Raw genomic sequence first — 144179 nt, 5'->3', positions numbered from 1 at the left:
AAGAGATGGAAAACAGGAGATAAAAACTAAGATAATTAGGAAACTGATCAGGAAGATTAGCATTTAAAAAAAAAATAGAAAAATGGAATACACCGTATAAATCTCTTTGGCCATGACTACCATTTCATTGCGCACCAGCCCGTCCTCCCAAGTGCCAGCACATAAATCTCTTTGTAGAGGGTTTTCTGTGGCCACCACAGCCTGATCTACCCATCGTATGCTGGGTGTTGACTTTCCTTGTCTTTGTGAAAACAGTCTTCAATGGATGATTGGCAGGTGCTAACTGTCAATTCCTGATAGAAGTATTCTTACATCCTTACACCCCACATGAGATAACTGCAGTGCATATTCTTTACCTGTCCCCAGAACTCCTCAGGCAGAATTGTACTTAACAGTCCAAAATATTGACTTGCTTGATAATGAACTTTTATTGGCTCCCTTTATTTCTGTCTCAATTCTCTACTCCCATACTGGTGTTTTCTTGGATCACCTCCCAAATAAACCGACCACTCACAAAAAGGAAAGAAAAAAAGAAACAGGCAAAGTAATAAAAAAAATAAGGAAGGAAGGAAAATGGAGAGGAGGAGAAAGTTAATAATCTGAGTTTCTAGACTGAAACATTTATCAAGTGAAAACAGACTCAGGCGTATGCAAAAACACTTCGAAATGTCAAACAATGAAGGCAAAGAGAAGATCCTTTAAGACTGTAAAGAGGAAAAAATATACAGTTCATATACAAAGAATCAGCAAGTAGTGAGAAAAAAATTGTTTCTCCAAACTTAGATGAGACAATTGTTTTGTAGTCATGATAATAAATGGCCATCAAAACTTGGTGTTTAACTTATTTAAACTAATAAGAACAGATACTACACTCGATCTTAGCCAAAAGGCCAAGAAGCAATTGTTTAACTTATTTAGTCTATGAAAGTCAACTCCCCTTAATGAACCAATCAGCATCAGTCACTCACTTCTGAACACTGACTGGTCAGGGACAGACTCACTCCAAAGGAACTATGATTCTACCGATGATGGCAACACAATGAAGCCTCTGAAAGTCCACCAGTCTCTGAACTGCATGCTTCCCCAAAACCTAAAACAAGTTTAGCAGTCTTTTCTGCTTGGAGAGGCTGTGCCTAAACAACATAGCTCTCCCTTACTACAACAAGTAGTAAATTCATCTTTGTCCTTTAATTTTAGATACTGCATCTTATAATCCTTGGACATAGATTAATTTTTAGTTTCTGAACAGGAGCACTGGAAGCTCCAAAGCAATGGAGAAAGGCTTTCAAATTTCTGAAGGAAAATAACTTACAACCAAAAATTATATCCCCAACCAAACTATCATTTAAATATGAGAATAGAAAATAATATCTGTATATATTCTCAAGGAAGGTCCAAGATGGTAGAGTAGGTGATAGCTGCACTCACCTCTTCCTAGGACTACAACTAAATTACAGAACAATCAACCTTGATAACCATCTGAAGAGTAGCTGAGCAGAAGTCCTATAATCAGAATTTGCAGAAGAAGCCATACTGAGACTGGTAGGAGGGGCAGAGATGTGAAACAGGAATTCAGAAGGTATCTCAGCTGCAGGGCCCCTCTTAAGGAGAGAGGGTCTCAACCCCATGCCGGGCTCTCCAGGCTGGAGCACCAATGTCAGGAAGAGAAGCCCACATAACATTTGGTTGTGAAAATCAACTGATTCTTCTACCTCCCCTGGAAGACAGAGGCTGCTGGAAACCCAGACACAAACTCACTTGCAGGCACCCACCCTGGACTCCAGCAGAGGGATGGCCACTCAGTATTTTCAGAGAGAGGCTGAGTTGTGTGGCTTTGGAGCAAGGGATGGAGGGAAAGTCTCCAGTACCCCTGTGTTAAGTCATGTCATGGACGCCATCTTTCCTGTGTCAACCCGCCCTGCCCCGCCTCTCTACCCCATGCAGCAAAAGCCTAATGAGGTCCACTAGCTCCACTGATAGCCCACTTTGCAATCTTTCTTAAAAAAACTCTCAAGGAATTCCTGTCAAGCTGGAGGGGTGCCAGAGACACACAGGGAAAAACTGAGTTGTCTGGCTTCAGGGCAAGGCCATCTTCCCGCAAGGCTGACAGGCTCCGCATTTCCTGTGTAAAGACCTTCCTACACACAGACAAATCCTAAATCTGTGTCAGCCTGGTGAACTCAACCAGCTCCACACTGACAAATCTCTGACACTCCTTTCCCCACTCCAAAATTCTGCAGGCCCCAGAAGGTGGTGGCTGACCTCAGTGTACTCTAAAACTTTTGCTGAGTGACCTCAGAGCAGCACTGGAGCTGAGCTTGAAACTGTATGAACACCACTCACCCCTAACTGGTTAGTCCCTGAGAACCTGTCTCACGTAATTCACATGATGCCCAAGACTTTCTCAGTGGCTGAGTCAGCAGATTGTGGCAGGTCTTGGGGTTTTTGCTAACCTGCCTCGAGCCCATACTGGTGGCTCACAACCTTGGTTCACAGCTTGCTCCCTCCCATGCTCAGCCCAGCTCAGCAGAGGAAGCTCCCAACCATGAATCTCTTTGTAGCCTGAATAGGTAGGTAACCTGGGGCTGGTCACAGGCAGCATCGGACATCGGTCTGCACAAGAGGCCCTGTGAAGGCCCCAGAACCAACACATCTTCAAAGACCAAATCAAGAAGAAACAAAAAATAAAATAATTGAAAAGACAAAGCAGAAACATATTCGTATATACAGAGAATAAACTTATGGTTGCAGGGAAAAGTTGGGTGAAGAAGGTGAAGGAATTAAGAAATACAAATAGATAGTTACAGATTAGTAGTCATGGTGATGTCAAGTACAGCATGGAGAATATAGTCAATAATATTATATTTACTATGTGCGGTGCCAGATGGGTACTTGGCTTATTGGGGGAATCACTTTGTAAATAATATAATAATCTAACCACTATACTGTACACCTGAAATGAATATAAAATAATATTGAATGTCAACTATAATTGAAATAAAATAAAGATGCCTAAGGAATCCCTTTCTTTGGGTTGTGAAGGCTATGTGCAGCTGATGATCTGAGTGTGTGGAATGTTGGTTTTAGTTCCAGCTGGCGTTTGGCTTCTCGGCAGTACTGTGATGGCAGTTCAGAAGCGCTCCCTACTGAGAAGCAGAAATGTTCAATTAGCCAGAATTTGGGATGCAACTTTCCTTTTTTTTTTTTTTTCTTTCTGTCTCTTTTTAACTTTTAAAATAGATGAATTTGCTTGAGGTATTTGTAATTAAAATGAGAAACTCAAATTAAAATATTATAATGTATACACAGGATGTTTAAAAAAAGAAAAAATACATTTCAGATATGAAAGAACTTAAACAATTTATTTCTCACATGCTTTTTCTTAGGAATTCACTGGAGGAAAGCAAGCAAGGGAAAGGCATAGGTTTCTGGAAACAGGAGATCCAATTTAGGGGCAGGGGGGAAGCAAAGGACAACTTCAGGATGATAGTGAAGAGATTCCCACTGTTATTGGTGAAAGAGGAGTTCTTGGGTGCCACGAAGAAAAGAATTTCCTGAGGTCCCCATGGGAGGATGGGGTTTCGTGGAAACTTTATTAATGATATAAAATTAAGGGTTCTCCTCCAAGTTCCATCCATCTTGCCGTGGAAAAAGTCCAATCTTGTCTTTAACAGGGCCAGAATGAAGGCCACTGCCAGAATTTCTGTTCCATGTTTTTTTTTTTTTTATTGTTTAAAGTATTATGTATGTCTCCTTTCCCCTGATTGACCTTCCCCCTGGGCCACTCCTGTCCCCCAGGACAAGCTCACAACTCCAATGTCCCTGTCCATTGGTTATATGCATGTATTCAAGTCCTTTGGTTAATCTCTTATCCCCCTCCCCATTTCCCCTGCCTTCTCTCTGAGGTTGGACGGTATGTTCAGTGTTTCTTTGTCTTTGGATCTATTTTTGTTCATCAGTATATGTTGTTCGTTATATCATACATATGAGTGAGATCATATGATATTTATTTTTCTCTGACTGGCTTATTTTGCTCAAGTTCCTTCTTTTTTTTATAACAGCATAGTATTCCATTGTGTAGATGTAACATAGCTTTTTAATCCACTCATCTGCTGATGGGCACTTAGGCTGTCTCTACATCTTAGCTATGGTGAATTATGCTGCTATGAACATAGAGTTGCATATATCCTTTCTGATTAGTGTTTCTAGCTTTTTGAGATATATTCCTAGAAGTGGGATTACTGGAAGTCGTATGGAAGTCTCATTTTTAATTTTCTGAGGAATCTCCATACTGTTTTCCACACTGGCTGCCCCAATCTGCATTCCCACCAGCAGTGCATAAGGGTTTCTTTTTCTCCACATCTTCGCCAGCACTGTCGTTTGTTGATTTGTTGATGATAGCCATTCTGACAGGTGTGAGATGGTACCTCATTGTTGTTTTGAAATGTTCCATATTAAAGTCCAGTCTAGTCCAACATCTGGCCAGCTTAACTTGTGTTCCCAGATGCAGTCCACTGCATGTGGGGTCCTTAGGGCCATGGACAATGTGGCTGCTTAAGGCCATATGGCTATAGAGGGAAAACAGGCAAGCACATGGGAGAGAGTGGTCACAGAGCAAGAGAGTGAGAGGGAATAAGTAGGACAGGGAACTCTTTGTCTGGGGATTTTAACCTTCCAAGGTTTCACACACTTCTTTTCATAGGTTTTTATTGATTTTTTTAGAGGGAGAAAAAGGGAGGGGGATGGACAGATAGAAACATTGATGAGAGAAGAACATCATTGATCAGCTGCCTTCTGCACATCCCACTACTGAGGACTGAGCTCCGACCAGGAATTGAACTGGTGACCTCTTTGTTCCTAGGTTGATGCTCAATTGCTGAGCCACACTGGCTGGGCTCACACGCTTCTTAAGCGGGTCATCTCTTAACCGACCCATTGTTTCTCAGGCTAGACTGACAGGAAAGCACCTTCCCTACATCACCCTGACTTCACTACACAAGTGCCTAACTCCCCCTTTGTTTGGTCCTTTCCCCTAGTGGCCTGCTGGGAATGGACAGTGGTTCCTTGGGGAGTGTGCAGCTATAGCTTCCTAGTAAAGCTGCCCAGATGATCAAGCTTTTATGTCTGACCTTCCCCTTTGCTTTCTTCCTATTATTATTAATAAACTGTCTGATTACCACAATAACACAGGTTAGTAGTTATACGTCAGAGCAAACCAGTCCACTTGCAGTTTGCATCAGTTATATAGTCTGCATAATGAATTAACCCAAAATGCAGTGGCTTAAAAACACCCATGGATTAATATCTCAGTTTTGCTGGGTAGTTCTAGATTTTCTTAGCGAGCCTCACTGATGTATCTGCGATCAGTTGGCAGTTGAGCTGGGTTTGATTAGTTCCAAATAGCCTCACACAAGTCTGACAGGTGGTGTGGTGGTCACTGGGACCCTAGGGGTGACTGGACTATATTTCTCTGCTCACTCAACAGATGAACCTTGCTCTTCCCATGGCAGTGGGACTCTAAAAGCCAAAGTACATGGACTTTTCAAACTTCTACTGTGTCATGTTTGCTAACATTTCATTGTCCAGAGCAAATTACAATGTCAAGTTCAGAATCAAAGTGAAAAATATACTGTTGCAGAGCGAGGGCGCATGGGCACAGGAAAGGGAATTGTTGTTGGCCATTTTGTTATCAATCTATCACAGAACTTAGCAGAAGGTGCCAGGAAAAAATTCCTTAGGAAGATGAAATTGGTCAAATGTACCTGATGCAGCTGAACTTATTGAAACATGATTTCAACAACTGTCAGCTTTTGGTGTTGAATTTTTGAAAAATATTAAGACAACCAGGCAAAGGAAAAATTGGCAGTTAAGTCTGAGGATAACAGAACAGCATTTAGCAATTTAAAATAAGCATAGTTTGCAACAAATTTAGTGGTAATTAGTGTTTACTTAGTCATATGTCAGTCGGTTAACAATGAATATTGCATTAAGCAAAATTTCCATTTGGCCATATAAGGAGAAAGAAAGTCGGTACAAATGGCAGGATAAAAAAAAAGAACTGAGTCCTACTCTTTCATTCTTCTGTCTGAATGGAAAAACAAGAGATCATATCTAAAACCGGAAAGTCAAGAAGTAAGAATGTTATCCAGAAAAATGAAGATAAATACCCAAAAAATCAGATAAAAGAGGTAAAACTGGTGCCTGTAGGAGGAGGAAATGAGTGAGGGGACAAGAGCCTGCTGTGTTTCACAGTAAGTCTTGGAGATCTATTTGTCTTCAAAAGTATATGCATGTTGACTTAAAATACAAATTAAAAAACAACAAAAAGAGAAAAGTAATCTCTAATACCAAGTGATAAAAAGCGAAATGCAGAATAGTTTGTAAGCTATTATTTGTAGTTTAAAAATGGAGGAAGTGGAAAGTATATGCTTGTTTATTTATAGAATAATTAGTCAGCAAGTTCTGTTGAATCTACCTTCAGAACAATTTCTGATTCCAACCATATCTCACACCTCATCCATAGGAAAGCTATTGCCTCTTAGTACACTAGGCTATTGGCCTTCTCCTTGCTTCCCTGGCCTCCTTGCCATTTAGTCTGGTACCCACAGCAGCCCAAGGAATCCATTAAACAAAAATTTAATGAGTTAATCCCCCATTGAAAACCTTAAAGTTGTTGTTTGTTTTGTTTTGTTTTTTGACAGGTGAAATAAAACCAGACTCCTCACCAGGGTTCCATAGCCTTGTGTGATCTAGTTCTGACCTCATGTCTATCTCGTTCTAGTCCATTCTCACCTCAGGGTCTTTGCAACTCATGGTCCCTCTGCCAGAATGCTTTCCCCAGATTATCTGTGAGCCTGACCCCTCACTCAGTTCCTTGCTCAACTGTCATTTCCTTAGAGTGATCTTCCCCGGCCCTCTTCACTCTACCTCTCTTTCCCCACACTACCTACCTATCATTGTCTAGCACCTCACCCTGATTTATTTTTCTTCATAGGAGTTGTTACCAAGTGACATTTAAATATATTTAACATTAATATTTAGTTGTCTCCCCCAACAAAATGTAAAGTCCCCATGAGGACAATTATATTTGTCTATTGTGTTTATTACATTTATTCCTAAGCATTCAAGATAAGGCACCATGCTGATTAACTATTAATTTCTTTTGAATAAATTAATAAAAATGAAAAATACGCACAAGATTTTTAAAACTATTCATAATGGCTGCTTTGGGAAGGAAAACTGGGAATTTGAGTCAGGGATGAGAGAATAAGGAAGACTTACTTTTCTCTTCTTTTTCTTTTTTTAAATATATTTTATTGATTTTTTTTTTTCAGAGCAGAAGGGAGAGGGATAGAGAGTTAGAAACATCAAAGAGAGAGAAACATCTACCAGCTGCCTCCTGCACACTTCCCACTGAGATGTGCCCACAACCAAGGCACATGCCCTTGACTGGAATCGAACCCGAGACCCTTGAGTTCGCAGGCCAATGCTCTTTCCACTAAGGCAAACTAGTCAGGGCATACTTTTCCATCTCTTTAGATCTCATGACCTCCAAACTTCTATGGCCCCCGGAGTCCAGCAGCAATCTCCATAGTGCTGCACAGAGGGTCCACATGGTGAAAATGACAAATGTGAGAACATCTGCTTAGAATACCGTGTTCTTAAAAGAAAGAAGGCATTATTAACATTGAATTCATAGATTTTGAGTGCATGTATATAATTTGTAAATTATATTATAGTCCATTTAGGAGGTGTTTGCCATCCAGTGCACCAACGTTTTCCTCCCTGGATTCCTGTGGGTCCTCAGATTCCATTCATCTCACTCCCTGCAGGCATTTTAGTTATGACCCTTTTCTGACTCTGTTTCTCCATTTCATCCAATCATTTGTACCTGATGGCAGTGAAAGTGCTGAAGTTTGTTAAGTGCTGACTTAAAAACAAAAAAATTGAGTTCACACACTTAGCATACACTTACTCATTCAATCCTGTTGAATGAGGTTAATAGAAATGGAGTAGATGTTGGCACAGCCATGATTACCCATAGAGGGTGTCCTTGTAAATTATAGTCCCTTGGGTGTGTCCTGGCTGAGAATAGGTTGAACTGTAGTCCACAATTTTGAACCTTGATACTATAATTATGTACAGTCCTTTGGTACATATGTATTTACAGCCCCATAGTGACCTCTTGTAAGGACTCCTTGGAGTATAGTACATCTGAGTTCCTCAGAATACCAGGTATTGAAAATATTCAATAAAGACTGGTTTGTTGAGTGGTTAACATTAAAAAGCATGGGTACTGCCATTAACTTAAATTATATCACCAAGTTTGCATAGTTAAGTATATAGAGATAGTAAAACACACACAGGCACACACATACATACTTATGTTCATTTAGTAAAAGCAGGAAGAATATCTCAATCATTTTGGTTTTCCCATAGTGCCTAGGGAAATAGTTTTGCTATGATCTGTACATTATAATAACTGGATAACTGGATGAATAAATGAATGAATAAAGTATACAATATCCACCTTGCTAACAGTCATAGGTACTATTCATTAAGCACTAACTGTGGGCTGGCCATTGAGCTAAATCCTTATCATCATTTCCTTATTTAATCGTTACAATGATTATATATGAGCAGGTTTTTGAAATATTATAAATAAAAAAATAGGGTTTGGGATAGTGAAATAAGTAGTCCACTGTTACATAATTGCTAAATAGCAGATTCAGGATTCAAACCCAAATCTAATCCCAAAGCCATCAGTCTTTACTAAGCAATATCAAAAAATTAAACACCCTCTTGCCAAAACCGGTTTGGCTCAGTGGATAGAGCATCGGTTTGCTGACTGAAAGGTCCAAGGTTCGATTCCCGTCAAGGGCATGTACATTGGTTGTGGGCGCATCCCGTACATTGGTGTGCAAGAGGCAGTTGGTCGATGTTTCTCTCTCATCGACGTTTCTAGCTCTCTATCCCTCTCCCTTCCTCTCTGTAAGAAAAATCAATAAAATATATTAAAAAAAACAACAACAAAAAAAAAACCTCTGGATGAAAAGATGTTGAAATTTATCCAATAAAATATTCCCATCCAATGACTCGGTTGTCACTGAAAATAAACTATAAAATCAGCATATTACGCAAAGGCAGAAGTTAAAGATGCCATTAGCAAAATTAATGGGGGAATGAAGGGCATTCAGAGTAGAACTTGGGGCAGGTCTGAGTACATGGCCTAGGAAGTTAAAACATTCACATTTAAAAAACTTAATCAGAAGTTAGAGAAAACCTTGTAAAACAGTAGACAGTTGGAAATTGTTACAAAAATTGCAAGTTGCTTATTGGCCACAATTTCTATTTATTGTAGCTAAAACGTAATACCTGAACACTTTTTTCTTTTTTTTTTTCTTTTTTTTAATATATTTTATTGATTTTGTACAGAGAGGAAGGGAGAGAGATAGAGAGTTAGAAACATCGATGAGAGAGAGTCATCGATCAGCTGCCTCTTGCACACCCCCTACTGGGTGGTGCCCGCAACCAAGGCACATGCCTTTGACCGGAATCGAACCCGGGACCCTTCAGTCCCCAAGCTGACGCTCTATCCATTGAGCCAAACCGGTCCCGGCCTGAACACTTTTTTCCTATACAAGCTCAAACTCCAGGTTCATTCATTCAACAGAACCTTTCCTATCTGACCGAGGCACTGTTAGGCAAAAAGGAAGTAAACAGTTTGCAGGCTTAAGCGCCCCTCACAAGGATTTCACCATCCACTGAAGAGCTGAGGCGTGTGCGCATGGCTGGAAGAGAATGTAGGCCAAGTGAGGCCAAGCTGGGTGGGTCCTGCCAGCCAGCGAGTAGCTGTGGACTGATGGCTGTCACATGGGAGCTTGGAAGCAGAAAGGGTTAAGAGTTAAGCCTGCTCCATGCCCAGGCTTTCACCAACACACTCACCACAGAGAAAGAGAGCTGTGGTAACCAGAGTCCTTCCTGAGATAAGATAAAAAGCTTAAATAAATTAATCAGAATTGTTCTGAATGTGATAAGATAAGGGGTTTAGATGACAGCAAGGGAGGCAGCTGCTGAATAAGAAGAGATGAACATATTTCTCCAGGAGGGAGCTTGTCTAATGGAAAGGAAAATATGCTAATTAGATAAAAAGTTGAGTGTCTCGTTTGTGTGTGTGTGTGTGTGTGTGTGTGTGTGTGTGTGTAAAAGCAAAAAAAAATAAAAATAAAAAATCCTAAACTGCCTGGCAGAGGATTAATGAGGTGATTTGATGGAGGTTTTAAGTTTACTTTAAATTTTCCCATTTTTCCTAACTGGAGAAATATATTTTCCTTGCAAAATTTATAAAAGTTGTAGGTCAAAATAAAGTTCCCTCTGGCCACCTCCTGTCAAAATTTGAGTATGATACAAATAATCCTATATAATCCTGTATAATAAAAAATCAAATATACAAATTGTCCCCTCAGGTTGTCATTTGACTGGGAGTCTGATGTGCATTGATGTGCACTGATCACCAGGGAGCATCTGCGCTGTGGCACTGGCAGTGGGCAGCTATGGAGGCACTGCCAACCCCATGGGCCCCGACAAGAGTGGAACCACATGGGGATGGTAGAGCAGGTGAGTGGTTGTCTCCAGGCCAAGGCCAGTGGTGCGAGGTGGGGGGGTGGGGGGCCTGATTGCCCCACCTATCACCCCACAGACAGTGACCAGTGGCTGTGGTAAGAGAATAAAGTTGTGTTGTTCTAAGCCACTAAGTTTATAACACTTTTTATATAATTATTGGCAATAGAAAAGTAATGTATTACCTCAATGGGTTGTAATAAAAAGATGTTTCTAAGTATTTATCCTAGTGCTTAATATATAGTAAATGCTTAATAAACCCTAACTTAAAAACATGAGACATGATTTTGGATGACAAGATTTGAGAAAATAAGTCAATGAGGTGAGGGCCCTGTCAAGAAAGAGAAAGTTGGGTGTTGCTTTGTGAGGGAGTATGGTTAGTGATGCAGGTTTGGCCAAAGGGAGAAGGCCTCTAGCCTCATGCTCTTTGGGGCCATTTGGGAATACTCGAGAGAAATATCAATGCCCAGTGGCAGGGGAATTGAGGCACCAGTGGAAGAAGTCTCTGGTGAGGTAGAAACTAAGGATCTCTGCAAGGCCACCCTCACTGGGCCAGGAAGAGATTTTTCCTGTTAGGAAGATGAAATCTTGTACATCATTGTACCAACTGTGGGTCATTGTACCAACTGTGAGCCATGGCAGTGAAGCACTCAGTAGAAAGTGCTTCTTGACCAGCTGAGCATTGAGGCAGAGTTTCTCTCTCAGACTCACCCAAGGCGCTATCCATGGACTGATGCCTTCTCCCTGCTCTACTAACAAAAGGTTGGGTGTTTTCTTGCCCCAAACTCACCATACCAAACAAAGAACCCCATCATCTGCTCTCTGACCACCATCTTATTAAGGACTTTGTCCTGAACTCACCCCATCCAAATCTTACCAGAAACCCCAGTTGATTTTGACCTCTATCTGAACAACTCCAAGCATATTCCAACACTTCCCTAGCCCTACCTGATTGGGTTCTTGTTAATCTGACTCAACAGGGCCCTTTCCAAAAGAGAACACATTTTTAGGAATTAACTGAACAAATTAATTGGTGGCAAACTTTAAGATGGCTTGAACTTAGGAGAATCTAAAGACTAAAATGTCAAACTTTCTGAGAGCAGCCGACATGCAAAGTACTAGATCAGATATTATGGATATTCAGAGAGTCGGAGGTATAGTTCATCTTCATCTACCCTATTTGGGAAATAAAACAGAGCACACAAAATTAACAATACAAATCATACATAATAACTTAATATGGCAAAACAAGAGATGTTTACAAGAGAACACATGATTGATTACTAGATAGACGGTCAGGATAGTAACTTCCACACAAATTCAAGAAGGACCAAATTGCTGTGGGCTTTTCAAAAAAGAAAATGTCATGGAGAAAGAGGAAATGTTTGATCTGTATGTTAAAGTATAGGTAATATTATGGGCTGAATTGTGCCTCGCCCCCCGAATGTTGAAGTTCTAACCCCCCACTACCTTAGAATGTGATTATATTTTGATATAGATGGGTTTTTAAAGAGATAATTAAGTTCAAATGAGGTCATTAGAGTAGGGTCTAATCTGATACAACTGGTGCCCCATAAGAAGAGGTATTAGGGCACAGACAGAGAAAGAAGACCATATGAGGACACAGAGAGAATATGACTGTCTACATGCCAAAGTCCTTAGAGGAAACCAGTCCTGCTGACCTTGATCTTGGACTTCCAACCTCCTGAGTTTTGAGAAAATACATTTCTGTTGTTCAAGTCCTTCATCTCTGATGCTTTGTTATAGCAGCCCTAGCACATTAAGACAAGCAGTACTTGGCATCATGTATCCTTTGAATGCAGGGGAATGAACTGATTCTATAAGGCAAGAAGGAAATAAAGGGGCAATAGAAGAGATTGATAAAAACAAAAAGATAAATTTTATGAAATGGTGTAGATAAAAATAAGTGAATAAGAAAAAGTGGACAGTGATTGCCACAATAAACTTTTGTTGAGGAAAGAGTACCAAGCTTACTTACCCCAGCAGAGATACCCTTGTTTTGAGTCAATAGGGGAGAAAATTCCATGAGCTCAATGACAAAGAGGCAAGGAAGAAGTGGAAAGAAAGAACTTCCAGGGAAATCCATGAAGGCAAAGCCCAAAGGAAATGAGAAGTACCATAAAGAACTGAAATTATTGAAAGCAGAATGTAGAAAGAGAAGTAACACGAGTCCTGAGATTAAAGGAAGTAAAAAAATTAAGAATCGAAGGAAGTAAAAGGAGTTTGAATGAAGACTGGAGGAGCTAAAAATAAACCATTAAACATAAGGGTTAAGTGTTATGTAAACCAGAAACAGGCCATTGATATAGCATTAGATCATAAAAGGCTAGAATTGCAGTTTACAGAGATCAGAAAAGAAAAAAAAAGTATACTTTTATTTTTTTAAATATATTTTTATTCATTTCAGAGAAGAGGGAGAGGGAGAGAGAAACATCAATGATGAAAGAGATTGGCTGCCTCATTGATCGGCTGCCTCTTGCATGCCTCCCACTGGAGATTAAGCCTGCAACTCAGACATGTACCTTTGGCCAAAATCAAACCTGGGACCCTTCAGTCCGCAGGCCAACGCTCTATCCACTGAGTCAAATCAGCTAGGATAACAGGGTATAATTTTAAAACAAGAAACAAAGTAAGATGGGAGCAAAGATTGGATTTGGGCATGTACTTTTTAAACCTTTTCTGGATTCTCTGAGCCAATATTTCCCTATTTTGTGCCACTTGAAACCAACCAAAATAATAACATAATTATGGATGGAGTAACACATTTCTCTTTGTCCATGTTGAATAGGTTAGATGTCATTTACCCAAGGTGGAGCAAGTCATCACAGCCCTTTTGGGGAAACAGCCTGTGGCTCCTACTAAGAGGGTCGTTACCATGTGGCCTCTGCTAACCATCCCTAAACCCTCAATCCCAGTTCTGCCACCTCAGCTGACCAAAACTAGGAATGAGCATGCAACCCCAAGGCAACCAGTTTTTAGATGGGTTTATGGATTATGAGGGGGTTGGCATAGAGCCTCTATTCAAATAAGGATATTGTTGGGATAGCAGAGACCAACTCCTAGAAATCTGACATAGAACTGACAAATTGTGAATAAGTTGAAAGCTTTGAGTTATTAGAAAATTTGAGGAAGCATATATGAACAAGCAGAAGTCGAGGTAAGAAGAAATCAAAAGGTATTCATAGGAGAGTTGGGAAGTTGGTGACTAGAAATAGGAATGGTAGCTACACAGATGAAAGGATGCTGAGTCATTGCAGTTATGGGATCCCTGACCTTGCCAAGGCAAAGAGGTGACTCAGATCAGTGACTCTTCACTGCATGCCTCTAGTTCCTGAGTGATTGCCCGTGTCCCTGCAGCCCAGCTCCATAGCCTTCCCTGAATCCCCAGGAGGTTCCTACAGTCCTCATTTCCACAAATATCCTCTCAATACTCCTACTCCCATCACCCAAATGAACCATTGCTCTTTGTAGTGAAAGGACACTGACAAACATCTCAATGATATTGGCTAACAATCATTTAACGTATTAAGTGATAAGCACTGGGCTGTTAATTTTACATGTTCAAGCTCATTTAATTTTCTCAACAATCTTTTTAGGCTCTATTCATATTCTCACCAATTTATATGCAGAGAAATCTAACCTCAGTTATTTAAGGTCGCACAGCTATTTTGCAGCAAAGCTGGTTCTGAATACATATTTTTAGAGCCCAAACATATAATTATATTTAACTCCTCTTAAATTAGTCTCTTTCTTTGGGATCATTTTGGACTAGATAGTGGAAGTCACCTACTCCAACTCATAAAATTTGAAATGTGATAATTAGAAATAATTAATAAAATAAGGGGGAAAATATTCTTATCGTGACTATCATATGCTATAAAATAAAACAATCTTGATAAAATTTAATAACATAAGTTCTAAAAAGTTCCCCCAAAGGAAGAAATGCTGAATGGAAATTAATTAGTAATTTCAGGTGCTAATATGCCAAATGTATTACTTTATTTTAATAAACATTTAAGGAAAAAAGTATTTTTTCTAGTTTAATTATAACCTTGATTTCCCTAATTTTTGTCACAAAGTCTTTAGCTTCTTAACAATTAATTCTGTACAAAGAGGTTTTCAGAAATCAAACATGGATGTATGAAAGACCACTTTGCATAAAAAAAAGAAGTGAAACTGTTGAGTTTACAAAATTTATATGCAAGAAAAAGAAGCTGTGAAATATTGGGTCGGCAGCTAAGTAATTGCGGGTTTCACACATATATGGCTTCAGTTGAATTTTTAGGTTTGCAGACGCAGTACAAATGTAAAACACATTTTGTTATTTGATAGTTGGCTATTCAGCTGTTAATCAGTAAAAAAAAGTTTTTTGATCTGTTTTGTAGTTTTCGTTTGGCGTTCGTTGAAAAATGGAAAATCAAAAGGAACATTTTCGTCATATTTTGCTTTTTTATTTCTGCAAAGGGAAAAACGCATCGCAAGCTCATAAAAAGTTATGTGCTGTTTATGGTGACGAAGCCTTAAAAGAACGGCAGTGTCAAAATTGGTTTGCCAAATTTCGTTCTGGTGATTTTTCACTCAAAGATGAAAAACGCTCTGGTCGTCCAGTTGAAGTTGATGATGCCCTAATCAAAGCAATAATCAATTCGGACTGTCACAGTACAACACGTGAGATTGCAGAGAAGCTTCATGTATCACATACATGCATTGAAAATCACTTAAAACAACTTGGCTACGTTCAAAAACTCGATACATGGGTTCCTCACGAACTGAAAGAATCACAGTTAACGCAACGCATTAGCAGCTGCGATTTGCTAAAGAAACGTAATGAAAATGATCCATTTTTAAAACAACTGATAACTGGCGATGAAAAATGGGTTGTTTACAACAATATCAAGCGGAAAAGATCGTGGAGCAGGCCAGGTGAACCAACTCAAACAACATCAAAAGCTGATATTCATCAAAAGAAGGTTTTGTTATCAGTTTGGTGGGATTACAAAGGAGTTGTCTACTTTGAACTCTTACCACCCAACCGAATGATCAATTCTGATGTCTACATTGAACAACTAACGAAATTAAACAATGCAGTTGAAGAAAAGCGGCCCGAATTGACAAATCGAAAAGGTGTTGTATTCCATCATGACAATGCAAGGCCACACACATCTTTGGCCACTAGGCAAAAATTAATGGAGCTTGGTTGGGATGTTTTGCCACATCCACCATATAGTCCTGACCTTGCACCATCTGATTACTTTTTGTTTCGATCTTTACAAAACTCCTTGAATGGTAAAAATTTCAATAATGATGATGATGTCAAATCGTACCTGATTCAGTTTTTTGCTAATAAAAACCAGAAGTTTTTTGAACGTGGGATTATGATGCTGCCTGAAAGATGGCAAAAGGTCATTGATCAAAATGGGCAATACATTACAGAATAAAGTTATTTAGTTCCATGAAAAAATTGTCTTTGATTTTCTTTAAAAAATCCGCAATTACTTAGTTGCCGACCCAATATAAAGTGCAAGATTCCAACTCTTTTAATTAAACTTAAATAATAAGTAAGATTTATATGCCCAAATTGGAAAAGTTAGCAGAGGTATATGGAGGATATATTTATTTGAAAATGAATAATAATGTTGAACATGTGTTAGCTCTAGAAGATCATAGATTTTGTTGTTTCCTTCACTGCTGGATTCTTAAAAGCTAGAAGAGCTTCTACTTTATAGCAGATGTGCAAAAAAATCTGGAAACTAAAATTAATAAGTTATCCCAACTCAAAAGACTGTGATTTTTCTCCAAATTCAATCTCTAAATGACATGTGAATTTTAGCAAGTCATTTAACAAGGTGTAAGTTCTATTTAATTCTTTATTTGTGGGATATTTATTTATTTATTTAAAAGATATTACATGAAGATGGGATTTGTCCTACCAAATATCAAATTTAACAACATGGCACTGTTTTAGGACTACACAATAAATCAGTGGAACAGACTAGAAAATTTAGAAACAGATTCTTTGCATGTGTGTGTGTGTGTGTGTGTGTGTATGTGTGTGTGTGTGTTACTCCACAGAGGTAACACACAAGATCAACATATAACATAAAATGAATTGGTTTGGGACTAGCTATTGTTTAGGAGAAAAAATAATGTTAATTCCCTCTCACACCATATACTAAGCTAAATCCTGATAGGTCAAGGACCTGAACATCTAAATAATAAAAGCATAATATGCTAATTAGACTGGACGTCCTTCTGGATGACCTTCCAGATGAAGCTGGGCTGTGAGGGAAGCCCAGGGTCCGAGTATCTGCTGGCGGCCACAGGGAAACCCGGGTCCCAGGTGCCAGAGGGAAGCTGGTGCTAGTACCCAGGGGAAGGATGGCCTACTCTTGCACAAATTTGGTCCATCGGGTTTCTAGTTTTTTAATAAAAAAGACAATTATAAAACTACCAGGAACAAAATTCACAGAAACGTGAATTACTTCAGGATGATAAAATTCTTTCAAAAGTAACATTAAACTCATAACTATAAAAAATTTTTAAATGTAAATTATAATTGCTTTACATTTAAAAGTACTATAAACAAAGTTGGGAGGTAAATGGCAATAAAGGAAATAATAATTATTACAGAAAATAAAGAGTAATTATCCTATCTAATAAAGAGGGGATATGCTAATTGACCCTCATGCCATCACAAAGATAACGGTGCCCACAGCCAGTAAGGAGGAAATATGTTAATTGACTGTCACACCCTCAAAGATGATTGTGCCCACAGCCAATAAGGAGGCCAGCAGGGGAGGCAGTGGGGGTGACCAGGCCTGCAGGGGAGGGCAGTTAGGTGCAATCAGACAGGCAGGCAGAGGCAGTTAGGGGCAACCAGCCAGCAGGGGCGGGAAGTTAGGAGTGATCAGGCTGGCAGGCAGAGACAGTTAGGGGTAATCATGCAGGCAGGCAGGTGAGTAGTTAGGAGCCAGTGGTCCCAGATTGTGAGAGGGATGTCTGACTGCCAGTTCGGGCCTAAAATGGCAGTCGGACATACTGCAAGGGGTTCACAATTGGAGAGAGTGCAGGCTGAGTTGAGGGGACCCCCTCCATGCACAAATTTCAGGCACCAGGCCTCTAGTTAAAAATAAAAAGTAGAGGAGAGAGTACTGGTTTTGAAGTTAAAAACAACTGAATCTGATACTTTCCTCTGCTGGTTTACCTGGTGTGTGAGCTTGAGCACATTGCTTAGCCTATCTGAGCCACAGAGTGTGCACTGAAAAAAAGAGGGTAATAAAAGGCTTGAGGGAGAACTGAGAAAATGCATGTACAGAGCAAGCACCTAGCAGAGACTCAATAAATATCAGTCTCTGTTTATTCACCTGAGGCCCAAAGCATGAAATTCGTGCAAGAGCAGGCCTTCCTTCCCCTGACTGCCGGCAACAGCTCCCCTCTGGCACCTGGAACCTGGGCTTCCCTCCGGCCACCGGCAGGCACCTGGGACTTGGGCTTGGTCCGGAAGGTCATCCGGAAGCATGTCCAGCCTAATTAGCATATCATGCTTTTATTATTAAGTATTTTTGAAGTTTCTCCTCCTCTAATTCTCCTGTCCTCCTTCCCCCCCCCCCCCCCCCTACTACAGATGCCCTGCCAGTTTTGATTAAAATGAGGAATGATTCAAGGCAGGAAAATCCAGCTCCCTTTGAAACGAAGACATAATTTGGTTAAGGCATTTGTATGTAATTCAGGGAGAACTTTCATGGAAAGCAGCAAAGCAAAGTGTTACAGTGAGTGAAGAAAACAGAACAGAAAGAGCAAACTGCAAGTAAAAATTCGGCAGCAACAAGATGATAAAAAGGAAAAGTCAAACAAGAATAAGAGTAACATCAAACCCAAAACTATAAAGAAAACAGATAAAAAAAAAAGTGACTATGTAATTATATACTTGGGAGAGCACATTCTAGCCCTACCATATCCCTTTGTCTTCCACTCAAACCCTAGACCTACACTAGAAAAGCAACCAAGTTTAAATTTTTAATGGCTACAGTTTTAATTTTTTTTTTTCTGGGTGGTTACTTCCCTATCTCTCAACAATACAGTCATATTGCCACTTCTTTATCAAGCAGATGGGAAATCTGGGGACTTCTGACTTCCTTCCCATTCTGACAGATGAGTGCTTAGTTCACTTACCCCTTCCTTCTCTCAATATGAATGCTTATTTTTAATTCCTCTATTTGTAATTTTAGATAATGCACTAACTTCAGTTCCCTTTCATAACTTTAAAAATATATGTACTTTTGTTTTCTGTTCCAATAACTATAACCTGTATATCTCTACTCTCCACTTTGTGAAGCCCCCTCCCTTTCCACTTTTAAAACTCTCACACTGCTGTTTTCTGAAAGATTCCAATGAAAAAATCCACATAACCAGCACAATGGAATAAGAAGTTTTAAAAATGACATTTTAAAAAATTGTGAATTAGTACATACACACAGATAATACTAGAGACTAATATAAGAACATATGCATTCACCACCCAGCTTTATCAAGTTTTAACATTATAACATATTTGCTACCCCTTTTAAAAAACATTACCAATCTATTGAGGGCTCTTAAAAGTAATTACTGACTCTCTCTCCCACCCTAGCATTTACAATTATATCAAAACTTCTTATTAATTCAGTGGTTATTATTCTAACCTGGTATGTACTTTTGACACATACTTTGGTACCCATATATCATATATTAATAATGACTCTTTCAAAAGTAAAATGAAAGCTACTGGGATTGAGGAGCACTAATATTCCTAAATTCTAAGATTTTGAGGTAAATCTTACAGCAAACGATTTCCAGGAACACGACTCACAAGGCACAAAATATACCATTAATGGGTAAAAAATAATAATAATAATAATAATAATAATAATAATAATACTTGGTGGCTTAAGAGGATATGGGGTACACCAAAGTAGAGAATCAGGAAGGTGATATTTAATTTTGCATCAAGACTGATTTTAAGATTGAGCCTCCATGCGAATGAAGGGCTGAAACTGAAGAGGCCATTCCCTAGCAGAGTCCCCTCCCTGTCTTCATGGGTGGGTAGAAAGAGTATCAGGGACGAGCAAAAAGTCTGGTCCTCATTGTGCCTAACAGTATGAATCGCACTTCAGAGAAATAAGATTTAAGGAAGAAGGGACAGGGACCTGTCACTGACCCCATGTTCTGCTTGTGCAGAACTGTTTACAGCTAGAATGTGTAACAGAAGAAGCTTAGCATCCAGCATTTAAACATGTGAGCACCTGCCAGAGGAGCAGAAGCAAGAGGCACAAAAGAAAGCACGTAGGTAAGAGAATGGGAGGCAAAGAAAAGCTCAATGCAATGGCATGAAGAAATTAATGTAGGGACATTAATTTTTCTTCATTAGTAAACTAGAGAGTGGGCCTTCCTTCCCCCGCTGCCAGCACTGGCTTCCCTCCGGCACCAGGACCCAGGCTTCCTCCTCCCACTGCCAGCAGGCACCCGAAACCCCGGCTGGCTTCCCCTGGGGCCACCCACAGGCATCCCAAGCCCCAGCTTCATCACAAAGCACATCAGGAATGATGTCCGGAATGATGTCTAGAAGACATCTGGTCTTATTAGCATATTACCCTTTTATTATTATAGATAAACTAAAATTTTACAATGATGTTTTGCCACCCATAATTCCTATATTATCATACAGGAAATTTTTGTTTCTTCATATTCTTTCCCAATTGTATCCCCCCTTTACACACACACACACACACACACACACACACACACACACATACACACACACACACTCAGAGGAGTATGTATGTCATGTAGACCTACTTTTTTTCTTACTGTTATTTTTATTTTTTATTACACCTATTTTTAACCATTGCATGATACACAGTTCCTTGTGCCCCTTTTAGAATTGGATATGCATTCATGACACAGTTTCAGCCATTAGACTTATTCTCAGTGGCTGCACCTAGTGCCTACTGTTTCCCTGGCTACTGCAGTAGCCCCCTTATCTGTGGGTGAGATGTCCCAAGATCCCCAGTGGATGCCTGACACCGCAGATTGCATCGAACCCTATATATACTGATTTTCCCTACATGTTGGACCTATGACTAATTTATAAATCAGGAACAGTAAGAAACTAACAATGACAATAATAAAATAGAACAATTATGACAATATACTCTTATAAAAGTTACATGAAAGTGGCATCACTAAGTAAAACAAGGGGTACTTGGACATAAACACTGTGGCACCTCGACAGTTGATCTGCTAACCAAGATGGCTACTAAGTGACCAACAGTCAAGGAGTGTCCACAGCATGGAGTTGCTGGACAAAGGCATGAGGCAGGCCCAGGCGAGACTGAGCGAGACTCTGGATATTTCATCCTGCTACTCAGAACCATGTGAAATTTGAGACTTATGAATTGCTTAAATTTCTGGAATCGTCCACTTCATATTTCTGACTGTGGTTAACTGCAGGTAACTAAGACAATGGAAAGTGACATCGTGGATAAAGGGGGACTACTATATTATAAATATGTTCCTGCAGGCTCAGTGAATATTCGCAACATAAATAGGGGAGGGGATACTAAGGAAAATTAGAAAATGAGCATTTTTTAAGAGAAAAGTGGTGAATATGAGAGATTTAAAAGTTATCGTTAGGAGCCAGTTGATTCAGCAGAACTGTGTCCCTGTTTCTTTTACATTAATTAGGTATGACTTAGCAGGCATACTGTTCTGCTAAGGGGATTCCTAATTTTTGAACTTGAAGACATTTACAAATGCGGAAATAAACATAGCTACTAAAAATACATGTGGACCTAAAATCAGTCGATGTTCATCCTATTAGTTTAAAATAAATACCCCTGAAAAGTTGATGTTCCCTTTGGACCCCTCTGTAGTCACAGAGGTGACCTCTCAATGACTCCAAGGACCAAGGCAACTTCTTCCCAAAGTAGTTCATGTAAATGGTAGAGGAGGGAGAAATAGGTGTGACCTATGCGGAAAGGCTTCTCTTTAATGGGTTGCTTTTCCAACTTCATTGCATAGTGCTCTGCTTGTATAATGCATTACAGCTTGCAAAGTGCTTTTGTGGCCTGTATAGTAGTGGGATGGGAGATGAGCTTCCACCAAGGCTTCCCACACTCCAGAAGTGGGCATGGGGTGCTGAAGGTCACAGCAACTAAGGAAGGTGCTTACTGGAACTACACAGGAGGTAGGTCTTTGGTACAGTTAAGGAATCTTTACCAAGTGAGACTACAAACTTTCCTCCTGTTCAAACATGAGCAGCAAAATCTCTTCTTGGATCAGTCCTATCCAGAGACAGTTCAAGGAGGGACAGCTTTAGACATGTTGGAATTGAGAACTTCCGCCATTCACAGAAAATATTCTTGAGGGCCATCAAGAGAGCCATTCAGGGCATAGAGCACATATGTCAAACACAAGGCCCGCGGGCCAAATCCAGCCCGCCAGGCCTTGCAATGTGGCCCGCACCGCGCTGTCATCACTGCACTCCGCTGTCAGTTTATGACATTGTCAGTTTATGACTGTTCAGTAAACCATTCGGCCCGCGATTTAGGCTGGATTTTAGATTTTGGCCCCTTCTCTGATTGAGTTCGACACCCCTAGCATAGAGCATCTTTCCCAGTAAAGACAGCAGTACTTTCCGAAGTGCGAGCCCATTTGGAAGCTGCAGGATTGCACGGAGCTTTGAAAGAGCAGGCTGTATACTAAGACCACAATGTAAGGCCTTTCCAAGTGTTTCTTCTAAAAGATCCTGGGGCATGCTGCTGAGTCACAGGCGCTAATTCTGTGAACCATGCAGCAAGCATGGTCAGGAAAGCACAGAGCAAAAAATAGAGTTGGGAGCCTTACACAGGAAGGAAGGAGGAGAGTTTGTCGATTAATGTCAAAAGTGGCACACATATATGTAAATTGCATACCGATACCAGCTCCAGTTTATTTAGAAGAGATCACCTTTTATATCTACAATGTAGAAGAAGCATAGCTTTGAGCATATTTAAACTGAACATATGTCAGAGAAGCAGGAATAAAGTCACAAAAGAAAGCACAATATTTCTAATATATGCACATATATATATATAAGTATATATATACTCATACATATACACACATCTATATCTATATCTATATCTATATCTATATCTATATCTATATCTATATCTATATCTATAAATACACATTGGAAAGACAAATTTGTGAATAAGCTGAAAAGATCATTTAAAAATGAAAGAATTAGGACAGGCCAGAAATTCCAATAAACGCCATAATTTATTTCATCTTCACATTGGCTAGAACCAATGTGAAGATCCTAATTGGCATTACTATTACCCCTTGTGTGAAGCCTTCTCTTCACTCCCTCCCCCATTAGAGTTGACCAGTCCCTCTTTAGGACCAGGAAGTATTTTCATTTTGAGTCTTTTTTAGGATCATGGTGGGTTGCACTGTATTTCATTTGTCTTTCCCAATAGGCTTTGAAGTCCTTAGATAAGGGCCATGTTCTACTCACCTCATATTTACAGCATCCACTGCAGGATTTGGCCAATGTATGTACTCTATACATGCTTGCTGAGCCACTGCCTGTCACAGAGACATCGGTTGTCCTGTTGAAGTAACCTATTCCTACCTTCCCGTCCAGTTCTCCCAGCTTTTCCTCAGGCAGAGAATCAACACTGTCATGTTATGTTCACAGGGGCTTTTCCACAGAGGATAAAACAGTAATTCTTCCCATGTGCCATTAAATAGAAAATATAGACAATTGGAGACCTAAGATGGGGCCTGAATGGAGAAACAGGGAACTTGACCCAGACAGAGGCACAGAGCTAGTCATTCAGGGATGAGATTTGGGAAAGGAGAAAGGGAGTAGATCTTCTACAGCAAAAACACTCAAACTGTTTCTGACCCATATGAGAACAGTAAAATGCCTGAGTGCTGTTGTTTGGCTGGCAATATCTGCATCTGTTGTTGCATAATTCAGGAATGATTAAAAGGGTCGTCTCTGGAATTATGCTATGCAGGCACCTTCTGGCCTTGTTTCTGATGGGGATTATGTCATCCACTAGAGTGTCAGCAGATGCCCTGGTGTCCGCAGGCTTGGTGGGCCAGTCAGAGTTTAGTAGTGATTCTGGGTAATTGTTTGAGGGTAGAGTTCCCATCTCTACTTCTATCAAGAAGATCAAACCACAGCCCTTGTCATATAAGCTGTGGGTGACTTTGGCAGTGCTCCTAGGAGGTAAGAGAGGAGTGAACATTCATTCAATGCCTACTCTATGGCAGGAACTTTGCTGCCCTTAGAAACTTCACAAAAGTTATTAAGTAAGATAGCACCACTTTATGGAGGAAGCCACAGAGCTACTAAGTGGCTTCCTCCATAAAGCCAGGGTTCAAAGCCAGGTCTAATCTGGCTTTAAAACTTTAGCCCTGATGCCCTCAAATGGCCTCAATAGGCCACAGTGGCTCTCAAACAACCAGTGAATGACTTAGCAGTTGGCTATGACATAGGGGGCCAGATATTCATGCCAACCCAGAATTTATGTCTTCCAGGTCTTGGTAACTTTGTTGAGTGAAAGACTAGAAGTTTGGAAAGTCAAGAGGCTGATCAGTGGCACAAAATGCTCTCTAGTCAGAAAAAAAGAAAAAGGAACAACTAAGAGAGAAAGGTTGAGAATAGTAGGGTGCAAGAAGCTCATTAGCATAACTCATTAGCGTAACTAATGTTGTGTTGGTTTGGATAGTATAAAGAGCACTACATAAAAACCCATGACATAGGAAATGCCCTTTATGACAGAATCCACCGAAATTCAAATGAGAAAACACATCTGAAAGGGATTTAAAGCTTAAAGTGCTACACAACTGAGAGGGATTCTTTATATAAGGAGAAACTGTTTACAAGAGAAACTTGACACAGGGGTGTTTTTGCCTCTCCTTTGAGAACTGGAGCAGTTTTGAGAGTTGCTTTTTGTCGAAGAAACAAGGTGTGTTTGTCTTCTCAATTTGGCAAGGTCAGGTACAGAACAAAATTAACCTTCAGGAAAAGAAACTCTGGGTCTATATGAGACTCATAATCAGACTCTGCACTGTGGCCAAGAAGATTGAGTAGCACTTATTTCAGTATTTTTAGAAAACAAAATAGTGTAATAAAGCTGTATAGTCTAAATTAAACATTAATGGCATGCCTAGCACTTTGTCCTAGTGAAATACTTTTACTTAAAAATCAAATTTTTAATTCTAACCCTTGTGAATAGTCCATCTGATTCCATTTCAGTTCTATCTGCCCTGTCCAACCCTCGCCTACCATCCCTTATTCATTTTCTATCCAGCCTTACATTGCTCATTGTTCTTAAGAGAAATGTTATTTCTTTCTCCTAGAACTGTTGCTAATTCTTTGAGTGTGAGTCCAAGTACACATCATGGCTTCTTCTTCCTTTCTCCTCATTCCCCTGTCCCTCTCCCTACCACCTTAGAACTTCAAGTTCACACTGCAGTTTCAAATATATTTAGAATACTTTGCTGTTCTTCCCACGAGAGAGCTTAAAATGCCCCTAATTACAGTTTCCCCATCCATCCTCTCCTTTGCAATTTTAGCTGCAGCTCAACAGTGCCGTTTCCTTGACTCTCCTCTCTGGTTTATCACGTCATTTTGATGGATTTCTACCTTATATGAGTCTTGCCTAGATAACGAGCCTCAAAGAACTGCTTCCCAGGCAAAGCGAAAGGGCCACAGAGCTGCAGTCACAGTGGGCAATGCTATACAAATAGTGGCAGGTTGCCATTCAACTCTTCATTAAAAAATAAATTTCCGTTTTAATCACCTTAACATTTTTTCCCTATTCTGTAAGATGGAAACCTCTTATCAATGTGGATGTATTCACAGTGAGAAGTAATGTAATCATATGGGTTAGCCTTTTCTCATTTGTGCAGAGTAGTATTCTTCAAATAAAAGTGGTGCCTGAGCATCTTCCCTGGACCATTCTTGAACATCCTCAAGTTTGAGAATTCTCTGGGAAGCTGTCTTGATAAAAGATCAATAAATGTATGTGGCAGGACAGTATTTTGAACATTAATTGATGCTTTCCTTTTTTTGCCATCTGTTCTTTCCTGTTATCTCTACTTTTTACCTTCAACCATCAGGCTACTAATTATTATGCCTTTATTGTCTTAAGAAAAAGAAATAAGGGGGGGGGGGGGGGAAGCACGAAAACAGAGTTGATTGTTGACTCTTTTTTTTTTTTTTTTCCTCCCCATTTCAAAACAGACTTTGAACCATAAGCAGGGGAGAGTTGAAAAGAAGAGACTGTTGAAGGCAAAATATTAAGCTTTTGATATTTCCAAGCCAATACCTTGAAGGGTGGAGCATGTGTACTTGCTTAGTAAGGGTCTGGATCCAGGATCCCTCGTGAGGAAGCTAGTGGTGGATAGACTTAGCAGTTTCAAAGCAAGTGGTCTGTGAGTATACCTTCTGTCTGAGAACAAAGGGGACAGGTGCCCCCCATCTGAGGTAAGGCAGGGAGATACCAGAGTAGGGTGGGGCAGGGAGAAGCTGGGCAGCTAGGCCTGAGGCACTTCCCAGGCCTGGTTCTGGGGAAGGAGACGGAAATAGTGAGAGGAGAAAAGCTTGACTTAATTGATATCAAATCTCTACCACTTGGTGGCACTTAAGGGCACATTTAGGGAAGGGAGATTAAACATTTCTTGTACCTTTATTTTTTTGGGCCTGAAATTCATACCCACTACTCAGTGAAAGCAGGAGATCTGGGGTCAGGTCAAGAGTCTCTTGCAGGTTTTGTGCCCCATTGGGCAGTTTCTCAGCTTTTGTCAACCTTGAATTCCTCACCATTAAAATGGGGATGTTGACATTAGGTTGAACATATGAAACTGACATTTTTGTGGTAAAAAAAAAAAAAATCGTTGAATATCAGCGTTTTCATGTGATTCAACCTAATACCTAGTTCACAGGCATGAGGAAAAAATTACATAGAATAATATCCTAGACTGTCCCTGGTGTTCAGTAAGTGCTATATAAGTACAGGAGTTGTAGAAAGATATATAAATTAAATTTCATAATTTAATGCTCATAATATAATCTGAGCTCAAAATATCTGACCCTTACCATCCTATATAATAAAGATGTAATATGAAGTGTAACGACCAACTGTGGAATGACTGGATCACAGATCAGTAGGAGGGTGGGGTAGTGAGCTACAAGTGAGCAGCGGAGAGCTACAGGAGGGGGCCAGGGCAATAAGCTATGATGGGGGGGGTGGGGACAGAAAAGGAGGGGAGGAGGTACAGGAGGGCAGGGCAGCTGGCGAGAACTACTGGAGGGCAGAAGTGAGCTACTGGTGAGCTACTGGTGCACGGATTCCTGCACAGGGCTACTAGTACAGAATATAAAATACCTATTAAGTGATCTCTTTCTTTTTCTCTTTACATTCTTCTCATCCTTCTCCTTCTTTTTCTTCTTCCTCTTCTTTTTCTTCTTCCTCCTTCTTCTTCTCTTTCTTCTTCTTAAAGTTTAATATTTTTCCTTTCTTCTTTTTTTTTTAGAAAGCTCACTTTTTAAAATAGTTAATGTTTTCATGGTTCAAAAACCAAAATATGTGTTAGAGTTCTAAGAATAGTTTTAAAACTATCTGTATTTATATGGACATAAAATATCTGTCTTTATATGAAAGAAAAGAGAGAGCGCGCGCTATAGTCAAAGACTTTCAGTTTATGATTAAGAATCCTAGGCCCACAGAAATCTAGTCCCTTTGTCCAAGGAAACCCAGAGAATCAGTAGTGGGTCTTTACATTAATTACACTCTTCCACAGCATTACAAGTTTTCACATTACAAATATAAACCTTAAATCAAGTAACTTATTTTTTAAGGCAAGTAAAGTCTTTAAAAAATATATATTTCTTGGCTTATGGGCAATGGAAGCCAGGTTAAAATACCTTATTATTCCTGACTTCCACATTTGTGAATTTTTCTATTTGCTCATAATTTATTTGTTACCCCAAAAACCAGTACCCATGGCACTTTATGGTCATTTCCAGATATGAGCAGAGTGGCAATACCTTTGAGTTGCTGATTGCTATGTTCCCAGTTGAGGTTGCACACAGTGACACTTTGCTTTCTTCCTGTCATACAAATGTTTTTTTTGCAGTCTACTTTCAGCTATGTTTTTCACTTTTTTCTTTCTTTCTGATGTTGATTTTGCTGTTTAAAAGGGCCCCTAAGCATAGTGTTGAAGTGCTGTCTTGTGTTCCTAAGTGCGTGAGGCTGTGATGTGTCTTACGGAGAAAATACAGTGTTAGATAAGCTTCATTTGGGCATAAATATTAGTGTTATTGTCTGTGAGTTTATTATTAATAAACTAGTAACCTGGCACGTGGATTTGTGTACATTGAAAGGAATTTAATTAGAAGATGGCCAGGGGGGCAGGAGTGGGCAAGACGGGGCTGGACACGCCCTGGAGCCAACCTCCTGTTGTCCCTTCCTGGCCGCTGCACTTGGGGCAGTGCAGTGGCTTGAAGGGGATCTGTGGAGTGAGCAGGGTCCTTCCATCAGGTGGGATCCCTCTGCCTGGCCTGAGAGGATCTGGCTGAGACCAGCTCTCTGACATCCTCTAAGACACATGTGTCAAACACAAGGCCCGCGGGCCAAATCCAGCCCGCCAGGCCTTGCAATGTGGCCCGTACCGCGCTGTCATCACTGCACTCCGCTGTCAGTTTATGACATTGTCAGTTTATGACTGTTCAGTAAACCATTCGGCCCGCGATTTAGGCTGGATTTTAGATTTTGGCCCCTTCTCTGATTGAGTTCGACACCCCTACAGTCTAAGAGGTCCCTGAGTGGTAGAGGACACACTTCAAAATTGCTGTCATACAGGGTGTGGGACACAAATGCAAGTGTGCAGTAAACCAGATTCAGGGCTGACAAGTGCTCCAGCAACAACATAACCCACAGCCTAAAATGGAATTGGGTGACCCCAGGAAGAATCAGGCTCCCTCCTCTCTGGTTCTGAGGTGCATTATCTGAGAACAGCCACTGCCAAGCCACTGCAGCTCAGCAGCTCTTACGTTTCGCATCTGCCCCCTAATGGACAGTGCACATCATACATACAAGCCGGTTGAATGTCAGATAGCCCCTTAGCCTTTTATATATATAGATTGTCAATGTATATTAAATAAAGTGTGTGTATTTATTTATTTATTTATTTATTTTAAAATTCTCACCCAAGGATATTTTCCCATTGATTTTTAGAGAGTGGAGGAAAGGAGGAGAGGGAGGGAGAGAGAAACATTGATGTGAGAGAGACACATCGATTGGTTGCCTCTCACATGCACTCTGACCAGGGTCCAGATCCAGCCTGCAAGTGAGGTATGTGCCCTTGATAGGAATCAAACTTAGGATCCTTCAGTCCACAAGCCAATGCTATATCCACACACTAGCCAGGGCTAACTAAGCTGTCTTTAAATGAACACACATAAAAAATGGTTATGTGTTTGGCTGACAGACATGTTGTGACCAGAGGCTTGTAGGAACCTAACCTTGTATTTCCCTAAGAGCAGTGGTTCAGTATTTGCTAATTCAGTGCTGGCAGAGACTTGATAGAATATAGTTACTGAGAAAAATAAGAATCAACTGTATTTTAGAACATAATACATAAAGTCAAGTTTTCCTATCTTACTTTTTAGTTTTTAGTGTTAGTTTGATTTAAGTTTTTCTTAATTATAATAGTTGTCCTTTCATATCCTATCTTCTTTATTTTTTTAAAAATAATTTTGGGTAATAAATGCTATGGATGAAGGTATTACTAGAAGGCATGGACTTAAAAGAAAGCCATTGTTAGTTTGAGTGGTTCAAATATCTTTCCAATTTCATATACTCTGAACCACTTATGAAATAGATAATGTAGCAGTGGCTACCAAGTTTGCAGTTCCTTCAGAAGTACTTATATCTTCTATTAACGTTAAAGAAGAAATTTGCAGTCATTTTCAATAGGGAATTATGAGTGCATATTATTTTATCAACAACTTAGAATTCAATCTTATTTTGCCATTAGTAGAAAATGTGGTTTTTATCTTAACTACAATGAAAACCACGGGTTATTTAGCAATTTTTTTTTACTAATAACCCTAAGTTTTGCTACCACTTATATTATAGTGAGGCATGTATATAATTCCTTGTGATTTGTTAAAAATATAGCTTTCTCCAGGAAATTTATTAAATTTTAGCTGTTTCTTATTGTTGCTTTATATATTTTTGGACTGCTGTACTTTATAAATAGACACAAACAATTTTAGCCAATTATATTTCATTAGGGGCCTGGTGCATGAAATTCATGCACTGGGGGTTGGGGGTCCCTCAGCCCAACCTGCCCCCTCTCACATACTGGGAGCCCTCAGGGGATGTCCTACTGTGGGCAGGCTGAGGCATTATCCACTGAGTCAAACCAGCTAGGGCAGGATATAACATTTCTTAGCCCTCCAGCATTGGGCCTTCGTTTTTTTCTCCAGAAGTGTGGTGGAAACACTCTAGATCACCATGAGCGGTGGGCCTAAGCCAGTCTGGCCTCTCTTTGTGGGAGGCAACTGGGCTGATCAGGGGAAGGCACCAGCCCCTTCACCCCGCTGCTACAGCCACTGCCAGTCAAAGATGTGTCTTTCATAGGATATCTAATTCTTTCTTTCTTTTTTTCTTTCTTTCTTTTTTTCTTTCTTTCTTTCTTTCTTTCTTTCTTCCTTCCTTCCTTCCTTCCTTCCTTCCTTCCTTCCTTCCTTCCTTCCTTCCTTCCTTTCTTTCTTTTTCTTTCTTTCTTTCTTTCTTCCTTCCTTCCTTCCTTCCTTCCTTCCTTCCTTCCTTCCTTCCTTCCTTCCTTCCTTCCTTCCTTCCTTCCTTCCTTCCTTTCTTTCTTTCTTTCTTTCTTTCTTTCTTTCTTTCTTTCTTTCTTTCTTTCTTTCTTTCTTTCTCTCAGACCCTGCTGTCAGCAGGCCAAGACATTATCCACTGAGTCAAACTGGCTAGGGCAGGATATGACATTTCTTAGCCCTCCAGCAGCGAACCTTCATTTTTATTTATTTTTCCCCCAGAAGTGTGGTGGAAAAACCCTAGATCACCTTTTTGGATTCTTATTACCCAAGTTACTAAGAATATTACCAGTGGCATACAGGAAGCTTAGCCAATGTGCAGTCAGAAAAGGTGTTTCCTCTATAGTTCACACCAATCTTGGGCTGGTGCTTTAGGCAAAAGGCTTTTGGCCTTGGGCAAGGCACCCCCAGCTCCTTGAGATGGGACGCCCAGCTCCCTGCCAGCGATCGCAAGCTCCGCTCCTGCCCAAGACGAAAAGCCTCCGGCAAAGGCTTTCAGCCTTGGGCAGGAATGGACCCCCAGCTCCCTGCCATTGATTGCAGGCTCCGCTCCTGCCCCCTCATTCTGATTGCAGGCTTGCCCCTGTCCAGAAACCCCCTGGCTCAGGCCCTTTCCAGGCTGCTCTGGGTCTACTCGGCCTTACATCACAGTGACCTGGGTACCAGGATGTTTCTGGGAGCCTATGTATGCAAATTAACTGCCATCTTTTTTTTTTTAATTTGAATACTCACTCTGATTGGCTATGGGCATAGGGAAGGTACAGTCAATTTACATATTTGCCTATTATTAGGTAAGATTGTGAATGAGTTTACGCAATGTTTTTGTTTGTTTGTTTGTTTGTTTGTTTGTTTTGTTTTGTTTTGTTTGTTTTTTTACCACATGAGTTTATCCAATGTTTTATTGCCCAGAAGGCTTTGGTGAAGAGAAATGGACAGGTGGGGAATGAAAAGAAGAGTCCTGCAAGAGATAGTGAGCTAATCTGGGTAAGTCGTCTGGTACAGGTTAAAATCTGCCTCTCTTAAAATATATATTGGAGTCTTAACTCACAGTACTTATAATGTGACTTTATTCAGAGACTGGAGCTTTATAGAAGTAACTAACTTAATGTGAGATAATTAGGATAGGTACTAATCCAAAATGACTAGTCGACTTATAAAAGGGTAATATGGATAACAGAAACAGACACGCTCACACACAGAAAATGCCAGTGAAGAAGAAGGCAGAGACCAGGATGATGCTTTTTTAAACCAAGGAACAACAAAGATTGTCAACAGGCCACTAAAAATGAGGAGAAGGCCCCAGAACAGATCCTTCCCCCACAGCTCTCAGAAGGAAGCAACCCGCCAGCACTTGATCTCAGACCTCTAGCCTCTAGAACTATGACACAATTCATTTCTGTTGTTTAAGCCACCCAGCCTGTGGTCGGTACTTTGTTAGGGCAGCTCCAGGAAACTCATACATGGCCCATCACTGGTTAAAGAATAAAACTAGCTTCCCTTGTGGCTTCTAATTCTGCTCCATCTCAACAAAACCAGAAAAGGGAATTACTTAAAGCTAGACATGATGAACCAAATCCTACAAACGATCATAAAAGCAAAGCCTCCAGCTTTCACAAAACACAAGTGTGACTTCAAAACCTATGTCAAAGGATAGGTTCCTCCAAGGCCATTTAGGCCACTGACAACTTCCTGGACTATTTCATGCAATATGCTCAACTGATTCTATGTCATCTGAAGGTCAAACTAATGCAGAGAGAGTTTCTAGGGGGAGAGCATTAGGAGTCTTTAGAGAGGTCTTCATTTTTATTTAACATTAACAGTCTTACAGTGCTTTGATACCTGCTCTTGGTACTGATTACATATTTCCTTCCTTTGTGCAGGCAAATCTACTTGGAACTATTTTGGGCTCAGAGTGGGCTTGAGTCTTTGTTCACTCTGCTCCATTTCCCATGGTTTCCCTATTGATGGGAATATACTAATGAATAAGGCTAAGAACTATTAATAAGTGGAAGTGGCTTTTCAAAAAAGTAAATGACTGTTTCCATTGTATTATATGTTTTTATCAACATATTTATTCCTTATATCTTTTTGCTGGATATTTTGGGATGTGAGCCTTGCAATACTGACACGAATCTTTCTGAGATGATGACAATTTTCTTTGCCTAACAGCCTAACAAGTGGCCAGGCATTGTCACTTCAGAGTATGAGATGGCGTCTGGTCAGAAATGAGAGCCCAAGTGAGGTAGATCAGTTGAGGGAATTTAATACCAGGAACTAATTACAAAGGTAGAGGAAGGGCAGGAAAGCCAAATTGGAGAAGGAGGAGCACTCTAGTATCAAAAGCCTTTACCTCTCACCCCTATGGTTGGAGGACAAACAGAGGAGCTGAAGTAACAGACCCTTGGAGACACTTTCGCTTTCTGGACCCAGAATGGGAATCATTGAGGAGAAGCTGTGGGAGAAGCTCCCTGAATAAGGAGGGGGAGAAATACTTGGCTTCTCTTCTTCTTTCTGCGCATGCTCCTACTTTATCTCTTTATCTTTCATTGTCTTAATTTGTTTTGGGCACAGGCAAGTGAGTTTAGCAAATGGAGTTGGCAGGAATCAGTTTCCTTTGAAACGGAGTAAGAGACAGGCAAGAAATGAATGGATCTGAAAGCAAGTAGGCAAATGACCAAGGTTAGAGCATGTGTTATATTGGACTGGGGGTAGCAAAAGGTCAAAGCAAGCCAGAGGAGCCCAAACTAGGGGTTGGGCAAGGCCAGTGAGGTATCATGGATATTGCATATAAAATACAGGGTCATAAATAGAAGTTGAGGCAATATAGGGGACTAGCACATACATATCATAAATTGTAAGTTGGGAAGATTAAAACAGTTCCCTGGAGACTGGGAAACAGGAAGTTACAGATTTTCCCAATAATTAGGTCACACAGGAGATACAAAATCAACACACATGGAAAAAGAACAAGCTCAAATATGCTAGAGAAGTACAATATGTTATCTGTACCTAAAAATTCATTCCAAATTAGTTGAAATGTAGAGTTGAGTCTAAAAAATGCTTTTCTTAGTTTTTACCAATATCTTTTCCATTTCATATATTTTTTGTTATCCAAGTTAATTTCCACATCTGCTTGAAAATTGTACTTAAAATCGCTGATATTAGCTTGCATACTTGATGTTCTTTCTCAGGAGAGCAGATTGTAAAGGAAAGTCATCATGTATTGGAGTTTTCTGTTGATTTCAAGCTCTTTAAGTAGGATATTCCTGTTATACTCAATGGGCATAACTGAAATAAAGAAAGCAAAAATAATGGGAAATAAAAAGAGAAATTGTTTAAACAATGAACAGAACAAAAGTTTATACTTAAAAAGTAATATAACTTTCAAGTTAGTCTTACATTTTCTATCCTTTCATGGCAATCTCCTATTTATTCCTTTTAGCATTATATATGAAAAAGATAGATACTTTAAAAGTGATCATACCACTCTATTATCTATATAATAAAAGGCTAATATGCAAACTGACCTAATGGTGGAATGACCAGGCACTATGATGTGCACTGACCACTAGCAGACACTCAACACAGGAGCTACCCCCTGGTGATCAGTGTGCTCCCCATGGGAACGCTGCTCAGCCAGATGCCCTGAGCTGGGCTCATGGCTGGTGAGCACAGCGGTGGTGACAGGATCCTCTCCCACCTCCATGGCAGCACTAAGGATGTCTGACTGTTGGCTTAGGCCTGCTCCTCATGGGCCATCAGTTGGACATCCCCTGAGGGCTCCTGGACTGTGAGAGGAAGCAGGCCAGGCTGAGGAACCCCTCTGCCCCTGAGTGCACAGATTTCATGCACTGGGCCTCTAGTGTAAAAATAATCTCTCTGAATTCATATATGCTTACTTGGATAACTGAATCAAAAATTATATCTAGCCTTTAATTAATTAGATTTAAAGTTTCTAAAATATATATTTTATTAATCAAGATCTTTTGGTGGAATCTAAATTAATACCTGCATGAGATGCCTCATTCACTAATTACACAGGCTTCTTGCAATAATTAATATTTGGAAGAAAGCAGTGTATTTTGCATACAGTTATTAATTATAAAAATGTGCATTTTGGAGTGTAATAAAGGAAGAATGTAGAATTGCAGAAATACAAGTTTATGTAATCACACACACTACTGAGGCCCAAAGCCCATACAGATATAAAGAGGCTACCATAGCTATAATTACCTCGGTAATTAATAAAATTTATTCACCTAGAAAAGTGAGCATCAACTATGTGAAGGTACTAGGCTAGACTCTAAGAACATATAACCTCACATAATTTATGACTTCAGGAAGTTTATAAGCTAGAGAAAAAGCCTAAGAGACTACTCAATGGACTATGAGAAATGACTACTGGCAGGATAACAGGTGGCACAAAGAAGAGAGATGTCCCAGGTGAGGAACCATCAGCAAGTTTTCAACCTCAGGGTTGGCAGATCTGAACTTCTGGATCTTAGATAGCTCAGTCCCAGGCCTTGACTTCCTGCCCATGGCAAGCTCCAGCCCGGTCTACCACCTTGAGCTAACATCACACTGCTGTACACACAGCCACACCTTCTGCTATCTTTCATTCCCAGATTACAGGGCACACTTTGCAAACTAGAATTCCTTCTCTACACACACACACACACACACACACACACACACACACACACACACTTCACTTTCCACACCAAACAGTCCATTTGGTCCTGTGGATTGAATTACTTGGAAATAACTCTAACATTCACCTCCTCTGCACCTGCACTGTTCTGCTGGCCGTTTCTTGTTTGTTTAAAGTATTACAAATAGTAGTACATATGTCTCCTTTTCTTCCCCCCCCCCCCCGCCACGACCCCCCTGCAATTCTTCCCCCAGCCTCTCCTATCCCCTGGCACATGCCTTCACCCCCGGCCCAGTGTCTTGCATCCATTGGTTGTGTTTATATGCATGCATACTAGTCCTTCGGTTGATCTCTTACCACCCCATCCCCAAACCTCCCCAGCCATTCCGCTATAGTTTGACAGTCTGTGTGATGCTTCTCTGCCTCTGTATCCATTTTTGTTAATCAGTTTCTAATGTTTTTTATTATCCATAAGTGAGTGAGGTCATGTGGTATTTTTCTTTCACTGACTGGCTTATTTCACTTAGCATAATGCTTTCCAGTTCTATCCATGCTGTTGCAAATGGTAAGAATTCCTTCTTTTTTAATATCAGTGTAGTATTCCATTGTATAGATGTACCACTGTTTTCTAATCCACTCATCTGCTGATGGGCACTTAGGCTGTTTCCAAATCTTAGCTATTGTAAATTGTGCTGCTATGAACATAGGGGTGCATATATCCTTTCTGATTGGTGTTTCTGTTTTTTAAGGGGTATAGTCCTAGAAGTGGTATTACTGGATTAAATGGCAATGTCATTTCTTAATTTATTCTATCACAGTGGTCTCTTATCAAGTCTCTCCATCTCCTGGTTTGTTTGACCTGCTCTATTGCCACTTCTCACTGGTGAAGAGCTATCTTTCCAAAACATCTTCTTCTCTTTCCCAGGACCTTCTGTTGGATACCCATTGCCTACACACAGTGATTCTCAGACTTGGATGTGCACAAGAATCACTGAAGGAACTTTTTTTTTTTTTTTTTAAACAAAACACAGATTCCTCCAGAACCAAAATTTCCAGAAGTGGGGCGAGGACAATCTGTAATGTTTACAAGTTCTCCAGATGGCTCTTTCCTGTCAGCCTGGTTCTAATTGGGGGACCAGGATTTTTGGAACTGCAAGGTAAAGTCAAATGTAGCTCACAGTCACTCACATATTCACATAGACTCTTCCCTTGTATACACTCTACACCACAGCACATTTGGAACCCATTTCTGAAAACCCCAGGTTTCCTTTTAACCCTCTGTCATACATTATGCTTCCCAGAGGTGCTTTCACCTCCCTTTCCTCTCTGAAAGCATTCCCTGAGCCTTGGAAGCCTTCCTGGATCTCTCAGCCAAGTGAGCTATGGGTCCCCCTTTGCTCCTAAAAGCCTGTACAAATCCCTCCTCGTGGTGAACTTTAATTTTTACTTCTCTGTTTCCCTCATTGTACTTTGAGTTCTTCAAGAGACGGGGCTGCAAATGACTCATCTCTTTAATCTTAGTGTCCAGACTTGTTCCCGATTCATAACTGGCACATGGCATAAATGAATGAATGGGCAAATGAATGAGTTGAGTTCTAGTTACACCATAATAAAAATTGACTGTGTATTTTCATTACTCTTTATGAACTGAATAATTATGTAACTTCCAATAGAATACTATTAAGTGTAGCTAGCACAAGCTCATCCGCCTTTGAGATGAAATAGAAACCCAAATAAACAAATATTACTGCAAAAAATATAATGACTGCATTCCTAGTACAGGATTGAGGGGGATCATTAAGCATTTAATGCAATGTCTGGCAGATGTCCAACATTTTAATTTTTTATTTGCCTTTGTGTTCACTTATGGACTGGCAATATAAACACACACATGCACTGCATATATATATATATATATATATATATATATATATATATATATATATATATATTTTACAAAGTCAACAATATTTTTCAATATATTTTTAATTTTTCTGCTTTCACAATATTCTCTTATTTAGTGTTGGTAATTTTTTTTCTTAATGAAAAATCTCATGAATTGCCAACCATTAAGCAAGAAATTAACTTAGTTGTGTAGGTTTACCATTCAACATAAATGAAATGTTTAATGAACCTCATGTGTTCTAACTTGCCTTATATTCATTACCTCTCTTCAGGTAATAAACACTTATTTTTTTCCTCTTGTGACTACCCCTCCTGCACTCCCATCCCTGTAGTTCTTTTGGGTGGGACTGGTGGAGGTGGTGTGGGCATGACCCAGGCTTGGCCAATTGGAGTCACAGTGAAGTGCTCAGTAGGGCGCCGGATCCAAGCTAGCTAATGGAGTCACTCCCCATTTCTCTGTTGGGACCACTGAAAAGAGTGTTCTCAGCACTGGGGTTAGAACAGAAGCTATTTTTGCCACTGTGAGTACAGCTGCCTGGGAGGGAAGCAGGCACAGTGGCAAACAAAGCCAAAAGAGAAAGGCAGATTCTGGTGATATTTTTAGTCTTTGCACCCAGCTATGCCTGAACCCGATTTACCCCCTTGGAATTTACATTTGGAGATCCACTCACTTTAAAGGAAAAAGTTCCTTTTTATTCTTAAGCTGGTTTCAGTTTTCTTTCTTTCGTTTGCTACCAAAAGTTTCTTGGCCAATAAGTAAGACATTATGCCAGATTTTATAACATCATTAAGTTTTTTATATTCCACAAGAATTGTGTGAATTTTCATATAGCTTTTATCTTTTAAGACTCTCTAGAGCTATATTTCAATAGAAGCACACCAGTAATTTGTTGTGAAATCTTAAATAAGTTACTTATTTCTCTGTGCCCCAGTTTCTTCATTTGCTAAACTAGGGTGTTATGCTGAATCCTTTTGAAAAATTACTATTCTATTAAAAAATATCACACACAATGTTAGAGCAATGGACTGCTATTTAAGGATCATAATTCCCCAGGCATAGATGCAGCAATGGCACAAATATGCATCAGGCTTGTGGGGCCTAGAAGCAGGTGGAGCAGGAAGAGAAAATTTGATAAGCTTTTTTGGATAAATCAAAAATAGTAAAAAAAAATATTATTTATCATATTATCATTAGCTTCTTTTGTAACTGGGAGACTTGTTTCAGAAATGTGAAAACTGTCACAGGTTGTTGGATTTACCGAAGGGTGAAAAATAAAAGATGTGTCAGAAAAAAATGTATTCATAATTGAGTTTGTTCTCATTAAAATGGAACCAAATACACAGTTTCAGATTGAGATTAGAAGCCTGAACATTTTTCAAACATGTTTTAAGGAGGATGGTAATGCCTGAGACAGAAGTAGAAATAAACAACAACCCAATGAATATTTAAAAATCTGAGTTGCTCTAAAACTAGAACCAGTTTTAGGAAAAAACAACATGGCATGTTAAACTAAATGCAATGTATGCATTAGGCCACATTAAAATGTCAAAGAATTGAGAATGCACAACAAACAAGAAGTGCTGGCCAGGGCGTGGAGGAAGGTGAAAGATGAAACAGAGTGGGCTGGAGACCAGAGACCAGGATCAGGACACAGACAGGCTTTATTGAAAAGAAGAGTACCACTGCTTTCCAGAGGATAAAGAGTTGAGGGCAGGGTTCATGCACCTTTTAAGGGGAGGAAAGAGAAGGGTCAAGGCTTAGGACACTCAGCACATGCTGATTGGTGCTTTCATGTAAGGCCTATGATTAGGGACCTAGGAACTTAGGAATTGGGGGCTTAGGGAATTTGGCAGGTGCTGATTGGTGGTCAAGTGCTCAGGAATGTCCGGCTGCAGGTGGAGTTTATGTCATTCTCCATCCATCAGCTGGAGAAAGGGAGGATCTATCAGAAGGGGAACCCTCAGACACTGTTGATGGGAATGCAGACTGGTGCAGCTGCTGTGGAAAACAGAGTGGAGTTACCTCAAAAAATTAAAAATGAAACTGCCTTATGACCCAGTAATGTATCTGAAGAAACCCTAGGCATTAATTGAAAAGAGGATATGCACCCCTATGTTCACTGCAGCATTATTTGGAATAGCCAAGATTTGGAAGTAGCCCAAGTGCCCATCAGTAGGTGAGTGGATAAATAAGCTGTGGTAAATTTACGCAATGGAATACTAGTCATCGGTAAAAAAGAATGAAATCTTATCCTTTGCAATAACATGGATGGACCTGGAGAGCACTATGTTAAGAGAAACAAGCCAGTCAGAGAAAGATTTCACTTCTGTGTGGATTCTAATGAAAAAATAAACTTACAAAGAAAATAGAAACAGACTCATAGTTAGATAACAGAACATAGCCAGCTCTCAGAGGGGAGGGAGGTTGTAGGGCTGGGTGAAAAAGGTGAAGGTGATTAGCAGAGGGAAAGAGGACAGGGGAGGTAGGAGAGAAGAAATGGGGGAATCAATAGAGATGGAAGAAGACTTGGCTTGGGGTGGTGAATCCACAATGCAAAATGTACAGATGACGTATTGTATCCATGAAACTTCTATAATTTTATTAACCCATGCTACCCCAATAAATTATAAAAAGAATGCACTTCTTTTTATCTTTTATTTTAAAAATAATCAAAGGTACCATTTCCTATAATATATTTTTTTTAATTTATCCAACTGGCAAGCACATGTGTTTATGCATGCTTCCAGTTTGACACATAAAAATGTCACTGCAACCTACAGTGTGTTTGTTTTCCCTTTCACATCTGTTTTTTCTCTACTTTTAGATATTAATACTTACTGACCTTCTCCTAAGACAGATTGACCTTAGATTGAATTTTCCTAAAAGCTTTTTTATTTTATTTTATTATGTTGTGGCATTGGCATTGGATGTGCATTTCAGGTAACTTGGAAAGTTCTCTCCTATCCTACTAGGTTTTTTAAAATTACAAAATCAATGTAACAAGACAGAAATTTACTATCATAGTATATAACAAAAAGTGAATAATCTTCCTCTTTAATCTCATTTCTCTTAGGTTTCCCATTGTCTCATGTACAGCTGTCCATGTCATCTCTGTTTATGCCACATCCTATATAATAGAGGTAATATGCAAATTGACCCTCATGCAGTTGCACAAGATGGCCACCCCCATGTGGTCAAAGATGGCTGCCACAAGATGGCTGGCAAGGGAGGGCAGTGTGGGTGATCAGGCCTGCAAGGGAGGGCAGTTGGGGGGATCATGCTTGTAGGAGAGGGCAGTTGGGAGTGACAAGGCCTGCAAAGGAGGGCAGTTTGGGGACTGGGCCAGCAGGGGAAGGCAATTGGGGGTGACCAGGCCTGCAGGGGAGGGCAGTTGGGGGTGACTGGGCCAGCAGGGGAGGGAAGTCAGGGGCAATTAGGCTGGCAGGCGAACAGGTAGGTGTCAACCAGGCTGGCAGGGGAGTGGTTAGGGGGTGATCAGGCTGGCAGACAGAAGCAGTTAGGGACAATCAGGCAGTCAGGCAGGTAAGCGAGCAGTTGTAAGCCAGCAGTCCTGGATTGTAAGAGGGATGTCCTCCAAGGGATCCCAGTTTGGAGAGGGTATAGGCTGTGCTGAGGGACATCCCCCCACCCCCAGTGCACAAATTTTGTGCACAGAGCCTCTATTATATATATATGGCCCACCCTTCCTTCCTTTACTCCTCCCTTTTCTGTATTTTTCTGAATATTAGATCACACTACAAATAAAAGGTAATAAACTGATGGCCTACAGTCTAGATATATCCAGGAAAATGTTTTGTTTCCAAAACATTATGGAAATTTGACGTAAAAACTGGAAGACCTGGCTCCACATGCCTGCGTGATGATATATTATTGATGCTGCTCAGGCCGTCCAGTTTCCTTCACTAATCCACCTCGCTATATTACTGGTATATCACCCATAAGCATTTGCATTTATATCCTTCTGATATTACTTAGCATCTTGCTTTGGGGATGTATCATATCATGGTATTATCAATTAGAATTAGATTCAGCTGCATATAACTGGAAAAGCCAAATTACACAGGCTTAACATTAAGGGTTTATTTTTCTTTCCCGTGAAATAAGTCTGAAAGAGGGGGTTCCAGAGCTTTTATAGGTCACTTCAGGGTCATTAGGGACCCAAGTTCCTAGTTTTCTGCTCCACTTTCCTGAGGACACAGCCTCTGGTCTCAGGTGAGTTAATAATCCAGAGTGGCTGAGAAGCCACTTTATCTGTGTTTCGGGAAGGAAGGAAAGTGGAAGACACAAAACCAAAATGGCACTCATCCCGAGTCATATGTCTTAAAATATATTCTCCAGAAGTTCCACGCGACTACTTCTACTTGCATTTCATTGGCCATAACTTGATCACACAGCCATACCTGTCTGAAAAAGAGATTGAGACATGCAGTCTTTTGGTTGGGCACATATACATCTGAATAAAACTAGGTGCTAGTAGTATTAAGGAGAAAGCATAAATACCCATCTCTCTTACATATCCCTGCAAATTAAAACAGGTACGTGGAAGAGATTGCCAGGCCCCCTCAACATCCAGCCTCCCCTTCTAACTTTAAAGAAACGTGAGAGATACTTGGTCACCGAGACACTTGAAATAAAAGATGCATTTCTAATTCTTCACAATTTTAAATAATTCTTCGTGATCATAATCTTTTCTCCCTCCCACATCCAGTACTTTTATTTTTTAAGGGGTCACCCAAATGGGATTTCTAAGATTAATATATACAAATTTTAACTTTAAAAAAAATTTATCTTTATTGTTGAAAGTATTACAGACGTCCTCCTTCTTTCTCCCCCACTGACCCCCTCCCCCCAGGTCTTGACTGCATTATCGTCTGTGTCCATGGACCATGCATATAAATTCTTTGGTTAATCTCTTCTTGCCCTCCCCCAAGTACTACCCTTCCTTCTGAGATTCCTCAGTCTGTTATATGCTTCCATGCTGTCTCAGAGGGTATTAACAAATATCAATGGTTAACTTTGTAGAGGTTCTAGCAATTCACGTTCTCAGGAACAGGGTCAGTGCATGTCCATTTTCTTATCAGCATTGGGTTGTTGTTTTTTTTCTCCTTTTAAATGTTGTGAATGATGGATGGGGAAAAAAATGGTATCTGTCATTGTCTAATTTGTAGTTCACTTACTATCGAAGTAAAAATCCTCTTTTCCTATGTGAATTTTCTGTTTAAATTTCCTTTGTAGAGGTGGTGTTAGGTAGTGCTCTCTGCCAATGTTTCTGTTGGATTGTTTGCCTTTTTCTTATCATTTTAAAAACTATTAGATATATTAACCTTTGTCATGTGATGCAAATATTTTCTTTTAATCTATCATTTAAGTCTTTAGCCAATGGAAAGCTATGGGTTTCTATTTTTTAAAAAAATATATTTTTATTGATTTCAGAGAGGAAGGGAGAAGAAGAGATAGAAACATCAATGATGAAAGAGAATCATTGATAGGCTGCCTCCTGCATACCCTCCCTCCCCCGCCAACTGAGGATCAAGCCTGCAACCCAGGCATGTGCCTTGACTGGAATCGAACCCGGGATCCTTGAGTCTGCAAGTTGATGCTCTATCCACTGAGCCAAACCAGCTATGGCGTTATTTAAGAAAGTTTCCCTCACTTTGAGATTATACAAATATTTTCCTCAATTTTCTTATAAAATATTTATAGTTTTGTTTTTATTATTAGACTCATTCATTCAACTAATATTTGTTGAACACTTATTATGTGCCTGGTCCTCTTCAAATTCTAGTGGGAATATTTTCTATTTGGGAGGGATAAACAATAAACAAATGAACCAATAAATAAACCAGGCATTTCACCAGAGAATTAGACATAGTGCATGGTAGTGTGAGGCAGGCTGCTTCAGATTGGGTGGTCAGGGAAGGCAGCTTTGAGGAGGTAATATTTAAACTGACTCAGGAACCACTAATGATTAGTGGGGAAGTACAGGGAGAGGAGGCAGGTAGAAATGGCCTGGGTGTGTGAAGAAGAGCAAGAAGGCTGATGTAGCTAATGCACCAGGGAAAAGGAGGCAGGTACTAGGACATGAGGGCTTAGTGGGCTACAGCGAGGGGTATGGGTTTCATTCTACATTGAAGATTTGTAGTTCACCTGGAATTTGTTTTTACAGGTAATGTGATGTGGGGATGCAGTCTTTTATTTTCCTTTCTCAATCTTTTGAGAAATTTAAGCTTTATAACACCATGTAGGTTAGCTATTTCTGCCAATTTTTAGCTGAAGAAAGATTAAAGAACTCATACCTAACTCGTTTCTTGATTCCAAGTTCAGTGCCCTCTTTACACACTACGTTAGTTGTCTAAGACCACCCAACTTGAAAAGGGAGAAGCCAGAGTTCACAGCCACCTCCCTGACCACTAGTTACATGAACACCTTGACCATTGAGCTATCTGCCCTTCATGAATGCTCTCTGTGGGTTTGATTGGTCTGCCAATTTGCAAATAGTCATCCCTGCAACAGGTACCTAAGTTGATTTTTTTTTTTTTAATTTCAAATTTTAAAATAATGGAGATAGAGTGACATGTGAATTTCTTGGTCATTTTAAGATCCAGAGACATTTGCTAATTTGACCTTGAATATAGGAATACCCTAGGAAACCTCATGGTACCTGGTAACTAGGATATCCGTCAGAATTAAACAATGCTTGTGGCCTTACAACTGAAAGCCCAGAAAATGGGTCAGGAGCAGGTTTTGGTCTGGACTCTGGCCCCCTAGCTTCTCTAAGATATTGGGGAAAATCACTTACACGCTCTGAGCTTCTGTATCACGTAGGGTTCTTAAATTTGATGCAAGTCATGGAAACAGATGACTACTAACTTAAGTAACGGGATTTATTAGAAGGATACTGCAAGACTCACAAATGCTTCAAAGGTTCAAAACCAGGCTTGAAAGCCAACAAGAACCAAGCATCTGATTGACCTGAGCTAAAGGAATCAGGGTACTATTAGGGAGTAATGGATGCAGGACAGTCAAACAAACCCCACCCATCCACTATTGCTTTCCTTTTGGTATCCAGCAAGATAATCTTTAGGACAACTTTTAGCTCTGGCCTCTTCTGCTTCTCTGTATTTGGAGAAGGGGGAGCAGGAAGAGGACATATGCAAATAGGGTGGTCAGAAATGCTGTGGGCGGATGTTCCCCTGAAGGAGGAAGGCTGAGCCACCACAGCAGTTCAGAGGCTGACCAATTTGGCATGTAGCAAGCAGGAAGTAGAAGGGGTGTTAAGCAAATAAAGGATTTGGGTAGACAAATTATGAGGAACAAGCACAAATGACATTTCTCACAAGTGTTGGAAAATTCCAAACACTTCTAACAGTCGCAGCCTTTCCTCTGTTAAAGAGGGGCAGTCTTGACTCTGTTAAAGAGACCATGGTGGGAGGTTTCTTCATGCCTGCAAACGTAGCACCACCACGAGCTTCGCATTTGAATGCCGTGCATGAGTAAACGGTAAACAGACTTTCCAACCACAATTTGCAAACGTGCAGCCCACAGGTCAGGCCTAGCTTTGCAAAGAATTTGTTACCAATAGATAAAAATACGATTTCCAACTTTTCTTGGGGGGAAAAAAAAAAAAAAAAAAAAAGAGGTTCTGGCAACACTGGGCCTGCAGAGCAAGCTTTCCAGTCTTCTGTCAGGATGCTGGCTCTCCAGCTTGTCATACCCCTCTCATGGCCCTCCCCACTCATAAGGACGCCTGCCTGGACCCTGGGAGCATTCTAGGTTCTGACCCGAGCCATAACTACTTCCAAGACAACCCAGCAAAGGCCAGCATGTGCGCTGCCATCTTGAGGATCTACCAATGTGGGCTTCCCTCAGGGACCCGTTCAAGTCCCTAACCTCTGTCCTTGGGACTCCTTTGGCAGGACCCCTTTGCTCCCGACTTACACCCGTCATGCTAGGAACAACAATTTCCTCTACCCCAACCATGCCACATCTCCCTCTCCTGAAAGAGCCAATCTTCAGGCATCTGTTCTCATAAATCACCTTGAATACCTGATGGTGGAGAAGGCAGCAAAGAATCCCCACTTAGCATCTTCTAAAACGTAGGGGGTGGGGACACACCTATGCAACTGGAAACACTTCCCTGTCTTCTTGGAAGACAATCTCTGAGGAAAATCTCCCTCCAGGGCCATTTGTTCTTTTATTTTCTGCGAGTAGCTGTGGGTGTGCAGAGCACTAATAGATGATGATTCCCCTAAGTGAGTTTTCTCTGCACACAGCTGATCCCATCTGGGTGCTGCTCCTCATATATATTTCCATCCCTGAACTACAGCCCACAAGGTAGGGCAGGTACCATTCAGCTCACCCTCTCCTTTGTGGAATCCATTCCCTACAAAGCAGCCACAACATTTCCTTGCTTAAATCTCTTCGATGATTTCAGAGTTGCTTTGAGGCTAAACGTTAAGATGCTTAGAAACATCTACAAATCCTTGCCTTGTTTGCGTCTTCCTTATCTCTCAGACCTCACCTCCCTTTACATCTTCCCTGGCTCTCTTCAATTTGACCACTTGGGCCTTCCTTCAATTTGTGGAAGAGGCCAAGCTCTTTCCCACCACATGTCCTTGATGCTTGCTGCCCCTTTTTCCTGGAGGGCTCCCCTCTCTCCTAACACGTATTATCCTCCAGCCCTCAGCTTTTAAATCCTACTTTGGCAGAGAAGCCTTCTCTATCTTTTCCCTCCCTCCCACTCTCCCACCCACCATCCCCATTTCTCAAAGCACCATGTCTCTGCTATTATTCTCAACACAATTTGTGTGTTTCCCCACCAATCTGTAAACTCTGTGAGAGTAGAGACCTTACCATTTTGTGCCCAATGACTATTCAGGGTTAGCCCAGTGTCATCCATAATAGAATTGGTGAGCAATATATGTATATATTTATCAAATGAATGAAAAAAACCCCCATTCCATTCCCCAGGCCAGTCAACACCAGAGGTTTTCTCATGCCTGCAAATTTGGCCAGTCAACACCACACTATGTGATCTTCTGGAGTGAACTAGACAGCCTTTCTTAAGAATGATATATTTTTTTTATTACAGCCTCATATAAGCAGCTTTATCAGAAGATAAGCCTGGTGGAGAGGACAGCTATTAAACTTTTAGTTTCCCCACAGTAGACTATCAACTAGGAACTGGATAGAAAAATCACCAGGCCCCACTGCAGACCACCTAAGCAGAGAACTCCGGGGTGTGGCCCAGCATTCTGGGCTGTAACAAGCCTTCGAGGTAATCCTGATACACGCCTAAGCTTGAAAACCATCCTTCAAGGCTTTCCAGTGTTTTTTTTTTTTAAACCTTCTTTTTACATTAAAAATTTTGGTCCTTAATCCTCGGCACAGTCCTGCTCGTAGAATGGTATAATCTTAAACTCCCCCAGAGGGAAATACAAAAATGAACAAACGTGAATGAATAAAAAACCCAAAAAACTCGGCACAAAGGCAGAAGAGCCAGGATGCTGGCAAACCTTTGTTCATCCGCCCCCGGCCTGCCCACCTCCGGTCTGACACTGCTTTTTTCCACCCAGAAAAGCAGTCACTCCAGTTATAAGAATGGTTGTGTGCCGCGGACAACGTTTACAACCAGATCGTCCTCCCCGGGGCGCGGGAGACAGTGGTGGCGGCGGAGCCCGGTCCCATCCCGCCCCGGACCCGGCACAGCAGTAACTGAGACTGAAAGCACTTCCAGCTGCAGGAGCTCCGGAGGCTCCGGCCGCCTGCCCCGCCCCTCGACTCCCGGAAAACCCGCACTGGATTCCACCCACGGAGGGACGGGAGCAGCCGCCCGCAACGCCCCTCACTGCGCATGCGCCCTCGCCCCGCCCGCTCGGAGCCGGAAGCGGAGCTCGCAGCCGGCCGGCCTGGCCAGGGCGTCGGCACCGGCGGCCATCTTGGCTTCCCAGGCGAGGCGGCGAGAGGGGGAAGAAGTTGTAGGGTGGGGGCCGAGCGAGGAGGAGGAGGGGAGAGGAGGGGGAGGAGGCCGCGGTGGGGCAGGGCGGGGACTGCCTGCCCGCCTGGGTTGCGGAAGTGGTAGCCGCTGACCGAGCTCGCTGCTTTCTCGCTGCCGCTTCGGCTTCCCGGTTCCCCCCGCGGACGGAGATCCGGGCGGGCCCGGCTGCGGATGGTCAGATAGCTCCTGTCCTCCGCCGCCGACCCCTGGCCACGACCAGTACGGAGCAGACGGCGGCCGCGGCAGCAGCAGGCGAGGAGGAAGATGGCGGGACGGCTGCCGGCCTGTGTGGTGGACTGTGGCACCGGGTACGGGGGCTGGCGGGCGGGGGTGGGGAAACTGAGGCCGGGGTGGGAACATGGCGGGGAGGAGGAGGAGGAGGAGGAGGTGGGGGGATGAATGGAGCGGCCAGGTGCCGCCGCCTGCGGTGTCAGCTCCGGCCGGGTCGGGGTGCGAGGGGTGGGGCCGCCCGGCGAGACAGGCCGCCCGCGTTCCCGGGTCCACACCGGGACTGGGGCGGTGCGCGGGGCCGAGGACCCCACGGGGTGGGTTTCTCCGCGAAGCCCTCCCGCCCTCCCCCGCCGCCGGGGCTGCCGCCCGGGGCGCGGGGGCGCGGGGGCGCGGAGCGGGGTCGCCGCGCCCGGCGCCGGCTCGCCCTTCCCTCCGCGCCCGGCTCCCTTCCCTCCGGTCCCTCCTGCCCGGGGCCGGGGGCCGGGGGCGCGGGACCGGCTCGGCCGAGGAGCCAGAAAAGGGAAGCGCTCCTCTCCCGATCGGTTTTGCAAGATCGCGGTGACACCCCTGCCCGGGGTGTGGGTGGGGAATGGGCAGCATCGGCCTCGGAAAATGGGAAGCTAAATCGGGGCTTTCATTGGCGGCCCACCTCCTCCTCCTCCTCCTCCTCTTCCTCCTCCAACTCTCGGCCTTTTCCAAAATCCTCAGCCTGCGTCCTAACCGGCGAACCCAGGCACATTTTAATTCGAGAAAGATGTCATGTGTTACTCCCATCGCCTCGAAAAAGCCCCCCCAGTGAGCAAGCGCGCTGCAACTTCCTCAGTTTTGTCAAAGCCGCTTCCTGCTTTCAGCCTTTTATACCCTTATAAGGTAGTTTTTTCGTTTCCAAACCTGAGCACCTCTGATGAGAACTTTCAAAATTTAAGCCGATTTCAAGTAGACCCGAGTTACCCCGGTGCTAGGTGTCAAGTTATGTGCACTTAAATATATATATATATATATATATATATATATATATATATATATATACACACACACACACACACACACACACATATATATACACACACACAAATACACACACACATATATATTTCAGTTATTACTACTTCGTTACATTTTACAATATTACACAATATATATATATATATATATATATATATATATATATATATATATATATATATATTTGTGTTCCGACGATGGAGGATGGGAGGCACCCAGGAAAATAATTTTTAGTGCTGTACATTCATTCTGTGACGGTGTCTCACAGCGAGAAGGAAGGCAATGGAGTGAATAAGGGGATGTGCGGTTCATCATAGATCTATAGTGTCATTTGCGGAAATATAGAATGGCGTCAAAAAGTGGTCTCTCCTTTTGCATTATTAGGCGTTGTAAAGAGTTATACCGCACTTTGGAGCTATATATAGGAAACATTGTCAATATTTTAATGCAGAGGGACTGCTTTATGTTACTGTATTGGAAGTGTTTCCTTTTGTGGATGTGCCCTGCGCTGACTTATTACATCTGTTGACTTCCAAAATACTCCCAATTTTTTGGGTGGGGTGGGGTTGGGAGAGTGGATTGATTGACAGTCTTCATCTCCCACCCTTTATTATGGGGCAAACCACTCCTCTATCTGCTGCTCTCTATAAAATTTCTCTTAACTTTATGCTGGTGTGGCAGTTTCTGAAATCCCAGCCATGCATAGGGAAACAACCATCTATTAATATTTTCCCTTGGGGAAAATTAGCCTAGTTTAGCCTTGGTTACATGTATTTTTTTTTTTTTTTTTTTTTTTGTGGACAGCTTATTAAAGCTAATTTTTCTTAATCCAGTCTTACTTTCCAGTATTTTTTTTTTTTTTTTTTTTTTTACTTTCCAGTATTTTCTTTTTCTCCCTTTTTACTCTAGTAAAACTCTGAATAGTTTTATATTCAGGGTTAGTTTTAAAATCAGATTTGGCTTGACTGAGAAGGAATTTTCAGTGTTTTGTTAAACTGAAAAATTTTGCCACATAGTTAATATTTTTATACTTTAGAAATTATTGGGTTGTCAATAAAATTAGTATAGATAATTGTCACTCTCACCCTCGTAAATAACATCTTAAGTAGGATGTTACCTTGTCTTCCTTAATTTTTTCCTTTTGGAAATACAGTTTCGGTTATATTTGAATTAGTATACTAGATATTTCATTGAGATTAACTGTCCTTAAGTGACCTTTCTGATAGGGCAACTTTGACCTTAAAACACCTGCCAAGTGACCAGGAGGTGTGGGGAGCGTTCAGTTTATATTTAGGATACTTTTGTTTTAACATTTCAGTTATTACTACTTGGTTACATTTTACATTATTACATTAGTTTTACCTCACAAAGAGAGGTTGTTAATTGGACAGTCATTATGATTTCAATGGAACTGATTAGGATTCCTCATTGCCCATTGCTTTCTTTTACAAAACATCTATCACAATTGAAATTCCATCTTTAGGGATACATTTATCTTGGTCTTCAAAAGGCTTTTTGGTCTTTCAGTTGCCTTTTAATGCAACTCTTAGAATAAACCTTTAGCTTTATTAACACATAAAGAATAAGCTCATTGAGATTGGACGGTGGGACAAGCCTTGATAGGCCTTACTTGAGAGGGAGTTTTGTTTCAGAATAGTGTGTGTGGTCTCCAGATGCAAATTATGCACCTGTAATTTCTTTTAAAAAATATATATTGTATTCTATTGATTTTTTACAGAGAAGAAGGGAGAGGGAGAGAGAGAGAGAGAGAGAGAGAGAGAGAGAGAGAGAGAGAGAGAGAGAGAGAAGAGAGAGAGAGAGAGAAACATCGATCAGCTGCCTCCTACACACCCCCTACTGGTGCCCACAACCAAGGTACATGCCCTTGACTGGAATCGAACCAGGGACCCTTCAGTCCACAGGCTGATGCTCTATCCACTGAGCCAAACCAGTCAGGGCTGCAACCTATAATTTCTGTATTCCTTTGTGCTTTCGAGAATGCATTCATGTCTGAGGTCTAATTGCAGTTGCCCACTTAATATAAGTGAAAATGAAAACCTTAATCAGGTTGCTCATTCCATTTAATTATATACATTAGGCAAAAGGTGACTGAAGAAAGTGGCCATCTATGAAACTTGGTGATCTTAGGTAAGAAAAGCTGTAAGAGTTAGGAAATGAAACTTAGAACTAGAATTTAAAAATCCTTCAGCAAAGATCCTTTATCTCAACATATGAAGAAGAATCACTTAAGCTCAGATTATAAAAAATAACTCCTTTTGAAAAAAAATTTAGAAAGAAATAGTTCTTTCATATTGACACCCTATCTACAGGCTTTTTTTGGTTTGTATTAGAATAGTGCTGCATAATAAAAGTTGGCCACAAAGATTCTCATTGATAGAATTGCTTGCTTAAGAACTAAATTACAGAACTTAAAGCTACAACCAGTGGTGAGGAAACATTTAAAAAACATTTTTTTTAAATTGATTTCAGAGAGGAAGACAGAGCTAGAAACAATAATGAGAGAATTATGGATCGGCTACCTCCTGCACGCCCCTACTGGGGTTTAAGCCTGCAAAGCAGGCATGTGCCTTCAAACCAGGGACCTTTCAGACCCCAGGTCAATGTTCTATCCACTGAGCCAAGCCGGCTAGAGTGAGGAAAACATTTTTTAAAAGCACTTTTAAACACATGAAAAGTTATAATTATCTTGTTATTTTTTTTGCAAGTTTTCACTCACATTTCAGTCAGGCCAAATAAAGGAGCTTTAATGAACTTTTATTATGTTGTGGCTTGGTTGCAGAGCTTTGCATTGTAAAATTTCTCTTCCCCCTTTAAGGTGTGTTCTCCCCCCTCCCTATATATATATATATATATATATATATATATATATATATATATATATATATATTGCATCTGTAAATTATTTCCATTATGATAGCAGAGATTAATAGCCTTATTGTAGAACTATTAGATATATTTAGATCTAGGATAAATTAAGGAATTTCCCCAATCGACTTAACTTCTTAGCAGTCTTAAAATGTAAGCAAAAATATTTTCTTGGAGTTCATTCATAAGGAGCTTATTATTCATCCTGTAACCGCATTCTAGCAATGAATATAGATGGGATGACCTTGAGAGCAGAGGGGAAGGGCTAAGTGCATGACGGAAAACAAGTGGAATGTTCATGTTTCGTACATTAATTCTATACATATTATTTTATAATGCTATTTCTCCAGCTATCTCCAAGAGCAGAAATAGTCACTATATCTGTTATCCTAAAATAGTTCATTAAAATATTTATTCTTTCATGAGTTATGTTTTGCATGCTGTTTGAAGTAATAGACATGTTCCTGTTGAGAAGTTAATCTTAGATTTTCCTAAACAGTCTCCTTTTTTTTTCTTTCCCGATTATTTTGTGATGAAACATTGATTTTTGGATTGGATATATGATGTATCTAATGAACTTTCCAGCCTTATTGTAAAACGCAGTTCAAAATTTTTATTTTTAAGCATTTTGAAGGAAAAGATCCATCAGTAGAGGACTCGCTGGTCAGGTTTTTTAGTTATCTTATTTAAACTTGTGACAACTATTTTTTTAACCTAATTTTATAAAAATGAGAAAATTAGATTAGAAAATTTAAATTATCCTTTTAATGCCATGTAGTTAGTAGCTAGTATAAAGAATAAAAATCTGGAATAGTGAAATATTGAAAATAGGGATTATAGAATATTTTCAGGGTGGAATGCAGTAGGAGCAGATGTAAAAGAGGTATTTGGGATACAGTTAACGGCATCTGGAACAGAAGTATGAAGTAATTTTTTTTTTTTTTAAATGAGTGAATGAATAAATGAATGAATAAACAAGAATTAGGGGTTTGATTTACAAAACTGCTTCAGAAACAGCCATACCCAATGACTCAGGATCTCAAGGGTTACGCCTAGGAATATTCATTTTAATAGGTTTCCTAGATGATTTTTAATTAGCCCTTCTAAATAATAGCTTTGCAGAGTGGGCTGAAATAAGGCATTGGCAGAGAGAAATTTGGGAAAGGTTGTTTCTTTTATTTAGTTTGTACCTTTCTTCTGGCAATTATATTGCTATTGTTTATTTATGGTCAGCAAGATCTTTGCAATCATAGCTGTTTTTCAGTTCAAGTTTTACCATTTAGTATGACCTGAAGCTGTTCACTTCAAATGCTGAAGTTATTTTTTTTTTCCATCTGTTATTTGGTGGTCATAATATCTAATTTTTTTTTTTTTTTTGAGATAATGAATAAAAGTTGTTCATCACAGTGATTGGCATAAAGTAAGAGCCCAATACATTGTAATTATTTCAATTATCAGTTAGGTGCGCCCCCCCCCCCCCCCCCCACACTTTTAAAAAATTCAAATGAAGGTTTTAAGGAAAGGAACACAGTGTCATGCCTGTTTTCTTATCTCTAGCTAGTCTCTTATCTCATCCTATTTTTTACTCCTTAGGAGATTATGTTCAAAATAGGGCTAAATTTTCCTTCACGGTATTCCTCCTTATCCAGCATGCTTCCCCTCCTCCAACGTGTGGAAATGCTTGGACTAGGGGCAGAAGTGTAGAATGGTTAAAATGTAGCTACAAGCAATATATCTTCTGAAACAAATCCTCTATAAAAACATTTGAATGCTTACCTGTAATTCTATTGGACTTGTGGCCTCTTTTATGGCACTACTGACCTGTAGTAGCCACTGGCAAGAGCAGTCAGGTGATGATAATACTATTGTACATTAACATGCTTTATAGTTTACCAAGTACTTGTAAATACATGCGTTATTTAGTCACAGTGCAAAATGAGGTGATGTTATTGGATTAATGTTTTAGGTTTGGCTCTTCAGAATAGGTTAGTGATTCATATTAATTTGTGTGCTATTTGTTTTATAACTTTATGTGGGTCTTTATATCATAAAATATATAAAAGGTTGAGTAATACCAAAGCAAAGAGACAAATATTCTAATTTTTCCAAAGGACCATTTTGTAGAATTTTAATACTTTTCTTTCAAAAAATTTTTTAAAACCATTCTAAACTGTTGATTTAAACTCTTCATTCTTACATATGCCTTGTAACTAGGAAAGGAACAGACTATGATTTGTGTGGTCAGGTATATTCTTTTTGCCTTCTACTCTTCCTCCCTCCCCCATCTCAAAAAACATTTTCTCCATCTGTTCTGATGCTGAATATTTCATCTTTAAACATATTCTCCTTTAAGGATTCTTGCCCTTTGTGAAGGGTGTCTTTGAGACTTAGTCATTTACAGTAATTAGTGTGAATGAGCCATTGCTACAAGGAGAATAAAAGTCTTAAAGGGGAAGTACATTTTAGGGTTGGTTTTTGAAATTATTTAAAAATGTAAACTACATAGTATTGGTCTCTGATAGTGGTCAACAAACTGCAGCTCATGAGCCACATGCGGCTCTTTGGCCCCTTTGAGTATGGCTCTTCCACAAAATATCATGTGCGGTCGTGCACATACAGTGTAATTGAAACTTCATGCCCATGGGCAGAAGTCGGTTTTCGGCTCTTAAAAGAAATTTCAATCTTGTACTGTTGATATTTGGCTCTATTGACTAATGAGTTTGCCGACCACTGGTCTTTGATAAGATATGTGTTCAATTATTTAAAGTTTTAGAGCTTAGCCTAATTAAATACAGTACACATTTCTGCTATGTAAGCATTTTTAAAATTCAGTTACTTAATGCTACAAAAATAGCATTTAATGTACATTTGTGACACTTTCATGAATTAGGGAAGTGCCTAATGACCCACATTAAATTGTGGAGCTGCAAAAGAATTTGAGAAATAATTTAAACTATACTTTACAAATGAAATAGAGGTCCAGAGTTGAGAAATGTCTTTTAGGATTGTACCTTGTTATTGATTGACTAGAGGCCTGTTACATGAAATCTGTGCACTGGGAGGGGGGTCCCCCTTAGCCCAGCCTGCACCCTCTTTAATTCAGGATGTCCTTGGGGGATGTCCAACTGCCAGTTTAGGCCCAATCCCTAGGACATCCCTCTCATAATCCTGGACCGCTGGCTCCTAATTGCTCACCTGTCTGGTCGACCTTAACTGACCCCCCCCCCCCCCCCCACCAGTCTGGTTGTCTTCAACTGCCGCCTCCCTGCCCCCCGCTGGCCTGGTCACCCCTCACTGCTCCCCACCCCGCCAGCCTAATAGTCCCCAACTTCCAACCCTGCTGGCCTGGTCACCCCCAATTGCACCCTGCCTGCCAGTCTGGTCGCCCCTAACTGCCCCCCCTCCCCCGCTGGCCTGGTCGCCTCTTACTGCCCCCCTCTGCTGGCCTGGTTGCCCCTAACTGGCCCCCTCGCCAACCTGATTGCCCCCAACTGCCCCCTCCTGCCGGATCCCTTGCTAACCATCTCCTGGCCTGGTTGCCCCATGCAGCCTGCTGTTCAGTCATTTGGTAGTCCCTCACTAACTCCCCTGCCAGTCTGGTAGCCATCTTTGAGGGTGTGATGGTCAGTTTGCATATTGCCTATTTATTATATAGGATAGGATAGCATTGTTGGATTCTTTTGAATTTTCTTTGGCGTTCACATTAATGGGTTATAGTAGTTGAAATTTCTTATTAGTAATTAATATGCCATAATGTGTTAATTATAGTTAATTTTGGTTGAGGCCTGGTACAGCATGTGCATGAGAATTCTTTAGTGTTTTTGTTGTAATATAAACACATTATGTGAGAAATTAAAAAAAATATATAATTTTATGTTCCTCTATAACATTTTAAACCAAGTTTATAAAAAATTTTTGTAAAATGAATGCTCTTTATAAAGAACTATGCTTTTCATTGTTTGACTCATACAAATCTTAAATATATTTATTTTAGTTTTTGGATTTCAGTTATTTACATGGGATATGTACAAATGGGACATTTCAAGGCCCTGTAATAGTTTTGTATCTTCTCTTCTTTTTTAATCCTTACCTGAGGATATGTTTTTACTGATGAGAGAGAGAGAGGCAAGAGAGAGGAAGGGAAGGGGAAAGAGAGAAAATAAGAAAGAGAAACATCTGTTGGTTGCCTCTCTTACTTTCCTTAACCTGAGATCAAACCACCAACCTAGGTATGTGCCTTGATGGGGAATCAAACCCACAACCTTTTCAGTGTAAGGGACCATGCTCCAAAAGACTGAGCCACCCAGCCAGAACTGTTTATAACTTTTCTAGAAACCCTTTAAAGCAGGTACTGTTATGTAATTACCATTTTAAAGATGAGGAAACTGAGGTATAGCGAACTTAATGTGTTTATATTACAACAAAAACACTAAAGAATTCTCATGCACATGCTGTACCAGGCCTCAACCAAAAGTAATTATAATTAACACATTATGGCATATTAATTACTAATAAGATACAGTTAAGTAATAAATCTAGAATTTGAGCCCTGAGGCAGTCTGATTCCTAGAATCCATTGATACACTGCCCCGAGTTGGGATATATTCAACAAGGATGGTTAAATTGTTAACCCAGTTTTTGAAGAATGTTCGAATTTGAACTTACATATAAAAATAATAAATCTACATTTAGAACTACTAATTTTTGTACAAATATGAAATATATAGGGAAGTCTTAGTGGCTAATTTATTGCTTTGATTAACCTTAAATACCTGCATGTTAAATGATAAAGGCTTACTCATTAGTGTGAATATTGCAAGGACATGTTGTATCTAACATGATAAAATTGACAATTGCTGGTTAACTCAGGACAGTTCAATTAAGGAAATGATATTTCATTACATATAATTTTAAAATGAAGGTATTTCTGAAGCTGCAATTTGAAAATGAATAATTTGTACATTAAAAATAATTCCTATCTCTTTAATAACTGAATAAAACACAGAAATGAGATAGTTCACTAGAATAATTTAATAGTTCTGGCCTGTGGTGTTTAGTGGTTAGAGCCTCAGCTCATGCACCGAAAGGGTCTCTGGTTCAATTCCCTGTCAAGGGCACATGCCTCGCTCTGGTCTGGGAGCCCATGGGAGGCAACCAATTCATGTGTCTTTCTCACAGTGATACCTCCTTCTCTCTTTCCTTCCCTTCTTCCTCTGCCCTTGATCCCTTCCACTCTTTCTAAAAATCAATGGAAAAATATCCTTGGATGAGGATTAACAACAACAACAACAAAATACAGGACTGTTAAATTTTTTTTTTTTTTTAATTAAACTCAGAAGACCTTAGTATTCGACTCTGAAAATAAAAAATATATAGATTAAGGGAAACTGTGTTACCACAAAGTAGTTTTTTCTAAAATAGAACTAAAGAGATTGTTGTCCCAAGGTATGATAGATTTAGATGGATTTTATATAAAAAGCACACAGGGTTTTAGTAAAAGCTTGTATGTTTCCTGTTTGAAAGTATTTAAAAATTTTGCTGTATAATAATAAAAGTAGAGGTAATAGAGCAAAGAAGAGAGAACTTTGAGTTTTTTTTTCCCTTGCGTTTTTTTTGTTTTTTGTTTTTTTTTGGTTAATTTGTTATTTGTTTAAAAGATTAGTTGAAAATTTTATTGCTTCCAAAATGCCTTTCAAAGGGACCTGCTTTGCTTATTTCAGATTGCCTTTCTGACAGGGAGGTTACTTAAAACAAGGGTTTGATATATATATATATATATATATATATATATTTAAGTGAACAGGAATTAAAATTGATAGAAAGACTGTGAGAAAGAGAGAAATGTAACTTGTTGCCATATCAGTGAGAAATCTTGGATGCAAACAACATAATGACTCTAGCTAAAATAAAGCAAAAAGAAAAGATTTAAAAGGCAGTGGTGCAGATCACAAAATTGATGTGAAGGCTGGAGAACCAGGCTCAGAAAGGCAGAGAAAAAGGGAGACTAAGGAATAACACTCTGCCACCAAAGTCATGCTTTGGGAGGTCTGCAGGAAGCTGCAAGTAGATATTCACTATATGAATTCTAAACCATCTCTTCATCTTGTCAAGATTCAAAGTTCAGATTGGCTAGACATAGATCATATGATGACAGCAGGTCAATTTTAGTACCTTCCTTCTATAATGGGATGTGTGGTTTTGCCTCCTGCTAATAAGTTTTAATCATTGGTGGATTCCTCAGAAGAGGAATGGGGATTCGATTGTGGCAGAAAAAATGAGTGTCCACTATTGGGGAAAAGATGAGTATGGGAAAATATTTGATCATTTTTCTTTGTTGTCTTTAATTCCTTATTTTAACTATTTGATCTGTTGCTAACTAGCAGTTTGAATCAACATTCTTTTCCAAAAGTGCAAAAATCGTTAGAATTTGTGTTTAAACATATGAAAGAATTTTTTAAAAAAAGAATAATTGATGGTTTGAGCAATACAGGGTTTTCGTTAGAACAGATAAATAAAAAAGTACAGTAATTTTGTGATTATGGAATATTTTGGAAATACAATGATATGAGAGGCTACTTCTTTAAGGTTTTAAAAAAAATATTGAACCCAGAATTATGATTTGAAGAATTTGAGCTGCACTCATTTATTTTTTTCAGAATATAATGAGTCGTGAGCGCATGTACACACACACACACACACACACACACACACACACACACACCCCTACCTCTCCCCCCCAAACACGGGAGGAAATAGCCTATGCATTTATTTGTTTATAGTTGGAGAAATTCGTCTTCAGTAAATATCTAGTAAGCATCTGCAAATGAACACTTTTGCAATACTTTGTCATAGAGAATATAAAGTTGAATAGGAAATGGTGCCTGCCTTTAGGAAGCTCACATATACACAAATAATTACGACAATGTGGCAAGTGTTCTGGCAGGTATTAATGAAACTTTTTGGAATTATAGGTGAATGAAAATTTATATTTTCCAGGGAAGATGAAAAAAGTCTTCCTGGTAGAAATACTAACTGAAGGCCTTGACTGATAGGCAGATATAAGATGCGAGAACAGTGAGAGGAGACAAAGTGAGGTGGGAAAAGGAAAGGTTGAATTTAGGTATGTTAGATTTGATATACAAGTAAGTAGTGTGTTTCATATGGCACAGGGAAGTAGCAAAAGAGTCTGATACATTGAAGATGCTCAGTAAGTGCTTCTTGTTGATTTAAATTAAAAAGATATGTTGGAACTGGATTATGGAGTTATGGAAATTCTTGAATTCTATGGTATTTATATTGTGGATAGTATGAAATCATAATCTATCATAAACCAGGTTTGTGATAGAAGAAAGTATATTTTATTCTGGTGAATTATGATAAAAATAGTAGACAACAGTTACTTAGTGCATACTATGTAGCAGGTACTATTCTAATTATATGTATTACCATATTTTCCTGCGTATGGTAATTCACTTGATACTTAACCCTATGGGCTAAGTACTGTTACTCTTTACAGATGAAACTGTGACACAGAGTATAAATTACTTGCCAATAATCATTTAGCTAGGATGATAAACTATACTGTTAGTTCTTTTCTCTGGTTTTATTTGATTGTAACTACTCATGCTTAAGGGAGATGACAAAAGCATGGACTTTGGAGGATTATAGATACTTGAGTTCAGATATAGCTTTACTTTTTTTTGAAGTGGCTTTTTGAGCTGCAGTTCCCCAATATTATGTAAACAAAGATAGAACAGCTGTTTACATATAATAATTAAAGGCAGCTATATTTAATTTATATATATGAAAGCCTAAGCGACTGGTCGACCGGTTGCTATGATGTGCACTGACCATTAGGGGGCAGATGCTCAATGTAGGAGCTTCCCCCTGGTGGTAGTGTGCTCCCACAGCCAACCTCCCACAGTCCCTCCCTCTGGCTTCCTTCCCCATTGGCCTCTAACGCTGGCCAGGCCGAGAGACACCCCCCTACCCCCAACACACACACACACACACACACACACACACACACACACACACCAGTGGACGAATTTGTGCACTGGGCCTCTAGTTATTATATAAATGTATTGAAAATAATTACTTATTTCACTATTAAAATGTTCTTAGTTTTATGATGAATACTATGGTATAAACAGAAAGATGTAGCATGATCTTATACTTGGCTTAAAGTTTAGTTCCACACATGAAACTGAATTCCCACAACCTGTGGGTTCAGGATTCGAGCTCTGGAAGAGGGGCCTGCATGCAAATGAAAGAGACAAGACAAGAAATAATTTGGAAATATTGGGGGACCAGGTGGGAGCCCAGCTTAAGTAGAAGGACTCCACCTGGGCTCTGGCCTCGCCATGCCCTTATTCAATTAGGGATACACTTATAGCCCTTGGGCAGGCAATTTCCAGTAACAGGCAGACTATTTTATCAGTAAGGATTTACTTGACTGGTGGGGAAGTTGCTTCAGCTACCATTGTCTGGACTAAACAGTGGGTGTACAGCCCTGACCTTTGCTGGAGCTCAAGGGTCACCAGCCTTCTGGGTTCCTTGTCCACACCTCTCTGCTAGTGAAGACAATGGGTGACTTCCCATAGAAACAAATGTATATGAAATAATTAATAATGGTATATTAGTCTTCAGTTGTTTGGGAAGATTAATAAGAGCTGTAGTATTTGAAGTTAAATTGAAAGCTCTGTGATGGCAGTATGCCTTTTTTCCCCCCACCCTTTCTCCAAGTTATGGCCTTGTATATAGTATTTAGTAATTCCCAGTAAATATTTTATTGATGAAGGGAAGTCAGGAAGGGGTTGAAAATATCTGAGGAAGGGAGCTGTGGGACAGCAAGTAGTTTATATTATTTATTTCTATCCTGCCTTATTTCAGAAGTATTTAAGACTAGAGACCCGGTGCACGAAATTTGTGCACGGGGATGTGTGTCCCTCAGCCCAGCCTGCACCCTCTCCAAACTGGGACCTCTTGGGGTATGTCCGATTGTTTGTTTAGGCCAGGTCTGGCCTAAGTGGGCAGTCAGACAGCCTTCTCATAATCCAGGACTGCTGGCTCCCAACTGCCCTCCCCTACTGGCCTGATCACCCACAACTGCCCTCCCTTGCAGACCTGGTACCTCCCAACTGCCCTCCCCTGCTGGCCATGGCCATTTTATGTCCACATGGGGACAGCCATCTTTGACCACATGGGGACAGCCATTTTGTGTGTTGGAGAGATGGTCAGTTTGCATATTACTCTTTTATTAGATTAGATAGAATGAGGCACAGTGGTTTGGAATTGATTTGATGGGTAGTGATTGTGTAGATCATTAAGCAAATTGATAAAAATTAAATTTATACATTATTAGCCTAAGTATAGTGTTTTATTTTGTTTTAAACAGTTCTATTGAATATTAACATATCATAACATTTACCTTTTAAAATTATAATTGAGTGATTTTTTTTGTTTGTTCATTCACAAGGTTGTTCAAAATCCCCACAATCAATTTTAGAACATTTTTATCACCCCCAAAAGAAACCTCATATCCATTAACTGTCAACTCTTCATGCTTCCTGCCCTCAGCCCTTGGTAACCACAAATTTACTGCCTGTCTTTAGATGGATTTGCCTATTCTGGCCATTTCTTATCAATGGTTTGTGGTCATTTCTGACTGGCTTCTTTAATGAGGCAAGTATTGACTGCTGTATTCCTTTAGTGGTGGATAGTTGGGCTGGTACACTAGCAAAGAGTTTGGGAAAACATTGCCAAGAATCTTTTCTCTCTCTTTATTGTTGAAAGTATTACATATAGTAGTACATATATCTCTTTTTTCCCCCCATTTGAAGGAGTAATTATAGGAATGGATAGAGGAATAAAAAAAATAAAGGAAAATGATACTGGGAAAGAAATGTTTAATGAATACTTAGTACCATTCACTTTGTCTTTAATCCTCATGACAGCCTTGTAAATTCAGTTTTTATACCTTATGCATTAGAAATAAAATGTATGATCACAATGTAGTAAATTCTGGAATAGATATTTTACTCATGATTTTTCTTAAAATTGATTTTATTGGGGTGACACTGGCTAATAAACTTATATAGGTTTCATGTGTACAATTCTATAATATATTATCTGTATGTTTTATGTGTCCATCACTCCTTCCATATTGGTACCAGAAATGTCTGATTGCACTGCCTATGTTTTCTTCTAGGATTTTAATGGTTTTGAGTCTAGCATTTAATTCTTTAATCCATTTTGAATTTATTCTTATGTTCCATGTAAAAAGGTCTTATGTCATTTTTTTTTTTTTGCAATACTGGTTCAATTTTCCCCGTACCATCTTTCAAGTAGAATATCTTTGCCCTATTGTATATGTTCTTGCCACCTTTGTCAAATACATATTAGTTGACCATAAAGGCATGGGTTTATTTCTGGGCTCTCTATTTTGTTCCATTGATGTCTATGTCTATTTTTATGCCAGTACCATGCTATTTTGATTACTATGGCCTTGAAGTATAGTTTGATATTAGGTACCATGATTCCTCCTACTTTGTTTTTATTTTTCAAGATTGCTGTTGCTATTCAGGGTTTTTTGTGGTTTCATATAAGTTTTTGGAATATTTGTTCTAGACCTGTGGAATACGCCATTGCTATCTATAGATTGCTTTGGGTCGTATGGACATTTTAATGGTCTTAATTCTTTCCATGAACTTAGTATATGCTTTTATTTCTTTGTATCTTCCTCAGTTTCTTTCTTTAGTATCTTATAATTTTCTGAGTATAGGTCTATTACTTCCTTGGTTAAAGTTGTTCCTAGGAATTTTTTTTATGCAATTGTAACTGGGATTGTTTTCTTAGTTTGCCTTTCTGATAGTTCATTATTGGTGTATTAAAATTCTGCTGATTTCCGGGTATTTACTTTGTGTTCTTCTACTTTACTGAATTTATCAGTTTTAATAGTTTTTTGGTGGAATCTGTAGGGTTCTTATGTATTGTACAATATCATATCATCTGCAAATATTGACAATTTTACTTCTTTTCCAATTTGAATGACTTTTCTTTTTCTTTCTTTTTTTTTTTTTTTTTTTTGTCTGATTGCTGTGGTTAGGACATCCACTACTATCCTGTCTAATAAAAGAGTAAATATAAGTATTGCTACTCCAGATTTTTTTCCATTTTCATTTGTATGAAATATCCTTTTTCATCCCTTAAAAAGGAGTTTCTTTTAGTCAGGAACTTTTCTGCCATCTACTTGTATAGTTTCTTCTGGGTGGCTATCAAGAATTTTGTATATTTAATATTTTTCCTAATTTTAATTATATAAAAATTTAAGCAAACTTTTTAGAGCTAGCTATACCAAGCTCCCTCCAGCTCATTAGATTGTCCTCTTTAAAAAAGGGAAAAAAGAGAAAATTCATGGACATGCACAATAGTGTAGTGATATGGGAGATGTATATGTGCAAAAGGGCATAGGTGGGATAAATGGTAATGGAAAAAATAAAAATAAGAAGAATGTATTCTTCAAATATTACTATATTTTATATGCATTGATATGTAAAGGGTTAGAAATGTACTGCTTATTCCAGCTCATACTACTTTTAGACTCAGCTTTTAGACTCAGTTCCTTCAAATCTCCCTAGAATACTTTTCTCTCATCTCTTCTACTTTCCCTACTTAAATGCTTCTATTCTTTTCTTATATATGAGCGTTAGTGTTTTAATATGAGCACTAGAGGCCCAGTGCACAAAATTTGTGCACAGGGGTAGAGGGGTAGGGTTTGTGTCCCTCAGCCCAGCCTGCACTCTCTCCATTCTGGGACCCCTCGAGGGATGTCGGCTGCCCGCTGGGATTGGGCTTAAATGGGCCGTTAGACATCCCTCTCATAATCCAGGACTGCTGGCTCCTAACCCCTTGCCTGCATGCCTGTCTGCCTGCCTGCCTGCCCTTAACCACTTCTGCCTGCCAGCCTGATCACTCCCTAACCACTTCACTGCCTACCTGATCGACGCCTAAATGCTCTCCTGCCAGCCCAGTTGCCCCTAATTGCCCTCCCCTGCTGGCCTGGTCACCCCAACTGTCCTCCCCTGTAGGCCTGGTTGACCTCAACTGTCCTCCCCTGCTGGCTCCGTCACCCCTAACATCCCTTCCTTACCAGCCTGGTTGCCCCTAATTGCCATCCCCTGTAGGCCTGGTCCCCCCAACTGCCCTCCCCTGCAGGCCTGGTTGCCCCCAACTGGTAATTTTTAATTGAATTTATTGGGGTGACATTGGTTAATTAAATTATATGGTTTTCAGGGGTACAGTTCTATAGTATATCATGTGTGTATTGTATTGTGTGTTCAACCCAAGTCAAGTTTCATTTCGTCACCATTAATCCCCCCTTTACCCTCTTCTACCTCCCTCTACCTTTCTTTCCATATTACTGTTGTCTATTAGGTGTTCTGTGTTGGTTTTTTCCCCGCCCCCAATTCCTTCACCTTTTTTACTTTCTCTATTTTTAGATTGTATTCTACATACCACATTTTTCTTTTAGCCAGGAACAAAATTAATTCTTAGAGGCTAAGTAACTTTTAAGGTTAAGTGGACCAAAACATTTCCCTTCACATATTTAAAAAAATTGGTGAAAATACTGGCATCTCTGATAGTCATTAAATACTGTAATTTAGTGATGTATAACCATTGTATTTAGACTTCACATAATTTTATTTTTAGTGTCCAGTTATCTCCTAAGTAGTTACCTCCAATGTGCTGCTTGTTTCTTATTATTTGTTATTGTAAAAATATAGGCAGAGCTGGAACTGGTTTGACTCAGTGGGTAGAGCGTCTGTCTGCAGACTGAAAGGTCCCAGGTTCGATTCCGGTCAAGGGCATGTACCTTGGTTGTGGGCACATCTCCAGTAGGGGGTGTGCAAGAGGCAGCTGATCTATGTTTCGCTCTCATCGATGTTTCTAGCTTTCTATCCCTCTCCCTTCCTCTCTGTAAAAAATCAATAAAATATATTTTAAAAATATATATAGGCAGAATTCACTGTGGTAAGACATTTAAAAACTATACTTGTAAATTGTAATGCATTCAAATGGTTTGAAATTATAGGCTATTAAAATCTCTTTCTCACCCTGACCATCACCTACCCCAGTTTCCTTCCCTGAGGATAACTACAGTTGCTGATTTCTTTGTATTCTTTTAGAGATATTTTGTGGCTATACAATAAACTATATCTTTTTAATCTTGTCCTTTTACTTTCATACAGATGTAGAATACTTGAAATATTGTTCTGTACCTTGCTTTGTTCAGTTAGCAATACAATTTGGAGGTTGTTTCTATCAGTACCTAAGAGTTCTTCAATCTCTTTTTTAATATCTATGTAATATTCCATAGTATAAATTTTGCATACTTAACTAGTTTCTCATTTGATGGTTATTTAAATTATTTCCAGTCTTTTGCTGTTATAAGTAAGATTGTAGCAAAAAGATGCAGTATATACACCTAACATGAACTTGTTACATGTTACTTCAAGTATGTATTAATATATCTACAGGATCAGTTTCTAGAAGTGAAAGTGCTGGTTAAAAGCTATGGTTATTTATAATTTTGAAAGTAGAGATGTTTAAATAAATTGAAGCTATGGAATTTTATGTATTATTTATCCACCATGGAACTTCATTTTATAATAAATGGAAATCTAAGAAACTAATAATTGCTAAAATTTAAGTGAAATCCTTATAAAATTCTTTTTATTTTGCAGGTATACAAAAATAGGATATGCTGGAAATACAGAACCACAGTTTATCATCCCTTCCTGTAAGTGTTTCTTTTAAGCCACAAATTAATAGATTTAAAGATCATTTTCTTAATTAAAGTAAAAGAGATAATCATTTTGATACACAGTACTATTTAATCCTTTAAAGATACTATGGTTTGCAAACTTTAAGTGTGGCCCCATTTCTGCATCTTTTTTAATCATTTATTTCAGCTCTCTATCTCCATTTACCAAATCTTCCTAGTATCTCTTTAAAGATAAGATGAAGGAATTAAACAAACTTCTGCTTTAAGGATATTGCTATTAACAGTATGTGCTTGTAAACTAACTGTTAAGAAGGCATCCCCATCACACACTTACAAAGACTGTCCTTTGGCTTTTGGATATGATTACTTTTTGCAGGGCCTTGTGTTTGTTGACATCCTGACCAAAGCTCATGCTTTAAAATAAGGATGGAATTTCATCTTTAGAGATGCTGACTTCAGCTGTTTTCTAATATTTTATAACCACCCAGTGTTATTATTCTGTCCTATTTTGACTACTTTAATTGAACATCAACTTTCAGTAGTTTGTCTTTTAGTAGTTTTTTAAAAAAATACTCTCATACTTGGCTTTGTTAGAGCTTTTATTTGTTAGCATGGATTATGTATCTGGTCCTTGGCATACTTTAGTACTTTTGGTTTTCAAATGATTCATCTTTTTCATGCTATATAGTAACACCTGTGATTTACTTGTCCTAAAGTTGAATTGAAACTTTAACTTATTAGATGACAGACCTTTTGAGCCTTTGCTTGGAGGTTAGCACCTGGACAGTTTAATTTTGGGAGTGTCAGTAGTTTTGCACAGTAGTATTTATGTGACTGTTTGAATATTTTTTTTGTATTCTTATGAAAATAAAGAAATGGAAAAATAAACATGTAGAGAGGAATGAAAGCAGCTGATGTTTTAGAATTAGTGAAGTTGAGAACTAGGTAGAAATTACTGCACATCTTTAGTCTCAGTTGGGTATTAATTGGATATGAATAGATTATTAGTATACTTTCCTATGAGTTGATCTTATAAGAAATTAGCCTACTACCTAAATCTAATTCTTTAATACCTACAAAGGATTTTAGGTGATACTGATGATATAGCTTATTTATGTGAGAATAGTGGCCTTAGTTTGGTGGTACCATTATGTTGTCCTTGTGTACACTGAAGGACAGGTTTGCTTTTCTTTACTTTTTCTCACATTTATATATCAATTTATTGATTATTGTTGTTGACAAATATTGGCTCTATTGCTTATTTATATAGAAGTACGTTTGTAGACTAGTACTTGACGTTAGATATACAGGGGTTGGCAAAAGTAGGTTTATAGTTGTATGTGAACACAGCTTATTCTATTATTTTTTTGTATTACAACTGTAAACCAAGTTTTGCCCATCCTGTATTTGAGTTTAGTGCTGGCAGACCATCGTATATGCTTGTATTAGTTTCCTAAGGCTGCTGTAACAAAGTTCCAAAAATTGGGTGGCTTAAAACAATAAGAGACTTAAGTTCTGGAGGCTAGAAGTCCAAAACCAAGTTACCAAGAGAGCTATGATCTTCCTGGCAGCTCTCGGGGACAAACCTTGCCTCTTCTAGCTGCTGGTGTTTGCTGATAATCCTGGACATTCCTCGGCTTGTATATACAGTCACTTGGCTGTCTCCTCCCTGTGTGTTTCCATATTGCCTTTGTTCTGTGTGCCTTTCTGTGTCCAAATTTCCTCTTTTTATAAGGATACTGGTCGTTGGAGTAGCGTCCTGTGTCCGTGTCCCCCCCCCATAACCTTATTTTAACTGGCAAGACTCTACTTCCAGATAGGTCACATTCTGTGGTTAGGGTTTCAACATATCTTTATTTTGTAGGGCCCAATTCAACCTATTTCTGGTTTTGCAGTCTCTTAATATGTAATCTTTTATAAGGCATTGTGTTGTGATTAAATCATTATTTTAGGAGATTACGGATATGTCACCTTTCATCTTTACAAAATTTGGTTTTGCTTATGTTCTCAAGTGGCTATATGTAGTGTTTATTGGAGACCTTTAAAATCTTGATCTTTTTTTTTAAATAATAATAATTATTATTTTTTATCAATTCTTTTTAAAAAAATATACTTTATTGATTTTTCACAGAGAGGAAGAGAGAGGGATAGAGAGTTAGAAACATCGCTGAGAGAGAGTGTCACCGATCAGCTGCCTCTTATACACCCCCTACTGGGGATGTGCCAAAACCAAGGTACATGCCCTTGACCAGAATCGAACCTGGGACCCTTCAGTCTGCAGGCCGACGCTCTATCCAGTGAGCCAAACCGGTTTTAGCAAAATCTTGATCTTTTGAACCTTAGGTTTTCATCATCATTGTACCCATTCTCTATTTCATCTCTCTCTGTTAAAATATTTTAGTTTTTATTGTCTTTATTTTTCTAGTGTACATTCGGTGTTATTTTGTGTTAGTTTTAGTTGTATAGCAGAGTGGTTAGATAATTATATACTTTACAAAGTGTTTCTGGATATTTCCAGTTGCTCAACTGGTAGTTTTCACTGTCTTATTATGAAAAGTTGCAGCATTTAAAAATTTATTTGCCCTTCTGAAAGGAAGTTTTTGATTTTGGAATTTTTTTCACCCGACTTTATTCAACATTATTTTTATATATCTTTGTTTTCCAGGAAATTTACAGTGAATTATCTGGATGTCTATGGACATTATAAATGAACTAGAGGTCTGTCCAGTGCATGGATTTGTGCACTGGTGGGATCCTTGGTCTGGCCTGTGCCCTCTTGTAATTCAGGACCCCTTGAAGGATGTTGGAAGCCCCATGCACGAATTTGGCCTGATCCCCGCAGGCCAGGCTAAAGGACCCCACTGGTGCATGAATTCGTGCACCGGGCCTCTAGTATACATTATAAGATCTTTGGTTAATCTCTTCCCACCCTTCCCCTTCCCTCCTTCCCCCTGAGATTCATCAGTCTGCTCCATGTTTCCACTTTGCATTGAGTGTCTGCCCCCTCGTGGTCAGTGCACATCCTAGCTACCAATCAAATGATTGAACTGTTGCTTAGGTTTTTATATAGGTTGCTAGAGAAGGTTTCTAACATTTAGGAATAGAATGTGGATTCAGAATTTCTTCAGTATTTAAGTATATAACTGTTATTGAATGAAAGTATAACAGTTGAATGCCAGATTAACTTAAGTGTTTGCATTTTTTATTATTTGCATTATAGATATTACATATAGGTATTATGCATAGTTAATTATAATAATAATGAAGGATTGCTTAACTTGGAGGATTTATAAACATAACTTAATTAAGAAATAGGTAATAAGTTTTATGTATAGAACTGTATGCTGAATTTATGAAGTTTTTTAAGGGGATTATTATAGGTTTTACCTAAATGATTTGAAAAAAACCTTTTTCTTGTATATGATTAAAGTTTAACAGAACCTTATGCCAGTGTTATATTGAAATTAGTAATCTATTATAGTACAAATATAATAGAAATATGAATGCTTTTATTTATTTTAACAATGTATTTTTATTGATTTCAGAAAGGAAGGGGGAGAGAGAGATAGAAACATCAATGATGAGAGAGAATCATTGATCAGCTGCCTGCTGCACACCCCCCATTGGGGATTGAGCCCACAACCTGGGTATGTGCCCTGACCCATGACCTACTGGTTCATAGATCCACACTCAACCACTGAGCCATGCTCTCTGGGCATGAAGGAAGCTTTAAGAAAAAAAAAAAAAATCCCTTTGTAATTTTTGTATTGTCATTATTAGTGTTTTTAAATTTTTTCTTTCTGATTGTCCACCAGGCTTATGTTGATTTGGTGGGATTATAAAATCAAAGTAGATCTTAACATAGTATTAAAAAATATAACTGAAACATTTCCAGAGCCATACTTCTTTTTTTGGCTTTTAAGATTTGAGATCTTGTCTTTGTATTGGGATTTCATTATGTTAAATGAATTTAGTCATTCTTTTTTCCTTTTATCTATGTGCTTTAGTTTGGCAATTTAAATATGCTAGATCATGTTTTGTTTAATAGTTCTTTTTAATGGAAGAAGTACTTTATAAATTTGTTGCACCTGAAAATAATAAAAAATTTGACATGCATAAATAACTTTTATTTTAAAGGTATTGCTATTAAGGAGTCAGCAAAAGTGGGTGATCAAGCTCAAAGGAGGGTGTTGAAAGGTGTTGATGACTTAGACTTCTTCATTGGTGATGAAGCAATAGAAAAACCTACATATGCAACAAAGGTATATTTTATGATTTGTAAATTATAAATAACATTTTCTTTCAAAAATTAGTTTATAATTGTGCCATTTGGATGGAATTCATTCTGTTATAGGCCTGATAGTTTCAACCTCTTCACAATAGAAATTTCTCCTTTCCTTTGGCCCCTCCCAACTTAGCTTTAACTTATTTATTTTTTTTCCAAGTGGAAAATTTCACCCTGCCCAAGTGAGTAGAGTTTACTTTTCCCTGCCTACTAGATCTCAGAATCAAAAATGTGATTGCCTTTCTCATTGCCACATTTAGAGACATTTTCCATAAGTTTTCAAACCTATATACCATTTCTCTCCTTTTTGAAGCTTATGTCACCTGGAAGTGCTGCTCTCTTTTCCCTTCATTGTCCTTTTCCTTTTCTTATCCTGCCATTCTTCCCCTTCTTCCTTTTTATTGAGGTGTAATTTGTATGTAGTAAAATAGGTAAGTCTTAATTATATAGTTAAAAAAAAATTTATGACTCTCATCGTAAAAGTTCAGGAAATAGAGTAAATCGAGTAACCTAGAGGCTTTTCTTGTGCCTACTCCCATAATCACCACCTCTACCCATACCAAAAGATAAATACTATTCTGACATTTATGATCTTATTTTTAACATTGACTTTGCCTCATTTGCAAATTTCCTCCTTTGTTCCTCATTTCTTTTGTTCTCATAATTTATTAATGAACACTACCATGTGTAAAAAATTTGGCTAAGTGCTGAGAATACAGTGATAAGTAACAAAATGACTTTCCTGATGAGGTAATTATAATGTGGTGGAAAGGAATATACTGAGAAAGTAATTATAGGTGTTAAGGGAGTTACATAAAGGAAAATACAGAATAACTGGGAATGTATATCAGGAGTAGCTAACCTATTTTGTGGACTCAGAAAAAACTTTAAGGAGTAAATCTTTAAGCTGAGGCTTCAATAATAAATAGGTGTTGGATGAATTGTTTGGGCAAGGTTATATACACTAAGCAAAGATTCCAGTATTCAGGAAGGCATTAAAGTATGAGGGGAGCCTGAAACTGAACGACCAGTGTGCCTAAAGCATAGAGGAGGTAGAAAGAAGTGAGGAGGCTGAACTGGTAGGCCAGGATCAGATTGTTGAAAGTGTTGTTAGGCCATGTTAAAGAATTTAACATTAATCGTTTTAAGTAGTGATTAAAAGCACAAATATTGAAGTATATTGGCTTGGCTGGAGTTTTGGCTGTGCAATTTTTTTTTTTTTCTTCAGAGAGGAAGGGAGAGGCATAGAGAGAAATATCAATAATGAGAAAGAGCGGGAGTGGGTGGGATAGTTCAGTGCAAGAGAGAACATCGATTGGTTGCCTTCCATACATGCCGTGACCAGGTATTGATCCCAAAATCTAGGCAACTGCTTTAACCAGGAATTGAACCCACCAACTTTCGGTATACAGGATGATGTTCCAACCAACTGAGCCACACTGGCCAAGTTGCTATCTCTTTTTGCTTTTATTTATAGAAAATTTTTGGTTGTCTTGTTAAATGATTCGTATTCTGGATTCTGATGATTGCATTCGTGTGTCATTTAATGATTTAATGTGATCCTCTATATTTACTTTGGGGGAAGGGACTGTAGTAAAACGATAGTTAAATCTAGAAGTTTGATTAGATTTTTGTAAAAATAATGTTGGTTTATTGTTTTTTTGTTTTGTTTTGTTTTGGTCAAGAATGAAAAAGTTGATATTTAAGGAGTAACGGGATGGTTAACAAAATATTGGTGGCAATACTTTGTACCTAGTAATTGGCTGAAACCGGTTTGGCTCAATGGATAGAGCATCGACCTGCAGACTGAAAGGTCCCAGGTTCGATTCCGGTCAAGGGCATGTACCTTGTAATTCAGGATAATTCTCAGTTCTTGGAAAGTTTCCTTGCTCCTCATTTCTAGAGATTGAGAACATTTAAGGGAAAACATTTTTGACTGGGTTGTGATGTAGGGAGGAGAGGATAAGTTTCGTTTTTAACAAGTAGTGTTGTAGGTATCTGGGAGACATCTGATACATTGTTAGACAAATATTAGGCTTTTGGAACTCAGGAAAAAGACATAAATATTTGGAAGGTATCATTTATCCAGGAAGTGCTGAAATTACCTAGGGAAGTGTACACCAGAGAAGGGCCTGGACACAGACTGATAAGTGCTCTATTTAGGTTTGAATAGAAGAGGAAATCTTTGCAAAGGAGACTGAGAAAGCATGGTTAGAGGATGGGGTAAACAGGAAAGTGATAAACATCATGGAATGTTGTTAAGATATCAAGTCACCTGGAGCCCATATATTAATTACTGTTTTTTAGCTACAAGGATGTCATTTGTCACCTTAATAAAAATCATTTTAGGAGTAATGTGGCTGGATTACAGAAGGATGGATTGTGAATGGTAGGCCAGGAAAAAAATGTCAATATTCATTGAGGTTTGGCTGTGATTGGGAGAGAGAGAGAGAGAGAGAGATCAAGAGACATGTGGATTTAAGGTAGAAGAAATGTTTAAATGCTGTTATGAAAGTGCCATTTGAAAAAGAGATTAAAATAACATGTAATTCAGGTCTCTGAGAAAGCCAAAAGGGTGAGGTCCAGAGCACAGATGATCTAATTGATATGTGGAAGATACTCTTATGATATTAAAGAGTGAAAGAGAAAAAGGAATACATATGGAGTCAGTTTTATAGATTTGATGAAGCGATTCCTGACTGTTGGTGTCTGCTGTCTCTGTCTCTGTGAAATACATGACATTATCATCTCTGCTTCCCAGGAAATAGTGGGAGGTGGGTGAAATCTGAATAATGGGGACATTTAAAATCATCATTGTGGAGAGTAAAGATGAATAGAGTAGAAACAAATACTTGCCTGGCAAAGTTAGGTCTATTTGAGAATAGCAAATATGAATGCTTAGTTTTATCAACCCAATTGCATATGTTTCTTCAGTATAACCAGAATTCTGTGATAGGCAAGTTTAGGGAAGGATCATGCTGAGTTGAGCTTTGGTAGATAGAATGAGAAAAGGAAGTATGAATAGTCAAAAGTGATGTGGCATAAAATCTAAGTGTGTGTGTGTGTGTGTGTGTGTGTGTGTGTGTGTGTGTGTATGTGTATGTATGTGTGTGTTGGGGGGAGGGTGATAGCTAGGGAATAATTATGATAGCCAGTGGCCTGTTAGTCTAATTGTAATAGAGAGAGATATAGCAAGTTGCTGGTGGATGAATGGTTCTGATCAGAGTGTCCTTGCAATTTCTGGTACTTAGAGATGCTGAGGATACTAAGATACTAACCAAAATGGGGGAAAGAAATCTTTGAAGATGTTGAAGTCAGTGAGCTGAGAGACCATAGTTCCTTTGCACTGATTCTTTTCCCTTAAACACATTTTCATGTCTTCCAAATTCTGCAAGCAAACCTAAAAAACCAAAACTTTCTCAGTCTTTATTTGTACCTTCTTTACTTAGTCTTTTAGCTATTATTTTCCTTTTGAAACCAAATTTCTTATTTAGTCTCTAATTATTTGATAAACTATTAAATCTGATTGTGTTTAACAGTCTTCATCCTTCTTGAATAATGGGGACATTTATTCTTTATTTGTTACTGTTTTATTTTTGCTATTGTTACTGGTTCTTCCTCCATTGCCCACTACTCAAAAGTTTTTATTTCCCAGGTACTGTCCTTGATTCTCTTTTATTTCTTTATTAAATTCTTTGTGTAGGTGATCTATTCCACTCCTCTGTCTGCAACTATAACCTAAAATCTCTACTTCCAGTTCCTTGGCCTCATTTCCAACTACCTACAGTCAACTACTCTACTGCCTGGCTCTCAAATATAATCTACCAAAACAAAACATATATACTCTACCCTTGCTTAATTCAAGAAAAAATAAAACAGAACTTTTGTGTCTCAATTAATAGGTTCTTTCCGGTCTGACTTCAAAGCTAAAAATACTGATATCTTTGCGTTTCTTCTCATTCTTGAGAGAAATCCTAAATCTGGCCTAATATCATTGATACCACAATTGGGGCTTTTATTTTCTCTTGCTTAGTTGTCTTAAATTTTTTTCAGCCTTTTCAGTGCTGCTATAATAATCTTCCTAAAAACCAAAGCTGTTCTTGTCACTCCCCTGCTTAAAATTTTCTGCTGAAGCCCTATTTATTACAGAATAAAATCTAAATACAAGGAAAATACAGTTTTTGAGAATCTGGTCCCTTTATCTAGAACTGATCTGTCTTTCTATACCCCTCCTCCCAATCCTTTTGTCACACATATTTCTCATTGTTAAATGCAGTGTTTGTCTTTTTACATCTTTTTTCTTTCTATTCTACATTTATATGTTCTTCCCTCTCCCTCCTCCAAAAAAATAAAATTAACAAGGTTGCAACATTAAGACCCAGTTTAGATATGACCTCATTAGTCATACAGGAGTATTTCTATTTTCCCTTAGGAGCCTAGCTTCTTATCTAGTCCTAGGTACTTTATTTCTTTAAAAACTTACAATAGATTTGTATCTCTTTAATTAGATTGAGCTTCTGGGGGGCAGGTTGTACATGTCCTTAGCATTTGTGCCAATGGTTCACAGTTGCTACACAATAAACTAACATTTAGATTATTTAAATATGTAAACTTCAGTAATGTTATAAAATGAATGATATAGTACATATTTTTCCTTACTTAAAGCGAGGAGAATTCATAGTATAATGCCTTAAAAAGTGTGGAGAAGACTAGGGTGAGATGTGGATATTGGGGATTAACTGATAATATGACTATAAGAGTAAATGACTATAGGAGGTTTACTTGTTCTTTCAGTATAGCGTATTGAGTATGTACTATGTGCTTGGAACTATATATTTTTGTTTTTTTCTTTTCCTGAAATATATATTTAAATTTTTTTGCATAAATTTTAACTTGTTTATATAAGGAATTCTTTATATATTTGGAATACTAATCTTTTGTTAGTTATATGTGTTGTGGAACTGTATTTTATTGCAGAAATTCACAAATTTTCTCAATGCTTTTTAGTGTCTCAGTAAGATTGTGTAGAGTGATCTATAGACCAAAAGAAATATCCAACAGCTTGCTTATTAAGTAGCTAGGTCTAAGGAACTAAATAGCCTTTTGAAAAAAATAAAGACACTTACTTGAAAGGAAAAAATTTAATTGTTAAATAATTAAAATTCTCTAAGAATATATGTGCCTATTAGGTACTTCACAACTTCTCACACCTGGAATCAGATTGCACATTGCCTCCTGCATTTCGTATTTTACACTAGAGGCCCAGTATGTGCGAAATCATGCGTGGTTAGGGTCCCTAGGCCTAGCCTGGCCTCTGTCGCTGGCCTCTGCTGCCCTACGACGCTCCGTGAAGCTCCCCTCCCAGGGACGCTCCGTGATGCTCGCAGCCCCTCGACTGCTCCACGAGGCTCTTCCCGCCCTGCCGTGCTCCACGAAATTCCCCCCGCCCTGCCACTGCTCCACAAAACTACCCCCGCCCTGCCACTGCTCCACGAGGCTCCTCCTGCCCCGCTACTGCTCCATGAAACTCTCCCCGCCCTGTGACTGCTCTGCGAGGCTCCTGCTGCCCCTCCACTGCTCCGTGAAACTCGCTGCCTCCCTGTGAAGCAGCCCGCCACGGCTGCCCATGGCAAGCAGTTCTGGGGCCGGTGAGGGGGACGACTTGAGAGGTGCTCATGCACTTTATGGTGACTGGTTATCCGTTTGGTCGTGATGGCACCTGGCTCTTTATATATTAGGATGAGTTTTGGGGGGAGGTATGAGTTTTTATTATAGCAACCTCTGGCAAATCAGCTCCTCAAAGAGGTGATGTTATTGAACATAATATATGTAGTATTACACTAATGTTGAAACTGAATTTCTCTGCTGGTAAGATATGCAGTGTTGAACTGATTTTTGGGTGTCACTGTATTTTCCTGAAAAATTTAAAGTAATTGGAGTTATCTTTGTGAATTTGCTGTAATACCCTGGGGTTCAGTTTTGAAAGCATGTTTCTTTACAAATATATATAGTTTTTCTTTAAATTTATGTGCTTGATTTATTATTGCTATATACTTACCAACTGTGTTTTATATATTAAGCACGTATCAAATATTTGTGAAAGAGCTAATAAATTAAAAATTAAGGAAATTGTAGTAAACTATAATTTTCATAGGCTTAAGTTTTTCGCTTATTACAAAATTTTCAGAAATCCAGACTAGTACAATGATTTTCCATCTAGATTTACAATTTTTAACATTTTTACATGTTTGCATTATGTTTTTAATTGAATCACCAGAAAATATATTGTAGAGATAATTTTATTTATATCTTAATAGTTATGTATGAATCTCTAAAGAATGATCTACAGTTTGATTACCACACCTAAGAAATGCTGTCCTTATCTAATATTCACTAATGATCTAGTATTCTCAGGGTTTTTAAATTTTGGTAGTGTTTTTTTTATGTTAATAATTTTTGTTTTGTTTTGTTTTGTTTTGTTTTGTTTTAATAGTGGCCAATTCGCCATGGTATAGTTGAAGATTGGGATTTGATGGAAAAGTTTATGGAACAAGTGATCTTTAAATATTTAAGGGCAGAACCTGAAGACCATTATTTTCTTTTGGTAAGTACAAATTGTAATTTCATTGAGGAAAGTTTTAAACTCAATGAGAATATTTTCATCACTTCTGTATTCACAAGGGTGAATTTTTATTAAATTGTCATTTGTCTAAAAGACTACTAAAAAGCTCTGTTGTTTTTAAGATTATCCTGTTCTGGAGTTCAAAAGTTTAGACACTTAAGAAATTCTTTTGATGATTAATATGTAATTTTTTTATAGGAATATTAAGGTTCAGAAAAAAGTTGGAAATGTGGCACTCCCCTTTTTAATTGTAATCTGATTATTATTTGTAATTCTTGGCAACAAAAATACAATATAACTTAATTTTTAAACTTTTTTCTTTTTACCAAAATAGTTGCATGTTCATATTTTCAAAAAATCAAATGGTGTAAGATGGGAAATAAAAAAACAGCACTCTCCTTCCTCACCTCTTCCAACCCTTGATTTGTATTTTCCAGAGACTAAAATTTAAAAATTAACCCATGTGGTTGAGGATACCAATAACATGTTGCTTTTTCTGGGTGTATCCTATTAGATGAATATGCCTTACTATGTATTTCTGTTGATGTTCACCTAGTCCTAGGCTTTTTCCAGTTTTTTACTGTTAACCATATTTAGCTACTGGGAACATTCTTATACAGATCTTTTTGGGGACACATGTTTTCATTTCTCTTGTATAAATACTTTGGTACAGAATTGTTATAGGGAGGTGCATAATAGGTTTTATAGGAAACTTTCAGAATTTTTTCAGAACTTTTTATATAAGATGTTAGTAAGTTGGTTGCTCAACAATCTGCCCAATATTTGCTCTGTTAGTCTTTTTAGTTTTAGCCATTTTAGTGGGTGTGTAAGCTTTCTCATTTTTAATTTGCAATTTCCTGATGACTAATGATATTGAGCACTTTTTCATGTACTTACTAGCTATCTGTATGTTTTCCTTATGAAGTTTCTGATTATATTTTATATAGAACTTCTTTTGTTTTGGAGTTTATAAGTTTTAACTGCTTTGGTTTTTTAGTTTGCTTAATTTTGATGTATTTCTAAATATCTTCATACTGTTGAACCTAGTTCCAAACTCTTTTAACATCAGGCAGTTTGACTATTAAAAGTTTTACATATGAAAAACTCTATTTCTGCTTAATTTTTTAAAACTTTATTTATAGTGTCTTTTAAAATTGAAAGAAATACATTTCATTTGTAATGAATTCAAGTTTTATCTTTTTTTTTTTGTTGTAATTTTTGCTCTGTAAATATAAGGAATCCCTGTCTTTCCTCAAGTTCAAAAAGATAATTCTTTTGTGTTAAGGTTAAAAGTTTTGCCTTTTAACTTTACATATTTGAGATAACAAAAAGGATTGGATTGTCATATCAGACTCATAAGAATCCATCTTACCCAGTTTTCAGCTTTAATAATTTAAGTGAATTAAATAATCATGAGACATAAGCAAAAAATGAGGTCTGAGATTGCCAGTGCTGTTCCCTAGGTCGTTTTTGGCTTAGACTTAACCCAGACACAAGCTTCTAAGTGATGTATGCAGCCACATAACTTAAACTGAAGAGAACTATGTAAATATCTACATTTTATAGTCGCTTAACAGTTATGTTAACTTGCATAACATTTTTCTCAGGAAGCTGTGCCATAAATTTGTAGAATCTTGACTTATCTATCTATATAAAAACACTAATGCAAATTGACTGAAAGGCAGAACAACTCGCAAAGGCCAGTTGCTTTGATGCACACTGACCACTAGGGGGCAAACGCTTAACACAGAAGCTGTCCCCAGGCCTCAGGCCCTGGCCTATGGCAGTGGCGAGAGGTAGGGCTGGCAAGCAAGTGGCACCAAGCCAGCCAAGGCGGGTGCAAGTGGGGGCCACATGATCACACTGCCAATCACCCTGCGGATCATCCCTGATTACCTGCCAGGCCTAGGGACCCTACCCATTCACGAATTTCTTGTACTGGGGCTCTAGTTTACTATAATTACAGACAGATAGGTATATTCTGCTATAAACAGTGCATACCGTGTTTTCCGGTGTATAAGACGACCCCCTAATTTTACAGTTAAAACATAGGTTTAGGCCTATATTTGCTGTATAAGACTACCCCCCACTTCCGAGGCAACACCAGTTCTTTTTTTAATAGACCGCCTCTCTGACTCTGGCCATTCTGAGCAGGCTTTTTACTAGAACACAGTGTAGCTTCGGGTACAGAACATATACACTATTAAAAAAAGAACTGGTGTTGCCTCAGTGTTTAATTCTTACAAGTGGTATGACAGGAATTTAGTTGTATTTTTTTTTAATGTGAATAACCATATTCTTGCATATATTTAGATCTGTTTGAATTCTTTATTTTTTCTTTGATCCATGTGTCTCTTTACTTTTAAATACAATGATTGAAATAAATTATTTCTCTTTTAAAATTGTCTATGAAGTTATCAAAATATTCTGATATTGTCTATTTAAAATGTTATTCAATTTAATAGACTGAACCTCCTTTGAATACTCCAGAAAACAGGGAATATACTGCTGAAATAATGTTTGAATCCTTCAATGTTCCAGGCTTGTACATTGCTGTGCAGGTAAGCAAGTTCATAAGTTAAGAGAATGTGGATTCTTAAGTTTTAATCTGGTTTAATTTTTATCTATTTATCTATCAATCTATCTGTATTATAACCTCAAAGCACATCATAGTTCTCTTCTGAATTGATAATTTAGAAATAATATTATAGGAAATTGAGTTTTAGTCAGTAGAAAAGAAGTGTTAAAGTATGTTAATGGTTTTTGGTTAACTCATGGCCTTTTATAGGGCAGAAAAAAGAGAACTAAAGTTCATTAACAGTTCGCTTAACAGTTATGTTAACTTGCATAACATGGTGTCACACATGTCATTCCTGTGGTAAGAATACTTTAAAATTACTGAACTGGAATTTCTACCATGTCAAAAACTTCTTATCTAGAAAAATAAAAGGGTAATATGCTAATAAGACCAGAGGGCTTCCAGGTGTTATTCCGGACTGTGAGTGTACCCCCCATGTCCCGCATGGTTCAAGGTTCAAGGTTCAAGGTTCAGGTTCTGATGGAGTCCTCACACAAGTGAAAAAGATAAGACAAGAAAATACTCATTTGGGAATTGGCCAGGCAGAAGCCCAAGAGAGGACTTCGCTTTGCTCTGGCCTTGTGATCCTTTTATTCAGGTCTGGGATACACCCATAGCCCTTAGGCAGGCAATTCCAGTAATAGCTCCATGATAGCCATCAGCAAGGATTTACATAAGACTAAAAGTTGCTTTAGCTCCCTTTGTCTCCACCAGACAGTGAGTGTATGGCTCTGACCCTTGCTAGAGCCTCAAGGTTTCTGCTAGTGAAGGCAATGGGCAGCTTCTAACACTGGAGGTCCTTCCTGAGGAAGCTGGGACCTGAGGGAAGCAGTCCGGTTCTGGGTGCAGGAGAGAAGCGGGTGCCAGCAGCCAGGGGAAGGAAGGCTTACTCTTGCATGAATTTTCGTGCTTTGGGCCTCTAGTATATGTATATTCATTTATCCTTATAACATTCCTTGTGTCCTTTTTTTATGGTTTTGTTTTGACTGATTTATTGCTAGGTGCATTTGACCACCTTCTCCATTGTGCCTCTCTGTATCCTATATATCATAAATCCCTGCAATACTTTATTATACTTAATTTGTATCTATATCTATATGGTACAGCTTCTGTCCCACCCCTCAGGATCAGAACTCACCTCTTATTTTTTAACCCTATAGTAAATGTGATAACCTGGTATATCACAGAAGCTTAATGAGTATAAAAACTATTATATAGTTCTGGTGGTACACAATGTTTGTAGTGTGAACCTGTATTATAATTGGAGGTCAGCCTAGATAACTTTCTAGGTCCGTTTTTTCAACTATTTATATTGCAAGTAGATTTTAAAAAGCTAGTTTTGTTCTGTTTTTAATTATTAGTCATATATCTTCTTTGAGGCTTGGATTGTATGAAGTAAGATTTTAAAAAATGAACTAGCTGTGTTAATTTCTTAATTTGTAAACTTATTTTTTAAAGAATTACACTTTATTGCCTATGCCACAATTTTTCACAGAAAAATGTTACCTCATCAACTTTGTTTTATAATTATATCATAGTATTTGGAAATGTGCAAGGGCTTTTTCTGTGATAAGTTGTTACATATCCCTAGATGCATGTTGCACTTAGAAAATTTGGAGATAATCTTACAAGAGTGATACTTGTTTTAGCCACTTTTGTATTGAATAATTCTGGTGATTGGGTGATTGGTGGTATGCTTCTCCTACTTTGTTGTTTGTAATAAGCTATCCCGTATAAACTTAGTTTAAGTCTTGGCAATCTTATACTATACAATTTCATGTTATTCTTCCACATTTTTTTGACTTTAGGAGAAAAAAGGTTCTCACTAAAATATGGAAAATATATAAATATGTCCCTGAAAGCAAATAGAAACTTGTAAATTTGTCTTAATAAAATGGAGGACGTGAATAATTTGATTGCATAGTGTAAATTAATTTTGAGTATTTTCTTTCCAGGCATACTACATTTAAAATTGAATAAAGTACTCCAGTAAAATATATGTAATTTTAACTCTCTGTCTTTGTTTCTTTTTTGCCTGTCTTATTCCTTTTTATTCAAGGCCGTTCTTGCCTTAGCTGCATCCTGGACCTCAAGACAAGTAGGGGAACGGACGTTGACTGGTACGGTAATAGACAGTGGAGATGGTGTCACACATGTCATTCCTGTGGTAAGAATATTTTAAAATTACTGAACTGGACATCAAATTACACATCTGACAAGATAAATTATATGAATTAATACCACTTTTTAAAACTTTAAATATTATACTTTAAAATTTTGCTGTGATTTGGCCATTTGGTCAACTATAGTTGTATTTTGCTCAAATTATTGTTAAAATTGTATAAACAAATCCTAAAATGTTTCTTTTGCTATAGGTTTGTACTACTATTAGAAAATAATTAGAATTTTATTAGCAATAGTTTCTAATTCATAATTGGAAAATGATGAATTGGAGTATATGAAATGAAAAAATACATATTTTCTTAAACTTGGAATTCTTTTTTCCAGTTTGATGTGTCTCTTGTGTGTATTAACCAGTTGATAATCTCTGTTATCCTTAACACATTTCAGACTGGTGTGCACATTAATAAAATGGCAGTTATGTGTAAGCAATGACTATTAATGACTTTTAAGGAACTATTTTTTTTTTTTTTTAATAAAAAGCTCAAGATATGATTGGGCTTCATGGTTTGAATTTAGTAAATTCAAACTAAAGCATATTAAGAAAACTACAGCAGATTGGATTATTGTCTGAGTTAGCATTTTTTGCCAAGGCCTTTGTGCTTCTAATTTTAATGACAAATTAGCTTTATTACTGTGCCTCATAGTTCCAAAATGATAGCTCAAATTTATACTGATCATTATTTTCTTATTTTCTGTTGAGTTAATGGGTGATTTTAATAATTCTGTTTGATCTTCTTTATTGACCTATTAGCTATACTATATTTTTTTGGTATTATCATTTGCTTGTTTCTTGGTGGTTGTTGCTCTAGGGCTTTTTAGTAAACAACTTCAACTTAATACAATCTAACTCCAAGTAATATTCTAACATTTCATAACTTTTCTAGTCTGTATTGTCATTGTCATTCATTTTACTTCTACATGTTTACTTATTCAATAGTATATTATTAGTTTCATTGTAAGTTGTATATTAGTTTTGCTAGGGCAGCCATAACAAGTACCACAGACTAAGTGACTTAAACAGTAAAGGATTATTTTTTTTCACAGATATCAAGGCTAAAAAGTTTGAGGTCAAGATGTTGGTAATGTTGACTTCCGAGTACTCTCTTGTAGATCATATTTCTCCTTTGTGTCTGTGTTCCAGTCTCCTCCTCTTTTAAGAACAGTAGTCATACCGGATCAGGGCCTGCTCTAATCATTTTATTTTAACTTAATTACCTCTTTAAATACCCTATCTCCAAAGACATTAATATTTTGACAGTATTGGGGATTAGCATGTTAACTTAGAATTTTGGGAAGGACAGGTCACACATCAGCCTATAATAAATAAAAATCTTTAAAAGAGATTTTGAAAAACACATATAATTCTTTTATATTTACCTACACACCATTTTCTGTGCTCTTTATTCTTTTGTGAAGGTCTAGATTTTCATCTAGCATCATTTCTTTCTGTCTGAATGTTGGTTTTTAATATTCTTATTAATTAGTTCATGTACATACTCTAAAAAGTTTTTATTTTGCTTTCATTTTTGACAGGTAGTTTTACTTAGTGTAGAATTTTAGGTTGACAGTTTTCTTCCTTTAAGTATTTTAAAGATGTGGCTCTACTGTTTTCTAACTTACTTTGTTTTTGAAAGTATCTGCTATAATTTCAGATTTGTTCCTTTGAATGTAACGTTTCTTGTCTGGCTACTGTCAAGTTATCTTTTTACATATTCCAGGTTCACTAGATTTTAGCGATTTGATTGTGATGTTATCTAAATATGGTTTTCTTCATTTATTCTCATTGAGCTGCTTGGATCTATGAATTTGTAGTTTTTATGTTATCTGAGAAGTTTTTGTCCATTATTTCTTCACATATCTTTTCCTGCTTTACCTTCTTGTCTTTGGAAACTCCAATTAAATGTATATTAGATTATTTAAAGTTGTCTCATATTTAACTGATACTCTTTATTTTTTTCTATCCTTTTTTTTCTTTTCTGTACCCTTTTGGATAGTTTCTATTTCTATCTTCATGATCATGATTTTTATTTATTGTCTAATCTGCTGTAATTAAATTTATTGTATTTTTAAGTTCATGTATTTTTGTTCTTAGAAGTTCTATTTGAGCCTTTTTATAGCTTCTATTTCTCTGTTCCTCATGTTTCAATTGATCTTCTTGAATCAGATCAGATGGAGTACATTATTTGTTTTAATATCCTTGTATACTAATTCTATATCTGACATTTCTGCTTTTTTATCTATTGATTTATTTTCTTCTTGATCAGGAGTTGTATTTTCCTGGTTCCTTTTTTGGTTAATATTTTAAGATATTTTCTTGGGACATGGGCAAGTGAATAGGAATCAGTTTGATCCTTTAAGGGACTCCTTTAAAACATTATTAAGCATGTTCAGAACAATGTTTTATCTAGGCCTACTTTATCCCCAGTGTTGAGGCAATATTCTTCTGGAGACTACAGGGTGCTCTGAGTTTGAGGTCTTTAAATTCTGGTGAGTGGGAACATAAAACTATTCCCAGCTATGTATGAGTTGGGGATCGTTCTTTCTGCCTGCTCCTTTCCAAAGGTCCTTTCTCTGCCCTTGATTTTTCTCACATAACACATGATGATTATATTGTTGCCTAAGAACTCTCCCTGGGCAGCAAGATGAAATGTTTGTAGCACTCACCTTGTTTGTTTTCCCTTCTCTTAGGGATCACTGATCTATCTACTCAGCCTATTCCTTAGTATTTGAAAATCAACTTCATATAATTTGTCCTGTTTTTAAGATGAGAGGGTTAATTTAATCCCTACTATATTGTCATGGGCACATGAGGACATCTCTGACATTTCATTTGTTAATGAAATTTAATTTTGCTACATTATTTTTTGTTCTTCTGATTTGGACCAATAAATTTATGAATTTATTCTGCAGAACTTAATTATTTGACATTGTTATGGTGCATGGCATGTCCGAAGCTTGTGAAATTGGTACTTACTTAATTGGGGAAAATGATAGCCAGCTTTTGAATTAATGATCAAATTTCCTACGATGAAATCTAAATTTCTTATTGAAATTTTGGAAGATTTAAAAATCATCTCATCTAAAGTCTATTATCTAAAACAGGGGTCCTCAAACTTTTTAAAGTGGGGGCCAGATCACGGTCCCTCAGAGAGCTGGAGGGCCGGACTATATGAACTACTAATTCCTACTGTAACACCTCGGCTGTGCTCACTGCCCAAAAAACCTGGCAGGCCGGATCAGACTCCTCTGCGGGCCGCATGTGGCCCGCGGGCCGTAGTTTGAAGACCCCTGATCTAAAATATTTACTACTTCTGAAAGTCATTATTTGAGTTATTTCAGCTTGGTTATAAACTCATCAATGAGAGAACGTTGCTGGCCATTCATTTTTGTTACTGTACAGTATTATAAACTCCATGATAAGTAACTATGGGGAATACAATTGAGGAGTAAAGACTAGAAGAATTATCCTGGGATAAAGTAATACTTTAGATATAACTACACTAACCTGAGGTATTGGTCTTTAATAGCTAATTATTTAGGTTGTGTTAATTTTGAAAACATTGACAGTAAATTTGATACTCTTTTTTCCTCCCCCTAGGCTGAAGGTTATGTGATTGGCAGCTGTATTAAGCACATTCCCATTGCAGGACGAGATATAACATATTTTATTCAACAATTGCTGAGAGACCGAGAAGTAGGAATCCCTCCAGAGCAATCCTTGGAAACTGCTAAGGCAGTAAAGGTATAGAGTGATGAGGTGTAATTCAGTTAGAGATTAAAATCAAAATTAAAATATTAACATGAAAAATTCTTAAGAACAGTACTTAAAAAAAACACATTAGCCAGTTACAAATTATTAATTGCGTGTGTGTGTGTGTGTGTGTGTGTGTGTGTGTGTATGTGTGTATGTGTTCTCTATCTCTTGTAAGGAAATAATTTTGGGGTATTACCAATTCTTTTTTCCTCACATCTTAACATTTGAGAGGACTATCATACATTTTCATGACTATTTTCTTTTGTAAAATAAATTTGTTCACTTCAGAGTCCCCAAACCTCAATTTCTTCACTGAATTCCTTATTCTGAAAGTTTTCTGTTGCAAAATTATTTTGATTTAATTGATAGATTTTGGCATAGTTAGCTTAAGTGTTAATGGCAAATAGAAAAATGTGAAGGCTGTGTAAGTATTCTATTAACTTGTATGCTACATATGTCTTCATTATTTCAGTGTTTCATTCAAACTATCAAAATACTGAGCATAATTTTTTACATGTATCATTTGTCAACATATCTACAAAATTTCATAGAGCCTATCACATATGTTTGGAATATGTAAAAGGAAATCTAACCTGGCAAAAATAACTTAATTAATTTGCCCATCCTATATAATCCTACCTAATAAAAGAGTAATATACAAATTGATCACACCCCCCCCACATCCACAAGTCACGCCCACCAGCCACACCCACCAATCAGAGCGAATATGCAAATAAATCCAATCAAGATGACTATAGCCACAGAGAGCAGGAGGGAGATTTGGGTTTCCCAGGCAATAGAGGAAGCTAAGCTTTCTGCCTGCCCTTGCCATCCTAGGCCTTCACTCAAGGCTACAAATTTTCAATTATAGAAGGTAAACAAATCCAAACAGAAATGGCTGCCAGCCACAGAGCAAGGGGCTTGGTTCTGCTCCAGGCTACAAAGTTTCAATTGTAGAAGGTAAATAAATTCCAGATACTTGGGTCACTGGGAGGCGTGGCTGGCCTGCAAATCACCACAGGCCCCTCGCTCAGGCCACCCCATGCTCCAAGGGAACCCCCACCCTGATCCAGGACACCCTTCAGGACAAACCAGCTGGCTCCCACCCATGCACCAGGCCTCTATCCTATCTAATAAAAGAGTAATATGCAGATTGAACATCACTCCAACACACAAGATGGCTGACCCATGTAGTCAAAGATCCTGCCCCTGTGTGGTCACAAGATGACTGCCACAAGATGGCCAGCAGGGAAGGGCAAGGAGGCACCAGGTCTACAAGGGAGGTCAGTTGAGAGGGACCAGGCCTGCAAGGGAGGGCAGTTGGAAGCAATCAACCCTGCAGGTGAGGGCAGTTAGGGGTGACCAGGTTGGCAGAGGAGGGAAATTGGGGGCAAACAGGCTGGCAGGGGAGCAGTTAGGCATCAATCAGGCTGGCAGGGGAGTGGTTAGGGAGTGATCAGGTTGGCAGGCAGAAGCAGTTAGTAGCAATCAGGAAGGCAGGCAGGCGAGCAGTTGGGAGCCAGCAGTCCTGGATTGTGAGGGATGTCCGACTGCCCGTTTAGGTCCGATCCCACCGGGAGCAGGCTTAAACAGGCAGTTGGATATCCCTTGAATGGTCCCAGATTGGAGAGGGTGCAGGCTGGGCTGAGGGACACCCCCGTCCATCGTGCATGAATTTCATGCACTGGGCCTCTAGTTCTATATAATAAAGAGCTAATACACAAATGATCATTGTGCCCTCACTCCCTTGTGCTGGGGCCGGGAGACCTGAGGCTGCACCCCCCCACCCCCTACCCTGGCACCAGGCTGGGGGATCTGAGGCTATGCTGGGGACCCGAGACCACGTCTACCACCCCGATGCTGGGCCAGGGGACCTGAAGCTACATCCTCCACCTGGCTGGGTTTGATGGGGACCTGAGGCTACGCCCTCTGCCCTGCAGGACTTGACGGGGGTTGGGACCAGCCGGGTCTGGGTCTTACATGATTTTGAGGCGTGCACGGTTGGGCGGGGACTTGACTCTGGGTCCCATGGCAAGCCCCAGATTCTTAACAGGAGGGAGATTTTCATATACATTTTACTACCGTAATTTTCTTTCATCTCTGACACTTCTATTACAGAGAAAGGGCAAATAGCAATATTAAAATATTTCCTCTAATTCCCTTTTATTGTGACCAGGCCACTAGTCTATATATGATTATTTTTAAGGGCTGGGAATAAAAATAAATTTACTACTTTATCTAGATAGTAAAGGAATTACTAAATGGCTGCCAAACATCACTCTACAGTTGGTGACATTATTCTTAAATATGTAAACAATATCAACACTACAGTTTTAACAGTTTTGGGAAATCTGTGGAGTTTGAATTAAATCTATTTTAGAGAATACTGATGCTCAGTCTGTCTTTTTTCTTTTTTTTTTTTAAGGATCATTTTCTTTTTTTAAAATACAGTTTAATTGATTTCAGAGAGGAAGGGAAAAGGGAGAGAGAGAGAGAGAAACATCATGATGAGAGAATCGTTGAATATTGCACATCCCTTACTGGGGATCGAGCCTACCACCTAGACATGTGCCCTGACTAGGAATTAAATAAACTGTGACCTCATAGTTTATAAATCAGTGTTTAACCATTGAGCCACGCTGGCCGGGGAAAGATCATTAGTATGTAATTACTATTCCCAAGGTTTAGAGAAAGAAGACCTAATATAACTTAACCAAATTGCCTTGTGTTTTCTAATATTCTTTCTCTTTATATCCTTTGATTATCAGTAATAATGTTTGCATCGATCTTGGGTAAAATAATTGATATGTAAAAATATGTGAAATATGTATTTTTCTTTAAAAAGAAATAATGAGGTTGGAAGTTAGGAGTCCACAAATTGCAAATAGGATATTATAGCCCATAACGTTTTGAATTGCATTTCAATTGATAGCTTTTTCCTGGGACATATAACCAGATAAGCAACAATTCAGTAATGCAGGTTATATAGTGAAAAAGAATAGTTTATATTTTCAGCCTTTTTTCTTCTGCTTATTCAGTTAGACTATGATCACTTTTATTCCTGCTAAGGATATACATTAATTTGTGTGGCTTTATCAATTATGAATAATTCTTTAGTTTTGTATTTTTATGCTTTCTCTTTTTTAGAATATAGAGTCTATTAATTATTAAAACAGTATAAAATGTTGGAATACATTTTTCAATGTTTTTTGCAATAACATTGAAATAGTAGAAATTGATTCTGTTGTTATCAAATCAGTCTATTTATATATTATATGAAGCCAGGTGGTGAACTGTTCATTTCTACTACATAAAATTTTCTTTAGCTTAATTTCCTAATTTTATTTTCTTTTTAAATATATTTTATTGATTTTACACAGAGAAGAATTGAGAGGGGTAGAGAGTTAGAAACGTCGATGAGAGAGAAACATCAACCAGCTGCCTCCTGCACACCCCCTACTGGGGACGTGCCCGCAACCAATGTACATGCCCTTGACCGGAATCGAACCCGGGACCCTTCAGTCCCCAGGCCGACGCTCTTCCACCGAGCCAAACCGGCTTTGGCCCTAATTTTATTTTCTAAAGATTTTTTTTTTTTTTCTAGTTTACTGAAAATATGCCCCTCCCCCCTTTTTGTATTTTTCCTAAAACAAAAGGAATAAATTGCTTGTTTCTTTGTTTTTCTAGGAGCGCTATAGTTATGTCTGCCCAGATTTAGTAAAAGAATTTAACAAGTATGACACAGATGGATCGAAGTGGATTAAACAGTATACTGGAATCAATGCTATCTCAAAGAAAGAATTTTCCATTGATGTTGGTTATGAGAGATTCTTGGGACCTGAAATCTTCTTTCATCCAGAGGTAATTTTTTTAGATGGAATTGTTTTATAATACTCAGCAAAAAATATCAGATTATTCAAGAGAGTTAATCTCAGGAACTTTTTTTGTATACTAAAATGCTATAGTTAGTTATATATATATTTTTAAAAAGGCCTTTGTCAAAACAGGCTATTTTTCATGAATTTATAAAAATGAAATATTTAATATTTGTGGCTTATGTGGGGTCACAGAAAGAGAGGAGTCCTTAAACTTTTTGATAATTTAAATAAAATATGTAACAATGACCATTATAAAAAAACCAATTGACTGTCACAAAATATTTAATTGTTAGTAAAACAGTCTCTGTCTCTATGAAATGTTATTGACATACAGGCTATATTAAATTAATGAAAAATACATGCTTTTAATAATGAAAAGTTCTTATAACTTATAAGAAACAACTTTATTAATAGAATTACTAAAGTTAAATGCCTACTCTTGCTTACTCATTTAGCAAATAATAAGTGGATATAATTGTCATGTTCTCAGTTTAAGTATTGGTTATTCAAAAATTAATTTGTCTTGCTCTTACTGAGCTTAAAGAATAAGAAAGGTGAATACCTAAATAGGTATAGCTACTTTAATGGATGCATGCATCAGGTGAGGAAATAGAAGCAAAGAGCATCTAAGTTTGCTTGGGGGAACCAGATAAACTTTTTAGAGGAGATAACAGTTGAATTGAGACTTAAAGTATGAATGGATGTTTGTTAGGCAGTTATGCTAGAGGAATATATATATCTGGCAGAGGAAATAAGCTGGGTAGAGGTCCTGAGATATAAGAGAACTAGATAATCCTAATATATATAAAAAGTCAGGGGCCATCATGACTAAAACAACTGGACAGACAACTGAACACAGGCTGTGTGGTACGACAAGGCTGGCAGGGGGGTTAGTGAGGGATGACCAAACAACTGAACAGCAGGTTGTGTATGGTGACCAGGTTGGCAGGGGAGGCGGTAAGGTTGCGACCAGGCTGGCGGAGGGGGAGTGGGGGCAGTTAGGAGCAATCTTGCAGGCAGGCAAGTGAACACTTAGGTCCAGGATTGTGAGAGGGATGTCCTACTGCTGGTTTAGGCCCGATCCCATGACAAATCATTCCCCCCTCCCGCCCCCGTGCATGAATTTTATGCACTGGGCCTCTAGTAAAAGTATAAAGGGAGTAGTAGGAGATAGATCCAGATTGGTGTTCATGAGGGACTAATATGCTATGTAAAGGAGTACTGGATTCTGTAGTCATGCAGAAAACTTCAGCATGAAAATTATCGATTTATGTGCAGTATTAAAAAAGTCACTCTGGCTGTACTGGGTTGGATAGATTGGAATAGAGGTGTGAATTGTGTTGGAAGCAGGTGAGTTTATTGCAGTTTTTCAGATGAAAGTTAAATGTTAGTAGGTCAATGAGAATGAGAAGGAAGGTGAGAGAGAAGGAATAGAATCAATGTGACTAACTGATGTTTAGATGTGAGAAGAGTAAAAATATGAAGAATCTTCGATGATTCCCAGGTTTGTATCGTAATTAGATGTTATGCCATCCACTCAGATTAGGAACAGTGAAGGGAAAGAATAGATGAGGTGGAAACATGAGATGACTTTATTATGCATCTTTAAAGGATTCCAAAATGAACACTTGGGTTCTAAGGATTTTGAACTGTAGTGTGTTTTCAAGTGAGGATAGGTGTGGAGTTATCAGTACATAACTGAAGAGAATGGTCAGGGAAAGGATGTGGAGTGGGAATAAGGAAAAGAGTGGGGCCCTAGTCAACACTAGCACTTTATGGACAGGCAGAGTAAGAGGAGCATGCAAAGAATACTGAAGAATGCAGAAAGGCAGCAGCTGAGCCAAAGGATTATGCTGTTAACATTAAAGGAAGTGAGAATTTGAAGAAGTGAGGTTAAAGAGTAGTGCCCATTGATATAGTATGGTAATAAAGGAAACTTGAGAAGCACTCATGGGTTTTTGCATCCAGATTATTAGTGTTCTGGGGGAACAACTTTTGGGGGAATGGTGTGATAGAGGGAGTTTGTTGCCTCGGTGATGGATGAAAGTTGGGAATTCATAGTATGGACCTCCTGGGGTTATGCCTTTTAAAAAGTTATCTGTAGTGGTGCTTTTAGTAGAGAGAGAGAGAGAGAACAATATTAGATACTAGAGACCTGGTGCACAAATTCGTGCACCAGTGGGGTCCCTTAGCCTGGTCTGCAGGATCAGGCTGAAACCAGCTCTCCGACATCCCCGAGGGGTCCCAGATTGTGAGAGGGCTAGGCCAGACTGAGGGACCTCATTGGTGCCTGATCGGGGGCTGGGCAGGGACACGGAAAATTGGCCAGCCAGGGAGGGACTGTGGGAGGGTTCTAAGGCATGCCCAGTCAGTCTCGTTCAGTCCTGATCCGCAGGACCCAGCAGCAAGCTAACCTACCAGTCGGAGCAGCTGCCCCTTAGTGGTCCATGAACGCCTTAGTGACTGATTGACTGGTCGACTGTCTGCCCCCTGGTGGTCAGTGCACGCCATAGCAAGTGGTTGAGCAGCCTTAGCATATTATTGGCAAACTAGAGGCCTGATGTATGAAAATTTGTGCAAGAGTAGGCCTTCCTTCCCCTGGCTGCTGGGACTGGTTTCCCTCCAGCATCCGGGACCCGGGCTTTCCTCCTTTGGCAGCTGGCAGGCACCTGGGACCTGGGCTACTTCCCTCCTCTGGTTACTCATAGGCACTGGGGACCCAGTCTGCTGCCCTTGGGCTGCCACAGGCACCCAGGACCTGGGCTGGCTTCCTTCTGGCCAGGCTTCGTCAAGAGGGATGTCTGGGATGACATCTGAAAGACATCTGAACTAATTAGCATATTGCCCTTTTATTATTATAGATTATGTTTTGATTGGTTGAATGCACAACTGGACACTTTGCATATTAGGCTTTTATTATATAGGATAGGATGTGTGTTCAGTTCACTGTATTTTTTGAGAATAGACCTGTTGTATGTATATTAACTGGGTCACTTCCCAAATGAATTTTAAGTTTCTTCTGTAGTTTTAGGTATGTCTGTCATAGTTCCTCTGTCATTTGAAAGATTTGCTCTGTTTTTTATTTTGATTAGATGAAGGGATAGGCATCTGAACTTGAACATTTGAAGATAAAATGTACAAAAAAGTAAGGATCTTTATTTTTCAAATGTTAAATTCATCACAGATACAAGAACTATTTTTAGGAGGAATTTTAGTATTTTGCTTTTTATCTTTTTAAGGAAATTATAAATTTTTGACAAAACTTTTTGGATTGTTTTGTGTTTCATTGGGTGTATTCTTTATACATTTTTCAGAGGAGAGGAAAAATCTTCTTCTGATAGCCACTTGCGGTAATATGAAGACCTGATCAGGGAGCATTTGGAAGCAAGACATCCTTTTGCTGAAAGTGAAAGAAAGGCCTAAAAATATTCTTAATAGGGACCCTAGGTTGAGCTTTCTAGTATTAAAGTATTGAATAACCTTCAACAATTCATTAATTTGTTTACTGTGAATTATTTTTTCCTAAATTTATTTACTAAATATTCATTGCTTGCTGCTTTACTTCATATTATTATACTTGTCACCTGGGGTTCTATATTACTATAGCCCCTGAGCTTTTTCAAAATATATATTTAAATAAGACTTAATTTCTTTCTAAATCAGATTTTTTTGTGTGTGGATCCAGATTATGGGAAGATTTAAATGTTTTACACATTTTTCATTTCTCTATATTCTTGATTAAAAGCCTTGAGAAGGGCACAGAGTTAGAGTACAGGAATGAATGATCCTATTCCTGCATTGCAGTTGCTCATAGTATAGCAGATAACTATCTTAAAGATACCTCATGTGTGTATTATTGTTTTAGTTAAATACTGAAGGGTTTACAAAGTTACAAAGGGTTAACAAAGATCAGTATAGAGAATTTGCAAGTTCTGTATTAACAAATTGATAACATTTTTAAAAATAATATCATAGCACATATTTTCTGTCATATTGTTAATATTTTCTGTCTGGGTTTTGAGAATTATATATCTTAAGCTGTTGACATGCTTTCAGGTTGTAGAGGTTATTTGGGGTAGTAGGTATATTTGTGTTATAACTTCAGATTCTTTTTTTTTTTTTTTTAACAGACTGGTTAAGAAGGTGGAGTTGAGATGGAAAATCATTTGATAGTTTAAATCATTGTAGAATGAAATTAAAAATAATGTTTTTAAAACTTCATTTTTAATTGTGACATTGAAGTCAGTATTGATCTAATCTCTATTGTATATCCAACTCTACTTACTTTTCAGTTTGCTAATCCAGACTTTACTCAGCCTATCTCAGAAGTTGTAGATGAAGTAATTCAGAATTGTCCTATTGATGTTAGACGTCCCCTCTACAAGGTCAGTATTTACAGATAAATTATGATTGAAGGTCATACTTTTAAAAGCTTTTTTATTTTCTGTCCATTGTTGAATATTGCATTTAAAACACCTCTCCTTAAAGGATATATAATTGGATTTTATTACCATTTCTTATATCTTTAGTTTTTTTTTAATTCTTTTAAAATAAAAGTCATGCTTGCTTATTTATTTATTTACTTTTCTCCACTAATATAGAATATTGTCCTCTCTGGAGGGTCAACCATGTTCAGGGACTTTGGACGTCGCTTGCAAAGAGATTTGAAAAGAACTGTGGATGCCAGGCTGAAATTAAGTGAGGAATTGAGTGGCGGTAGATTGAAGGTTGGTTTTTTTCTATAATTAATGGGGAGGTTAGGGTGCTTGATTATTATAACAGGAATGGGAATTGTCTGCCAACTTTTGCTTTTATTAGGAAAATAAGTGGAACTGTTGGATATTCTAATAGAGAATGATTAACATTAAACATTCATATCTATATTCTTGACAATTTGATTTCTTTAGGATATTGCCTACATTTCTGGAAAATAATTCTTGTAGCTGTGAAAGAGATTTATGTTTCATCCTTGTTAAATGTAGAAAATTGACACAAAACATAATTCAGAAGATACGTTGCTAAATAAAACAACTGGAAAATTACCAAGAATGAGGAATATTACAGTCAGTCAAAATTACAGTAAAATACAACACTCTAGAGTTTGCTGCCTTTTGAGAAATCACATGATAGCTGACTGTTTTCAGCCCCTATATTTTGATTATTTTAATCCTACCCCTTGAAGTTCAGTTAAAAAGTATGTTTAAGAGTTCAGTGATTTTCAACCTTTTTCATTTCATGGCACACATAAGCTAATTACTAGAATTCTTCGGCCCCCCACAAAAAATATTTTTTGCTGATTTGACCAAAAAATTGTTATAATTTTGATTCATTCACACCGGATGGCTATTGTGTTGATTGTTAATTTGACAATCTAATGGAAAAGAGGTCAGTGTCTCTGACTAGTCAAGTATTGCATGCTCTAAAAATTCTGTGGCTCACCAGTTGAAAATCGGTGGTTTAGTTTATAGGATTCATTATAGGTACATGAAATGAGAAAACAAATGCTGCTTTTTTAGTATTTCAATAAAGTAAAATTGTTTAACATATTTCTAAGTTTCTGGTACATTTCTAAATAAGAAAGGAGGAATCCTCCCTTCTCCCCTCCCCGGGGTTTGCTGATCAGTGCTATACTGACATCTAGTGATACTGGGAAAACTGATATAGGATTCTCGCTCTTTCCCCTTTATTTTACTTGATAGTCATTTTACAGATCTTCATAAATCTTTATATATCTTTATCTAAATCTGGCATTATTTCCTTTTAATCTGTAATTTTTAATGACAGCCAAATAGCCTTTTTTTTTTACCCCAGAACCAAAAATTAATAAGCCGCATCTTTTTATGACTTGTAAGTTTGAAAACTCTTTTTGAAATAATTTCATATTTACCAGAAACATTGCAAAACCTAGTAGGAATTCCTATATATTGTTCACCTAGATGTCCCAAATATTAGTATTTTATATATATTTTATGTATACATATATATATATATACACACACACACACACACACACACACACACACACACACACACATATATATTTATACACAAATATATACATATTCCTACACATACAAAAATTATTTTTTTTCAGAACTGTTTGGGAATGAGTTGCATATATGGTGGTCTTTTACTTCTAAAAGTTTAAAGTGTGTTTCACAATTTTAAAATCAGGAAATTCATCTTGAATACGATATGTTATCTAGTTATAGATCTGATTCAGATTTCATTGATTCTATTATTATTCTTTTTATAGCAAAAGGGAAAAATACATATTTTTTTCTGATTTAGGATACAGTCCAGGATTACATGTTCGAATTAGTTGCCATGTTGCTTCAGTCTGGCACAATTACTTAGGTTTTTTTTAACCATTAATGTTTTTAAAGAGTGGAGATCATTTGCTTTTGCAATGGTTCTCATTTTGGGATTGTCAGATGTGTCTTCGTGATTAGGTTCAGATTATGTACTTTTGATAGTAATACCACAAAGGTGATGCTGTGTCCTTTCAGTGCATTTATTGCTAGACAGATGATATAATTTGTCCTGTATGTCAATTTAGATCACTTGGTTAAAGTTGTGTCTTTCAGGTTTTTCTACTATAAGGTGATTTTTTTTTTTTTAAAAAAAAAACATGTAATGAGAATCTTATGGGAAGATACTTTCAGACTCTGCAACTATCCTGATACTCATCAAATGTTTAACCTCTAATTTTAACACCTATATTTCTTTCCTAAGAATTACGGTGGTAGTTGCCAAGTGGTATTTTGCAAATTCCATTATTCCTTTTAGTTTTTTAGTTTCATTTTACTTATGGAAAAGTGATTCATTCATTCATTCATTCATTCAATCTGTAGAAACTGATTTGCTTATTATTGTTATTCCATAGCTGTATCATTAATATCATTGTGATTTAATATCAACATTAATATTATTAATGTCGTTACTTTTGATGCTCAATTTTTCTCAGATTTGGCCAATGGGAGCCATTTGAAGTAGCTTTTTGGATGTGATCCCAGTATTTTTCAAGCACTTTCTTACTTTTCTGGCATAGCAAGATATTCCACGCTCATCCTGTACATTTTCTTCTCCAAACCAGGAATTAGCCCTTTTCTCCCCTGGGCACCCTTGTTCATTTTAGTGGAAAAATGTTATTAGGAAATCAAGCGTTGGACATTAGATATATTCGTTGCTACTGGGTGTTAGTGCTTCTAAGGCTTCTTGGCGGTTGGAGCTTGTGTGTGTGTGTGTGTGTGTGTGTGTGTGTGTGTGTGTGTGTGTGAACATCTGTATCTAGTTCTCTATGTAAATTAAAAACTGATTTCATGCTGATACTGCCAGTTCCAGAATACCAGAGGTTTGTTCTAGCCTTTTACCTTTCCATATTTGTAATGCCCTCTCGGACAGTGAGAAACTAAACTGGCTTCTGTTATCTATAATATATTTATATTTTTGCTCTGTTTTATAGTAGCTTCAGAATTGTTGATTCATACCACTGTGAGAAATAGGCCTACTAACTAGAGTTCAATATTTGTGTAGTTTTTAATTTTAAGCCTGAGGGCATAGTCATAATCCTATGTTCACAAGTTACTTGGAGTAGTTCCTTCCCCAACTTCAGTGTGGTTATGCTTTAAAAAAAATGAGCTTAATGTTTTTTTACTCTTGTTTTGCCCAATGTGCCTCTCACATCTTTTAAAGTTTTATTTATTTTCAAGTATGTGAAACATTATAGTTGATGTATGTAAATTTAAGGCAAATGATCCAAAGAAACTGTTATTTTAATATATACTGTTGAATCCATCTTTTTGTTGTTGTTGTTTTTTGTTTTTTTAGCCAAAACCTATTGATGTACAAGTAATTACACACCACATGCAGCGATATGCAGTTTGGTTTGGAGGATCAATGCTGGCTTCCACGGTAAATCAGAAGAAGCTTACTTTTATAATTTTATTTATTTGTTTTTTTAGATAGAAGAATCCTTGAATACTTAAAAACTTTAGAAAAATGAGAAATTTTAAAAAATGTTTTAAAGTTTTAAAATTGGATATGTATGTACATAGTATTTTTAAAAAGTTCAAGTCATTTGGACTTAATGTCCATATTTTTCTTTGCTTGCTGGACATTTTTTTAGAGTGAGCATTTAGAATTTTTAAGTGTATTTGTAGGGAAATTTTTTTGAATGCTGTGGTAATGAAGATATCAGAAGGTCATTGTTTTCTCTGTGCAAATTTAAAAAGCATTGAGTTAAGAGTAATGTTTTACTGGATAGGATGTACCCTGGTCTAAATTAAGTAAAGGGAATTCTGAGAGCCCTCTTCCCAAACCAAAACATCTTAAAGCTTCTTAAAAAGGTACTTTAACATCATTAGCCTATTAAATATGAGTATGCACAGAGTATTAATATGAGAGTGCACAGAGTATTAAATAAAATTAAGGTGCCAAAACCGGTTTGGTTCAGTGGTAAAGCATCGGTCTGTGGACTGAAAGGTCCCGGGTTCGATTCTGGTCAAGGGCATGTACCTTGGCTGTGGGCACATCCCCAGTAGGGGATGTGCAAGAGGCAGCTGGTCGATGTTTCTCTCTCATCAACGTTTCTGGCTCTCTATCTCTCTCCCTTCCTCTCTGTAAAAAATCAATAAAATATATTTAATAAATAAATAAATAAATAAATAAATAAATAAAATTAAGGTGCTTTTATCTAAATTATTAAAAACTATACAACCTTGAATTTAAAACCATTTAACAATAACAGGTAAAAGAATTTTCTTAATTTTAGTTGTCTTCACTTGTGCCATATAGCTAGTTGAATTTGTAGCTTTGCTCTTTGAGAAATGAGATAACAGAGTATTGAATACCAGACCTTGAGTGAGGAAAGCAAATTGACTACAAGTTTTTGTAGCATCACTAAGAGTGATTTGTTGGTATGGTACTTCAGATTAATGCTGCTTCTATAGATTATTTATTCAATGTACAGTTTGGGAAAGTCTCAGTAGAATAGTCTTGGCATTTGAGAATCAATTTTCCATTCCTTAAAATTTCAAAATATAAGACAAATAGGTGTTGAGGAGGTTGATGGGCATAAGTTATATGCTACTTTTCAGTTCTGAGTTAGACGTATAGGTGATTTTAAGTCATGGTTGCTGGAATTTCTAAGCTTTGTTCAAGTACTGTGGATGGACTACTAATAAACATTTTAGACTTAACAAATCTATTTTAAAGCATATTGAAAAGTGGTAGATTTTTTTATCTTTATGAAAATACTTGTTTTTATTTTCAGCCTGAGTTCTACCAAGTATGCCACACCAAAAAGGATTATGAAGAAATTGGACCTAGCATTTGTCGCCACAATCCAGTGTTTGGAGTCATGTCGTAAAATTGGCTTCATAGTTATTGGGGTTAGGGAGGTGGGAAAGAAATCATCTTTCTGATTACATGTTTTGTCTGGATGGCTGGTTTTGAAGTTTTAAACCTGACTTGAAATAATAAGACCAAACATAATTATACAGGAATATTTTAATAAATATATCAACATGCGAATGTAGAGGAGCGCCAAAATGATTGTTTTTCTTTAGGTTGAATATTTGAATCTTATGTGTAACAAAAAGAAGTGGGTTTTAGTTCTTTCTGTGTCCTGATATTTTGTATATTATTGAATTATCCAAGATTTGATGGGATTTATCAGTATGTAGATAGCTCTATAATGCTTGAATTGTGCACTTCTAAGTGTGCAATGCAAGAGCTTGTTTATATTTCATACTTTTTATACTTTGAGGAAAAAGTCAAAGAAAAACTAGTATTTGAGTACAAAAAAAGTGACCAAGTAAAGGATAAATTCAAAAAATAGCCTCATGAGATTTGATGTACACACGTGCTCGTGGGATTCCAGTTATTATGAATTGCTGTCATCCCCCTGTGCTGCCCCAATGGTTTTCTTTGCAAGTGCTTTTGGAACTAAGAAGCTAGTATCTTGGATTAACTGATGCCTGCTAGTGCTTTCTGATTATTCGCATTCTGTTTGTTGCTTTAAAGGAAAAGTAAAGACAAGACTGTTGGACCAGTATTGCAGTTCTGTAGTGTCATTTCTTATAAAAAATGAATTACCAAAATTCATATATTTAAAGCCTAACACCATTCTAATAAAGGCACAGATTTCTTTTTAATACTTGTTTCAAGCTCTTTAATCTTTATGTTAACTAATCTATTTTCTTCAAATCTCTGCAATAGTTCTTTAAAATCAAACAGTTGGTTAGCAAGCTGAATTTTTTATGTGCTCTAAACAAATAATTGTGAACTTTTAATATGTTGAGTGCTTTCATTTTGATAACTGGATCTCCATTTGATATTTCATTTGTATAACTCATTTGCAGTCTGAAAATTTTTTTAGTGCCAGTCCCTGACATATCATGAAAAGTTAATTTTCTTTGCATTTAAAAATCTCTGGATCATGAAGAAAACGTGATGAAAATAAATTAAAACTGAACTACCTTTTCTAATGTTTTTTTTTTTTTTTTTTTGAAGCATTATCATTCTATTTTGTGCTTTTTGTATTTTATGTTATTTCTGTTTGTTGGGATAGTGAGATTCATTGAAATCTCTATAATGTATATGGTAGAAAATTTCTTGTGAACTTCAAATTTTATCCGGTTATTTATAGAAGACAAAGATGGGAGATTTTACAGGCTTTTAGAACTTACGCAGTAATACCAGTGAACACTTGAACTTCATTAGCCATGAAAATAACACATGATTAGTATATGTCTACCCAAAAGTTAAAGAACAAAGTATTTTTGTTGTTTATTTTTAGTATAAAGATAGGATCAGGGAGTAAACTTTATTTTTTATTTAGAATGAATCTGGATATTTAAAATTATATTATTAATTTATATGAATATTATTTCTTTGAGTGTGGAATAAAGAACAAACTATGTCTTATAGTAGTAGTAGTGTCAGTATCAAATATCTTTTTTTATTTGAAAAATATTTCATAAACATTGTTAAAAAAAACTAAATAGTGAAAGTAGGTTTCTTTCCCATTCTAGTCTGTGTCACTTCTTTTTATTTATTAAAAAATGGTTATTGTTGACATTATTGCAGGTTTCCCTCCTTTTCCCCCCCTACTCCTCCTTTGCTTATCTCCATCCACCTCCACTTCCCCTTCCCTTGGCCTTCACCAAACTGTTCTGTCTCGTTTTCTCATCACTACATTGTTAGAAATGTTGGTGTGTCCTTGTAACTTTCTGTGCATATTTAAATGAATATAGCTCCCTTATTTTACACAAATAGGAGCTTACTATATATACTGTTGCTAATATCTTTTGATACAGACTTAAGCTGATAAACATTACAGATTTCATGCTCCTGGCTCAAAGTATCATTAGTGTTGCCATAAATGTCATTTGCACTTGCACCTGGGATGGTTGAATAGTAAATGAATAAGCTCAGAAGACACATTTACAAAGCTGCAGATTACAATCGCATACATATTGAAATATGTTCTTAACTGATAAGAAAATGTGAAGGTCAAATATTTTCTTTTAAGCTTATGCTTATTTGGGAAAAGGACTCTGATATGCCTTTTGCCTTGCAAGTGCTTATAGGGCTGAGCTATCAGTATGGTAGAAACAGTGCTCTTATTTCTTTACATCTCTCCTATCATGTATCATTTTTCCATTTTTAGCACTTTTGGTTGTATATGTGTAGAGGTTGGCCAAGCTGAATTTTGGTCTCACACTAATTTGATGTCAAGGTGCATGAGCATGGTACATAAGAATTTTATTCTGAATCTACAAGTTGGGATACAGTTTTAAATTTGATTTTTTTTTTTTTTAAGCACAAGAAACATATTTATATAAGTTGGATAAATTCTGAACTTTCTGGACCTTAATTTATATATAAGGTATTGGTGATAGCTATATTAGCAATGCAACTTTTGTGATTTCTAAAATTATAACCTAGCTGTTTTATTTTTTATAGAGCTTTGATCAATGGAAAATATTATTGGACAGAAATAGATGTCAGTTATCTAACTTGATACCTACTTTTTAGTAAGCAAGTTTTCACAACTTATTTCTTAAACATGGGTAAATAGCATATACTGCAAGTAATCACCCTCTTCTGACCTAGCTTCCTTTCTCATGAGGTAATGTAGCTATCTACTCAGGTTGCCCATACAATTTTTTGGTTTGTTTTCCAGGCTACCTCAACAGATTTTTTATAAGTAATAACATGAATTACAAGGATAATAGCTATTATGTTCTTTATTCTTTCCTTAGTTTCTATAGAGAAGTTCTAGAAAATATCTATACAGTAGGTCCTTGGGTTATGTCGGAAATCTGTTTCTATGGTGCAATGTAAAATGATTTTTGCCGGAAGTCGGAACCCACCTACATAAGCACCTACGTCACTCACGTGGAGCATATAAACAGCAGTACATAATGAAGTGAAACGGTAAAGAAAATTTAAAAGAAACAATTCCTGATCTTGTGGTAAATAAATAATAAAAAATATAAAGCACATATGTTACATAAGTTGAAATGATGGAACTTTTTTTTAATAAGTGGGAGATAGTGACGTAACCATGAAATGACATATGTAACCATAACACGTTGAGTACGACGTAACCCGAGGACTGCATGTATATATAAAAGGTTAATAGGCTAAATGTCCCTTCCTCCATCCGAATGGTCACTATGATGTGCACTGACCACCAGCAGGCAGACACTCAATGTACAAGTTGCTGAGCTACAGTGACTTGACAGTGGCAGTTCTCGGGTGACGCACCCCGAAACAAGAGGAGGGGGCCTGATTCCTCGTGATTCCACCTTCAGCCATGGGTTAGTTGTTGCTGGAGCACTGTCGGCCCTTCATCTGGTTTATTGCACACTTGTGTTTGCGTTCCACACCCTGTATGAAAGCAACTTTGCAGAGTGCCCTCTTGCACTCTGGGACCCCTCGGCAGATGTTGGAGAGCCCGATTTGGCCTGATCCCTGCAGGCCAGGCTGAGGGACCCCACCTGCTGGAGGGACCCAACTCCTCTGCAGACACCGGGGAGGGACCTCGGGAGGTTGGCTTCAGGGTGTGTCCATGCCTTTTGCCCAGTCCCACCCCACTGGCCACCTTCTAATTTCCTTTCAATGTGCATAAATCCATGCACCAGGTCACTAGTACCTATATAAATAGAAATTTCCAGGTAGCCCTAAAGATGGTACCAGAATATTTGTAACATTGAGGAAATGAAGTACCATTGTAAGAGAGTTGTCATTCCTCTAACTTTTGGACTAATGTGTCAGTAATAAGGTCCAGTTTATTCTTCCTTTGTTAACAGCCCATCTTTGACTCCCATGACATGACGCCCTGCTCCCTGATCTATTATGGTTCATTATCACTTAGCCTGCTAGTCTTCAACTGTTAGCACCTGATTCCCACTTAGGTTAATGGGCACTGATTGGCTAAAATACAATCCAAAATGTATGCAGACTCGGAGTGAAACATTCTCCCACTTGTTGGAATCCTGTGCTAGAACATATTTCAGTGTAATAATAGTCTATATAGTTGGCTAGGGACAGACTTGTTATTGAGAAGTTATGGGGAACTTGAATAGCAAATCCTAAAAGTAAGTTTTTTTGTTGGTTGTTTTTTCTTTTGAGAGAAGAAAGTGGGAAGAGAGAGAAAAACTTCAATTGGTTGCCTTAATGTGCCCCCACCACCAGGGATTGAACCCTGCAACCTGGATACTAGTATGTGCCTTAACTGGGAATTGAACCCACAACCTTTTGGTATATGGAACGGGATGATGCTCCAGGGCTAGGGCAGTACTAATTAATGACATAACTACATCTAAGTTTGACCTTAAGCGAGAATGTTTAGATCTGGAGAGTCTGGGAAGTTGTTAGATATCTGAAAAAGGATTTCTGCTACTCATTATTGATAACTCAGCACTATAAATGTGCATGCCTCTTGCATAATTTGTTTTTCACTATACCAGATCTTTTGTTATAACCTTCTTGGTCTTAAAAGAATCTTAACAACAACAAAAAATTAAAGCCTGTGGTTATCTTTGGTAATCTCCAAGCCGTAACCCAGTTTAACACATGCATTTGGAACTCAGGAGCTGAAATTAAATAACACCTATCTGAATTTAGAGTTGCTTTAATATTGTTCCAGTGATCACAGGAACAGGGAAAAAGGGGACCAAAAATAGTAAGAATGATTTGGAAAAAATGACAACTGAAAAATAAATAGAAGAAAACTACTATTATTGTTATTTTGATTTAGCAAATGATTATTTACTGTTTTCCAGTGTACCATCCTTTGTGATCACTTTTATACATTTCATTGAAACTCAGATATTGAGCCACAATAGTTTTACAATCGTGTACGGTATACTACCTATATAGTAGTATCAGGTTTTGGGCCTCTAATCCCAGAGGCATTGATTGTGTGCTATGGTTCGGGCTCTGTCATGAATATGAATAACATCCTGTCCTGAGCTTAATGGCCAGTGTAATAGTAGTAAAGACACAGGAGTGAGAAGTATTTTGCCCAGAGTTTGAGAGATCACTAAGCTTAGAATTTCTCTTCATAAAGATGATGGTCCTGGTAGTTTTGAGGAGAAATAACTCGGGTAAGGTGAAAGTTAAAGTGACTGTGGTTTTAAAATACTTTGTGTGCACCTGAAATTCTTAAAATGATAAATGTTGTATATAATTGAATAATTGAAGAAAGTAATTTATCTTATTTGTTTGGTATTTCTAGTGCCTTACATTTTTTTGCCTGGCACATAGCAGTGGTTCAGTGAATGTGTTTGATAGATTAGTGAATAAGTGAATAAAATCACTTTTCATTTTGAAATTAAAACTTTGAATTACTTGAACATACAACTTTTGTCCCTTTGAAAACATCCAGAAAATAAGACTGGGTTATTACATATTTCTATTCTAGTTTTTGCCTTAAACATCAATTATCTACATAAAACAGTGGGGTTGCCCTAGCCTGTTTTGCACAGTGGTTAGAACATCAGGATTAAAGGGTCTCAAGTTTGATTCCAGTCGAGGCCACATACCTTGGTTGTGGGCTTGATTCCTAGCCCTGGCTGGGGTGCAGGAGGCATCCAATCCATGTGTTTCTCTCACATTGATGTTTCTGTATCCTCCCTTCCGGTCTCTAAAAATCAATGGGAAAAAAGTATCCCCGGGAGAGGATTAACAAAACAAAACAAACAAAAACCCACTGGGGGATTATAAAGTGATCATAAATTTTGTGATGTAGTTCTTTAATAGTTTCTTAATTAGGTCATAGTTTTGAAATCTCCATAGTGTAAATGTTATGCTCTAAAACAGCATTGTACAATGCTGATTGAAATGCCTTTAAATGTTTATAGCATTGAACATCAGCAGCAGAAACATTACTAATTTCCAGATCTGAGTTTTATTTGACAATTTTTATTTTCTCTAGTCTAACTTCCTTTTCAAACCAATTAATTTAGAGATAGCTTAAAATATTCTCCATTTTCAATGAGTTGAGTCACTGGTGCAGTAGATTGTCAATTGTAAATTGGAGGTTTATTAGAGGGTCAATAAAAGAGTTGGAACCAAAAATCTTATTGAGAGTGCATGGTATTTTTCCCAAGAAAATTGTAATCTGCTTAGAGGTTTGGAAAATCTGAGACTTGTTTTTTGGTGCCACAATGCTTAGCTGGTATGTCATAGACATTCACGAGTTGACTAAATTACTTGATATAGCAGAGTTTCTACTCGAATAGACTTGATTTCTCTTTTCCAATAGCTTGGAAGACGAAGAAAATTTGGTAGATGGAGTGTAGGTGGGGAAGATGTTTTAGGTACCAAAGAAACCGCCTGCATAACACTTAGTCACTGGGGGGAAGGATGAGCATGATGTGATCATAAGCAAGAGCAGAGGATAAGCTGGGAGGATATCTGCCACTCACACATTGACAGGAAAGCTTAAAAATTGGTGCAGTTAAGGTTGAAATCACACACGCACTTGGACATAAGTTGATTGTGGAATGTTCAGAGTCTGGTCTAGTCCTACATTTTACAGATGAGAAAACATTTGAAGGGATTTGGCTGGCAAAGGCCACATAAGTTTTTTTCCCAAAGTTTACTTAGCAATGTTGCTTGGCCTCTGCCCCATTTTGTTGGGAGAACCGATATCAACATTATTGTGCTATGCTACTGAGGAGAGAGAGATCAAATAACCTCAATATATGTCTACCAAACTACACATGAGGCCCAGAGTTACCAGGCTGAAGTGCTAAGCTCATAACAAGAGCCTAAACCTCAATACATCAAAGACTGGATTGGGAAAAAAAGGATTCTGATTCAGAATGACAATTGGAACTTGAAACTGTTCTGAGCTCTTTGCACATTTGGGCCATGAATCTCTAAATTGATACCTTATTTCAGATCTCATTGATATTGAAAGTTAAACTTGCCAGTGACATAACTGGGTTTTTGTGAAACAGAAAGTATCACAATGGATTTTAAAGACTGGGAAAGCATTTTTAGGCTACAAATAAAAGTGAGGTTTCTAATAATATTATGAAACACAATTCTTGACATGTGGCAAATGCTCAAAAACTTGTTGAATAAAGTTATCTGGATCAGAAAAGACGTGTAGAAATGGTATTTCTGACTCTACCACTGTTTGCTCCAGTAATGAAAAGAGAATATTTAGGACAGAGAGTAATGGCTACTTTAAAATGTCACATATTTGGCACATTAAAATTCTGTTTACATATCCATTTATAGCTGTCTTAAACAGTAGTCAGCAAACTCATTAGTTAACAGAGCCAAATAACAACAGTACAATGACTGAAATTTCATTTGAGAGCCGAAATCTGACTTCTGTGCATGGGCCATGAGGTTTCAATCACACTATGTGCGTGCCTGCATGTGGTATTTTGTGGAAAACCACACGTAGCTCGTGAGCCACAGTTTGCCAACCACTGGTCTTAAAAATTCATCTCTTTCAAGTCCATTGAAGAGGTTCAACCCTTATGTGTACATACATATATTTTAATAACCTCAAGATAAAGGGTCTGCTAATGATCTCACATTGGGTTACATTTGAATTGTGTGTCTGTGGATTCACCTGCCACTGATATATCTAAAAAAGAAGTATAGTATTTGATCTTTTTCTATTTCTCTTCACCTTTATAAATCAGAAAGTTAACACCTAAACATTAGTCCTTAGGGTGCTGGAAGCATGAATGAAATGGTTTTAAGTACTCTTTTCCCCAGAGTAGAAGACTTTTTGTTTAATCATTAGCATTCTAGTATTCTTGAAATTGAAGTAACTACTTGCTTTGACCTATTTCAAAAACACAGGACTTTTTCAGACTTTTAGCCGGAGATGGAGTGGCAAATGGTGGGTTTTGAGTTAGTCTCTCAATCCATTAGGTGTCTCTCTTTTTCTCCCCTCATCCGTAAATAAATATATTTCAATTAGATTTGCTGCTATCAAAAGCAAATTGGATCTGGGTTATAGAAATTACACATTTCATTTTCCCATTTAAAGGATGTCATTTTCAGTAATAAACCTGTGACTTCAATAAAAATAAAGGTATTTCTTAGGCTGCAGCAGTAATTCAATGTGGGATTTATTTATACAGTAGTATCAATTTGGAATGTTTTATATGCTAAACATTTTCAAGGTGCTAAGGATATAATAGTGAGCAAAAAAGAGGTTTTTAGTTTGTTTTTTTTTCATTCTGAAACTTTAAAGGAATAACCAAGTCATTGCAAAATATATTAAAATTTCAATGTCAGAACCAAAATTGCTTATATCCTAACATTAATGAAAGCCAAAAAAGGTAAGAGATTGGGTAACATTCTAAACGTTTTTTTATCCTTAACGTTTAGTTTCTAACAGTACTTGCTTGTATTCTCTATGCTTCTTTAAGGTAAGACTTTATACAAGTTCTCTGTAGTGATATAAATGATTAAAAAGGTGCAAAGTCAACAAAGAAATGTAAGACTGATTTCCTTAAGTTCTGTGGACGTGATAATTGCCTTTAATACATCAAGCAGAGTTGAGGCACCAATCAAGTTATGTCCCACATTTTCCTGTTAACATATAGGGTAAATGAAGGTTTCTGACCCAAGAAAGAAGCTCAGAAACTATTTCCACTTTGCAACATGCAACATTTTCACTAGAACTCCGTAAATGGGTGTTTTACTTTGATGTATGGAATTAGCCAGTTGCTTTTACTACTTTAGCATAGAACTAACCATAGGTGTCCTGACCCTGACATACTTGATATTTAACATGGGAGAGAATTGTGATTTTGATTTTATATTCCAGAATATATTTAGGATATCCTAGCCTCTGTTCTGTATTCTGATAATTATTTTTAAAAAATATTTTTATTGATTTCAGAGAGGAAGAGAGTGAAACATCAGTGCTGAGAGAGAACAATTGATTGGCTGCCTCCTGTACACCCCACACTGGGGATGGAGCTGGCAACCCAGGCATGTGCCCTTACTGGGAATCTAACTTCGACCTCCTGGTTCGCAGGTCAATGCTTAATCACTGAGCAGCACCAGCTGGGCCATTGCATGGGTATAGTATTTTAAGTAGTCTTCAGATACCTTGGAGGGAGGGAGCTTTCAAAGTACATGAAAACTCGGACCACTACATTAATGAATGTATCCTGTCCGTCTTGCTCTCAAGAAGGAGCTCCACACATTGAATGGAGAAAGCAATTTGCTGCCCCTGAGATGAGGGCCAGAACCCTATTGCTGATAAATAGGATGTGGCGGCACGCTCAGTGAGAGATGTTCTTTAAGAATGGTCTTCATTTAGTCCTCTAGACTTAGTTTCTGTTTAGTAATCTAAGCATTGGCTGATGAACTTTGCCTGCAATTTGGTGCAAAGCAGAACTGCTTTATCAGATGAGAAGCCTTGTGTTCACCAACTCCTAGTAAGTTTGCCCAGAATTATTGAATATGTAGAGATTCCAGAGGCACAACTTTAGGTCTGTGAACAACAGCTGTCTGTGCTTTCTGTGCTCCGTTTACTCCCACCAGAACAATTTACAAACAACTTTTCCCAGTGTGTGAACATTTCATGACGAGATAAAGTGGGAAGTGTTCCTGTCAGACAAAAGCCCTTTACTTGAGGAGTTCTGCCGGGTAAAGTTTCCACTCCACATGGATTCATTATGCTCTCTATAACGGGTGTAATTGTTTCATGATGACATATTTGAGCTGAGATTATTGAACATACATTATTTGAGCAAAAAAAACGTGGTAGGCTCTGCCTTTAAAGCAATTAGTACATGCCAAAGGTAGGATAAGACAAAGAAAAGGCTGATTACTGTCACCATTCATAAAAAGCAAAATCTGCAGGACACAGGTTTGAAATTACCATATTGCTCCGAAGCAGGGTTTACACAGCCAAGCAGGCCTCTGTCCTTTGAAAGTTAATGGGTGCCCATTGCAGTCCTGTTAAGATAGTTTTTTCCTCCTCAGAAGGAATGTCCTGCTTCCAGTGCTGCAAGCCGGGACGTCCTCTCCCTGGAAGACCTCCCCAGCCCCCACGGGACTAGCCCTAATGATCTTCCTTTTACCTGGGCCTGATGCACCATCTTTGCTGAATTTGAAATGTTATTTCTTGGAAATCAAATTCAAGAAATATTTTTTAGCATCCACTGTGTAGGAAACTGGGCTAGACCTTGGTGGGAATACAGAGCATGTTGTATTTATAGCCTAGGATGGAGATAGCCCTGAACACTAACCAAAATGCAGGGTGGTGCGGGGGTTGGGTTGTAATGGACGTGAGAAAGTAAAAATTAGCTTAGGCTGAGAAAATATAAATACGCATGCCCTCCATCAGACACAGATAAAGCCAGCTGCAGAGTTCATCGGAAGCCATTTCTCTCCCAAGGACGTGCTGCAGCTGTAATGTGTCATAACAGCTCCCTTTGAGCGACTCCTGGCTCTCACATCCTGATAAGCTTTGCTCTCTGAGATCACAGACTATCAGAAATTTTACTATTTGAAAACATATCAGTAAGAATGAAATGGAATCTCCCACTATAACATATTTTACTTTGACACAGAAAAATTGCTTCAATTCCCAAATTTGGAGCAGAGCCTCAGAAGGTTACACATTTCACATGTAACCTTCGTAGTTGGACACAGGTCCCTGGGCCTAACTTAAAGTCCCAACCTGAGGCCCGGCCCTTTCCGCACAGCCCAGCTTTGCTCCGAGCCTGTTGCAATGCTGATGTGTGTAAATGTCACTATTACCCCTGTAAACCAAAATTAATTTTAGACTCTAAAAAAGAGTTTTAAAAAGCATTTATTTGAGCAAAGAAAGAGCTGCAGCCCAGGAAACACAGATTCAGGTAGCCACCTAAATTGTGTCCCACCAGTTCAGAGCTAAAGTTCCTGCCTCGGTTCTTAATTAGGTTTGTTTTATGTAAATGAGGCATCCAAATGTGCGGTTCTGATTGGACAGGGCAGATCTCGGTAGATAGAGAAAATCAGGTTTCCTTGCAGTGGTTGACCAGCAGGCGCAGTGCCAGTGCGTGAAGCTGAGTTCACTCAGGTTCTTCCTGGTAAACAGAGCACATGAGCCCCTGTCCACAATGGCCACTAGGCTCATTATGCATAAAACTTGGGGCCCCAGTTGACCAGGAGAGTCTATCTCAGTAGTTAAGTTCCTTCTCAGAGTTTACATAATGATTCTATCTTGTCAGGGTCTTTGGAGAGCAGTTACAGTGTTTGAACAGGTTCAAACCTCCAACTAATGAGAGGGCACAGTCCTCTGCCACATGCAAGTCCCAGCCTGGTGGGCAGAGCTCTCCCAGCACAATTATAGCCAACAGCTATAGTTGTAAGCTTGAACCTATGGTCTGACCACGAGGCCCCATGTGTCTGAGTGATGTGGGCTTGATAGAGTTCACGTGCATATAATTGAGTAGATTCAAAATTCATGAGAGCATTGTAACCAAGCCCTTACTTTGCCTCTTGGAATCTGGGTATAAAATAAAGACACGGCCTATAAGCTTGCTGTCCATCAGAGAGGACAGCATCCCACCCAGATCCGACTTTCATTCTCTTCTCTGTCTTTTCTTAATCCTTCACCACCCCCTCTCACGTTCACCGAACCTGGCTGAGCTGGCTCAGCACAAGGGTCTACACCCCACATCTTGTAGGTTTTACACTTCCCCTTCACAGTAATGGTCAATAAGCTTGCCTTTGTCAGAGGACTGGTTGCCCCGGAAGCCTTCAGCTGCTGGGCTAGAACAGAAGTACACTCCCAGTGTGAGGGACAAATGGATGAGGAACTGATTTTAACTGAGACTCAGGAACACTCCAACAAGGCAGTTGCATTAGTAATTTATTAGATGTTTTTAACAGTTTATTTAATGTTATAGATGTAAGACCAAGATAACTGAATTGATTTTTTTCCATTCTGACAATTCTGAATTTATCATTAAATATGTGTATAATGTATTTACCTAATATATATATTGCACATATGCCTGTATTCTATTTTTTCACTTTTAAGGGTTTTGTGTGTAGATAGTTTTCTTTCACCAAGTAATTATCTCCCTGGAGGGTGGAGTCTGTGCTTAAAATTACACCTGATTTTTCCCCCCAATGTTTTGACCACATAGCAGATGTCCAGTAAATACTTTGCACATGGAATCAAAGAAGTTTCACATCTTCAGCTGGGAGGCTGGGAAGTTTCCTTGAGCCTTTACCCAAGTAACAGATTGTGGTATCCCCTCCATCACAACCCCACCTCAGCCTAACAAAGCACAAATCACCCTTAGGCAATGAGGCAGTGCGCAATTGAAGCTCTTTATGGCTCCATTTGTCCGCAGTCCCCTAAATGTCAGTGGATAGATGTGTTTGTCATAATGTGCGGTGAGTGCAAATAGGCCCCCCATTAGCAGTATCATTAGAGACAAAATAGATGCTCAGGAACTCAAAGAGGCGATAAGCTGTCAGATTCCACTCGAGGAAATACAGATTGTCATTTGCAGTTGAAAATGGGCAGAAGTCACTGCACAATTTCTCACCGGAACTTGATTTGTTTTTCAAATCTTTGCATATTTACTCTTGCTCACCCATCACTTTGATGGAGGCACATCAGCCATTAATTAAGATATAGCTCAGGGGACCACTGAAGACATTAATAGATCTGAATAGAGCAGCATCAGAAAAGTCGTCTCAATTTACGCATTGCCTCCCAGGGTGGGCCTGCCCTTCATGCAGAGGGTTAGTGGAGAAGCAGAAATCTCTGTCTCTCATGACCGGGAGGGGATCTATGTCGTCCACCTACTTACACCTAAAGTAACACTTCTCCTCACTTGAAGCTCAGATGTGCAGGTCTTCACACAGCCAGCAGAGATGGGGAGTAAGGAAGAAGCAGGTATCCAGAGGTGGTCTGATAAAAGTCCACGTTCAGAATGAGCCGCCCTCTCCCTCACTGGTCTCCTCATTCAGGCTGGCCAGACACGCAGTCTGCAAGCTGTTATCCCTCCGGAATTGCAGCATTTTAGCTTAGTGACAGGGGCTTACCTGTGTCCCTACACTCACACGCCTCTGGGCTCATTAACTGGTGTGAGGGACCAGTCACTTCGGGGACGGACACACCTGGAACAGTTTTATTTTCCCTTCAACTAACTGTGTGTGGGGGAACCAGGAGGAAGCGAACCCCAGGCTGCTCTGTTAAATTCATTGTGAACCGCTGCATTTCAAAGCTCCTGTCATTTGAAAGCTCCTGTCCTGAGCACAGCTTAACGTGGATGAGGCTGCTCTGGCTGGGTGGGGGTTGGGGGGGATGTCCCAGGCCCCACCTCCTCCCTTGTCCTCTTTCCCTGCTCTGCTCCTGCTCCACTGGGCTGGGAGGCTGGGAAGTTTGCTGTCTTCTCTTCCATGAGCTGTTGCTGCCAACTGGTTCCTAATCCTACAGGTTCATTAGGGCCCGATGGGATCAGTAGGCCTTGCTGACAAGGCCACAGAGGTGAGCCCTGTGTCTTCTGCCTGCAGACCCCCAGCTCAGGTACCTTCAATGTCCAGACATCCAACTGGAGGATGAGATGCAGGTAAGTCCTCAATGCTGGCGATAGAGTCTTGGAAGCTGTGACTTTTAAGTGAAACGAGGTATAATGAAACCAATGTTACCATAGCCCAACTGATATAAAACAAGAGTTCAATTCCTGTGGCATATTTCTGGCCACAAAAGCATCACTAAACTTCTAAATAAAGACCCAAGACACTTATAATATTAAACATTTGAAATAAATGTGAGCTGTATATACATTTAAGCAAGATGAATAAAGGTAAGATATTATCCAGCTGGCTTATTCTAGTTTAGGGTCGCGGTGGCCTATCGTGCCAGCTCAGGGTGCCAGCTGGGACCCACCCTGCACAGAATGCTGTTCCTTTGTGCCCCTTCCTGTCAACCCTCCTATCCCATGGCAGCCACTCTTGAGCCCTGTTATAGAATTTTATATGAATAAAATCCGTTACTTCTTTCTCCCAACACTACACCTGTGTGACTCATCCCCATTGTTGTGTATGTCAATATGTATTCCTTTTTGTTGCTTAGCATTGCTTTCTTATTGAATAGGATTCCACTTGTTTTATTTGTGAGGTCTTTTGGTCTCTCTTCCTCTTTCCTTAAAGCAACCCCTCTCTTCTCTTGTTGCCCTCAAAGGCATTCAGTGTGCAAAGAAGGGTGCACAAGGTGTGTAGCTGTCTTCATGGAATAGAAGAGGGAAAAGGCAACACAAAAATGCCTTTTGGGCTGCAAACAGCACAGCTCCTCCGCAGCCCGGAGGCAGGATGCCTTGGGACAGAGGGAGGTGGAATAGGTCACCAACCATGAGTCCATTGCACCTGTGCCCTGAGTGTCTTGGAAACGGCTGAAATGAGTTTTGTAACCTTTGGGTTGTCATTGTAACTGTCCTAACTCCCTCTTGTGGTTTCCGAGTATAAATTTTCTGTAACACCTGTGGTTTGCACTGCAGTTTGGCCTTTACCGCAGTGAAGTGCTGTAACTGTAGTGGCTGGCCAGCTTACTAAAGGCTCATAAATTTTGATCTCTGTTCCTGATGGTCGTCTCTTGCGGGTCACCCCATAGAAAACACACAAAGTAATGTTTCAATAAGTTAGCCTGCCACAGAACAGACCTGGTGGAGGTGGAGGTGGAGGAAGGACGATGCTGCATGGCTGAGCCTAGTGGTGACTAAGATGACTGGGGTGAGAATGCATGTTGGTGCCAATGGCAAAAAGAGGCATAGAGTGAGTTTAGGATGGAAAATGACGAGTTCAGTTTGCTACCTGCTGACTTTGAAGGTAATAATGGAAATGTCTATTAGGCAGGTGCAGAGAGAGTTCTCTGGTTCAAATAGCACCTTCAGAACTGAAGGTGAAGATCCAGCATTCACCCCTCACAAAGAGGCACATGCTGATGTCTTGAGAAAGGAAAGTTAAGAGAGAGAAATAAGCCCAGGACAGGGCTTTGGAGAATTCTCTGCAGATGGAATCAAAGGAAGAAAGAGGAGGTGGTCATGGAATTAGGATGAGAATCACAGAGAGAAGTGTCCTGGGGACCAGGACAGCCGAGGACACTAATGAAATTGCTGGCAGAAATGCCAAAAGCTTCGGAGAGTTGACCAAGGTAAAGCCTGAATAAAAGGTTATTAAATCTCCCAATTGGGAGCTTACTGGTGGCTTTTGAGGGACCAACTTCAGAAGAGAAATGGGAACTGAAGCAGTTAGCAAGGAGCAAGGGGAAAAAGAAGGTGCTGAGACAGATCTGATCATTTTAAACAGTCTTTTTTTCAAGAAATGTGTATTTAAAGGAGTAAAAGAGGGCTCAGTGTAGGAGAGGGGATGGAAAGGAGGGAGGACAGGTTGCATGGGTTTGTTCCCTGGGGAGCGTTGAGCACTCCTGGGCTGGGGAGAGAGAGAGTAGTTTCTGACTCAAGTTCCAGAATGGGTAAGAGATGGTGGGCTGGAGAGTGAGAGGGGGGTTAGCTCTGGAAAAGAGTGATGGGCTGGTCCTCTTGTCAGAAGCAGTGGAGGAGAGGGTGGGTAGGACAGTCCTGGGTTGGAGTAGAGTAGCTTGGGCTTGTCCTCAACATGACATGGCTCCTTAAGAGATTTTGTTGTTGTTGTTGTTGTTCTACTTGCTCTGAATATGTGGAGTTTATAAAATGTCCTCTTTGGTGTTTAGGGGGTTGAATTTCAGACCAGCACATGCAGAGAAGGGCTTTCCAGAGAAGGCTAGGTGGTGGAGAGCATGCCCCGAGAGTCAGCTATAACCACTGTACACTGTATTCCCCTGTGGCCAGTGGCAGCAAGCTGTGAGTTAGGAACCAGACCACGGGGTGGTAACAAGGGACTCTGGGCATGGGTTGTTTGATTGGATTAATGGGGGGGAGGGGAATGGAATTTCCCTCATTAACAATTGTGATTAGCAATGGCCAAGGAGGTTGGCAAGGCGACCCTGGGATAGGCCAGACTTGGAACTCACAAGTACTTCTTGTTGCGTTCATTTACAGAATTATATCGGCAGCACAGAAGAGGCTCCAGAAGACTGTATGGACTTCACAATTCATATCATGATTGTGAGCACATGGTTTGCTCAGGCTAGAATGATGCTGTATCCCAAATGCATGCCCATGGTGGTCCTGGTGGCAGAGATATCATCTACTTAACCTCCAGGCTCCTGGGTGGGTTCTGGAGGGTTGAAGTTGCTAGAAATCCAACTACTTCTTAAAAGGAATGCTATGTTTTTTAAAAACCCTAGCAAGAATTCTCCATACGGCCAGTGTAACAGGCCCAATACGAATATTGAAGCTGATGTAAGTATATTTGTTGACCTTCTAGGCAGAGGACTCTGGTCTAAGCTGCTCTAACTCATTCACATTACTTTGATTTCTTTATCAGATGTGACAGAATTTACCACTGATACCTCTAGGGAAAAAGTCACTTCCCACCTCCCTCCCCACACCTGTGGATCTTAAGATATTTTTTTGTCCGTTCCTTCTGGTAGCATGGCCTAACCCCGAACTCTTGGTGGTGGGAACTAGAGGTGTTAACATACAAAAGAATAGACGATGTATCTAGGAGGCTATCTTTCCTGCAGATTACTCGAGGACACTAACTTTCTAAATATTGAGAATACTGAATTCTATCCATGAACCCTGAGTGGGGATAGTCCAGAAACAGGCAGCTGCTGCCATGGGACTCGGTCCAGCTTCAGTTTCCTTCTCCCTGATGATCCTTCTCTGCCTGGAGCTGGATGGGAGGCAGCGCCACGCCCTGAAAGATGTGCTTGGGCTCTGGGAACGTGCATTCCCTGTGACAGATGGTGGAAAATTAAACTGGCAACTGAAAGAGCCAGAGCGTTTCCGGGCCCTCTGCTTGAGGAGCGATTCCAGAGAGGGAGAGGTGAGGAGGACAAATAGCTGGGAGGTGGCCAGAAACTCAGCCATGGAGTCAGTGTGGTCTATCAGCTATTCCAGACGGCAGGGGCGCTCACAGGTCATACGCCTACATCTTGTGCTTTGTCTAGTAAGTCAGCACACGGAGGGGCTCAGGAGCAAGTCTAGGATGGGAGGTAGGAACAAAGGCTTATGAAAGGGGGAGCTGGAAATGTCATTAGTCCACCTTTATCCTTGGTTTCACTTTCCTCGGTTTCAGTTACCTGTGGTCAACCAAGATCTGAAAATAAGAAATGAAAAACTCCAAAAATAAAAAAACTCCTCAGTTTTAAATGCCATGTTGGCTACCAGACTGACTGTGTAAGTATCACAGTACTGGTGTTCAAGTCACCCTAGTTTCACTTCCCAATGGCTCAGTGCACACTAGCAGTGATGCTGGCAATTCAGGTTGGCCAAGGAGAAGCTGGGAAGTGCTTCCTTAGTGAAAAGGTGAGTACGGTACCATAAGCTATCTTGAAAGAGAGACCACATTCACAGAACTTTTATTACAGTATATTGTTACAATTATTCTATTTTATTACTAGAGGCCCAATGCATGAAATTCATGCAAGAGTAGGCCTTCCTTTCCCCAGCTGCTGGCATTGGCTTCCTTCTGGCACCCGGGACCCGGGCTTCCCTCATAGCCCAGGCTTCATCCGAGGATGTCTGGTCTAATTAGCATATTACGCTTTTATTATTATAGATAATGTACTGATATAAATCTCTTACAGTGCCTAATGTATAAATAAACTTTGCTATGTTATGTATGTATGCATAGGAAAAAACATAGTATATGTAGGGTCCAGTACCATCGGAGGTTTCAGCTACCCACTGGGCACCTTGGGACATATCCCCACAAATAAGGGGAGAGCTACCATACAGCCACCACATAATATGATGATGATGCGTGATGAGGGGTAGATCCTGAATGACATAAAGAGGATCAGAGAAACAAAATTTGGCACTGGAAGGCACACAAGGCCATCCCCTCAATTTAAAGATGAGGCAACCCCTCAGCAAGATGAAGTGGTTTGTTAAAGGTCACTCAGTTCTTTGGCACTCGGTGATTAATAGTACAACTGCTACTAAATACTAATGGCATAATTAATAATCACAGTGATACTATGAATGAGAGTAATAAAAACAGTCCTAATAATGCTACAAGTAATAGCACTAACACTGGTACTAATAACAAGGTTATGGAGCACTCTCTCTATGCCAGCCACAATTCTCCGGGCGTTAGCTAGTCCAGAAGGGTATGTTATTTCACCTCCATTTCACAGATGGAAAGCTGAGGAGAAGAGGGCAATATCTCGCCCAAAGACAAAGAGCCAGTAAGTGGAGGAACTGACACTCACACCAGGACAGTGGGCTTCAGAACTTGTGATCTTCTGACTTTCTGAGCTTCATGGTCCCTTGAGTCTTTGGCTCCTGGTCCAGTGCTCCTTGTCCTTGGACTGAGCATGCAAGGGATTGAGGAGACACCGAACACTGGGGTTACATGACATAAGATATACTTATTGGTGTGGGGGACTCCATGGTCAGGGTGAACTAGCGAAGGAATGGAGAAGGGAGACCAGGTACAAGAGTGTCTAAATACAGTTGTGATGAACATCTGGACCACCGTAGGAAAAGAAGTTTGCATTGGATGAATGATTGGTTAGCAAGCACTCACTTTTTAGCATGAATTAGTCTGTTCTGTTGCTTATCTTCTTAGAAAACAAAAACTCGATTGTAGACGGAGAGACTAGAGAGAGGATAGAAAACCAAAAAAAAAAAAAAAAAAAAAAAAAAAAAAAAAAAAAAAAAAAAAGGGAGGAACAGTACAGTAAAGAGAAGGGGTAAAGGAGAAAATATTGAACAAATATGGAAATGGAACACATATTGATGACTTTCCAATATTCCTTATATAGGTTCCAGTCTTTGGGGATGCTTTGATTTATATCACGTAAATTCCAGTGTTTGATTTCTCATTGAATGAGGGCAAGGAAGAAGAGAACATGAGAGATGGCATGTCCTAGTGCAAATGAGACTGTAACACGGAGGTAAACACCACATTAGGAGTTGGTTTTTATGGATGAGGGATTCCTCCGGGGAAGGACGTGTCACCCTATACCAGCAGGCCTGTCACAGACAGCCTAGGGCTGTAGAGAGCCTCCTTGTCCAAGGTCTTGGCCTTTGCCAAGTGACTTGCATCCCATGACTGACTCATGCGGGTATAAAGGTCAGGACCTCTTGGCCCACCCCAGGCAGCCCTGGCCGGCCAATTACACTCAGAGCTCTGCATCCAGCTCCATTCCCCTCTGCCCACCTTGCTTCTTTCCCACCACGTCCTGCCCACTAACCTGCTTTCCTGTGAACCAGGCACAATCCTGGAATCTCTCCCTCTGGCTATCTCACCCGTCATCCCCACCAACACTCCCGGTGGTTCTGATGGGAGGGAGTGTGTCCCTCCCCATCACCACACACTCCTCCCCAAACCATCTGCATCCTGGGAGATGCTCCAGGGAACCTGCTCCTCAGGGGTAGGGGGTAGCCACCTCCCTTGCTGGAACCTTCAGACAGGCCTGGGGCAGGTTGCTTTGTCTCACTGTTGATAACAGACGCTATGTATTATGCAGAGTACAAAGTCCCTCTGAAATTTGATGAGAAGCGATTCATTTCCGTGAAATCCTTGGGCCCCTGCAGGCGAGAAGTCCCCGACTATCAGGAGACTCAGACCTTCTTCAGGTGTGTGTGTGTGTGTGTGTCTCTAACTGTGAGCACCGCCCCCCCTTTTCCCTCCCCGCCGGCCCCCAGCCTGCTTCAGAGGGGCTGTCCCTGTCAGACACATGAGACTCACAAAGTCCAAGGCCAAGCCCGTGGCCTGGGACGTGGAGGCCAGGGTCACTGGCTGCCTCAGCCCTGGCGGGGGCTGCTCTCCTGTGCGCTTGGCAGCCGCCGGGCCCTGGAGTCCCCTCCCAGGTTTAGCTTCACCGGGTCGTGCTTCCTGGACACAGGTTCCAAATCCCGGACCCCAGGGGAGCCAGCATCTGCCTGCTCAGCCCATGCAACCGCCTGCACGGGTCCTGTGGCAGCTCCCCCACCTGGTTAGGGGCGCTCAGACTCAGAGGTGGGGCGGGGCAAGCGGGGGAAGACTGCCCAAGACAAGGCCAGTGTGTGGCCCTGTCCACGGAGGGTTGGACTGGACAAGAAGAAGGCTTCTCAGTGAGGCCCGACGGATTCCTCAAGACACAGCCCTCAGAGATAATGTCCAGGAACAGGACTTAACACTCGGGGAGAAGCGAATAGACAATGACTAGCTGTGTTAATTGTTTGCAACCTGGACTGAGGAGGTCGGAAAAGAGGAGGCTGCGAGCTGTGTCTGATCAGAGGAAGAGCCACTGCCTGTGTGCAGAGCCAGATGTGCGGGAGGGGGGGGGGGGAGGGGAGGGGAGGGGTGTGTGTGTGTGTGTGTGTGTGTGTGTGTGTGTGTGTCTGTGTTGGAATGTGGAGCCCTCACCCCGTCTTGGCAGTGATATTTCCTTTGGCCTTCTGCTAGGACAGCTGCCCTCAGATGTTCATTCCAAACACGGACGTGAGCACTTTCTCAAATAGCCACCAGATGGTAGCTTCCTCCCAGAAATAGGTTTCAGGTTGTGGAAATCCAGGTTGTTTTCCAGCCCACAGACAAGCTACCGAGTGAGATGCCCACGCTGGCTACGGAGAAAGGAGAAGAAAGATAACGGATCTTGGGGCAGGGACAGTATTTATTATTATTAATTATTATTATTTTTTTTTTTTGGGGGGGGGACATCTACAGTGCTTTTATTTTCAAGAATATGGAACAGAACTCACAGTGTCCCTTCTGTGGTGGAGGAGCCGCTGGCAGATGCGAGAAACAGCCACAGAGGAGGCGGTGTGAGGGAAGGGCTGCAGGGGGAGCCTCGGGCCTGGCTGACAGTCCTAGGAGGCCTTTGGGTTACCCCGCTGGTGGCCAGACTGCACAGGGCTGCTGGGAGCTCAGACATGAGTGGGCTGCTCTGTAAGGAAAGCCTTTGCGGGGAGACCTCCTCATTTGCTTAGCAGTTTGGGTTCTGAGGCCCAAGACCCAGTCTCCCCAGGTTGTGTAGTCCTTGGGGAAGGGAACTGCCTTTACTGGTGACCATCGTGTCCTGCTTTGCCGGGGACTTCACTACTTTTTTTTTTTTTTTTTTTTTTTTTAAATACATTTTATTGATTTTTTACAGAGAGGAAGAGAGAAAGATAGAGAGTTAGAAACATCGATCAGCTGCCTCTTGCACACCCCCTACTGGGGATGTGCCCGCAACCAAGGTACATGCCCTTGACCGAATCGAACCTGGGACCTTTCAGTCCGCAGGCCGGCGCTCTATCCACTGAGCCAAACCGGTTTCGGCGGGACTTCACTACTTTTAACCCCGAAAGTAAAGCAAACTCCATGCTTGGCCCCTGGTTGCCTGGAATGTACACGCGGGGGACACTGCTGGACCCTCACACATCCAGTGACCGGGGGCTGGGGCAGGGGGGTGATACTGTCCAGTTATGAATCATTTTATTGCTGGTGTTTTCTTGCCAAATGCCCTTGTCCCATTTAGCCAGTAAGACGTATGTCGGGAAAGGCAAAGCTCTGGAGAAAAGGGGGTCGCTTTGGCTTTTGAGTTTCAGAATTTAGGCCTCCCTCATTGACTTGGGGGAGTCAGGTGATGTGGCAGATCGGCATATCTTCCCCAGGCTGGGGTGAGAGGGGAGAGGAGGGGTAAGAGATGGGCGCTGGTGGGCTGTGCACAGGGAGGCCACTGCCCCCACCCACCCCGGCCCAGCTCCCTGGGGAGGGGTGGCTGTGGGCTCTCAGGTGAGGGGCTGCCCTTTTGGCTGGGAGAGCCAGGGAAGGGTATGAAGGTCGGAGAGGATAGGATAAGAGAGGAGAGGAGAGGAGAGGAGAGGAGAGGAGAGGAGAGGAGAGGAGAGGAGAGGAGAGGAGAGGAGAGGAGAGGGCTGTTCCCTCGCCCCAGAGCAGAGGGAGAGAGGTCCGGGTGCTTCAGGAGCACAGAACAAGTGGGGAAGCGGGAAGGCTGGGAAACAGGGGCAGGAAGGAGCCTCTGAAATGGACCAGGTTACCATTTCCCTTCCAAGTACACATCCACCTGGGACCTCAGAGTGTGGCCTGACTTGGAAACAGGGTCTTTGCACAACCAGGTTAAGATGAGGTCACGCTGGATGAGGGGCATGAGCCAACGGGATAGTGTCCTCATAAGCAGAGGCAGTTCCAACACAGCTGCCTGCACTGAGCTGCCTGCACTGGGCGAAGCCGGCCATGTGAAGAGGGAGGCGAGGCTGGAATGATGCAGCCACAAACAGAGGACACCACGAATGGCCAGCTGCCCGTCTTCCCTGGAGCCTTCAGAGGGACCTGGCCCTGCTGACACCTGCTTTCTGCCCCAGCTTACATTTCCATGGCTTTCAGGCGCCCAGTTTGTGGTGCTTTGTCCAGCTGCCCTGGCAAACTAACCAGACAGCAGGAAGCCCGCCCGAGGAGCAGGAGGGAGAGGCCTCTGCAGCGGGGCACAGAGAGGGCGCTGGCGCTGGGGGCCCTCAGCACCGGCTTCTGCGGGGATCCTGAGCCAGGAGAGGTGCCTCCGACAGCAGGAAGAATGAGGATACTCAGACACCGAGGAAGGGAAAATAAACATTAACTTTAGCCATTCTTTTCTTCTTTACTGTTTGTGTTCGTTGGTTAAAATTTAATGCTGATCACAATCCCATTCTCTTCTTTAATTCTCCGAAGACTAAGGACCATTGTCCACAGCGGATGGTCCGGGAGCCGAGGCCAGGGAGTCAGTCAGACAGCGGGAGGCCTGTGCAGGGACCGGACCCTCCGCTGGCCCAGCCCTCCTGCCCGGATTAGCATTGCCGCGTTTTCCTAGGACGTTCCTGATGCAGCCACAACCTGAACTGGGCCCTGAACCCCAGACACACCCTGTGCTTTCTCCTCGGGCCCTACACCAGGCTGCATCTTGCCCACAGGTCCTTCCTCTCCTGTTTCCTGTCACAATCCCAGCTGTTATCCAGGCCCAGCTCCGGGCGCCTGTGGAGTTTTCCAGACCAATGAGCTGTCCTCTCCCTCTCCTTCCCCCAAACACACACACACACACACACACACACACACACACACACACACACTCCCTCTCCTATTTCTCTGTCCCTGTAATGGGAGCAGGTGCCCCACTCCATGGCAGGGCTCACAGGGCAGGGGCGCCGTGCTAGGGCCACAGGGGCTGATTTGTTCTGTAATCACTGCTAACACCCCACCATCCTCCAGTGCGCGGGGCAGTGCCTGCGGGTTTGCCAGGCGGCAGGCCCTGGTGAACCGGTGTCGTCTCTGGCCCGGAGTCACTAGTCCAGCGGACAGAAGGCTCTCTGTGGTCAGGGCCACAGCACCCTCAGCATGTATGGGTGTGACCCGTGACCTTCCAGGGAGGTACAGGAAGAGAGGCATCTGGACTCCCTGCCCGAGGACCGGGGGTCCGCCCTGGGGCGGCTCTCCCAGGTCCCCGTGTGGACTGCTTTGCTCTCGTATCTTCCTCTGTCTGCTCGGGTCTGAAATCCTTTGAACTGGCCACATGCGCCTGAGCTCTGGAATCAGAGATAAGCCGCGGAAGGCAGGCTTTCCCGGGAGGGAAAAGCAGTCATTTAAATGTTCACCAAGGTCTAAGCTGCTGATAGCAGATGCGTTGCTGTGAGCAGGTTTCCACCAGGGCAGGAGCCCGGCAGGGAGAGGGTGTGGGGAGCCGGGAGGGAGAGGCCGTGGGTGGCAGAAAGAAGACCAGGGCCTCAGAGGTTCCGTGTAGCTGCTCCCCCACCTTTTTTATGTTGCCACGAGCCCTGTCTGGTTCTGACATTCTCCACTAATGGATATCTGACTTGTGGTTTCACAAACCTAAAAAGTAATTTTCTAAAATACATTCTGCAACACCAGAGGTTGCCATTATTTATTTGACTAAAAAAGAGCATTAGCAATAAACAAACCAACCCAAACCCCTAACCACACATAGTCACTGCCATTTCACAAAAGAAAAGGATGTTTGAATGACAAAACATCAGAGGGAAAGACAATCAGAATAAAGGATATTCCTTAAAATTGGATAAATAGAGGTTTGTGCGGGAAAATGACTACTTTGCCCCTTTGCTAAGGGCCTAGAAAAATGTCAGGCTGAGACTGGCATCCTGGTACCAACTGGGTTTGAGAATCACTGAATCCACCCTGATTCTGAATTCAGTTTAGTTCAAGATGCCATGCTGCCCCCTGGTGGTCAAAAGAAGTAGCTGTAGCGGCTAATAGGGTCTCAATATACGTAGGGCCTCATGGATTACATTCTCCATATATTTCACCCACCTTGCACTAAGGTTGGAGTCCATGAAGATAGAGACAGGCAGATTCTTGCTATCAAGGAGCTTTCCATCACACAGATGTTTCCATCAAAAATTAGCAAAAATGTTTGGATTTGTGTGTTGAATTGTCAACTCTCCCATCAAAGTGACTTAACTTCACCTCTGGGTCCAGAGGCCCAGAATAGTCACAGACATCTGTGTTGTGGAATGCAATCAACCTCTCAGCATCAGAGCAGTTTTGTGTACTTGAGCCTAGCTGCCCCCTTACAGATTTATCTCCAGCCCTGCCCAGAAGCCGGAGCCCACACGTGCTCACAGAGCTCGACATGACAGTGCAGAGCCGTGCCCACTCCCCTCAGGGCATTGTTGCACCCAGCTCTTGAGTGGTCTGATTTCTACTGACTTGCCTTAGTCAGACAAGCCTAATTTCCTATAAAGTCCTTTTCTCCTGCTCAAATTATGCATCAGAGCTCTCAATTATCTCCTTTATCATGCAGAGAAGTGTCCTATTTTATTTCAAATATTAGTGCTACTTTATGCCTAAGGTGACCAGACGTCCTGCTTTTGGCGGGACGGTCCCAATTTTTAACAATTTTTCCCGCGTCCTGTGGCATTTTAAAGAAAGTTCCGATTTTTTTCAAGAATGCTCGACAAGCTAGGGAACAGCGGGAGAAAAGGAAGGGAATATATGGTTCTCGGCGGCCACGTGGCTATTTAGCCAGGATATGAGTTTTATATTATTTTTGTTAATTTTATAATGTTAAACTTTAATAATAACAAATAATTGTTGAGAACTGATTATCGAGAATTGCTTCTCAAAGTTCACATTGTTGATCAGTTGTTAGAATTCAACCACCATTGTTTGGACTTAATGAACAATGGCATTTTTTGGGATTGGCAACGACGAAAACATTTTGTAACTGTCTCTCAGATGATACACATCGTACTGTGTGCTAGTAAGCTAGTTAAACAATTGATGTCATTACAAATAGCTATTCAGATAATTTAGGTAAGTAATTTATTTATTTATTTATTTCATAAATACATAAATTTTCTTGAATTTAGCAGACAGTACTCGTATTATTTATATTTTATAGCGGGGGCAAAAAGTCTAGCGCCAGCCTTGAAAGTGACACTTACGACTATACATATTATTTATTTATTTATTATATTTGTAAATTGTACTTATGTTGAAATTAAAAAAAATTATTGTGATACTATTTTTGCGATCTATGAAAATTTTTGTTACTCCATATAGACCAAATTTTTAATCAAGAATTCCCACTCCCCACCCCCGTCAATGGTGTCCCACTTTACCAATGTTAAAATCTGGTCACCATATTTATGCCTCATCAAAATGATTTCTCATCATATATGGAAAATAGTTAAGTTAGTATAGGCTAAGTTATTTGGCTATAACAAACAGTCCTGATTCTCTAGGGCTTAAAATAACAAAGATTTATTTCTTCCTAATGCTATTTGCTTCATATGGGTCACTTGGGGTTTGGGGTACCAAGAATAAGAAAGAAAAATACAGGACCCCCAGCTGAATTTGAATTCCAAATAATCAGTGGTTTTGTTTTGTATATGTATGTGCAAATGGCCACAACCTCTTTCTTTGTAACATATTCTGCCAGCGAATGCACCATTAGCCTGAATCCAGAGTGAGGATGTGGAGAGCAGCCCCCTGGGGAGTGGCCAGATAAAATACAGGCTGTCCAGTCAAAATTTAAATTTCAGAAAATTACAATGATTTTTACTATGCCTTGGCAGCCGGGGTGTGTGCAGTTCTGCTAATTTATGGCTACATAACAAACCAGCCCCAAACTACGGGGCTTACAGCAAAAGTGATGATTTCATTATTATCTTTCCTGGTTGGTTCTGGAGGCTGAGTAGAATCAAACATTATAAGAAACCAACCAACATTTTAAGAGATTCATATGGGCAAGGAAGCTACCAGACTGGATTAGAAAAGCCTGCCCACTTGGTACATAAAACGACCTTTGCACCCACCCCATCCTTTCATAGGTAGGAGGGAGGCTGAGGAGAGCACATTCCATTTGAGATGTAGCTAAGGAAGGTGATGAGAGAAGGAACTCCCAGTGGACAGAGCCAAGGACCACAGAGCACAGTGGGTGGGAGTTTCCTCTGGGGCTGAGTCGTCGGGGCTAACCACGGAGTGCACCTCACCCTCAGGACAAGCTGCTGCTCACATCTGCCTGGTGCAGAGGCGGGGGGTGGGGGAGGGGAGCACTTTACAATTGCTGTGGGTCAGGGCCTGCTGTGTGCTCCTGCGCTTCCATTTCCAAATGGAAGTGTTTATTGTGTCCTTGTCCCTAATTCCATGTCCGGTTTGCTTGTGGGAGCGGGTGGCTTGCTTTCTTACTTCTTAGGTGCCCCTAATGAGGGAAGCACATCCACACCAACCACTGAGATGCTGCTGCCGTGTCCACAGATGCTGCCCTTGGAGCTCAGAGCGGCACCTGGAGGGGAGTTTGGGCAAAACAGCTCGCTGCAGTTGAACAATTGCCCTCACATGCGTCATTAGCTTGTTTCTTAGTCACTTTGTGAGACAGGTTTTTATTTCATCGCACAGACAGGCAGAGTGAGGTCAGGCACAAGCAGTGAGTGCCAGAGATGGGACTGGAACGCAGGCCTATTCACCAAACAGGCTACCGTGATTTATAAACCTTGAGAGACAGACAGATGAGAAAGTGAGGATCAGGGAGAGGAAGCAGTATCGCTTCGGAGGTGCATTACTAACCACCAATTCTCGGGCCAGTAAGACTCCAGCTAAGACCTACAGGCTCTACAGTGCAGACCTAAGCTGTGTTGAGCAAGTGTCTCAGGTTGTTGCTTTAGGGAAGGAGATAGAGGGGGCGGCATCTGTATTGCCCCTGCCTGTGGGTTCCCAGGGAATGTGAGCCTTTGGCTGTCCTCCTGTTTAGCTCCTGGTTTGGGGAGGGGGGAAGTGGAGGAAGTGGGGGAAGTGAGGGAGGCTGCATCTTGGCTGATGAACGGTTGGTGGGCCCGAAGTGCTCGGAGGAGAGCATTAGCTTTTCCCATGAACCTTCTATCCCTGTGGCTGTGGTAAGTCACAGAGGTGGTTTCACCTTGGCTTCAGAGCATGGAAACACAGAGAAGCAGTAACTTGGTGGGGCTGTTTGCAAATCATCAATTACCCATAACCACTCCCTGCTTGTCCTGATTTCTCAGGCTTCCCAAAAGGCAAGATCCCGGTCAGCACGCATGAGAGCAGGGGGACCTGCAGATCGGATAGTGTGGGACATGAAATATTTACAGATGGAACAGGGACCTGGGTGACCTGGATAGACAGAGATCCAAGTGGAGGCAGAAGCTCTCAGTTGAAGTCTCTCTGCATATGAAGTATTTATGAAGTACTTTGTACTTACAAAGTGAATCTCAATCATTTATCATCTAAATTCACACAATTACAGTAACATGTAAGTAGTTGTGTTATGGATGAAGACCTGAACAAAGTGCTGCCATAAAAAGGGGGATGTTTTCATGCACCTGGGGACTTTCTCATGCTATTGTGACGCAATATCAGGAATTTTTGAAGTAAATATCCGAGACTTGATCCAGACACATCATTATCATGCAAGCCCATAAGCCCCTCCTATGGCCCTTCGCGAGGCCTGTCGCTCCTGCGGGCAGGTAGCAGGGAAAGGTGGTCCTTCTTGGTGAATCTCTAATTACTCTTTGCTCTTCATTCTACAACATAAGGGTTTGTCTCGTGTAGCCCTTCCTATTCCCAGATGACCCAACAACACACAGATGTTGGCGATTTTGAGCATGTGTATGGTTGAGAAGATGATGCCAATTCGTTTTCATTCAGAATTCAAGGTGAAAAGTGCTTTGGATTTCAGCGGCTGAAGCTGCTTGCGAAACCTGGGACTGACGGGAGCTCTTTCTGAAATCACCAAGAAGCTTCTAAGAGGCCACCGCTACATCTTATTTCTTTCCCAGCTGTCTGAAGAATCCCACTTACCAAAAGATATCTTCTACGTAATATACGCAGTCTCTCCAATTGTCTAAAACCTGCCTCACTGTTTAGTTAGAATTGTTGACCAGAGGCTACAACAGAAATTTTACAGGTTATTTGGTCCAAACGCCTCATTTTACGGATGAGGAAACCAAAATTCCAAAAGGACAAAAGATAGACTAGAATCCAAGTGTTTCAAGTCTTCCTTCCACTCTCCATGTAAGAATCTTGTGCTGTTTGATGCTATTCAGTGTGTTCCCACAGCTACACGGAATGCTTTGCACAGGGTTTGTCTATAGCACCTCCTGGCGGCAATAACTGGTAATGGCTGTCTGGAGGGCTGCATGGAGGAGGAGTCCATCTCATGGGTCTTCTCTGGCTGGCCTTGGTCCAGCTTCTTCTCAAATGTTACATCTACCAAATTTAGGAGAGATGACCACTTGAGCTAAGTGCCTTCCCTCCTCCTGCCTCTGAGCACACTCTCTCCTTTCCTAGGCCCTCACCTTATCCGCAATGACCCATCTTTCTTGTGTGTCGCTTTCTTCCAGAATGTCAACTCCATGAGGCCAGGGACTTAGTTCCCTTGTCTACTGCAGTGTCCGCTGTGTTATTGGAGTGCTATTATGTAGAAAACACTCAGAAATATTCGTGGAACTGACAGCCAAATGCTGCGCTGGGTTTGTGCAATCAGCCGTGGGCAATGAGGGACATGTTATGGCGTCAGTGCCACATTTTTCTCATCACAGGATTGGTTGTTATTGCCCAGTCAATTCTGCATGCGGAAACTGGTTTACTTTAGGCATTCAGCTTGATTCTGGTGCATTTCCTGATGACCAGTATTTGGTACCTTGGAAATAGGGATTCCCCTTTATCACCAAATGAAGAATTTAAACAGAAAAAGGCAAGTTTTCTGCTGTTCACGTTTTCTTCTTTTAAAAAACATATTTTATTAATTTTTCATAGAGAGGAAGGGAGAGGGATAGAGAATGAAAAACATCGATGAGAGAGAAACATCAATCAACTGCCTTCTGCACACCCCCTAGTGGGTATGTGCCTGCAACCAAGGTACATGCCCTTAACTGGAATCAAACCTGGGACCCTTGAGTCTGCAGGCCAATGCTCTATCCACTGAGCCAAACCGGTTAGGGCTCTGTTCTTCACTTCTTTCCTCAACAGTATACTGTGCCTTTTTTTTTTTTTTTTTTTTAAATCACAGCACATATACAATAAAACAAAATTCTTTATGAAATAAATATTTATTTACTGGCCTTGTTAAAAAATGTCCTTTTAAAGGGATTTTCAGCTTTCCTGCTAACCTGAAATAGCTGAACCACAGCACACAACTCAGTGCACAGCACACAGTGCACCTTGGTGTGACTAATTGAGACTCAAGCGGACAAAGCCATGAGCAAAGTTCAGGCAAATATCCAAAGTAAACTGCCCTAACGTAGGGTGAGCAGCATCCACTACCTTCGCCCTGAGTATTGGCTCTTCTCATCCCTCCTTTCCTGGGGGTCAATATTTGAAATAAGCTAGTGTGAGGTAGCAGAAGCCTAAGAAAAATAAAAGGCCAAAGAGGGATTTTAGTACTTGAGTGCATTTACAAGTTCATCTATATTTCTTTTTATCTCTTTTTAAAGAATTGTGGTATATATGGAAATATTTGTAGCATGTAGAGTGTTTTGGAAATTGGGTCATTTTTAACCCAATTGATACTGTTGTTTCTTGTCAAAAGCAAGATAATAAGATGCAGTGCCCGGCTGAATCTGCTTTAATATTTCCCAGGAACCTGGGGCTGTATAACAGCTATACTCTCCTAATTTGATAGTGTCAATATGACCTGACATTTAATTATTTGCATAGCCCATTTAAAATTAAAATAGCAACAGGCTCTGCGTTTTATTTCCAAGCTTTAATACTCTTTTTAAAAATATTTTTTTTTTTCATAAATTACTTTGCTGTCTGGCAAGCCATCACATCCTTCAGTTCCTGTAATAAACTGGAAATGGTGCTACGTGGGTGTGAAATGTGAAACGTGGAGGAGAACGCGTGGTTAAACAAGAGCAGACACTGATCAGGTCCATTAATCAAAGTGCCTTTTAAATCTCTGCAAGTGTGAATGGACGGTAGAATCCGGGGACCTGACTGAAGAGGAAACATAAGATGGCAGGAGAGGCCAGTGGCCGCCTGGGCAGGTCACGTCTCAGAGCCTCCCATCAGGGCCCACGTGGAAGAGCTGTTGCAGCGGGTTTGTTTTCCCTGGGCAGATTTTAGAGTTTATTTGCTGAGAAAAAGATGGGTTTGAACTGCATTGTTTCCTCATGACTCTTAGAAAACCACCATATCAGTATTATAGGAGTTTTCAAATCTTTGCAGGGCAGTGTCTTATGTCTTTTCATCTTTCGATTACCCTAACTTAGCCTGATCAGCCACTGGGAATGAAGGGAAGAGTCTGAGCCACGCCCCAGTCTTCTGGCTCTGGTGACTGGGTGAGGGCCGTGCCACGCGCCCTGCCGTCCACAGGGGTGAGCATCATAGAAGGAGCAGCACTGGAAAAGGGTAGGCACTTTAGGGTCTGTGCCTTTGACAGTTTGTGAGACTTGGATAAATTTAGGTCTGGATTTGGAGTTTGGGTCTCTCTGGAACATATTTTAGACTTAAAAGAGATGGGATAGAAACCATTAATGTGTAAAAGGTGGAGGGTGTTTAGGGCATCAGGACAGAGCCCTGGAAGATGTCCACATTTGATCAGAAGAAGAGAATGTTGTGGAATGACTGTTTGTATTCCCCAAATTAATATGTTGAAACCCTAATCTCCAATGTGATGGTATTTGAAGGTGGGGCCTTTGGGAGATAGTGTCGGAGTGGGTCATGAGGTTGGGGCCCTCAGGATGGGGTTAGTGGCATCATAAGAAGAGGAAGAGAGAGAGAAATCTTTGTGCCCTCTCCTCCCCCCATTCAACAAGGAAAGGTCATAGAAGGTGCTGTCTGCAAGCCAGAAAGAGAGCTCTCACCAGGCACTGGATCAGCTGGCACCTTGATCTTGGATTACAGCCTCTAGAATGGTGAGAAATAAATTTATGCTGTTTGAGCCTCCAGTGTATGTAAATTTTATGTTATGGCAGTTGGAGCTAAGACAAGGAGCCCATGGAAAAGAATGAAAAGACTGACAAGAAGGCTAAAGGGACCTGCATGGGATAGTGGCTTCTTGGTGGTTAAGGATCAGACAGAAGGAATGGTCAAGAAAGATCCCAACAGGAGGAGTCTATTGCACTCGGGCAGTCTATTCTGGGCTTAAAGCTTTGTGTCACCAACTGTGTGCGCGATATCTGGCACTTTCAGTGTGATGGCACTTGTGAGCAAAATAGACCATAAACAACCACAGATTTACTCCTTGTCTTTGTAGATTTCCCTACTCTGGACAGTTCATGTGAATGGAATCATAAAATATATGGTCTTTTGTGACTGTCTTCTTTCATTGAGCATAATGTATTCAAGGTCTGTCCATGTGGTATGTATCAGTACTTAATTCTTTTTTTATGACTAAATAGTACTCCATAGTATGGATATACCGCACTTGTTTATCCATTTATCAGTTAATGGATTTTTGGGTTGTTTCCACCTTTGCTTATTATGCTGCTATAAACATTTATGTAAAAGCTTTTGTGTTGGAAGTATGTTTTAATCTCTCTTGAATATATATCTAGGAATGGCACCAGTGAGTCATATTGTAGCTCAATATTTAATTGAGGATTGGGGATTGTCATATTGTTTTCCAAAGTACCTGTGAATGGAGTTAAAGCAGAATTAGGTAGACAGAGTAAGGGGTGGAAAAAGGAGGAATCACGGAGCTAGTGGGAACCACAAATGTGCAGAAAAACAGGAGAGCAGAAAAACAAGGTGTTTTGAAACAAGGATGTTTTTCTTGAAAGTATAAAATAAAATGTTTCAAAAAGAGCAGGAACCAATCAGAGAGCGGCACAGAGACAAAGAGCAGGCCTTCAGCAGATCTAAAGGGAAGAGCAGAATGCTTTGGCAGCAACTCAGTTGGTTCCCTCCCCAAGTGGGGAGCCTGTGTTTGCAGGCAATAAATTCCTGCCTTGTTTGAATGCCTCTGGTCCACGGATTCGATTCCGTGAGACACAACACCCAAAAGAACCCCTGCTTGCCAGTTCCAATATCAACTGCACCACTTTACATCCCACCAGCTGTGTATAGAGGTTCTAACTTCTCCCCCTCCTTACCAACCTTTGTTGTTGTATGACTTTTGACTCTAGCCATACTGGTGAGTGTGAAGAGATACTGCACTGTGGTTTTGATTTGCATTTCTCTGATGACTAATGACATTGAGCATCTTTTCAGGTTCTTACTGGCAATTTGTATATTAGGGAGTATAGAAACAATCCATTCTGAGAAGTTTTGCTGGTGCTGTTTGTGGAGCGGGAACTAGGTTAAAAAAATGGTTACTAAATATGAAGTTTCTAGTATATTTTCGGAAGCTGAGAATTACCCAAGAAAGAGGAAATAATTGATAATAAATTCTTGAGTTGGCTACCCTTAAAGTTGATATAGTCTCTCTTTCTCATTTGAGGAGAGGGAAGGAAAGAGAGAAAAGTTTTATATCAACACTCATACTATTTCTACTCACTAGAGGGAAGGTTCAGGATTTCAGTTTTTCCTGACTCATTAGCAGGAAAAAAACCGTGTTTATTGAGTTTGCCAAAGTTAACAAGTTGTGAATATTTTAAAAGCTAATTGTTGTTTCTTAAACAAACTTTTTGATATGCTAAGAATTTTAATTGGGGCCATAAAGTTCACAAAGAACACCAGAACAACCCACTGATATACTGAATATGGGTGGATTGCTATTTACTGATGGATCTTAACTGTGACATACAATCATGCAATGGGGCTACGTTCACAAATTTTTATAAAACCGTTTTTCACAATTATTGAGATCCTTTGAAAAAATTTAAGAGCAAGAATAAGGAAGGCCAATGTAAATATATAAAAGGAGGGGGATTGTTAGTTCTCACTGAGAGAATTGGGTCAGTTTTTGAGAGGAATGTGAGCAAATTGAGTGGCATGTGAGCAAATTCTGGAAGGCCAGTACGGTTTTGACAGGTCCTTTGTAGAGAAAGCATCATGAGCTGGGTCTAACAGGGTGGCTGGAAACAGAGGACAGGTTTTAGGGAGAGCCAGGAATGGACTGCTTCACTGGCCAGTGAACATGAGGAGAGCCTCAGTGTAGGGTCGGTCCAGAGGGAGAGGTGACAGCCGAAGCCCGGAGGGTCATGAATGCCAGCGGAGGAGCTGTGCTTTCCACTCTCAGTCTGACCATGTTTACAATATCTTACCTGCTATCAGCCAGCAGGGAAGACATACTGGAAGCAGACTAGAAGGAGACGACTGCCCTGGTTTGTGCAGGAGGTGATGGCTACGTGGGCTGGAGCCAGTGCGGAGAGATGTGGAGGAGATGTAGAAACTCCCCGAGAGTGTGAGAAGGAGTTCCTGCAACTTCCAGAGGGAACGGAGTGGTGAGCACAGGTTTGCAGGGCTCATTGACCCTTCCCCAGATGGAAAACAGGGAAAGTTTGAGGTAGATTCCATTTAAAAAAAATACATTTTATTTATTTTACACAGAGAGGAATTGAGAGGAATAGAGAGCTAGAAAGGTCGATGAGGGAGAAACATCAACCAGCTGCCTCTTGCACACCCCCCACTGGGGATGTGCCCGCAACCAAGGTACATGGCCTTGACCGGAATCGAACCTGGGACCCTTCAGTCCGCAGGTGGACGTTCTATCCACTGAGCCAAACCGGTTTCGGTGGTAGATTTCATTTTAAGAGCCAACAGTGATGCCTAAGGGTCTTCTCTCTTCGTAAGGCATCACTGCAAACCCTCAAGGGAAATCCACCCCTCCTGTTGTTAAAGTTTTCCTTCCTGGGGCATAGCTGTTGTCCAAGTGCCATGTACCATCTAACCAATTGCTAAGGGGCTTCTCTGAGCTTTGCTGTTGTGGTACTGTTGACTTTGCACCTACCCTTGCGTGCACCAAGCTGGGCTCCTCTAAGCTTGGATGCTGGAGCCTGCCTCGTCCAATCACCTCACTCGCATGGGAAAGTCTTATTCTTTATTGGGATTATGCCACGTGGTCATCCAGGCAAACACTCCAGGAGAACCTCTTAATGCACTCTACACACTCCACATGCTATCTTACATACTCTAGCTGTTCTAGACGCTCTGGCTGACCGATTCTTGGCATTTTCCCCTGAGGTCTTCTCTCTGTGAGTCTGTTATTGGCATCCTCACCCTCCTAGTCACCCATCCTTTGTTCATTCACTGCCTTGTGTTCATGTAGCAAATCTTCACTGGCACTTGCAGGCTGCCTGCCTCACTGTGGAGGCCAGCAGTGAATCCCACACACATGGCCTTGGTGGGAAGCCAGGCCAATCGATCAGGAATGGAAAAACTCTGTGAAAAGTGCAGAGATGGAGGAAACCCAAGGCAACATTGTCTGGAACGTGTCCAGAAGGAAGTGGCTAGGTTGAACCGTACATTCTCTGGGTGTCCAGTGGAAAGGAAGCAACCAACACTGCCCTTTTCTTGGTCCAGTCATCTGGGATGAGTTCCTCTCCCTGCCTCAGTCCCCACACACAGACACCAACACGTTCTGTTGATTCCCCTGGATAATGACTGCCAGGTCACATCTTCCCTTCCCATCATCTCCCCTAAAAGGAACGTTTCCCCTAGCCACCCTGAGAGGCAGCCTCTCACATAAGAGCAGCAGGCCTAGGCACAGCAGCTGTGTGGCCTTGAGCAAGTTATTAAACCCTTCTCAGTCTCAGTCTCTTCGGCTAAAAAATGGGGACATCAACGCCTTCCCCATGGATGTATGACGAAGAACAAATAAGATAATATTTTAAAAACCGCCCGAGGCCTGGCATTTAAAAGTTAATCATTCTATTCTCTTTCCTGTGCTCGCCATCTCTTCCTTTGTTTAATAGACTCTGCTCACAGCTGCCAATTCATCTTCCCCAAACTTTAATCTCATCTTTCCCTGCTCAAAAAACTTCAGGTTCCCGGAGTCGGTAGAATAAAGCCTGTATCAGCCAGGAAAGAGGCGCGCCCTCTCAGGGGGGAGTGGAGAGATGGACAGGAGCAGAGAGGCTCCGAGGGCACAGGGCAGGAGCAGGCCACACAGGCTGCCACTCATCCACAGGCTCCCCAAGGAGGTGATCCCTGAGCTGAGATCTGAGGGATCAGTAGTTTACTAGGTGAGAAGAGAGGTGGAGGAGGAAGGAGATGGGACCTTTGCGGGTGAAGGCCCTTGAGGAGGCAGCAGCCGGTGTGGCTGGAGACAGAGAGGGAGGAGGTGGGTGGCATGAGCTGGGGCCCTCAGGAACGGAGCCTGGAGCCTGGTAGGACAAGCATTTGTGGGATTATTTCAATGTCTGAAGGGATAAGAGCCATGGGAGAGTTTAAAGCTATTACTTGTTTACACATCAGTTTCTCTTGTTAGGATGTGCTATTTGGTAAACCTCATAGTAAACACCATAGACACTCAAGAAATTTGACAAGGAAATTCATACAATCATATTTGCAGAAGTCGAGAAACAGAATTCTGGTGGCTGACTTTTCGGATGGTTTTGGAGAGAGCTGTTGAGGTTTCCCTGCACTTCGCCAACCGCAGAGAGAGGACTGCTGCTGAGATGGAGCTGGAGTTGATTCTGCTCTCGGGGAACACGCAGGCGATGCAAAACCTCCACATCCCCCAGAGTAAGAAAACTGGATCTCCACAGAGACTTAGACAAAGGGAATTAAGTTGTCTTGAATCCGAGCTGGTGATCTCCAGGGAATTATGCTGGATTGAACTTGAGCCTGAGGACGAGGAAGCTGATGGAGGCTTTGCAGCTGCTTGGGTTTCCATGGAAACAGGCAGATTCTGGGTAAGTTTTCTTCTTGGAGAAAAGGGCAGTGTTGTTGCTTCCTTTCCACTGGACACCCAGAGAATGTAAGGTTCATGAAGCAGCTGCCATAGATTCACTCCAGACGTGGGCCATTTTGCCAGTTTCTGACCCTTCACTGCTGCCCTCCCCTCCTGCAGAGCTCTCTGCTACTCTAGTACCAATCAGTGTGTCCCGCTGCTCTGCCCAGAGTGAGGGTTCAGTTGTGGGTCACGTGTCTTCCATGACTGAGCCATGTGTCTGGTTCAACCTCATATCTCAGGGCCTAGGGGAGAATTTTACACAACTGAATGCTCAACCAATTTTTAGCAAAACATCATAGAGAATGCAAATAATCAATGACAGCCAAGTTTACAGGTGGCCCTCATCCTTGGAGCTGGGAGACAAAACTTCATAGCTCAGGCTTCTCAAATGTTAAGGGCATGCAATTAACTGGAGAGCTTGTTCTGATTCAGAAAGTTTCAGGTGCAACCGGCAGTGCTGCAGTTCTGACAAGCTCCCCGGTGATGCTCCCGCTGCTGGTCCTTGGGCAGCCCACAGGGAACGAGGACAGACATGGAACAGCTGATGGAACAGCCTAGCTCTGAGGCAGGGCACAGTCACTCACTATGTTTTGTAAGTTAATAACCTGCTCGACTCACCGCCAGGTTAGTGTGCAAGCTCGAGTTGCATAAGGTTCAGCGCAGTTTTGGAATATTCATTTTATTCACAACCGTGGGACTACAGAGACATACAAACCATATGCACTGAAAGTCATTTCAACACCAAAAGGATTAATGACAATCCAATAGTAATTCATAGCATATCATTCCAAGTGATCTAATAGTTATTTTAGAATCATAGAATAGTCGTGGAATTTTTTTGGTCATAGCTTCATTCACCTGACAAACATTTTTTTAAAAAAAATATAAATGTTATTGAGTTTTTACAGAGAGGAAGAGAGAGGGATAGAAAGCTAGAAACATCAATGAGAGAGAAACATCAATCAGCTGCCTCTTGCATACTCCCCCCCGCCCCCCCCCCCTGCCCCCCGGAGATGTGCCCGCAACCAAGATACATGCCCTTGACCGGAATCAAACCTGGGACCTTTCAGTCCGCAAGCCCACGCTCTATCCACTGAGCCAAACTGGTTTCAGCCACTTGAAAAACGTTTTGTGGGACACTCACCACAGATAAAGCCTTTCTCTAGACTGGGAGATGCTCCTCCTGTCCGCCTTGAGCAACCCGTCTAGTGGGATACGTGGAGAGAAAACAAGCAATGACAGTGTGATGATTTGCCGAGTTGTCCCTATCAGTGCTTTGCAGTGGAAATATGCTGGGGGAGTCACAAATGAAATTTAAAGTTTTCTAAGAGCCACGTTAAAAATATAAAATTAACAAGTGTGATTACTTTTGAATGTGTATGTTATTTCACCTAATATGACCAAAGGAATCTCAGGTCATTATGTAATCAATATAAAAAGTATTAGAAAGATGTTTTACGTATCTGATATTAAGGTATATAAATCAGGTGTATATTTTGTCCTCACAGCACATTTCAAGAGGGCCACCTGGAAGCTTGGCTGTCATTGATTATTTGCATTCTCTATGATGTGCCACACTTCTAGTGCACACGTGACTGATGACCACTGTATGGACAGCGCAGGTCTCTACACTGAGAGGCAAACAACCGCACTGGAGTTAACCCCTCACCATTACATCCTGGTTGGTGTGGCCTGGTTGGTGTGGCCTGGTTGGGATCCTCCCATCCACCGAAGGGTTGTGGCTTGAGGTTTTAGTTCCATCCCTGGTTCAGGCGCACCAGATTGATGTTTCTGCCCCACATCTATGTTTCTCTCTCTCTCCCTCTCCCTTCCCCTTTCACTCTTCTTCATGGATGCGATGGCTTGATTTACAGCAGTCGTTTTTGGTAAAAAAAAAACATGTTGAGATGTTGGCCAGGGGCTCGTTGATGCCCTGAACCAAGAACAGTGACTGCCCACCTCTAGATTCCTTGTTTTGTGAATAAACAAACTTCTGTTGCTTGCAGCTGAAGGCATCCTCAGCGGCCTGAAAGGCCGTCTCCAAGGGGCTCCCAGGCAGCTCCAGAGAAACAGAGGCTCCTGCTGTGTGACTGTGGGAGGAAAGGGACCGGAAACAAGCTTCATCTGCATCCCCACTCATCCTGGCTAATCTCCAAAGGGACAACGCAATCAATTCAAGCTATGAATCTGGCTCTTTCAGAGGACTGAATAAGTGGCTGGGAACGATTCCCCAAGCTGTGGTTTCCATTGAATAATTGAAATTATGCAAGAGCATGGAAATTTTTCAACAAATAAAATATGTCTGAAAATCTATTAAAGATCCTTCTGCAAAAATCATTTGCAAAAGCCCAACTCAGCAATAAAAATAAATTACATTTCCGTTCTTGCTGTTGCCCCTTTGGGAAGGAGCAACACATTACTATCCACTTCGTGGAAAAATGGAACCTGTACTTTTTGGAATAAATGATTCTCCAGGTTCTAACCACAAGGTTTCGACCATTAGATGATGATTCTACATTGAAAGAGAAATAGGAAAAAATGCCCCAACTTAACATTGCTCAGAGAATGTAACCACTGGTTTGTCTCATCCATGGGGTTCTTGGGTGTGTGAGTTTTCCACCGGTGACTTTGAGTGACAGACCATTTACTCTGAAATTATGGAGCTTGCTAGGGCCATTTGGACCTGCCTTGTGGGGCTCATAGTTCCCTGGAAATCCTTATTTCTATTTTCATTTTATCTTGAGCAAGCTGGAAAAGACAAGCTGGAAAGTTGACCAGGGGAATGTAATTTTTGAACTATGAATTTAAAGTCCTTCTGAGTAATTTCTTTCCAGTACAATGTAGCTTTGCAAAATGGATTCAGAAGTTGGTTGGCGTTGTGGTTCTATTACCCTCCTATACTCTCCATGTTGGTTCAAAGCAGTTTACTAGACATCTCTGTAAATAAAAAATCACATGACTTAAAGCCACAGTGCTGTTGTCTCTGTTTCTCTTTTTTTCAAGTCATTGCTTCTTGTTGTAGTTTGGTGTGGCCTGTTCTTGCTAATTGCCTTGGGCAGGGCAGGATCTGCATTTTCCTCTCTCAGATGTACATCAAGTTGCATACCCGGACTAGAATGGCTAACCAGGTACACATCCACGTAGATTCATTCACTGGAAACGTGGATTGGGAAAGAGACACATCCTCTCTTCACACTGAGACTGGACCTCCTCCTTATTGAGAACTATCAGAACTATGATTCCATTGCTCAGAAGAAGCCATCACCCATGGACACATATTCAGAAAAAAATAAATTGCCCCCATCAGTTGCCTGCTGCCCTGGAGGCAGCTCCTGGGGCTTATGTGATGGCCGATGGTTGAAGTTAAAACACAGGACTGGTGCAACCCCAAAGGCTGCTTCTCCCAAACACAGAGTGAACTTCAACTACAGCGCCTGCCTCATCTTATAAGCAAGGGAAGTGGACATGGTTAATCAAGACCAAGGCTCTTGCTGAGAGCGGGAAGGGAGGTGGGAATGGTTGTTTTTTTCCTCCGTGGTGATGGCAAGTTTACCAATGTTGGAAAGAGTGCCTCAGTAATAGAGTTTTGAGTACTCCCCATCTGACAGACACTAGACAAGAACTTCATGTTTTAATTTGTTTAATCTTCAGCATCTGCCAGGCGCCCACTCCCCCTCACACACACATATGATGGAGTCGCTCTTACTCCCATTTTACAGATGAGGAAACAGATGCTTAGAGAAGTTAGGTAACTTGCTCTGGGGCCACAGGTAGCAAACAGAGCAGTGCACCTGCCAAGGCCTCGCTCTTAACCTCTACAGGACTGCTTTGAGGGTGGCCTACTGACTTCTGCCATGCCCCAGGGGTGCAGAACTGAATTTCTATCTTGTGGTTACCCTAAATTTGTCTCTAATCCAGGTGTGAGCACCTGTTTCTTCTGGTTCTCTTCCTGCCTTGGGCCCCAAACACCCTTTTCTAAACAGTGTCTAGGACCATTTAACCTGACACAAAACCAGGTCTCTTGGGGAGCCAGGCTGCTGCTGGGCAGGATAACGGAGACTGAGGTGTGCCCGCACCCTGGGAGGGTCCCTCTCCATGACATCCATGTGCCCCATTCCTATCCTGATTTCTGAAATTCCACAATTAGATGCTTACTTTATACATTTAAGGCTTCTTATCTTAAAAACTAATGGTGTATTCTGTAGTATGAAGAGAGAAAGATAAAAATTTGAAATCAGAAAATTTCTAAGAAAATTATTAAATTACTAGAGGCCTGATGCATGAAATTCATGCAAGTGTAGGCCTTCCTTCCCCCCGGCTGCTGACATTGGCTTCCCTCTGAAAACACTGGACCTTTCCAGAAGGACGTCTGGTCTAATTAGCATTTTATGCTTTTATTATTATAGATACCATACGAAAATTATACCATATATGTAAGCTATATGTAATTTAAGAAACATTTTATTTTGAATTACATATGGTAGTGACGTGGGATGTCAAGATCTTCTTACCACTTTTAGTGCTCTAGGTCTTAATTTGGGCCTAGTTAAAATATAACTACTCTTGAGATAATACATTTGTGTTAGTTTTTTATCATCACATAACAAATTACACATATTTAGTGACTTCAAACAACACCCATGTCTTAGGTTCCTGGTGTTGAGCATGGGGGCTTCATTTCTGGGTCTCATAATGTGCAGTGGCTGTGTTTTCTCATGGCCTTATCCTTTAGACATTCTGAAACTTGGCTACAAAATCACAAAAGACTCATTTTTCAGATGCTTGACATTATTTACCAGGAAGAGTCACAAGAGGAGTGAGAATGGCTCATTAAAATGGAACCCTATTGAATGTGCACTACTGGAGAGCCCACGGGCTATCCCAGTGTGGGGAGCGCACCTGTCAAAAGTAATTCATGGCCGAGGATAAGGCAGGGCAAGGGCAGCCAGACCTGTGCTTCAGAAGTTAATTTACTCAAGCACTCTTACCTCCAGCATCGGGACAGAACCCCAAACCATGCACTGGGCTTTCAGAAATCAAAGTAAAAACCAAACAGCAACAGGGTTTCTTATTTTTAGAAGCAGAGCAGGTGAAAGTATTGTTCACCAATACTTTCTGCTTTCCTTCCTTTAGGCATCAATAAAAGTGTACTTCCCCAACCTCTGCAGATAAACATTCCATGGATTTTATCCCTCCTTCCCTCTCTCCCTCCCTTCTTTCTCTCCCTCCCTCCCTCTTTCTCTCCTTCCCTCCCTCTCTCCTTCCTTCCTGCCTTCTTTCCATGAAATGTAAATGGAAGGTCAGTTCTGGGAGGAGGTGCTGAAGAACATCTCTTTGCCTCCTGCAGTGATGGTGAAAGTAGACAGCGACACCGGGTGCAGCACCAAGGACAGCTCCCCAGACTGTGCAGGATACCTTGCATGACTGAGAAAGAAGCCATTGTTTTTTAAGCTTTTAAGATCTTGGCGTTGTCAGTTACCTAATATAACCTGACTGATAAGGAAACGGACCACAGAATTCGGTAAATGGTAGAGCTTGGTGATCTAGAAAATACCACTTTACTGACAGAGGAAGAAAAAAAAAAAAAAAAGCCCTGATAATCCCAAGTCTGGGATGAACTATTTTGATTTTTCTTTTTCTGCTTCCTCCCAGACTTAAGAGAGTTGGTGAAGTGTTAAAAAGAGATAGCAGGGATCTGAAAGAGATAAAGAATTTGTCTGGATTGATCGCCCAACTGCTGGACAAGCAAGTTGGCTGAACTTGCAGGCTGGGTATTCTAAGGATGCACCTCTTACAATATTGTCTACAGTCCCTGGCTCATTTCTCTCAGCTCTGATGGGCTGGAAACACACACACACACACACACACACACACACACACACAACAACAACAACAACAACACTGGGATTCTGTCTTTCAGCGAAATCACTTGGGTTTTTCTGAACTCTTGTTATGTTTGGGCTGATGTGCTTCTTTTGTTCTCTTCTCAAAAAAGTGTCCTGCTGCTTCTGACTCTGAGGCATTTCCTGGAATTCCTTTTAAGTGCACCCTTTGCTCCCTGTCTTTCCTTCCTCCAGAGGAGAATCTGTTACAAGCCAAACATCAATCCCAAAATCTAATTTAGGACTTACCCTATGGAAATGGAACTGCACTGGTCTTCTCAATACTTCTCATTCTATGAGCTAGTTACTCTCAAACTCCAGAAGAGATGACATAAAGTTCAAGAGCAGGTAGGAGTTTAGAAAAAAAATAAAGAAAACCCAATTGTTTGCTTGGTTGCTTTCATATCAAGTTCTAGGTGAACTTATTTTCTTTCTTTTAAAAATTTAATGTCTGTGTCAGTGATATACTTATGTAATTCCAAACTACAAAGGTGTAAGAGAGTATGCAGTAAACGGTCTCATCCCACCTCCACTTCTTAGCCACTCTCCAATATGATTAATTTTTATGTCCCTTTACAGGAATATATTATGCATAAGTAAGGACACTTCACACATCCCTTTTTTCTCTGTTTTATATAATTGGTCATGTTCCATCCTGTTACCCTCCTTGCTTTTCTTGCTTAATGGTATATCTATCTTACAGATCATTCCACATAAAAAGCTTTTTTATTTTAAAAATTCTATAAAGCTCATTTAACAAAACTCTGTATCGATGGACATTGAGTTTGTTTTCATTTTTTTGCTTTTACAAACCATGCTGCAATGAATAATTCTGCCCTTAAGTCAGTTTGCATCTGTGTGGATATATTTATAAAAATAATTTCTACAAGTAGAATTGCTGGGCTAGTGATTAGTTTAATAATGAGTTTAAGGTGTAGCTGAATGAGACTTCAGTGGGTTCAAAAATACTAGTGTACTCACACCAGAGTGGTCAGAACTTAGCATGTTTCAAAGTGACACTACATTACACATTCACTGAGTATTTATTATGTGCCTATTGTGTGCCCTATAGAGATAAAGCAATAAATAAAATATGTAAGTGATGTTTTCTAATAACATGTGAAGCAAGAAGGGCAATGGGGGTTGTTAATTTTGTCAACTTGGCTGAACTGCGATGAGTCGTTATTTATTTAAAGAGGTGACACTAGTCTAAATACTTTGTAGAGTTATTATTAATTTTTTTAGATATGATTAACATTTTCCCTTACTTGACTTTAAGTAAATCAGATTACCCTCTATGACCTGGCAGGTCTTACGTAAGCAGCCGAAGGTCTTAGGAACAAATGAAGTTTCCCAAAGAAAAACAAATTCTTTTCAAGACTGCAACATAAAAACCCTTCCTGAATTTCTAGCTTGCTGCCCTGCAAAAATTCAGACTTAAGATGGCAACAGCAGTTCCTGCCTCAGTTTCACACTTGCTGGCTGTCCTACAAGTTTTAGGCTTGCTAGCCCCCACAGTCAGGTGAGCCAAGTTTTTAAAATAAACCTCTCTTCCTATATAGGTTCTATTGATTCTGTTTCTCTGGAGATTCCTGAATAATACAGGCAGGAGGGAAGATCTCCACCAAACATATGAGGAAGCAGAGGCTGACAGGGTCCATGTCCCCCTAGAGTTCAGACTCTACAACCCAAGTGCTTTGTACTGCGCTGCAATCTTATTAAAACTCAAAATAGGATGTATGCAGTGGCAATCCTATTATAGAATACTAGTAGCCCTGTGCATGAATCCATGAACCAATACCTCACTGCTGCCCTCCAGTAGCTCCCTGCCCACTGCCCTGCCCTCCTGTAGCTCCCCCACTCCCCAGTCCCCCTCTTAGCTTGCTGCCCTGCCCCCTCCTGAGCTCTCCACTGCCTGCTTGTAGCAAGTAGCTCACTGCGGCCCTCCTATAGCTCTCCTCCCACTGCCCTGCCCTCCTGTGCTCCTGCCGCCTCCCTCCCCTCATAGCTTGCTGCTTCGCCCCCTCCTATAGCTCATATCAATATTTCTCTCTATCTCTTCCACTCTCTCTAAAAATCAATGGAAAAATATCCTCGGGTGGTGATTAAAAACAATTTTTTTTCCAATTCTTGACTCAATTTCTTATTGAAACAGAAATTCAATTTCTTATTGAAAAGAGGCTAGTGTGTTCCTAATACACAGTCAGCCTCTTTAAAAAAGTTTTTCTCCTTTGCCAGCCTTTGCTCCTGAACGTTTTTCTCTCCTTCTTTCACCCTATCCCTGAAAGCCATCTCCCGAAAGCTGAAATGTAATTGTTCTCTGCATCCTCCCTCTTGCCCTATCCACAGTCTCCATGCTGCAGGCAGCCCAAGAGCTCACATAGCTTGCAAGGATGTTTCCTCCATAGACACCAGAGTGGATCGTCACACAGATTTTTGTCCCTGTTCCACAATAATAATTTTTGTCTCTATAAGTGTTGAGAAGATTTACACTAAACTCGAGTCTCTTGAGCCTTGAACACATCCATGGCATTTCTCCCTGCTATTTTGGGACTGAGCATGGCATGAAGTAGAATGGGTTGGGGAGTCAGGAGATCTGCCCCGACTGTATTCATCATTTCAGAAAAGTCACTCGACACCAGGATTAGTTAGTTAATTAACCTGCAAAAGAAGAGGAGATGGAGCAGTTGAACTCTTGAGGTCTCTGATTCTGAACCGAGATCCTGAGCAATCAGTGCTTGCCCAGGGAAGGAAAGCCCCTGAGTTGGGAGAGGACGTGGCACCCGCAGTGTTGTCAGTATGAGGCAGCTCCGGAGAGAAAGCTGTTTCCTCAATGGCGTTCTGGGCCAGTGCACTGAGGACATACTGAAAGCACCGAGTGTCACACCTTCCCGGCTGCTTGCCATGTAAATCACATCCTGATATATTTTGTTGCCAAAACAAAAAGCCCTGTATTGTTTAGCCCTATACTGAATCATGAAACATGTCAAGGGTGGTTAATCAGTCTACAACACAGATAAAAATATTGTACCAGTTGAAAAAGAAAGTTCATTCATGCTGCACTCCTTGGTTGTCATAGCTCCCATTCCCTTCGTTCTTTTCCCTTTGTTAACTTGGTGATTCCTGCCATGGGCATGGCTTCCCCATTGGGCAATGACAGATAGCATGTGCTATGTAAGCTTCTGACATACTCATGTGTACATTAAGGTGCCACATGGATTAACTTCTCTGTTACAATGCACCTTGGGCTTTTTATAATACTTTCATGACCTGGTATTGAGATATACTTACAAACTGTACAAGCCAACCACTTAAAGTTTGTATACCAATGTTTTATAATACACCAGAGACCCAGGGCATGAAATTCCTGCATGGCAGGGACAGGTGTCCCTCAGCCAAGCCTGCACCTTTTCCAATCTGGGACCCCTCAAGGGATGTATGACTGCCCATTTAGGGAGGGATCAGGCCTAAACAGGCAGTCAGACATCCCTCTCACAATCCAGGACTGCTGACTCCCAACTGCTTGCCTGCCTGCCTGCCTGTCTGATTGCCCCTAACTGCCCTCCCCTGCAGGCTTGATCGCCCCCAACTGCCCTCACTTGCAGGCCTGGTCCCTCCCAACTGCCCTCCCCTGCTGGACTGATTGCCCACTATTGCCCTTCCCTGCCAGCCATCTTGGGTGGCCATCTTGTGTCCACATGGAGGTGGCCATTGTTGTGTTGGAGTAATGGTCAATTTGCATATTATTCTTTATTAGATAGGTTAATGATGAAAGTTGTGTTACCATGACCACTATTAACTTTAGAATATTTTCATCACCCCTAAGAGAAACCCTACCCTCACTAGCAGCCATTCCCCCCCAACCCCCCTTGTCTCCAGCAATAACTAAGCTACTTTCTGTCTCTAGGGATCTGCTTATTTGGGGCATTTCACAGAACTGGAATCAGATTCTATGTGATCCCTTGTAACTGGCTTCTTTCACTTAGCATGTTTGCAAGGTTCATCCATGTTGTAGCATGTATCAGCACTTCATTATTTCATGGCCAAATAGTATTCCATTTGTGGATATAGTGCCTTTTGTTTATCCATCCATCCTTTCAGAAACCACAGCTTCCTTCCCTGCCTCTA

General features: G+C 40.1%; 1 protein-coding gene across 1 annotated transcript; it reads left to right on the top strand.

Moving 5' to 3' along the window:
• The first annotated feature begins 46999 nt into the window (after positions 1-46999).
• ACTR3 (actin related protein 3) lies at positions 47000-98792 on the top strand. The gene is made up of 12 exons (XM_084891321.1): positions 47000-47409; positions 64969-65024; positions 69147-69271; positions 75788-75898; positions 78382-78477; positions 80554-80661; positions 84277-84420; positions 88120-88293; positions 92603-92695; positions 92912-93037; positions 96141-96224; positions 97585-98792. Exons 1-12 carry the CDS (start codon positions 47366-47368, stop codon positions 97678-97680), a joined length of 1257 nt encoding a protein of 418 aa, XP_084747447.1. The 5' UTR covers positions 47000-47365; the 3' UTR covers positions 97681-98792.
• The last annotated feature ends 45387 nt before the right edge of the window (positions 98793-144179 follow it).

Source organism: Pipistrellus hanaki (genome assembly GCF_964339955.1).
Source record: "Pipistrellus hanaki genome assembly, chromosome: 8".
In the NCBI taxonomy this organism is placed as follows: domain Eukaryota; kingdom Metazoa; phylum Chordata; class Mammalia; order Chiroptera; family Vespertilionidae; genus Pipistrellus; species Pipistrellus hanaki.
Note: the sequence above shows the minus strand (reverse complement) of the source record. Positions and strands in the feature narration are given on the sequence as shown.

Excerpts from the sequence above, each read along its gene's own strand:
- ACTR3 (XM_084891321.1), top strand. The coding sequence starts at position 47,366 with ATGGCGGGACGGCTGCCGGCCTGTGTGGTGGACTGTGGCACCGG. Across the intron at positions 92,696-92,911 it reads TTAGACGTCCCCTCTACAAG|AATATTGTCCTCTCTGGAGG; the intron begins GTCAGTATTTAC and ends CCACTAATATAG. Across the intron at positions 96,225-97,584 it reads GATCAATGCTGGCTTCCACG|CCTGAGTTCTACCAAGTATG; the intron begins GTAAATCAGAAG and ends TTTTATTTTCAG.